The 144,179-nt window shown below is 35.1% G+C and overlaps 11 protein-coding genes, 1 long non-coding RNA gene and 1 pseudogene across 14 annotated transcripts in view; 11 read left to right on the top strand and 2 right to left on the bottom strand.

The window, feature by feature from the left end:
* The first annotated feature begins 1,468 nt into the window (after positions 1-1,468).
* LOC133876733 (uncharacterized) lies at positions 1,469-5,613 on the top strand. Its single transcript, XM_062314986.1, has 2 exons — positions 1,469-2,044; positions 2,353-5,613. Exons 1-2 carry the CDS (start codon positions 1,469-1,471, stop codon positions 5,611-5,613), a joined length of 3,837 nt encoding a protein of 1,278 aa, XP_062170970.1.
* Positions 5,614-6,012: 399 nt separating this feature from the next.
* LOC133878001 (uncharacterized) lies at positions 6,013-10,986 on the top strand. Its single transcript, XM_062316480.1, has 9 exons — positions 6,013-6,402; positions 6,931-7,117; positions 7,235-7,368; positions 7,614-7,726; positions 7,895-8,138; positions 10,136-10,288; positions 10,401-10,480; positions 10,579-10,628; positions 10,727-10,986. The coding sequence occupies exons 1-9, from the start codon at positions 6,025-6,027 to the stop codon at positions 10,861-10,863; spliced, it is 1,476 nt and encodes a 491-aa protein (XP_062172464.1). The 5' UTR covers positions 6,013-6,024; the 3' UTR covers positions 10,864-10,986.
* A 16,821-nt stretch (positions 10,987-27,807) lies between these two features.
* On the top strand, positions 27,808-33,361 carry LOC133878138 (uncharacterized). Its single transcript, XM_062316646.1, has 9 exons — positions 27,808-28,238; positions 28,768-28,954; positions 29,107-29,240; positions 29,496-29,608; positions 30,019-30,262; positions 32,434-32,586; positions 32,694-32,773; positions 32,874-32,923; positions 33,017-33,361. Exons 1-9 carry the CDS (start codon positions 27,819-27,821, stop codon positions 33,151-33,153), a joined length of 1,518 nt encoding a protein of 505 aa, XP_062172630.1. The 5' UTR covers positions 27,808-27,818; the 3' UTR covers positions 33,154-33,361.
* Positions 33,362-42,157: 8,796 nt separating this feature from the next.
* Positions 42,158-43,870, bottom strand: LOC133878490 (uncharacterized). The gene is made up of 2 exons (XR_009901917.1): positions 43,757-43,870; positions 42,158-42,908 (listed from the first exon to the last, which is right to left on the bottom strand). It is a non-coding gene; the product is annotated as an uncharacterized LOC133878490 (long non-coding RNA).
* A 1,290-nt stretch (positions 43,871-45,160) lies between these two features.
* Positions 45,161-47,299, bottom strand: LOC133876732 (uncharacterized). The gene is made up of 4 exons (XM_062314985.1): positions 47,209-47,299; positions 46,249-47,119; positions 45,493-45,881; positions 45,161-45,447 (listed from the first exon to the last, which is right to left on the bottom strand). Exons 1-4 carry the CDS (start codon positions 47,297-47,299, stop codon positions 45,161-45,163), a joined length of 1,638 nt encoding a protein of 545 aa, XP_062170969.1.
* Positions 47,300-52,970: 5,671 nt separating this feature from the next.
* Positions 52,971-60,519, top strand: LOC133878121 (uncharacterized; annotated as a pseudogene).
* Positions 60,520-62,279: 1,760 nt separating this feature from the next.
* On the top strand, positions 62,280-73,104 carry LOC133876731 (uncharacterized). The gene is made up of 9 exons (XM_062314984.1): positions 62,280-62,660; positions 62,830-63,016; positions 64,275-64,408; positions 64,503-64,615; positions 64,710-64,956; positions 65,299-65,454; positions 71,987-72,066; positions 72,164-72,213; positions 72,953-73,104. Exons 1-9 carry the CDS (start codon positions 62,280-62,282, stop codon positions 73,102-73,104), a joined length of 1,500 nt encoding a protein of 499 aa, XP_062170968.1.
* Positions 73,105-83,686: 10,582 nt separating this feature from the next.
* Positions 83,687-87,232, top strand: LOC133878193 (uncharacterized). The gene is made up of 9 exons (XM_062316707.1): positions 83,687-84,129; positions 84,215-84,401; positions 84,488-84,621; positions 84,717-84,829; positions 84,927-85,173; positions 85,641-85,796; positions 85,984-86,063; positions 86,139-86,188; positions 86,954-87,232. Exons 1-9 carry the CDS (start codon positions 83,725-83,727, stop codon positions 87,100-87,102), a joined length of 1,521 nt encoding a protein of 506 aa, XP_062172691.1. The 5' UTR covers positions 83,687-83,724; the 3' UTR covers positions 87,103-87,232.
* Positions 87,233-92,678: 5,446 nt separating this feature from the next.
* On the top strand, positions 92,679-95,910 carry LOC133876730 (uncharacterized). The gene is made up of 8 exons (XM_062314983.1): positions 92,679-93,101; positions 93,187-93,373; positions 93,460-93,593; positions 93,689-93,801; positions 93,899-94,145; positions 94,795-94,874; positions 94,986-95,035; positions 95,762-95,910. The coding sequence occupies exons 1-8, from the start codon at positions 92,697-92,699 to the stop codon at positions 95,908-95,910; spliced, it is 1,365 nt and encodes a 454-aa protein (XP_062170967.1). The 5' UTR covers positions 92,679-92,696.
* Positions 95,911-97,012: 1,102 nt separating this feature from the next.
* Positions 97,013-102,116, top strand: LOC133878194 (uncharacterized). Of its 3 annotated transcripts, none has more exons than XM_062316709.1 (8): positions 97,013-97,255; positions 97,665-97,705; positions 97,795-97,858; positions 98,328-98,516; positions 99,301-99,372; positions 101,036-101,211; positions 101,307-101,425; positions 101,762-102,116. In XM_062316709.1, the coding sequence occupies exons 1-7, from the start codon at positions 97,100-97,102 to the stop codon at positions 101,422-101,424; spliced, it is 816 nt and encodes a 271-aa protein (XP_062172693.1). In that variant the 5' UTR covers positions 97,013-97,099; the 3' UTR covers position 101,425; positions 101,762-102,116. The 3 variants fall into 3 exon arrangements, with proteins under 3 accessions (XP_062172693.1, XP_062172692.1, XP_062172694.1); XM_062316708.1 differs by having other exon boundaries at positions 97,017-97,255; positions 97,792-97,858; XM_062316710.1 differs by having other exon boundaries at positions 97,179-97,255; positions 97,800-97,858.
* A 4,511-nt stretch (positions 102,117-106,627) lies between these two features.
* Positions 106,628-110,858, top strand: LOC133878273 (protein argonaute 5-like). The gene is made up of 6 exons (XM_062316808.1): positions 106,628-107,366; positions 107,478-107,584; positions 108,087-108,190; positions 108,352-108,490; positions 108,589-108,705; positions 110,633-110,858. Exons 1-6 carry the CDS (start codon positions 106,895-106,897, stop codon positions 110,657-110,659), a joined length of 966 nt encoding a protein of 321 aa, XP_062172792.1. The 5' UTR covers positions 106,628-106,894; the 3' UTR covers positions 110,660-110,858.
* Positions 110,859-126,441: 15,583 nt separating this feature from the next.
* On the top strand, positions 126,442-133,180 carry LOC133878611 (protein argonaute 5-like). The gene is made up of 22 exons (XM_062317175.1): positions 126,442-127,219; positions 127,476-127,687; positions 127,797-127,946; positions 128,057-128,190; positions 128,296-128,402; positions 128,897-129,000; positions 129,160-129,298; positions 129,397-129,513; positions 129,664-129,774; positions 129,852-129,911; positions 130,204-130,326; positions 130,431-130,602; positions 130,681-130,802; positions 130,885-131,022; positions 131,091-131,233; positions 131,318-131,380; positions 131,454-131,517; positions 131,956-132,091; positions 132,180-132,253; positions 132,393-132,487; positions 132,585-132,616; positions 132,718-133,180. Exons 1-22 carry the CDS (start codon positions 126,689-126,691, stop codon positions 132,879-132,881), a joined length of 2,991 nt encoding a protein of 996 aa, XP_062173159.1. The 5' UTR covers positions 126,442-126,688; the 3' UTR covers positions 132,882-133,180.
* A 10,674-nt stretch (positions 133,181-143,854) lies between these two features.
* The window catches only part of LOC133878612 (protein argonaute 5-like), a 6,652-nt gene continuing 6,327 nt past the window's right edge, over positions 143,855-144,179 (top strand). Inside the window, exon 1 of the mRNA XM_062317176.1 lies at positions 143,855-144,179. This exon is cut by the window's right edge and continues 295 nt beyond it. Within this exon, the coding sequence (XP_062173160.1) occupies positions 143,992-144,179 (188 nt within the window). The 5' untranslated portion in view covers positions 143,855-143,991.

Below are 144,179 nucleotides of genomic sequence, written 5' to 3'. Positions count from 1 at the left end.
GGAATTTGATAATGGGTGGGACAAATCTAGAGTGCTTGAAGGTAGACTGTGGATTTTTGAAGGGAACTTGTTTTCTATTGAGGACTATAATGGCCTTATTGCACCTGACAGAATGGAGTTTTCGAAGGTTTTGTTTTGGGTTCGTATGTTTCATTTGCAGTTGGCATGCATGAATGAAACAATGGGGGTAAAAATAGGAAGCTCGGTGGGAGAAGTGGAAGAGGTGGAGACAGATGTTGATGGTATTGGATGGGGGGAGTATTTGCGAGTGCGTATAAGGCTGGACATTATGAAGCCATTGGCGAGGGGCCGAGTTTTGAAACTTAACGGGGAATCGTCATGGATTGAATTCCAGTATGAAAGATTGCCCACGTTTTGTTTTCGATGTGGGGTTATACAACACGGAGCAGGGGGGTGTTCAGCCAAATACAGGGCTTTCTCTCCTAGAGAGTCCTCACAAGCGCAATTCGGTACCTGGCTAAGAGCGTCTCCTACTTACAAACGGCATGGAAACGGTAGAGGTTGGAATGAAGGAGTACATGGATCCCCGACCACAGCCTTTGGATCGGTGAGAGAAGAAGGAAGCCAATCCGGGGCTGACAGTGGTACTGGTATCCAGCGTCATATTGAAAACCAGGCCACTGCAGAAATGCACAGGGGTGACAGTCGGTGTTTGGCGGTGGAGACGGTGGCCACAGGGGGTTGCATTTACGTGGCGAGGTCTAACACACCTTCACATGCGGGAAATATGGGCGAGTATAAAGGGGATGCTATCCTGCCACATCAGATCAGTCCACAGAAGGGGGCCTTGTTGAAAGTGGAACCGTTGAAGATAAAGGAAAGGGGCAGTTTTTCAGATGACAGCGAGGGAGGATCGTGTTGTTTGAAACAACAAGTTGATGGGGCTACAGATGGGCCACTTGCAACTGTAACCCATCCTAGTGTGGGCCCAATTTCACCAATGGAGATAAATGATAGGGGAGGTTCAACAGGAAACATTAAGGGAGGTTCGAGCTGCTTGCAACAACAGGTTTCTGGTGCTTTTGTTGGCCCAAATGCAGCTGCAACCCACCCTAGAGGGGGGCTTTTTTCACCAGGTGAGAAGATTGATCCAGACGGTTTTTTGTCAAAACTTTTGGTGGACATACCTATTAGACAGGAAATTGAGAGCCATGTCCAGCCTTCTTTTTTGGATGAAAGGGGTCAATCGGCTGAAATTCTTGTGGGTGAAACTCACGTCAGTGCAGTCTCCCCAGTAAGAGAAACAACCTGGAGGAGAAAGTCACGAGTCATGTTGGAAAAAAACTCTACGGCCAATTTATCTGTGCAGATGAAGACGAAAAAAACGTAGAAAAGATATAGGAGAGGCACATGAAGCAGGGGTTTTATCGGTGAAAAAGGGACGTGGGACGTTATTAATTGCAGAAAACTTTGAGGCGGAGGCTGATATTCAGCCCCGCCAAGCATTATGAGTATATTAAGTTGGAACTATCGGGGGCTTGGGAACCTTCGGACAGTTCAGGATCTTTGCCGGATGGTGAAGGAAAAGCGACCCGATATGGTTTTCTTAATGGAAACTAAGCAAAAAACAGCCAGGATGAAAAGTTTAAAGTTCAAACTGGGTTATGACTGTGTGTTTGTGGTGGACTGTGTTGGCAGAAGTGGTGGCTTGGCGTTGTTCTGGAAGGAGGATTTTCAGGTAACAATTCAAAACTATAGCCTGAGGCATATTAATGGGGTAATTTTTTCTGAAGTGTTTGATTGTTCATGGAAATTTACGGGGTTCTATGGACACCCGAAGGTCCATAAGAGGAAGGAATCTTGGGATCTTTTGAGACACTTAGCCACGTTATCACCTTTATCATGGTTATGCATGGGGGATTTTAACAAAATAATTGAAGATGCAGAAAAATGGGGGAGGGGGCACGTCGAGCTCGAGCTCAAGCTCAAATGGTGGCTTTCCAATCAACGTTGGAGACATGCAGATTGGCTTATATGGGATTTTTTGGCTCACGATTCACGTGGTCAAACAAGCAGTATGATGGTATGTTTATTAAGGAAAGATTAGATAGAGTCTTGGCTACTTCATGCTTAGCTTTGAGACTTCCTAATCTTTCGGTGGAAGTCCTTCCTGCTAGAAGTTCGGATCACACTCCCCTGTACGTATCTCTTAATACTTCGGCAGGTGGTATTTTTAAAAGAAGGAACCAATTTCGGTTTGAATCATGGTGGCAAAAAAAAGAAGGGTTTAAGCAAGTGGTTCAGAAGGTTTGGAGAGTTAAAGTCCCTAGCCCTGATATTTGGGAGGGTGTGAAGACAAAAATTGGGAAGAGTTAGGTTGTTTGCAAGCAGTGGAGAAGAGTCAATATTGATCCTAATGACCGCCTGATTACAGAAAGAACAAAACAACTTGGTAACCTCCAAGTTGATGAAACTGAGGCAGAGATGGAAAATATCAAACAGTTGCAAGAGGAAGTAAATGATTTGATTGAACTGGAGGATTTAAAGTGGAGGCAAAAAGCTAAGCAAGATTGGCTTCAATTTGGTGATAAAAACTCAAAATATTTCCACGCTTGTGTAAACCAGAGAAGGAAGAATAATCAGATAAAGCAAATTCAGAACCGGTTGGGCGTGGTATGCAGAGAACAGGAGACTATTGAGGAAGCCTTTGTGGATCATTTCAAGACTCTGTTTCAAGCAATCCGATTAGAAAATGTGGAGAAATGTCTGGTAGGAATGGAAAGCAGAATTACAGATGAGATGAATGAGCACTTGCTACAACCTTGTACTCCAGAGGAAGTCAGCCAAGCATTACAACAGATGGGACCGCTAAAAGCCCCAGGCCCAGATGGTTTTTCGGCAGATTTTTATCAACAAAATTGGAGTACAGTTGGAGATGAGGTATGTCGAGCTATTTCAAAATTTATTAGCGTTGGTGTTATGGATTTGGAAATTAATGCTACCCATATTGTGCTTGTCCCAAAGAAACCAAAGCCTACTTCAGTTTCAAATTTTCGCCCTATTAGCCTTTGTAATGTTATTTACAAGCTTACCTCTAAGGTATTGGCAAATAGGCTTAAAGGGGTTTTACCTTTTATTATCTCAGCAAATCAAAGTGCCTTTATTCCGGGGCGCTTAATCTCTGATAACATTCTTGCTGCATATGAGACGTTGCATTCCATGCAAACTCATCATTGGGGGAAAGTGGGCCATGTTGCGGTTAAGCTTGACATGAGTAAGGCTTATGATAGAGTGGAGTGGAGGTTCTTGGATGAGGTTATGAGAAGAATGGGGTTTGCACGTAAATGGCGAGAGTTGATTATGCAATGTATCCAGTCGGTTAATTTTTCTGTTCTCATTAATGGACAAAAAACAGAAAATTTCCAACCCTCTCAAGGCATTCGACAAGGAGATCCTCTTTCTCCTTACCTTTTTATTATATGTGCGGAAGCACTGAGTAATTTACTAGCTCAAGCTGAGAATTCTGGATGGCTCTCGGGGGTTCCTACATCACCTAAGGGGCCTTGTTTAAACCACCTATTTTTTGCAGATGACAGCCTATTGTTTTGCAGGGCCATTTCGAGAGATTGGGGGTGGTTATCTAACCTTCTTGAGTGTTATGAAAGGGCTTCGGGTCAACTGCTTAATAAAGAAAAGACTTCTCTTTTCTTTAGTCGGAATACAAGCCAAGATGCTCGAGAATATATCCAAAGATTATCAGCTGTCCCCAGTACGCAAAGATATGATAAGTATTTGGGGTTGCCAGCTCTGGTGGGCAAATCTAGGGTGCGGGAATTTCAGAATATTAAAGATAGGGTTTGGAAGAAACTGCATGACTGGAAAACAAAATTTCTCTCTCAGGCTGGGAAGGACATACTGCTTAAGGCTGTGATTCAAGCTATTCCTACATATAGCATGAGCGTATTCCTTCTCCCACAGAAACTTTGTATGGATATCAATTCCATGATGCAGAAATTCTGGTGGGGGCATAAAGAAAATGATTCAAAGATCCACTGGATGAGATGGAAAAAGTTGGGTTTCTCAAAGTCAAATGGAGGAATGGGGTTTAGAGATTTGAGGTGTTTTAATACAGCTTTGTTAGCAAAACAGGGTTGGAGGCTTCTTCATAATCCCCACAGTTTGGCAGGCCAAATACTAAAAGCAAAATATTTTCCAAGGGTAGATTTTTTGGGGGCTTCTCTCGGGCGACGACCTTCGTTTGCTTGGAGAAGTATTATGTCCTCAAAAGATTTAATTCAAGAGGGTATGAAATGGAGAATTGGAAATGGTAATTTGGTTAAAATTTGGGGGGATAAATGGTTACCTACCCCAACGACGTATAAAGTTCAGTCACCTATAACGATTTTGCCTGAGGAAGCAGTGGTGAGAACATTAATAGATGGGGAGTCTAGAGGGTGGAACAAGGCTCTTGTCAATTCAGTTTTTTCCAAGGAGGAGGCTGATATTATTTTTTCCATTCCTCTTAGCAAATATGGAAATCCTGATATGCTTATATGGCGGGGGTCCTCAAATGGAGAATTTACCGTTCTGAGTGCCTACTATATTGAGAAAGATAGGCAAGAGGTAACACGGGGTGAATGTTATAAAAATGGAAGTGATCAAAACTTGTGGAAGTTGATATGGAGAATGAAGGTCCCTAATGCGGTTAAGGTTTTCATTTGGCGTGCATGTCAAAATATCCTTCCAACGAAGGATAATTTACAAAAGAAAGGTATTTCTCTTGACCCTTTATGCTTGTTTTGCAAGAAAGAATTGGAAACGGTGAAGCACATTTTATGGGATTGTCCTTCGGTGGTTGATGTTTGGGGGGCAGGGGGAAGACTGATTCAAAAGAGCTATGTGGCTGGCTATTCTTTTGCAGAAGTTATGGAGTATCTATTTGATAGGTGCAGTGGGGAAGAGATTGAAGTTCATGCAAAGATTGCTAGACGTATTTGGTTTAGGAGGAATTCGATGGTTCATGATGGGGAGTTTATCCACCCAAATGAAATAATAAAGATTTATGCAACTTTCATTAACGAATATTGGAATTCTCTGAAGAGAAAGGGAGATTTTGATTCGGTACTGAAGACTCGGGCAGGAACATCTATAGTGAGATGGGTCCCTCCTCCTTCTAGTTTTTTTAAAATTAACTGTGATGTGGCTTTAGACAACAAAAATGGCAGGATGGGTATTGGTTTGTTGATAAGAGATTCCAATGGTAAGGTTTATGCAGCTGCTAGTCAGGTGGTGGATTTTATATTTGATCCGGTTGTTGGGGAGTCCATAGCGGCTTTGAAAGCTGTTGAATTTTGTAAGAACAGAGGGCTGGACAAAATCATGGTAGAAGGAGATTCCCTTCAAGTGGTACATTCTATCAATAAACCAGGATTAAATTGGGGAAAGTATGGACACATTGTGGCTGATATTCACGAAGTCCTCCGGTTTTTTCGGGCTTGGAAGGTTTGTCATACGCCAAGAGAAGCGAACTCAGCGGCACATTCGCTTGCAAAAGAGGGAATTCAGTTTGTCGCAGATCGAGTTTGGCTTGATTGTTATCCGAATAGTATTAGAGAGATTGTAATTTCAGAGTTACCTACTCTGGTCCATTAAGAGTTTTATGCTCTTGTTGTTTACCCGTTTTATAAATGAAATCAGTACGAATGTTTATCAAAAAAAAAAAAAAAAAATCGGCAATTGCCAATTGGTTGTGAAGTGGATTCGTGAGTTTCAGTTCGGTCAAATCACTAGCTATTGAATCATCTCGATCGGCTACGTCGGTCGAACCCAAATTGACATGTTGGACGACATGCATGGACCATTTTGGATAAATAACTTCACCCCAGTATTTTTTTTTTTTTTTTCGGATGAATTCTTCAAGATAATTTTTGTATCCTAAGAATCAATTTGATATAACTACAAACCTTAGGGATCAGATAAGCAATTTTTTTTTTTTTTCCTATATATAAAGACGTGCTATATATGTTGTAATCTCAGAAACGCATGCTCAGTTTATATATTGCCATGAACTCTCCAACATGTTCACTGCAATGGCTTCCTTTCCTGTTTCTTATTTTCTCAATCTCTGTCACTGCAACACTGTACAATATTCCCAGGCTGAGTCCAGTTGGACCAACAATTCTACAATATCCTGAAGCAGTATCTGCTTCGGTTAACGTTTCAGATGACTTTCAAACATTTTACTATAATCAAACAAGCAATCACTTCAACTACAGGCCTGAAAGCTACTCCACTTTTCAACAAAGATATATGGTCAACTCTAAGTACTGGGGTGGCGCAAATAGTAGCGCGCCAATTCTTGCTTATTTTGGCGCAGAAGCATCGTTGGATGATGACCTGGCTTTTATCGGATTTCTCACTGACAACGCTGTGCAGATTGAGGTATTCATGAACACAAAGTCAACATTCGATCTCTCTCCCATTTCCGGTTTTTACAATTTTTTTTTTTTAATGAATTGATGAGAATCAATTTTGTATTAACAACAGTAACTCTTTACAATCGGTTCGTAAAAAAACAGATACCAAATTTTTGAAACATACTTCAAAACCTCAACTTTCAACAACGTTGTAAAACAAAACAACCTATACCCCAATTTTGGAATTAATACCCCAATTAGAACAAATGTGAATATTACCCTTAATTAGTATTCATAAATTTGTCTTTAGCCATGATACCGATTTTAATCTCTCACTTTATTTTCTGTAGAAACTGGTCCTCAGAAGGAAAATGATTTGCATGCATGTTTAATAACATTCTTGTTCCGCCATAGATGATAAATAGCATATCTAAAAGCAAACAGACAAACAAAAGCTCTAAAAACTTTATTCCTCCAATTATTCACCACATCTTACCAAATTTCTCATTTATGGTATTAATATAGCGATTTATATATATATTGTTTTCATCAGCACCGATATTATGGAAAGTCAATACCATTCAGATCAAGGGAAGAAGCGCTTAGAAATGCAAGCACTCTCGGGTACTTCAACTCAGCCCAAGCAATAGCAGATTATGCAGAAATCATCATTCATGTAAAGGAAAAGTTAGATGCAAAATATTCTCCAGTAATTGTCATTGGAGGATCCCATGGAGGAAGTAGGTCACAAATTGCTTTTCCTTCGATATATATATATAGAATGTGAATTAAACTCTGACAGCTCGATTGGGACGTGCATGTTTTAACCTAATTCTATTCATTGATTATATATTCAGTGCTAGCTTCATGGTTCCGGCTAAAATATCCTCATGTTGCCATTGGCGCTTTCGCCTCATCTGCTCCAATCCTTTACTTCGATGACATCACGCCCCAAGATGGATATTTTTTTATTGTCACCAAGGATTTTAGGGTAACAATTTGAATATATACTTTCTTTTCCTTCCTCTTCTTTTTCATTTGAGTAATGTTATTTAGTAGACTACATGTACACGACTGCCATACAACTTAATAATATGACAGTAAAAAATCAATCATTATAAAAAATGAAAAAAAAAATATTAATTTTTACTATTATGTCATTCTAGTTGTATGACAGTCGTATATATAAGATTCTATTAAATAGTATTAAAAATGTATCTCTTGGATGGTGTGCAGGAAGCCAGTGAGAGTTGCTACCAAACCATAAAAAAGTCGTGGTCCGAAATTGATGAAGTAGCGTCTAAGCCTGATGGCCTTTCAATCCTTAGCAAGAAATTCAAGACTTGCAAGTAAATAATATATATATATATATATATATATATATATATATATATATATATAGCCTTTGCAATGATCTAATTAATTATTACATTTAACAAACTGAAAATGAAAATAAGAATAATAACAATATATTTTGTGATCGATCGATGACTCGAATATTATTGTTTCTATTTCAGTCCCCTAAGCACATCTTTTGAGCTGAAGGACTATTTGGAGACGATATATGCAAGTTCAGCCCAATATAATCATCCTCCACATTATCCGGTTAACATTGTCTGTGGTGGCATTGATGGAGCTCCTTCTGGAAGTGATATGCTCAGCAAAATATTTGGAAGTGTGGTTGCTTATAAAGGAAATCGATCATGCTATGTTAATGGACCCAGAAATATATCTGAAACAACTGTGGGATGGAGATGGCAGGTACATTTAATTTACATCTATATCTTATTATCTTCTTAAATATTATCGATCGCTTTTAACTAATAGATCATGATATATATAATGACAAAAAACCGGCCGGCGAGATAAATAAAAAATAACAACGACAACAGAATGGAACAATATATATATATACCATGTGCCAAAAACAAGAATAATATTAATTATTTTAGCAGTTATTAAATTTTCATTTTATATACCATAGAATTATGATGATCTAGACTTGGGCTATTTCAAGCATGTAAGGGGCGTAGATGACGCAGATGTCACAGCTTCATGGACGCCGACATCAACATTTTAGAAAGTTATGGGAGCTTTTTACGTACACTTGCAATTGCTTTTAATTAACGTACAGTAAACGAAATGCTCTGTGTCTTCAATACTGCTACAGCTTCAGGAATAATAATTAATAGTACTAGGCCAAATATATATATATATAGAGCTTTGGAATAGTATTGGATTTTTATAAATGAAATTTGAAGATTTTTAGGTCCCAAACTGGCTCTGCCACGGCCCACCAAGCACGCATGCCAATACGGACCTAGTTACATGTGGTTTAAAATTTTTATTTATATATTTATTTTTTTGGTAAAAATACATTTTACTTTTTAAAGATTCACACATTAGGAGTGGCCGAATTGAACAACCGTACCATATGTTACTTTAGTTCATCTTCATTTTTTTTTAGGGATATTTTGGAGAGATTTGCTCTTAGGAACCCACATGCGATGGTTGATTTCCATCTAAGAAGACGGACTTCGACTTCGGTAACAGTTGGACAACATTAAAAATTTTCAAAACTTGTTTGGGTTCTTAAACATTGAAGATAAAATTGAAAAAGTTGTTAAACTTTGAAGGGGTAAAATGTATATTTTTCTTTCCCCTCTCTCTCTTTTTTAGCGGCTTAAAACCTTAATTTTTTTTTAGCAGCTTAGAACCTTTCATCAAGTGTATTGTAACATAATAAATAATCGGCAGCCGGCGTTAGGATGCTATTATCTTTGTTATATTTCTTTATTAATCGATGTGACAATATTATGCAATACTTATTAATTGATGTGACATTATTATGTAGTTTTTTTAATTTTTTTTTTTTTTTAAAAAAAAGAAGTGATGCCTGTATTACTTTTATGTCAACTACATATATATCTCTAAACCCCTCTTTTTCACGTACATTAGTGTCTTTGTCCATTTCACCGCTTTGGCTCACCTCTTCCATTGTTGCTTCCGCACCCACATCGACCATGCCAACTACCCATCTCCTCCACAAGTGGAGGAGTGTCTCATGCGACTAACCCCAAAATGACCCACGCGCGGCTAAAGACCGATGGGTCTCCTTTCATCCACCGGTCCCAGCAATTCATTCGAGTGGTAACGTGACTGACGTGGAATAGGGGTTGATGTAGGTGTCACATGGACTAACACATCAGTGACTGATGTGGTAAATCTTATGTGAGCAATACTATCATGTCAGTTTGTAATGAAATGTTAGTAAAATTGGTAGCATTCCAAACATTTATCATGAATTAATATATATATTTAAGAAATGCTATATGTATTTAAACTTTTACAACATCAGCTTTACTAATTGATAATTTGATGTGGAGCTTATTCATTGGAGATGATCACAACAATTAATAAAAAAAAATGCTACGAGTACTAATGAATAAACTCTACATCATCTTAATAAGGCTAACTCCTTTTGTAAAAGTTAAAGTAGATTTAACATTTTTTTTTTTTGTTTTTCCAAAGACAAGGCTATTTGAGGCTAGAGACTAATTCCTTGGCATATGCAATTTTCCCGTACGTCCCCACGATTAATAAACATTCACATCAAAATAAAATTTACTTGATTTGTACACTTCCACCCTTTTGCTTTAAATTTGATATGACTATTGAAAACGTATCCTAATTGTCCTTTATGAGTACTGCTTAAACCTCTCTTTGATTTTAGTTTAACATCTCCGTGCATTAATTAGAGATGCAGCGAGATGGTGATACCCATAGGAATTGGCAATGACTCTATGTTCCCGTCGAATCCTTTTCTTCTAAGCAGCTTTATTGAGAGGTGCAAGAGCTTGTATGGTGTCCCACCTCGTCCTCATTGGGTCACTACTTACTACGGAGGCCATGTACGTTTATTTATTTATTTTTTCCATACATTTTTAAAGGTAGTATGAATAACTTCAAATAATTAATATATTGCAAACAGTTTGATTTTTTTTTTTTAATGTAAAATTGCAGGATATAAAATTAATTCTCCACAAGTTTGCCAGCAATATTATATTCTCCAATGGGCTTAAAGATCCTTACAGTAGCGGCGGGTAACCAGATAAACAATTACCAACACAAAAGAACTAATTAATTATTAAGTTTACTCGATTGACCAAGTTGAATTAACACCTTTCTATTCTGATTCCAGGGTGCTTGAAAATATATCACACAGTGTTGTTGCTGTCCTTACTGTTAACGGTGTGTACTCAACTATTTTTTCGAAAAAGGATATTAAAAAAGAAAAGAAAAGAAATCATAGGGGAATTCATAGTGAATGGTGAATTTTCTTTTTGCAGGTTCTCATTGCTTGGATTTACATCCAGCAAAGCAAAGTGATCCAGAGTGGTTGGTCATGCAGGGAAATGTTGAGGTTAAGATCATCAAAGGATGGATCACCAAGTACTACACTGATCTTCTCGCTTTCAAGAAATAAATTGAAGTCACATCAGAGATGACACTAGAGGAAATAAAACATTGTGAAAATTAAAGCCTTCATATGCCTTTGAATGTGTCTACGTACAATATCTAATGAAGTTGATGTATACTTCATAGTACTTGTTAGGGATAGTACCCTAACAACCAATTCGTATGACATATTTATTTAATAAAAGTAGTGTTTTATTTTCAGAGAATTACTTGAGCATTTGGCCATTGCATATTCATTTGATGAAGGTAGTTTTTATGTTACATTATTATCTGTAATTTATGTGTATTAATAAGATTAATACATAGAAGATCTAAAGCACAAGTTCTTTGAAACTTATAAATATTAGATTGTAGTTGGTGATGAAATTGAGTGTTTCTTCTTACAAGATTATAGCATATCAATTATGATTATCTATCTTGATTAAGATAGTTGTGATTTCTAATTGATATGTTGGTGCATTTGTGATACACTAAACTAGACCACCATGAATTAGTATTCTAAGAATTACTGTTAAATGAATAATTGAATTCATCATGGCAAATAATATTGATTCTTAATTATGAGAGGCCTGTGAACTTAAAACATATAGTATTAGTGTTATATACTTGTTAACCATTTTGTGTATTAATTATAATGTAGTCAGTTAATTAAATATGGTCAAGAGTTGGATGACGAAGTGGAGAGGCTCAAGGGAGTATTTGGAAGGGGCCGAAGCGTTTGTGAAGTATGCAATTACGAACTCCAAAAATAAAAATTCAATTGTGTGCTCATGCAAAAAGTGTGTCTTGAACAAGAGCCTACGACCAAAAAAAGTATATTACCACTTGACCGGTGGAAGGGGAATTATGCCTAATTACACTGAATGAATTTGGCATCGGGAGAAGATTATGGCACATGTACCTAATAGAGTACCTATAGTTGAATCTCCCAACCTGGCTCTGGCTGCAGATAATGTACCAATACTTGATGAGTCAAGAACGATGCATTCCATGCTGCAAGATGTTCTTGGAATGCATAATATTCAAGCAGACGATGGTGAGTGTCAAGTGGAAGTGCAAGCCGAAGATGTACCTGAGGTAGTTGAGGAAGAAATTGATGAGAGTGCCTGTAAATTCTACAACTTGGTTTAAGATGCAGACAAGCCACTTCATGATAAAACAAAATATATCAAATTGTTAGCTATTATTCATCTATACAACTTGAAGTGTGTGCGTGGGCTCAGTAATTAATACGATTTTCACATCTTTGCTTGAGTTCATCAATGAGTTAGTACCAACAGATGAGCCAGCTTTGCCTAAAAGTACGTATGAGGCCAAAAAATATTTGAGAGACTTGGGGCTTGAATATGAAAAGATTCTGGCTTGTCGAAATGATTGTATGTTATACTGGAAGGAAACTGAGAAGTTAGATATATGTATAATGTGTAGAGCATCAAAGTGGAAGGACAAAATTACTGAAGAAGATGGGTCATCTTGAACATCGAAGAGACGGACTTTGCCAACCGCCAAGGCATTTGGCGGTTATAAACCGGCAACCGATAATCGTTTTGGAATCGGAGGAGCAAAAGAATCAATCGCCGAGGAGCTAGTGGTGGTTCTCGTCCAGAACTTGATTTGGAATCGAAGGTTGTGAAACTGCAAGGACGATGGGAACTAGCCTCCGTCCTCAATTTCCTCAGTGTAAGATCATCTTCATCTCCTTTGAAATCGTAATTAAAAATGTACCGTTTGATCTTTGGTCCGACTGAGGTTGGTGGTATGCTGTTTCGGCAGGTTTTTGAGCTAGTGATTGGGAGTGATTTGAAACTCTCTGCAGAAGAGATTGAGATGGGTTTGATGAAGCCTCACGGTTCTCTTGCTCAGCTTCACATTGCGATTTTGAAGGTTTTCTATTCTTATTACAACTATCGAGCTCCTTAAAAAAAAAGAGAAAAAAGTCTACAACTCTTAATGAAACCCATCAATTACCCCTCAGTCCTCTGACTCCTTGAGCTCCCCACTCTGCTTCACACGTCTTCTTGGCTTCTCCTCACTCTGATTCATATATCACACGTCTTCTCAGCTTCTCCTTAATCTTTACGCTTCTCCTTGTTATTTTTAAGGATAATTGCAACATTAGTCCCTAGGGTTGACCTAAATTACAAATCATTCCCTGTGGTATAAAAAGTTTATGGAGGGTCCCTGTGGTAAATTATAATTACGAATCACTCCTTGAACTTGTTTTCCGTCCACCAAGTGAACAGATTCCGTTAGTTTGCTATGTCATACCCAATAAGAAATTGACACGTGTCTATTACAATAATAAAAAAAACTTAAAAAATATATATATATTTTTTAAAAAAATAGAAAATAGCAAAGGCGTGGCTACCGGGGTGGCCCGGCCACGTTTGGGGGTGGCCACATGTTGATTTTCTATTACGTATGATGTGACAAAGTAACGGAATCTGTTCACTTTGTAGACAGAAAGCGGGTTTAAGGAATGATTCGTAATTATAGTTTACCACAAGGATCCTCCATGAACATTTTGTACGACAGGGAGTGATTTATAATTTAGGCCAACTCCAAAGACTTGTGGTGCAATTATCCTTTATTTTTATCTTTTTTTTTTTTTTTTAATAGTTGTTGTACTGATTTTTAAAAAAAAAAAAAGTTGTTGCAATGTAATAATGTGATTTCGACCTTTGTAGTTTGCAGTCCCAATGCAATCGGTGTATTGTCACATCACTCTCCCTTCTCTTTTCCAGGGTCTTTTATATATATATATATATATATATATATATATATATATATATATATTAATAATAATAATAACAATAAAGGCGGTTAACCGTCTTTGCAAAAACCGCTAACCGTCCATGTAGGGCGGTTTGCGGTTTTAACGGTTTTGCGGTTGTATAGTTAGCGATTATAAGCGGTTAGCAAATGGTTATTAGAGGGTGGTTATTTCACCCCTAATTTTCACATCAGAGACATTGGCTCTCTAAACGCCCTCTGGACAATACCCACGAGCGAGAAAGTGGTCGTCGATTTTAATGCGACGTGGTAGCCAGTTGGCATGAGTGGGATGAAATATGGCCGGCTAGGAGCGAGATATATCCGGATTGGGAAGTTTGTGGGGGCTAAGCGCCCCAAACTGGAGGAAGATAAATCCTCAACTGAAGGAGGACCTGTGGACCGCCCTGATGGTATGTAAAACAAGTTAGTTACTAATTTATTGCGTTGAATATATATTACGATATGTACATAGTATATAATTCTTTTTTTTTACTAATTTGCATAAAAAAATTTACATCATGCTTGATGCACCGATGGATGCGATCAAACGGATCACAATGATTGACCTCGGAGATAAGCGAAAAAATTACAAGTACAGGGTGAAGAAGGGTCTTAATATATAAGACAATGATACTTGCAAGACAATTATTGACGCGATGCCTAACATCACGGAGTTCGATGCTGAGGACCTTGAGATAACCATTGACACATGGTTGACTCCAAAAGATAAAATAATTACATCAACAAATGTCAGTAATTATTGGTATCGTATATCTTTAAACTTTCAACAATGCATGACACTGTATTTGTTTATAACAAAAATTGTATAGGCAAAGGCTGAAAGGAATAGACAAATCTTCAAAAGCAGCAATAAGATAATTCACACATCTAGCTTGAAGAGCTACGCCTGAGTCGCAAAAGAGCTGGAATGTTGCTTTCATTCATATATATATATATATATATATATATATATATATATTCACAAGAATCATATCACCAGTTGAAAATAATTTTGTAAGGTAGAGATTTATTTTTGGTGGTATTCTAATAAATAAATTTATTTCTGAATAGTAAAGTATGTTCTTGTGTTGGGACTTTTGAGATGATATGTTGGATGTTGTTGCATGTTAAGGGGTCATTGGTGGATGATGCGCTTGGGTCCAGCTGTTATAAAGTCTAACTGTTTATTGATGATTCTCATTTTTCACTAAGGTTGCGTTATTATTTATGTGTTTTTCCTTGGGCTTGGATTACTAAAGTTTTTGGTGCTCCAACAGTTTATTTTCTTGTGAAGTGCTTGTGGATATATATTGTAAAGAACTTCTTGTTGAATTCACGTTCTCACATTCATGACTAACTTTGATTAATTTAGAATGTTTGTTTTTGTAGGAGATATTAAAGCGGACGTCACCCACCTGAGTTGAAGTTTTTGTGGCAACCCACAGAAAATGGGATAGGTCGCCCAGCACTCAAGCAGCTGAAGAGACGATTGTACGTGCTTAACTTATTAATTTCGTTTGTGTGTTGTTGAATATATCATATATATTGAAATAGTATGAGTATTTACCGAGGCAAATAAGTTTTTAATAATTAACACATTTAATATATATATATATATATATATATATATATATATATATATATATATATATATATATATATATATATATATATATGTCAAGAAAAGATTAAGGAATTGATTGTCGATGACACTGCAAGAACGAACCCTATTTCTCCACATACTATGGGTCGTGTTCATGGAACGGGGCTTGGCCCACTACCAGTTAGACCCACTTCTCGAGCATCTGCATCATCAGTGTCACGCTTGACTTAGGAAGCTACATTCAATACTTAAATGAATGAAATGATGGCAAAATGGGAGGAAGAGAAGAGAAGAACGGTTGAACAATGGGAGGAGGAGAGTAGAAGATCAGATGATCGATGGGAGGAAGAGAGGAGAAGAATAAATGGACGATTTGCAGCACAGAGTCAAATGACAGAGAAAATTCAGAAGATGATTGAAAATCTTGCAACCGCCAATGCAACACTTGTTGGCAACACTTCGGCTATGCTTGACACTTAGTCACCTAATGTCGTGAGGGTGAGATCCTCAGTAACCAGTCAACCAGGTTAGCTCCTAACATGATTAACTAATTAACAAATGGTGATTTTTGAGTCTATACTGTTGAAAATGTTACGTGTATCATTACTAATTTCTTGTGTGTGTGTGTGTATACACACACACACATTTGCGTAATAAATTTCATCCGAATCACTAATGTAGGTGTATATATATATATATATATATACACACACACACACACACACACACACATTTGCATAATAAATTTCATTCGAATCACTAATGGAGGTGTAGTGCCTTCGACTACCGAGAATGATGATTTGCATGAGTGATTGTCGTGAAAAAAACATATCTTGAGTCGTTGTGAACATAGGCGGAGTATCGAATTTTGTAAATGATGTAAATATTGTTTATATGATTTTATCGGTTGGACTTGATCGGTTTGTGATTGTAGGTAACTTATATATTATGTTTTGAAATTACTTTGAATGTTTTAGAGTTTGTATTATATATGTTTGGGATTTAGTGGTATTATTTATGTTGAGACGTCGTTTTATTTGTTATTGTTTTGTTTTTATCACTTGGTGTGTACATCAAGCCATAATGATCATTTGTGAGTGTATGGAGTTCAGATTATGACTGTATGTGATCGTTTATGAGTTCATATATATAGACAAGATTATTGCTATCAGGTATTAAAAAATAAAATATAATGATTTCTTATTTTTTATTTTAATTTTTTTTATTTAGAGTCGTTTTTAGGCCTTAAAACGGCTCAAACTGGTTTGAACTGTTTTTACCAAAGCGGTTTTAATTAGAGCCGTTTTAGTACTAAAACGGCTTAAACCTAATTTTAATACTCTATAGGTTGAGCCGTTTTGAAAATGGCTAAAAAAAGGGCTCAAAACGTTTTGAGCCATCTTTAGGCCTTAAAATGGCTAAAAAAAAGAGGCTCAAAACACTGTTTTTTTTGTAGTGCTTGTTCAAAATATCAATCAATCTGTTGTAATCCGACACTTCCAATTTCATTCCAAACTTCTCCATCTTCTCAAACGGCGCCTCTATGGCTTCTTTAACCATCCTCACTCTCACATATCTCCGCACAATCAATGCAAAAGTCTCTTTATTCAACTGCCCTTTACGCTTCACGTCACTCACCAAATCCCATATCAGCTTGACAAGGTCGGCTCAATATATTATGAGGCCTAAAGCGACAATTTTAGATGAAGCTTTTTTATATTTTTTTTTTTTTTAATTTTTATATTACATTTATATATAATTTTTTTTTTCCTCTTTTGAGATACAACTTTATCATATTGATAGTAATAAATTTGTTAGAAATTCTTTTTTAGATTCAATTAATTTTTTTATTATTTTCTTTTTAATGTTTTTCATATCTAATGCATATTTTTAGCCAACATTTATAAATAAAAATTTTACACGAGAATAATTGAGCTTGATTTATGAAAAGGAGCTTCATTTCATAACAATTAAGATAATCTTACATAAAACATAATATTATTTTATTAAAAAAAAATGTAAAATGTACTGTTTATGAGAGTAATAACACTTCAATGACCCCTTTTATGTAGTTACGTTGTTATCATTAATTTGCTAATTTAAGTTTTTATTGACAAAAATAATATAATATTATTTTATAATAATAATAAAAAAAAAGTGTGGCTATTAACACAGCCACGCATGACATTGAAAAAAAAAGGGGGGGGTAATTACTTTTTGCCCTCATCAATTACTGACCATTGTCGACATATCCCCATGAACTGACACTTCGACCAAAAGAGAGTATTCAACTATCATTTTTATATATTTTGGCCCTTTCCGTCAGTCTAATTCATGCAAATACTTAAATGTCTTAATTCAATTTAAAAAATGACATAAATGCCCTCATCTTAAACAAATATTTTTTTTTATTTTTTTATTTTTTTTTTTAAAAAAAAAAAACACTAAAGGAAAATGGGGTGGCGGCAGCCACCCCCTGAGGTGGCTGGGAGGCCTGTGAACCACCTCTGGGGTGGCCGCGCGGCCACCTAGAAAAAATATAGGGTGGCCACGCAGGTTTTGAGGTGGTTGTGGGGCCACCCCTTAGGCCGGAGTGGCACGCGAACCACCCCTGAGGTGGCCGGAGCCACCTCTGGGGGTGGTTCTCGCGCCACCCCCTCCACTAAAAAGGGTGGCTGCCACCTTAGGTTTATTTTTTTTTGTTTATTTTTTTTAAAATATTAATTTTAATATTTTTTATTAATTACTGTGAATGACATTTTGGTCTTTAAACCAAAATTAATGCTAAAAATGGCGTATTCCATCCAAGTTAACGGGATTCCTTGACGGAAGGGGCCAAAGTATGTAAAGATGGTAGCTGAATACTCTCTTTTGATCGAAGTGTCAGTTCATGGGGGCATGTTGACAATGGCTAATAGTTGATGGGGGCAAAAGGTAATTATTCAAAAAAAAAAAAAAAACAATTTAATAAAAATAATACCTTTTTGAAATGATTGAACTTTTGCTAGCTGTATGCCTTAAGCCTTCAAATCCTTCTTCCTTATCAACTTTCTACTATTTGTGTTCTTGGATTTTAACGGTTGATTTATTTCTATGTGGGAGTTCTAGAGTCGCCCAATGGGCAATGATTTTTTTATTTTTATTTTTTTTACAAAATCGTTGTGTTTCCAAACATGTAATGGTTGGTTTTTTTTTTTTTACGTGAGAGTATTAGAGTCTGCAGAGAGATCTATCTTTTCTCATAGCTCAAGTAACATCTGTAGTACAAAATAAACCATGGGGGACAAAAAAAAAAAAAAAAAATCAAATCACAGGGACAAAAAGATGTTTTGTCCCTTTCTATTATTGTTTTCTCCCCATCCGGTTGAATCTTCATGCTTTCGGCCTCTCTTTTCTTTGATAATTAACCAGCTAGCTTCCCAAATAGAAAGAAAGGATCATGTTCCCCATGTGGGCAGTCATATTCAACGTTTCTTCCATGCTGTTTGGTTGGCACGCCGCAGACGCACGAGGCTGGAGGGTGTTTGTGCGAGAAAGGCATTTTTGAAAGGACTTTTATATATGCATGGCGTGCGTTCATTGAAATTAAAAGACATGTATATCGTACGTTGTTCTTTTTCTCATGCCACCTGCATGCTTTTGGAAGTTCTTTAGTCAATGTAGGATTCATTGGTACGATTTAATGTTTGAATTAATCGTTCAGTTTTAAAACTATTTGTTCTTAACATTTATTTTGGAAAAAACTTCACAAAAGGGTATTAAACTATCGCGTTTTTTCAGTCACTACAAAAAAAAAGGTGTTTTGACCCCTTTTTTTAAACGTTTTCAAAATGGCTCAATATATAGCGTATTAAAATCTAGTTTTGAGCCGTTTTTAACTAAAACGACTCTAATTTGAGCCGTTTTTATTAAAACGGCTCAAATCGGTTTAAGCCGCTTTTTAAAACGGCTCCAATTAGTTAGAGACGTTTTGTCAAAAACGGCTCAAACCGGTTTGAGCCGTTTTGGTAAAAGTGGTTTAAACAGATTTGAGCCGTTTTGGACCAAAATGACTCTAACTAATTAGAGCCATTTTAAGAACTATAAAACGACTCTAATTTTTTTTTAAAAAAATAATAATAATTTTCTTAGAGCCGTTTGAAGGTCCTTAAAACGACTCTAAATAAAAAAATTTACAAAAGAAAAAAATTATTTTGGAGTCGTTTTAGAGTTTCTAAAACGACTCTAAATAAAAATATATATATATATATATATATATATATATATATATATATATATATATATATATATATATATATATATATATATATCAAAACCCCTTTTTCAGTACATTATACATCCGAACAAGAATCCCCCTAACCGGGAACAACACCAATAAGCTGGATATCATCAATACGCTATGATATCATCAATGACGTCATCAGAGTATAAATTAACAACAGAATATAATTTTCTTAACAATAATACATCAGAGCTTCTAACAAAAGTATTTCAAATTAGATAAAAGAGTATCACTGAATAATTACACTATGAAATAGTATTTGTGCCACATATGGTATAGATAATTTACAAACATTATATTTATAGCATCATTAATATATACCAACAAAAATATAAATATTGTTCCTCGAATATTATGATAATGGACTAAACATAGTAGTCCACAAAATGAGAGGCTACCTAGCCTCAAATATTGCCATCAAAATCACCTAAGAGTCTGGATAATCTTGATACTCCTCCTCATAACCTGTATTAATATATAATACAGAGAGAAACAATAATACAAAAATACCTAGGTGAGTCCACTGTTTTCAATAATGATATGATTATTGATTTAGTTAAATAAATGCAACACAATGTAATAATATAAAGTAATGGCAGTTTTATATGCACAGTCATATTTATTCAAGTAATCACGATCATCTTGCATTGAATCCTATAGAGACGTAACTCTAACAAATAGATTCAAGGAAACGTAATTCCATTTAATAGAGTCTACGAGACTTAACTCCTATCTAACGTATTATAGGAGGCGTAACTCCCGTTTAGCGAATGATAGAAGACGTAACTCTCGTTTAGCGAGTTCTAAGGAGACGTCACTCATCTAACAAATTATTATCTCTTTGGCACAGGCAGACGTCACTCCTTGTTCCGCAGGCAGACGTAACTCCTTACTCTTTTATTTAATAAGATATTTGACTCAGGTAGACGTCACTCCCTGATCAGTTGGCAGACGTCACTTCCAACTTCTTTATAATTAAATCATTAATAAATAACAAACTACGTAAAATCCACATACGCAAACGATTACATAAAGCAGAAACCACAACATTATGGAAATTCAGCATCACCTCAGTAAGTAATAAATACTTACTGTTCTTCCTTCAGAAAGTATTTACGAACAAGCGTTCATTGCAATATAATTCGATACAAGCAAACAGTGAATCAGTACAATTCACTAAACATACAATTTACTCCTATAATCATTTCTGATTTCTTAATTCTAACTTAATTTCCTATTTATCATTTTGATATAGTAATGGCGTATAAAATTAGTTAAGTATAATGCCACATATTTCATATGGATATTCTAACAACATATATTTAAATGACCAAAATTGCCTTTTTCGTAAAATTACCAAAATATCCTTTATTACTAAAATAATTCTTTTTACTTTAAAATCATATAATATTCTTTTATAGACATAACAATTAATATAATTTATTTTTATATCTATAACTACAATTAAGCAAAGTAACGGTATTAATATATTAAATGCCTAATAATATTTTGAAAGCATTTGAGTAGCATAACTGAACTTTTTTAAAATATTCCATTTTTACTCGAGCATCACAACGGCACGTTTTATACTCCAAACACTTTGTTTTGAAAACTCTATTTTAAAACATAATTTGTAATATCAAAGGATAAGAATCTTATTCAAAATATCTTTTGGGATATTTTGCAAAACTTACTAAAAACAATATTCATTTTCTCTTAATCTACTCTGCTATCCACTTATCATTTAAAGCATAAAAACCAACTTAAGGCTTTAGAAACTTACCTCCAAAAATATCCCAAAGATATTTTGTAAACAAACATAACCACATACACACTTGAACATGGGAGAGATATTAGAGACTTTCTTTTCTACCCTTTTATTCTCTTTTCTTTTTCTGTTGAAGCACCCAGCATACACGCACAACCAGTGAGAAACGAGAGGATCAAAGAACAAGAGAAACAAAAGAGAATGAGAGAGGATCTTGCATCACCAATCGAGAAAGAGAGAAGAAGAGAGAAATAAAACCAGGAAGAAGAACTTACCAAGAAGATGGATAAGTCCCTTGCTCCAAACAGAGACGAGAGAGAGAAGAACCTCTCTAGTTTTTCTACAATAAAACCATAAACTAAAGAAGAAGAAGAAGAAAGACTTGAAGAGAAATTGAGAGAGTTTCGGGAGAGAGAAATGAGAGTAACGTGTGTTGTGAAGGTTGCCATCCTATTTATAGGATTTTGGATTGTCCAGATCAATCCATTTGATTTGATCTAAAGGCTGGAAAACAACTTGGAGAACAAGTTTAGTGAGTCATTAAGAAAATCATCACATTTCAAATATCTTCTATCCTCAATTTTCATCTAGTGGTTGGGAGAGTTTCTTAAGCATTAAGTTTTGATCAATGGTTGAGAGTTTTGCACATGGGTAGGTGAGGTGTTGCTGTAATGATGATTTCAATGAGCTGTGCAATGAATTATCAAAAGAAATGATGAGAAGTTGATAAAAATCGGAGGATAGCTATTCAGACGAGATTCTGCATTTCTGCAGAAAGTCGATCGATCTCATTTTTACACTATAGAATAATCGATCGATCGCATTTCGATCGATCCAATTTATAATCAATCGATGTCATTTTGATCAATCCATTTTTACACTATAGAATAATCGATCGATCTATTATACTTAGTCAAATTTTCATCTGCTTCAGCACTTATATAACTAAATCACTCGATCGATTTTTGGCTTCTAATAAGGGTTCGACTGCTTTTCATCCAAAATATGTATCACACCTCTGTCATCACTAATCTGTAAATCATGAATTGCAGAAAACTAAATTCCCTTGCATCTACTGCTGGGGGAATCCTGCAACCTGACCTTACGTCTGATATAATGAAATTCATTTTCCCCCAATATGACTCAATACGTTTCCCACGCATTCAACCCTTCCGTCTCTTCCCATGTTTGACTTTTCCTATTCCCCATACATAGTCACTCATACTTAACTACTTCTAAAGCTTCGGCTTCACTAAATCTGTCTATACCCATTTATTTTCAGTTACTTGCAAAGACCCATCACTACCAGAGCTCTAACTATACTCACACCTCTTACGTCTGTATTTCAAACTCCATTTGTGCATTAAGACAACAAGATTCTTCATAGTGTTAGAAACACTCCATAAATTCACAGTATTGTTCAAAATGCATACCTCAGCCCTTTTAGTTGAGTATTGAAACACAAATGAGCTCCAAATTTGAATCGTCTCCTTCTTCATCTCCACCATCAGAGGCCGCTCTTCCATTACCCTGATCTCTGTAGACAAATCTAAACTCTCGTATGTAATGGATTCTTATACGTCATCGTTGTGGACGCCGTTCTGGTTGAGATCTACGAAGCTCTCTACCTTTTGATCGACAACGCTCCCCAATAGGGTAGGCATGTTCTTGAGTTGTTCGGCGTATGCTTCTTCTTGCTCAAGTTCTTGCACAATCTCAAGAACATTGTCCCATTTACACACCATTTGGTGTGTGTTTTCCACCGTTACTTTCATAGTTTCTTTGAGTTGGCCCAATAATTCCGATGCATTTCTCAGTTGAAGATCCTGTAACTTCATTGTAGTAGGATCATTGGAAAAAAAAAATGGTTATTGGAAGCTAGGATAGGAAGAATCGTAGGCTCTGATATCAATTGTAATGGTCTTAGTTATATGAAGGGAAATTCAGGGGAAGTTTAACCAAATAAAGGTAGAATTGGTGAAGATTCAATGAAGAAGATGATGAATGTAGATGGAATTCGGTAAAACACTGGATAAAGGTATTTCGAGAGGCCCAACTCTCCAAGAAATAGCTCAACCTCAATATTCTTTTCTTCCCCTCATTCTCTGTCGATTGGGTTATTCTTATAGATCCAATTGGTTGCTAACAAAATGTTGCCAGCTGATCTTCTAAAGCCTTCTGCTATTTCCACATCATTACTTGTTTCCTCCTTATCTGCTACTTATTTAACTTTTTTATCTTACTTACAATGAGGCCCAACTTTTCAATGCTATTTTTTTTTTTCTTTTTAATTGAAGGAAATATTGATGGTTCATGGTTGAGTTGTTAGATTTATTTTGTGAATGCTATTTTTCTAGATAAAGTTTATTTTACTCATTTTGAGCAACTTTTCATGGTAGTTAAAGTTGTTAAAGTGGTTGCTTTCAAAATCAATAAAAAATAATATTTGTTTAAAATAGAGAAATATTTAGAGAGTTTGATGTAGGAAGCTTTTCAGAAGTGATAGATAAAATAACAAAGTAGATTGTTTAGGTAAAATTTGGAGAAAATTTAAAGAACTCACTAGGGATGCTCTCATTTCAAAGTCTTTCCTTTCAAAATCACACATACACACAGAACAAATCCCACAAAATCCCATGCACATCTCTCTCTCACTCTCTAGAAACACACACACATACACAACAACAACAAAGTCCACAGATCTCTCTCTCTAGAAGATTTTGTGGTGCAGCGCCTGTGCGATTCAACCATGCAAAGTGGGTGCGATGATGATGAGAGATCTGTAGGTGACCGTGTGGAGCTTCACAATGGTGTGTGTGTTGTGCTGCTAGTTCTGGTGTCGTGCGACGTAGTAATCGGTGAAATTTGTTGTGCTTTGTACACAGGGAAGAGCTGTCGGTGCTGTGGTGTACAAAGGGGAAGAGCTGTCTGTGGTTGTAATATGAGAATACCTTATTTGTGGGTTTCTACTATTATTATTATTATTATTATTATTATTATTATTATTTTAATTTAACTAGATCTAGCATTGTTTATTTTATTTTTAAAAAAAAGGACGTTAAATCAGCGTCATTTCAAGAAACGACGTTAAACAATTAACGTCCTTTTTGTTAAATGATGTAAATCTATTTACGTTGTTTAATAATAACTGACAGTAATTCTTGTCGTTAGGACATCTAAACGACGAGAAATTATTTTTTCTGCTGGTGTATCGATCACGACGTCATTCAAATGACACTAAGGCTATTTTGGATCATTTGGGAAACAACGCAAATCTTTCTTTTTTTTATTTTTATTTTTTGTAGTGTGCGTATTATGTATCATGTTTCAGAACATATCGATTTCTATATTTAATGCCCTTTCTTATTCTATTATCTTCAATTTTTAATTTTATTTTTTCTGGATATTACAACATAGTTCCTATTGGCCGTCCTAGCTTTCAGCAACCACTACAATATCTTAGAGCTAAAAAACATACTTCAGCTGACCAGCCGTGTGTGAACGTGTTGAGTGATTAATGTTTATATTGGGAGGTAATGCAGCTTAACAACGTGATGAATCGTATTATTTATATCCAAGTGTCCCGTTGTATACACTTAACGGCAATAAATTTAAATTTCCAGTGCTTTCGGGATCAAAGACAACCCTTACATGCGGGTATTAGGTACACAATTTGTGCACAACAATCTTCATATATAATGATATTTCAGCATTTTTTTTTTAAATCAATAACCATTTAGATTGTTGCGCACAAGTTGTGCAAATATCATTACACTCCTCTTAATTAATTACACACACACACAGTGGCTTTGCATCTTGGAGTGCAACCAAATTTCAAAAGCAAAGCCCAAACTAGTAATGTGCTAAGATAGACTTGGAAAAGCATCAAAATAAATAAACTTGGATTAGTGTAATGACTTAATCAATTAAATTGCATAAGAAAAAAACTATAATATAATTACTCTTTAACTTCTATGGAGTGCAATTTTCTTTCTACGTACAAACGAACATTTCTTTTGAGGGTCTGCCTCTTTTTTGCACCTTTATTCAGCAGAACAGACGTACTTTAAGATTAAGTAGAATCACTTAATAAGAAAGCTTCTAAATTTCGGTCTTAACTGATATCCAATGTTTGTTGTAAAGAGTTCATCTTTTCTTTGCCCATGCTTTTTGCACCGGTAAAACGAGCTTGTTTGGCTTGAAAGTAGTTTGGCCGTTTGGATTTGGGTTTGAGTTTGGGTTTGGAAGTGGGATTGCCGATTGTACGAGCTTGTTTCATTGTTTGGCTTGAAGGTGGTTTGGCCGTTTGGGTTTGAGAGTGGGATATATTGCCGGGTGGGATACAAAAACAAAACAAGCTAGGGAAGCAAAAGAAGAAAGGAAGATGAGAAAGATAATGGCAATCTATGTATTTTTTTATTTTTTATTGTTTTCTCCCCCATCCGTTTGACTATATATATATATATATCTTTGATAATTAACCAGCTTGCTTCCAAAATAGAAAGAAAGGATCATATTCCTCATGTGGGCAGTCATATTCAAGGTTTCTTCCATGGCGTGGTTGGCATGCGCAGCAGACGCACGAGGAGGGTGTTTGTGCGAGAAAGGCATTCTTGAAAGGACTTTAATTTTATGGCCTGCGTTCATTGAAAAAGACATGTATATCATAGTTCTTTTTTCTCATGCCACCTGGTTTTGGAAGCTCTTTAGTCAATGTAGGATTCAATGGTACTAGCTATTTAATGTTTGAATTAATCTTTAGGTTTTAAAACTATTTTTTTTAACAATTATTATTATTATTATTATTATGACTAAATCTTTTTCAAAAATTTATTAATTCTGTCACACACTTTCATTTCTACATAGTATATATGAGATAGTAATAAAAATAATTATTGCAACCTCAAAGATGTATAACTGTTTAAAGAATTCTTTATAAAATTTAATTGCATCTAAGATAAGAATTAAGTACTAGCTAGCATATAGGTTGTATCCCCCAAACCATGGTTTTGACCAGAAACCTAAAGAGGACGGCGAATCAAAGAAAATTAGTAAAAATAATTTTGCCTAGAAATAAAAGAACAGAAAAATAAAGTGTCTTTGATTTTATGGTTTATGGGAGATAAATGAAAGTTATTAAAAATAATGATGAAAGTGACCTAAATAAGTTTGCATGGTTTATCAGTAAATGTTTAAGTTTGAAAACAATATTCAACCTAAATAATTCCACGGGATTTATTCTGTGTAAATCTAATATTGGTTGACTTGAATTTTTGCTGTGAGGCTAAAACATTATCAATCTGCTTACAACGCCATGACAACAATTCAAGCGATATAAGCCATCACATCAGGGCCGGCTCATTTACTAGGCGACTTAGGCGGTTGCCGGTCCGAAAAGAAGGCCCTCAAATGGCAATATATAATATTGGTGATACAACTATGATGGTATAGATTAAAAAAAAAAAATTCTCTTCCAGGAGACTCTAATTAATCCCATAAAAAAATCAATCGTCAAACCTAGAAACACAATGATTTTGCCAAAAAAAAAAATAATAATAATAAGAAATTATCTCGCGTTGGCAGTCTCTAGAACTCCTACATTGATCGAAAAGTCAATTGATGTTAGTACACAACGATTGTTTCTTTAAAAAAAGAAAAGAAAACATTGCATTATTTCTCCATTTGGGAGACTCTAGATCGAACTCCCACATAAAAACAATCAAACATCAAAAGCTAGGAAAACAAATCTAATTATAATTTCTCTCTAACAAATTACCTAAAAGCCAGCACTCACCTCCAATCTCTTCACCTCTCCTTCGCAATCTCTGGCACCCTTGAATTTTGGTGCCAGAGATTGTCTAAGAACGATAATGGATTTCAATGGTACCCTTGAATTTCGGTGTATTTCGTTTCACTTCCTTACGAATTTTATTATTATTATTATCATTATTTTTTTTTTCAGTTCTTTTTATTTTCTTTAAATTTCTCAAAACCCTCGACGTTCTTTCTTCAGTTCTTGGTATGTATTAATGGAGGGAGGGAGATGGTAACAATAATGCATCTAATTAATAGATGGAAGGAAAATAAAAATTTTACTTAAAAAAAAATTATTTATTTAATATTTAAATTAAAAAAAAAAAAAAAAAGACTTCATTTTAAACTATTGCCTTAGACCCCACCATATATATATAGAGCTGGCCTGCATCATATATGATATACGTTATTTGTTAATCGGCAATTGCCAATTGGCCGGTTGTGAAGTGGATTCATGAGTTTATCTAACGGTTCCGTCAAATCACTAGCTAATATTGAATCATCTCGATCGGCTGCATCAGTCGAACCCAAATTGACCGGTTGGACGGCATGCATGGACCATTTTGGATAAATAATTTCACCCCAGTATATATATATTTTGTATCCTATATATGAATCAATTTGATATAACCACAAACCTTAGGGATCAGATAAGCAACTTTTGTTTTTTTTTTTTCTATATATAAAGACGTGCTATATATGTTGTAATCTCAGAAACGCATGCTCAGTTTATATATTGCCATGAACTCTCCAACATGTTCACTGCAATGGCTTCCTTTCCTCCTCCTTATTTTCTCAACCTCTGTCACTGCAACACTGTACAATATTCCCAGGCTGAGTCCAGTTGGACCAACAATTCTACAAGATCCTGAAACAGTATCTGCGTCGGTTAACGTTTCAGATGACTTTCAAACATTTTACTATAATCAAACACTCGATCACTTCAACTACAGGCCTGAAAGCTACTCCACTTTTCAGCAAAGATATGTGATCAACTCTAAGTACTGGGGTGGTGCAAATAGTAGCGCGCCAATTCTTGCTTTTTTTGGCGCAGAAGCACCGTTGGATGGTGACCTGACTTTTATCGGATTTCTCACTGACAACGCCGTGCACTTTAAGTCTCTCCTACTATATATAGAGGTATTCATGAACACACAGTCAACATTCGATCTCTCTCTCATTTATGGTTTTTACAAAAAAAAATTTTAATGAATGAGAATCAATTTTATATTGACAACAGTAACTCTTTACAATCGGTTTGTAAAAAAACAGATACCAGATTTTTGAAACATACTTCAAAATCTCGACTTTCAACAACATTGTAAAACAAAACAACCTATACCAGAATTTTGGAATTAATACCCCAATTTGAACAAATGTGAATATTACCTAATTAGTATTCATAAATTTGTCTTTACCCATGATACCGACTTTAATCTCTCACTTTATTTTCTGTAGAAACCGGTCCTTAGAAAGAAAATGATTTGCATGCATGTTTAATAACATTCTTGTTCTGCCATAGATGATAAATAGCATATCCAAAAGCAAACATACAAACAAAAGCTCTAAAACCTTTATTCCTCCAATTATTCACCACATCTTACCAAATTTCTTATTTATGGTATTAATATAGCGATTTATGTATATATATATAAATTGTTTTCATCAGCACCGATATTATGGAAAGTCAATACCATTCGGATCAAGGGAAGAAGCGCTTAGAAACCCAAGCACTCTCGGGTACTTCAACTCAGCCCAAGCAATAGCAGATTATGCAGAAATCATCATTCATGTAAAGGAAAAGTTAGATGCAAAATATTCTCCAGTAATTGTCATTGGAGGATCCTATGGAGGAAGTAGGTCACAAATTGCTTTTCCGATCCTTTGATATATATATATATATATATATATATATATATATATATATATAGAATGTGAATTAAACTCTGACAGCTCGATTGGGACGTGCATGTTTTAACCTAATTCTATTCATTGATTATATATTCAGTGCTAGCTTCATGGTTCCGGCTAAAATATCCTCATGTTGCCATTGGCGCTTTCGCCTCATCTGCTCCAATCCTTTACTTCGACGACATCACGCCCCAAGATGGATATTTTTCGATTGTCACCAAGGATTTTAGGGTAACAATTTGAATATATACTTTCTTTTTCTTCCTCTTCTTTTTCATTTGAGTAATGTTATTTAGTAGACTGTATGTCTACAACTACTATACAACTTTATAATGTAACAGTAAAAAATCAGCTATTATAAAAAATAAAAAATAAAAAATAAAATAAAAAGTTATTTTACTATTACGTCATCCTAATTGTATGATAGTCGTTTATTTAGCAGTCTATTAAATAATATTAAAAATGTATCTCTTGGATGCTATGCAGGAAGCCAGTGAGAGTTGCTACCAAACCATAAAAAAGTCGTGGTCCGAAATTGATGAAGTAGCATCTAAGCCTGATGGCCTTTCAATCCTTAGCAAGACATTCAAGACTTGCAAGTAAATAATATATATATATATATATATATATATATATATATATATATATATATAGCCTTTGCAATGATCTAATTAATTATTAGACTCTAGATGGAATGTACAATCTGTCCTGTAGTTCTTTTCTTTGGCTTCCTTTGTTGATTTGTTTGTGTTGGTTGGTGTTTTCTTAGGGAATTTGTTGATGTAATTCTGTAGTGTTGGTTGGTGCTTCTTTTTAAAGGAGCTGGGTTCCAGTTTTTACTGGAGTGTTGTAATGGGTTGTGTTTGGTTTATAAAGTTTTAGTTCATCCAAAAAAAATAATAATAATCTAATTAATTATTACATTTAACAAACTGAAAATGAAAATAAGAATAATAACAATATATTTTGTGATCGATCGATGACTCGAATATTATTGTTTTTATTTCAGTCCGCTAAGCACATCTTTTGAGCTGAAGGACTATTTGGAGACGATATATGCATTTTCAGCCCAATATAATGATCCTCCACATTATCCGGTTAACATTGTCTGTGGTGGCACTGATGGAGCTCCTTCCGGAAGTGATATTCTAAGCAAAATATTTGCAGGTGTGGTTGCTTATATAGGAAATCAATCATGCTATGTTAATGGACACAGAAATTTATCTGAATCAACTGTGGGATGGAGATGGCAGGTACATTTAATTTGCATCTATATCTTATTATCTTCTTAAATATTATCGATCTCAAGCACGCAAGAGGCGTAGATGACGCAGATGTCACAGGTTCATGGACGTCGACATCAACATTTTAGAAAGTTATGGGAGCTTTTTACGTACACTTGCAATTGCTTTTAATTAACGTACAGTAAACGAAATGCTCTCTGTCATCAATACTGCTACAGCTTCATGAATAATAATTAATAGTACTAGGCCAAATATATATATATATATATTTAGAGCTTTGGAATAGTACTAGATTTTTATGAATGAAATTTGAATATTTTTCAGTCCCAAACTGGCTCTGCCACCGAGCACGTACGCTTGCCGGCCGGTATGGACCTAGCTACATGTGGCATAAAACTTTTATTTATTTATTCTTTTTGGTAAAAATACATTTTACCCTATAAAGATTCACACATTGGGAGCGGCCGAATTGAACAACCATACTATATATTACTTAAGTTCGTCTTCATTTTTTTTTAGAGATATTTTGGAGAGATTTGTTCTTATAAACCCACGTGTGATGATTGATTTCAAAACTTCTTTGAGTTCTTAAACATTGAAGGTAAAATTGAAAAAGTTGTAAAACTTTAAAGGGGTAAAATGTATTTTTTTCCCTCTTTCTTATTTTTAGAACCTTTCATCAAGTGGATTGTAATTAACATAAAGAATTATCAGCGGCCGACGTTTAGATGCTATTATTTTTGCTATATTTCTTTATTAATCGATGTGACAATATTATTTAGTACTTCCTTATTAATTGACATGACATTATTATATAATTTTTTTTTTTAAAAAAAAAAAAAAAAAAAAAAAAAAGAAAGAAAAAAGTGATGCATGTAGTACTGTTATGTCAACTGCATATCCCTAAAGCCCTCTTTTTGACATTAGCATCTTTGTCCATTTCGCCACTTTGGCTCACCTCTTCCATTGTTGCCTCCACACCCGCAACGAGTGTGCCAATTAACTAGCCATCTCCTCCACAAGCGGAGGAGTGTCTCGTGTGACTAACCTCAAAAAGACCCACACGCGGCTAGAGACCGATGGGTCTCCTTTCACCCACCAGCCCCAGCAATTCATTTGAGTGGTAATGTGGCTGACGTGGGATGGGGGTTGATGTAAGTGTCACGTGGACTGACACATCAGTGACTGATGTGGTAAATCTTATGTGAGCTAATACTGTCATGTCAATTTGTAATGAAATGTTAGTAAAATTGGTAGCATCCCAAACATTTATCATGAATTAATATATATTTTTTTTCAAGAAATGTTAAATGTATTTAAATTTTTTTTGTTAAATACACCTCTGGTCTCTGAGTTTTTGAAACTTTATTTTTTAGTCCCTAAGTTTCAATTCACATCACAGATGATACTTCAGTTTTGGGAAATGATCGAATTAGTACCTCAATCAAGTTTTCCGTAAAAAAACTAACGGGTCGCCACGTGTCAACCTCAGAGGTTGACACGTGGCACTATATAAAAAAAATTCAGCCACCCCCTTGTTTTTTATTTTTATTTTTAATTTTTTAATTTTTTAATATTTAATTTTTTTATATAGTACCACGTGTCAACCTCAGATGCTGACACGTGGCAGACCGTTAGTTTTTAGACGGAAAACTTAACTGAGGTACTAATTTGGTCTTTTTCCAAAATTGAGGTACCATCTGTGATGTAAATTGAAACTCAGGGACTAAAAAATAAAGTTGTTAAAACCCAAGGACCAAAAAGGTGTTTAACCCTAAATTTTTATAAAATGAGCTTTACTAATTGATGTGAAGCTTATTCATTGGAGATGATCAAAACAATTAATAAAAAGAAATGTTACGAGTACCAATGAATAAGTTCCACATCATCTTAATAAGATACTTTTTGTAAAAGTTTAAGTACATGTAAAATTTCTCATTTTTTATTTCAATGACGAGGGTATTTGAGGCTAGAGACTAATTCCTTGGCATATGCAATTTTTCCGTACGTCCCCACTATTAATAAACATTCACATCAAAATAAAATTTACTTGATTTGTACACTTCCACCCTTTTGCTTTAAATTTGATATGACCATTGAAAATGTATCCTAATTGTCCTTTATGAGTACTGCTTAAACCTCTCTTTGATTTTAGTTTAACATCTTCGTGCATTAATTAGACATGCAGCGAGATGGTGCTACCCAAAGGAGTTGGCAATGACTCTATGTTCCCGTCGGATCCTTTTATCCTAAGCAGCTTTATTGAGAAGTGCAAGAGCTTGTATGGTGTCCCACCTCGTCCTCATTGGGTCACTACTTACTACGGAGGCCATGTATGTTTTTTTTTTTTTTTTCATACATTTTTACATGTAGTATGAATAACTTCAAATAATTAATATATTGCAAACATTTTGATTTTTTTTTTAATGCAAAATTGCAGGATATAAAATTGATTCTCCACAGGTTTGCAAGCAACATTATATTCTCCAATGGGCTTAAAGATCCTTACAGTAGCGGCGGGTAACCAGATAAACAATTACCAATACATAAAGAACTAATTAATTATTAAGTTTACTTGATCGACCAAGTTTAATTAACACCTTTCTATTTCTGATTCTAGGGTGCTCGAAAATATATCACACAGTGTTGTTGCTGTCCATACTGTTAACGGTGTGTACTCAACTCTTTTTTCGAAAAAGGGTATTAAAAAAGAAAAGAAATCATAGGAGAATTCATAGTGAATGGTGAATTCTCTTTTTGCAGGATCTCATTGCTTGGATTTACATCCGGCAAAGCAAAGTGATCCAGAGTGGCTGGTCAAGCAGCGAAAGGTGGAGGTTAATATCATCAAAGGATGGATCACCAAGTACTACACTGATCTTCTCGCTTTCAAGAAATAAATTGGGCGTTTCTTTTAACAAGACTATAGCATATCAATTATAATTATTTATCTTGATCAAGGAATTAAGTTGTGATTTCTAATTGATATGTTGGTGCATTTGGGATACACTAAACTGGACCACGTACCATGAATTAGTATTCTATATAAGAATTACTGTCCAATGAATAATTGAACTCACTATTGCAAATAATATTGATTCTTAATTATGAGAGGCTTCTGAACTCAAACATGTAGTGCATGTTACTTTGATTTATCTAGGAGTGAGATCTTGTATGGTTAAAACCTCAATATGTTGGATAATTGCATTTAACGTTGTGAGAATACCAACCCTCGAGATGGAAGCCATAATATCTATCTAGATATGAAATGATGTAGGATGCATGGGTGTCATACCTTACCATTGGGGTCAATAGAAAGCAAGGGTTTACCCTTAGATCGAAAGGGGGAGTGAGGATTTACCGTCAGGCCTGTTAGTGCCGACGTGATTAATTAATTGGCTTCTAATAGCTAGAACATTAATGAACCAAATCAAGGATTTACACCAATACGAAAAGGAGACGATTAATTGATTATGTGATTTGAAAGATCTGTAGAATGATCGCTTCCCATAGACCTCTATTTCTCCGTTTAGAAGATTTTTAAAATCTATCGATCTTTAGATTGCATTTAATGCCAAGTTTTTCCATAATAATTTTGTTTTTCTTCTGTTTTATTTCCTTTCTTAAGAGATTTTAGTACCTTTTGTAACTTTATAAGTTCACTATAGTTTTGAAATAATGGTATTTGGAATTCAATTTTTTAGATCAATAATATTTCAGTTTATCATTATCAATGTGTGTTGATTTGTGAATTGAAAACATAGTTTTTTAATCATGTCTATACTACCGCTACGTCACGAAATATCCCCTTAATTAAGATAGATTTAATATGAATTGATTATTATGAGTTCCGGGCATGACCATGTCAATAAGGACCTATTACTAAAATAAAAATACTCCATAGAATTTGATTTGAAGAGTATATGTAAGAATAATCAAAGTCATCAATTGGGTACCCATGTAATGAATACATAGGTAGAAGAAATTGAAAAACTCAAACAACCCGAAACAACACTTAAAGAGTGTAATACCCCACTTAAGAAAATACGGAAAAAGAGAAAAAAAAAATATGAAGACTAAGTTGTGTAAAATAAAAAGATGTACATGGTATAAGCAGAATATGATGATTTTTTAGTATGTGAGTGTTCGGCCCTTAGGATGGATGACATTGGAAGCTTTTTTTTTTTTTTTTTTTTTTCTTTTATTTGCAAAATAGTTTTGGGTGAGTTTGTTCAAACGATCGAAATGACATTTTCACGTGGTAATGTTACGCACGGGCATGTGAGATAAAACAACTATAATTCAAATCTGGGCAAGGACAACCAGTCAAGATTGGATCTGTCAAGTTCGTTTGAATGAAGTATAGTTTTGTTCAAATGAACAGGGGTTCACACATGTGAGTATGTGAGATTTGACGTTCAATTTAATGCAGGTTGCCACGTTTCGTTCAAACGAACTTGGTTTTACATGTGCATGCGAGACTTTTAAACGTTGGGGGTGAAGGAAAAGTTTCATTTTCTTTTTCTTCACCCTCGCTTGAACGCAACACACATGTACACATAGAGAGAGAGAGAGAGAGAGAGAGAGAGAGAGAAGATTAGGAGTTGAGGAGAAGAAAACGCTTCATAGGTAAGTCTTTCCTCTATTTTTTTTTTTTTTGGTGTGGCTGCATGTTAAGGTTTTAGGTGTTATTTTGTGGAAGTTTTTAAAGATACTAATTGTTGAAAATATTGATATCGTGTTGTTTTACTGTTGAGAATGGTGATTTTAATGGAAATATGACCAAGTCCTCATTATCATTGATGGAATTCTCTTCAGAGGAGTCGATGATCATAAGAATTTTTTTTTTCTTGAAAAAAAAAAAAAAAGACTTGGGAATAGTCTGTTGGAAACTCAACAAATCCAAAACGTAAGAAGGATATTTAATAAAGAAGCTAGTAATTAAGAGATTTTTTTAATAAAGGCATTTAGTTTATTGATGTCTTAAGTTCTCTTCAACTGAAGTATTAAATTAGAAGAGTTATTGGTGTTAAGTTATTGTAATAAAGAAGAAGTAAAAAAAAAGCTTTAGTCGTTTGTGTTTTGTATGCCTATATATATGGGCTTTGTAAGGTGTTTTGAAATATAAGAAAAAGTGAAGAATATTTCCTCTACTCTTATCTCTTTTCTCTACTCTTCTCTAAGTCTTATTTTGTCTTCTAGTAATAAAAGAGTGAAAGAGAGATAGAAAGGTGACTAGTTAGTAAACTAGTTTGTCTTTCATAGTCAACCCTATGAAACTATCCACTATAGAAGAAATAGAGTGGAGGTAGGATCAAAGCTCGTGGGGGACGAGCTTGTTGACCATGGACTAGACCAGCATCATGGAAGCGACGAAGGACGCGTAAGCGGAGAACAATGTGTAGGCTGTGGAAGGCTTCTTTTTGAGAGAAAACATTGCAGTACAGAAACTCAAGCTAGGGTTCAGAGTTGGATTCTCAAAAGGAGTGGGTAGTGGTTTTGATGGCTAGCGTTTTATTTATATGTGAGTATGTTGAGTTTGGGTTCTCCAATTCAAAATTGAATTTCTTCACTGTCGCTAATAAAAGGGACTTTTGCTTCTTTTGCAAGAAAACTCACCAAAGATATGAACGCTTGAGAATTTTTAGAGAGAATTCTGGACCGTTTGATCGCTGGTCTCAAACAACACCGCGCAGTGTTTAGAAAAGAGGCATAACTTTTGGTAGGGGGGGCGCAATTCCTCAGAACAAAAAATTTTTAAGTTAAAAAAAATAAATAAATAAATAAAAATATATATATATTAGCCTATGTACTGGCCCTTAGCAACAAATTGTTTGGGATCCTGGCCCCTGCCCATAATAGTTTATGGCTCCGTCCTAGAGTACGGGTCTCAAAATTGGGCGTGTGGTCCCATTCCAAAAAGCTCATTTCGAGACCCACGCCATGGTAATTCTTTCAAGCTTGGTAATTGTCTTTATGGAGTTCAAAATAAAATATTTTTCCTTTTAAGACAGTGTTTTCAGTGCTTTGATGGCCTTTGGGAAACCTATCTTAACTTTGCAGCATACTTGCTCCCATAATCATTATCCTAATCATTCACCTTTATTTACCGCATATCATTACACTTGGTTTCGCATTTTAATATATGATTTTGAAGTGAGGTGTTACAAGACACTGACTTGTATCCTAACAAACGACCCGTTTTTCTTCTACTATAGTAGCTTCATAACTCAAGCCTTTCTTTTATAGAATGTCCTTTGCAACTTGGAACTCGGGTGGCTTAAGGTTTATGTGGTTTAATAAAGAATAAGGACTGCACTACAAAAAAAATGGGATTTTTGGACGATTTTAAACTGTCCAGAAATTAAAAAATAAAAAAAAAAAAAAAAAAAAAAAAAAAAAAAAAAAACCGTCTGGAAAAAGGTCCAGACGGTTTTTTCTGGACGGTTTAAAACCGTCCAGGATAATGGGTCGGTAAAATAATTTGCGGATGGTTTTAGTAAAACCGTCCGCAATTTCGGACGGTTTTACCAAAACTGTCTGTAAAAAATTACGGACGGTTCGGGTAAAACCGTCCGTATATATTTACGGACGGTTTGGGCTCAAACCGTCTGTAAAAATTATGGACGGTTTGGGCCCAAACCGTCCGTAATTTACAGACGGTTTGAGCCCAAACCGTTTGGGATTGATTATGTGGAGAATACCGAATAATTCTTGACGGTTTGGGCCTAAACCGTCCAGAATTATTTTTATTTTTTTAAAAATATATATTTAAAATCCAAAAAAAAAACCCCTAATACAACATTTCCAATCCATTTCCAAAATCCCAAATTCAAATCTAAATTCAAATACAAATTCAAATCCAAATCTATTTCCAAATTCAAACAACTCACAACATAACAATAGTCCAATAGCTTACATATTTAAAACATAATTAAACAACTCACAACGTACTAGGTTACTCACAACGTAACCTATTACAAAATTCAAATATAAATACATAACTAAAAATCCAAAAATATTAAAACAAGTTGTTTCCATACACAATTATAATCATCAATGCATGCAAGCCGGCCCAGAGGAGAATTAATCTGATTTACGACCTTGTGTGCATTGCTTGCTTCAACCATCTTGTTCATTTCTGCTTCCAGTGTTTTCTGCAATAGGTATACAAATCTCAAATTGTTAGGTAAGAATCATCTTAATGAAGTTATGATTAACATTTTTTTTTTTTTTTGAAAAGATGATTAACATGTTTTTAGGTGAAAACTAAACACAAGTAATGAGAAGGTGTTCAAAAGTTTTGTACACACAAGACTATCTCATCATACTCCCATGGCGATTCAATATTCATAATTTGACATCGAGGATCAATTATTATCTTCTCAAGCTCAACAGCATTATCAATCAAATACTTGACCTAATCGACATCAATTGTTTGATAGGTAACAGTACCGCCACTACAATAAGAAAGTATATACGTAGAAATAAAATAATAAATTAATGCATCGGATTTTGCTTGTTTAGAAACAAACTATGAACACATACGTACACTACAATCATCATCAGGGAGCTATAGCACAATAATACATGCCTTTCAGTAAAACAAAAAGACTGAAAATGTGATGAAAAAGATAGAAATAGACTTATATATATATATAGTATTTGCACATGCCTTCAGATCACCTCTAATTGGAAGAAAATGTTCCACTCAGACCCTAAAACTACAATTGAACATGCAAAATGTTATGACAGCATTTTTGTGGCATGGCAATGAACAAACAATGATGCGACAACAAGGTTAAACTACATGAATGAAAGCTAAAAGCTTTATGCAGATATTAATACAAACCAAAGCACCACTAGCAATATTACTCTACTATCAGACACTGAATAATCCCACATTTGGATAATTTACAAAAGCATGACCATTTACCAAAGAGTAGCAAGTTCTACAAAAGATCATTGATAAGTAGCTAAAATTGTAGCTAATAGAAAATACGAGTTGACGACGTTTTCCCCCAATAACTAAAAAGACATGTTCACGAGAATTCCAAGATTCAACCTAAGCATATAATATAACATTCCTCTTAACTATTAGCATTCATCTTCAACCATAAATTATTCTAGTGAAATTTGAAATAAAAATAAAACAATCTCAATGAACAGTAAGAGGGGACAATTAGTGACTGAAGATGGCAAAGTTAAGTGTAAACCAAAACATCACCTTCTTCGTTGTTTCCCATTGATGATTGTTTCTCTGCCATAATCAAGGCTACCATACATTTGACAGCTGCAAGCTCTTCCTGTTGTGCTTCGTACAAAGTCTTCAAACGTTCCATCTCAGCAGCCATTTCTTATTCTTTGGGAGTACGCGCACTAGAGATCGATCCTTGTCCGGAAGTATAAGAGGTGGATTTACCGGGAGTCGGCCCTAGCCCTACCCCGCGTAACGACCGGGATGTTCTCGTCCTAGCACTTGTGCACACGCATCGTTCTGCGACCAATAGACTGACCCCTGTGAACACACTCGTTCTGCAGGCGACTGATTCTCAATAATTTCTCTTATCTTCTCCTGCACAAAACATCCAAGGGTGAGAATTTGAACCTAGAACTAATATGTTGTATTTACCACTTACGATAGTTTCTCTAGCCGCCGCATTCATAGGGTTCCCATCTTTCTTGGTGTGCGAGACAATGAACATATCATCTCGGTTCAATGTTTCTCCTATGTCTTCTTCCTGCAATATCATTAACATTATCAGTTATAAGCTTATTATATTACCCCAGTACATACAAGCCGTGAACGTTTATCTATTAGACGTACCATTTCTCGTGCAACCTGTGCGATGCTCTTCGATCCCAAAGTGTGAAGAAGTGTGTTTTGGCCACGGCTTATCTTGGACTTCAACGCTCTCTCCTATAAATTTGGTAATGTAAATATGTGGATTTCTTCTATAAAGAAAAGACCAATAAAAAATACATTAAAATACCTTATCAGCCGAAGACAACCACGTATAAACTTGCATTTCGAAGTCTTCTGCATCAAACACTGGCGCTGGTGAAGCCCTACTGACCACAGATTGTACGGTATCACCTTGTTTCAACTTTAGACTCTTCTTCACCTCGTACTTGTGTTGCCTTCTTTTCTTTGCTAGGTCCATCAACGTTAATCTTTTTATGTGCGCGAGTAGGTGAATAAGCTCAAAATAAAATTTTTGCTACACAGAAAATGATATCCCATATCTTAATTAATTGGAAATGTAAGACTACAAAACTATAAATAAGAAATTATTGACATGGAAATAGAAATTTTTTTACCGTTAGGGTGCGTCACATATCTTCCTTTCCTTCCAATGGTAATGTCCTCCAGTTACCATGCAGCCGTACGAATTTACCACTTCTTATGATCTTCCCACAAATTCTTCTAAATTTCTCAACCCCCGGGCCGGTTGGTTGGTAGGATAGGTTGAATTCAATCACCACCTTTTCCCCATCAGGTATGTGCCATATGTCCTTAGGACTACCAACAGTCCTAACATTCTTTCTACCCTGCTCATCTGCAACTCATAAAAAAAAATGTTAGTCACACTTGATTATTACTATAATAGTAAAAGATTACTAAAGTGATTGACTACCATCAAATATAAAAATAATTCATACCTATTGTGTAAACTTTCCCATCCCGTAATATACGCTGCACCCGAGTAGTACCACTATGTTGTGAAGTCTCGGGTACTGATTGTGCTGATGATCCAAACTCCATATCAGGTGCTACACATTGTTCAGAATCTACAACCCCTTGTGTCTCGTTAGGGTCTTGTGTCGTTTCGTCTGACCCTACAACCGGTTGGTCATGTACTATATGCTGAGAATGTACGCCCCCTTGTGTCTCGTTAGGGTCCTGTGTCGTATCGTTCGACCCTACAACCGGTTGGTCATGTACTATATGCTGAGAATGTACGCCCCCTTGTGTCTCGTTAGGGTCCTGTGTCGTATCGTTCGACCCTACAACCGGTCGCTCATGTAGTACATACTGACAATCTATGCCCCCTTGTGTCTCATTAGGGTCTTGTGTCGTATCGTCCGACCCTACAATCGGCCGCTCAATCGGTGTGCGGTCTATAGGCATCCAAAAATCCTTTCCTCGTCGCGGCATTCTTTGTTTAGGGACCATGTCTACCTACAAACACATGAAAATGGGTCACATTTAATAGTAAATAAAGTATACAATATTTTTGCAACAGAAACGACATGCAAAGAAAATAAAAGTGAGACAACTATAAGTAAGTCATTCTAGACACCATATATTTGAATTCTATATCATAGTTTAACCATATTCATACATACAATTATTATGTTACTTGGGTGGCCGGTACATTAGCACGTGCATAATCAATGTCATCAAAACCAACGTCACCCGTTACGTTGACGTTGAACGGCTCGTGCTCATGATAACTGTCAGCCTCAACATAATCATCACTTTCACCACTGCCAACATCGTACACATTTCTAGGTTTTGTCCTTACAGCAACAGCCCAATTTGGATTTTTAGGATCCTCGACATAATACACCTGCGATACTTGATTTGGTAGTACGAACGGATCATCGGTTAGTCGCGCACCCGTGTGTATTAGGTTCTTGAAATTGACAAGATCGAATCCATATTCGTCTTTTTTGTATCCCTTATTCGGTTGAATGTCGGCCCAATCGCACTTGAAAAGCACATACCGTGTCAAGTCGTAGTATGTAACCTCGATTATTCGAGTTAGCTTACCGTAGTAGGTGGGACCATCTTCAGTGGTGACACACACTCCACTGTTTGACTTTTTTTTTCTTCGTCGACATTCAGGGTGCGGTATAACACGTCATTAACCACATACCGCTTATATTCTACAGCATCACATTGGGCCTTTAGCATGACTTACAAGTTTCTCTCCCAATGTCCTTCTATCCGCCTCGGCCAACTTATCAACCTGTGATTTAGACACATTGTTTAAAAATCCGGGTTTCATCATGCTTTTATAGGCAAATAATTATTCAAACCAACAATTCTCTTACGTATGACTTGTACCAACTACAAAATTGGTCCCTCTGTTGCTTCTCCAACTGTTGATGCGAGATACGTTCCCAGTTGTTTTGTTCCATTAGCGACTCAATGTGCATCCTATACGTCAACAAAATATGTATATATTATTTTTCATTGTATTTAGAGGCGTATAATACGTATTTACTAATGTCACTCACGTGCGAAATTGAAGGAAATCGTCAGAGTTGAATAAAATATATCGGTGTGCTTGCTCAAACGTGATATTATCAAGTTTTATCCAATTGGTCGCCCCTCTCGATTCCTCTTGGTGTCTTGGGGCCTTATTGTGGACCGTTGGCGCGTTCACTAAATATCGCGAGCAAAATGTCAACAATTCATCTGCAATGTAACCCTCTGCAGTAGACCCTTCGGGTGCGGCCTTATTACGAACGGTACGTTTATATCTACCAAGGCACCTACATTAAAGCCAGACCATGAGACCATCACATAAGACATATATATTGTAATAGGTCATTCGGTTGAACAAATGTCAAGTTAACAGAATTTTAACATTACCTCTCAACGGGATACATCCACCTGTAGTGTACCGGTCCGCCCAGTTTGCATTCACGTACTAAATGTATGATTACGTGCACCATGGATGTAAAAAAACCTGGAGGGAATATTCGTTCCAATTTGCACAAGATTATTTGTAACGACCCGCTTTTTACAAAAGAGCGTAAGTGATTATATCTGGATAATCACGTATCGTTAACCTTTCAGAGTTGATAAAATCTAGCAGCGGAAAAATACGAATATCTTTTTTTTTTAAAACATTACCGATAGGGACAATTCCCTTACGATATATTCAGAGCTTTAAACTGACATCTTCTAGAAAATACATTAAAAGTCTTTACACTAATTACAAAGAAACATATGTCACATGTGACACTAAAGCATGCATGGAACTTATTAATTACAGGTAAATGTCTAGACATATTACAAGCAAATAGTACAAACATCTATGAGTACAAGTACTAAAATCCTAACTACACAGCTTTAAATCTCTTAAGCTAGCAGTTAATCCATTCCATAATCTTCAGTACCTGCGCAAACATCTATGAGAAGGTGGTTACCGCCACAATCCCATAGTTCCATAAGTGAGCTAACTGTCATTCAACAACATCATGATTTATGCGTTATTTTAAGGCACAGATATGACATAATGATGTGGTGATAGTTTTCATGCAAAGTTTAACAGTTTATATAGTGATTACACTCCTCTCTTGTAAGGGCCGTTCCCCCGGTCAGCGTCTTTCTCGAGGCCGTTCCCTCTACATTACATTTTAATTAACTTGTTTTCGCACTATCGGAGACCTCCCTCCTCTAGTACTTTGAAAGCCGTTCCAATCAATATGATTATTATTGTTTCCGGTTCAACTCTATCATGAACCTTTGGGAGACGTTGCGCCCAATATTAATAGGTTGATTATTAACAGTATGCAATAATCAGTCACACGCATCCAATTAAAATAAAACATAAACACAACATTATTGAAATCCAGTACTACCCTCAGTAAGTATAAAAATACTTACAGCCCTTTTTATGCAGTCTCAGTTCATCATCTGCAACAAATACATATACATGTGCATACAGGGTCAATATCATTACTTCTAGGAACTCATGCCTAAACATGAACTCCAAAGTCACATACATACATAAATAGAAGCAATCATCATGACTAGAATCCAACATGTTAATTTTCAAACATTAATACCATAATCCATATTTCCATAAAAATACTAAAACTCCAAACAAGACCTAATCATTTCTAGGGAGCATCAATCCAATTACCAAACCAATTAACAAAACATATTAACTCTAACAATTATCATATATTAAAGAACTCACAGTAAAACAGCATACTCAATTTCCATAACACTCGATCTCTAAAACAATGCATTACATGATCAAACTAGATAACCCAACAACAATGCTCTATATTTATTTCCTCATAAATTATAGAGCTCATGTACATAATATTCAAGCTTATAATCAAACCTATAACTATAATCAATATCTAACTTTAAGCCTCTCTAACATTATCTAGACACTGTAATCATGACGTACAAATTAATTTAGTTATAATGTCAAATATTTCATATTGGTAATATTCTTTTGTATTTTTAAAATACTTATTTTCATAAGGATCGTTTTATCAATACTTATATAATTATAGCACAATTATGTATTTTTCCATTTACATAAATATTATAATAATATTTTTTTAATAGACATCAATATAAGTAATTATTATATTTACTATAACTTTGTTCCTTATTTGAATTGACAGAAAATCATATATATATATATATAAAGTATAGTTTGGTATTTGATATATATATATTTATATATGCATGTACTGAATATATATATATATATATATAGAAGGGTTCGGGTGGTATGGGCTTACGAGGTTCTGGGCTACGGCTTTTGGATCGGTATGCTGCTGCCCTTATCTGAAATCTCCACCACTTGTTTAGTATTCAAGTCAACAAGTACAGTCAACTCTTCGATTGGTCTCGTGTAGAAGTTCACGGTGCCCTTCTTGAAGTAGCACTGCACACGGTCGCCTGGCCGGTGCTGGAATCTACTGTCAACACGTTCGAGTTGCTGTTTGACACGTGCGACCACAGGGGTTCTCCTGGGTAACAGCTGGTCTCCCCCTTTTCCTCCATTATCGGTCATATGGGTTGCGTGCTTCGGAAGTCATGGTCCCGAGTTCGTGCTTGCCGAGGTCTGGTTTGCATGGTGTGGGCTTACGAGGTTCGGGTTCCGGGTTGCTGCTGGGTCTGCTCCAGAGTCGGATTGTTTGGGTCTGCTACGGGTTCGGCTGGGTCACGGGTTTTCTGGGTTAACGGGCTGCGGATTCGAGCCTCTGAGTTCCGCCGGAGCCCCTCCATCGTCGGACTTTCAGCCTCATTTGCCGATCATGGAGGATCGGTTCTCTTACTCGCCGGATCTCCATGGGTCGTTCGGGTCTTCTCCGGTTCACTACTTCTCCCAGCATCTTTCTCACGACAAATCCTTCTTTCTCTCTCAAATTCTGCTTCTCCCCCTCTCAATTTCTACTTCTCTCTTCTCTCACTCTCTGGCTCCCACTCTCAGTGTCTCACTGAGTGTCTGTGATCGGCGAGAAATAGGAGGATAAAAGAATAAAGAAAGGAAAAGAAGAAGAAGGAAGATGCTGACAGATAAAAAGAGGAAAGAACAAAATAATAATTAAATAAAAGAGGCAGACAAGAAAAAAAAAGAGAAGATGCTGAAAGTAAAAAGCATTTATTATTATATTATATATTTTCATAAGTGGTTGGTGTTGGACCATTCCACGCACTTGTTGTCTTTCCTAATTGCAAGCACAACTTGCAATTGTATAAATATATATATATATATATATATATATATATATATATTACAACAAGTGTATGGTGATGCTGAGTGGGGAAAGAATGAGCTGAATTTTAAACTACAAGGTGGTGAGTAGTAGGAGCTGGAAATCATGTTGTCTGGATAAGGGTCTAATTAAAACGTAGTGGAGAACGGCTGAATTGTTTATTTAGTAGAAATAATACCTCCGAATTATACATAAAGAATAATTGCCAAATAATATATCGTACATTTATGAAAATAAGGCTAATTAATCTAATGGTAAATTATCCGTCTATTTTATTAACTCAGTAATTCTTTTGGTGATAAAATAATTATCAGTTTTATTAAAACACAGTTCATTAAATTAGTTGCAAATATTATAAAAAGATAGAAAATAATTATTTTCCATCTTTACTCAAAATATTAATATGTTTTAAAATCTGGGGCGCTACATTATTGGTATTTGATTCTCTAGACGATCCAGATCTTCCACCCTCAGTGTTTTTGAACAAATATCCCTAAAGAACACACATAGCTCAATCAAAGGCCTCACAACATCATCCGGTAAGTTTCCTCGAAGTGCAATTGGCATGAGTTGTTGCATGATTATGTGATTGCCATGACTCTTCAAACCCCCAACAGTACATTCCTTGAGCTTGACACAACGTGATACATTTGAAGAATATCCATCGGGCACTCTAACATCATGGAACACTTGCAGGAAGTCAGTCTTCTCTTTTTTTGTCATTGTGAAACAAGCTGCGGGAAAAAATATTTTACCGTTTTCCGTGATAAATGAATGGAGTTCTGGTCTCAATTTCATATTACGCAAGTCTTGACGTGCTTCGTGGTTGTCTTTGGTTTTACCGCTCATGTCCAATAGCGTGCCAAGTATGTTATCAACCACATTTTTCTCTGTGTGCATCACATCAATGTTATGGCGTAGTAATTGATATTTCCAATAAGGCAAATCGTATAATACACTTCGCCTCTTCCAATCTACTTCCCCAACCGGCAGCTTCTGTCCGGTCCTTGCCCGATTGACAACACACTCTAACTGGCTCATGATCTCATCGCCATCCGGCACTTTGGGAGGACCAACCATTTCCTGCGCACCGTTGAATCGTCTCTTGTTTCTTCTCCATGGATGATCCGGAGGCAACCATCGCCTATGTCCCATAAAGCAGAATTTTTTACCATAAGTTAGCCACGTTGATTGCGTTTCATGCCTACAACAAGGACATGGTTTCTGGCCATGTGTACTCCAACCTGACAAATCATCGTATGCCGAAAAATCATTTATCGTCCACATCAAGGCCGAATGCATTGTGAAATATTTTTTCGATGTTACATCAAAAGTTTCTACCCCTACTTCCCATAGTTTTTTCAACTCACTTACAAGGGGTGCTAGATACACATCTATATTCTGTCCTGGTGCACTCGGACCAGGGATAATCAAGCTTAACATAAAATACGATTGCTTCATGCACATCCAAGGAGGCAAATTGTAGGGTACTAACATTACCGGCCAAGTACTGTGACGCTAAACCAAGCCTCACATTTCGCGGGTCTGATGCGAATACTGGGTAACGTGAATCGAATGCCTTCCATGCTTCTCCATCGGCCGGATGCCTCAACACACCGTCTTTTGTACGGCCTTGAGCGTGCCACTTCATATGTGGCGATGTATGATGGGACATAAACAACCTCTGCAGCCTTGGTATTAGAGGAAACCAACGCAACACTTTGACCGGCTTTTTTTTCAAACTTTTTGTCGACCCATCTTTATTAGTTAAGTCATCCTTCCACCTGGACTCATTGCAGAATGTACATTTGTCCAACTTTTCATTTTCCCTCCAAAACAACATACAACCTTTGCGACAAGCCAATATCTTCTCATACTCAAGGCCCAAATCCTTCAAGTACTTTTTTGCCTCGTATGTGTCTTTAGGCAAACTTGCATCTGGATGCATCAGCTCATTGATGAATTCGAGCAACATGGAGAATGATGTATTGCTCCAACCGCTCATACACTTAATACTATATAGACGCACAATAGCTCCCAATTTGCTATGTTTTGTATTTCCATGGAGTGGCGTATCGACATCCTTTAGCAATTGTCTTAACTTATTCGGCACCCTGTTAGAGTCTTCAATTTCAACATCCACAGACTCGGATTCAGCTTCGGCGTCAACTCCCACTTGAGACCCACCGACTTCTACACAAACATCGTGCATCGCAAAAACATCAGTAAGCATGTCTTGCATCCCACTGGACCCCCCATTTAGTGGAATGCTATCCACTTGAAGCGTCCTGGGAGCTTCATGTGTTGTCTTGTTATGAACGGGAGGGACAAGTAATTCCCCATGCATTATCCACTCAGTGTAACCCTCAATAATCCCGGCACCTGACGTTAAATGGGCAAATACAACTTCACAGGACCATGATTTGCCCAACAAACACTTCTTACAGGGGCACACATGACCCCTTTTCTACTCTCATGTTCACGTGCAAATTTCACAAACGCCATAACCCCGCGAATATACTCTCGCGAACTTCGCGGCAACTTCATCCAACTCTTATCCATCTTTCTAACTACATCATGTGAAGAAGAAAAAGATATTGAAAACTGAAAAAACAGAGGTGTTTTTCCTGTGCAAAAACTATTAGAAGACATTTTTATGGTAACAAAAACATATATACCGCATAAGCTATATGGTAACAAAATATTTTTATGTTTCTGATAAAGGGTTAATCGTTCACAAAAGTTAGAAATATGAAAAGAGGAACAAATTATGTATATGTCAAGTTTAGCAATCTTAAATCCCATGTCAAAACAAGACCTAAACACCATGTGGATTCATTTATAACTTCAATAATGTGTCTAAGCAATATTAATGTCAATAACACAGTAGTTGTCCAGTTCTAATTTGTCCAACATGGGCTGGAGTTATCTATAAAAGCACACAGTTGGGCCAAAATTTAGCCCAAAGAAAACAACTCCACCATTTCCACCCAAAACTAGATGAAACTGAAAATTATGGTTTAGTTTCTCTTATATTTTGGAGTAACATTTAGGACCAACATCATCATACTATTAATAGTTCATAGAAAAAGATCATAAAATAGCAAAAAAGTAAAAAGGAGAAAAAGGAATGCCAAATCATTCCTTAATTTGCTCTTTAAATTCATTTGGATGGTAAAAATTAAAAATTAAAATAATAGCGAATGATTTTTTTTATTAACATAAAAAAAAAAAAAAAAAAAAAAAAAAAAAAAAAAAAACGCTTACTTTGTTAATGCTTTTTAGATAATATTTTTTTGTTTGAAAGTATTCTGGTGATATAAAGGTTAGATTAAAGTGGGATTCAAAGTTTAATTGAATGGATTTGTTCAAGTGATTAGATGATAAAGAAACCTTAAGTCACTTTTTTATTTTTTCTGGCCAACTCAACCTTACCGATCGAATATACTAATAAACACCTGGCCAATGAAGTGCAATTGTCAAATGAGGCCTAATTGCTACTTTATACTTTAATCAGATGAGTATGTTTGGTAAACGATTTTTAAAAACACGTGATTTTAAAGACCAGATTACATTTTAAGCATATTTTAAAAAATTATAATTTTATTAACTGCATTTTAAATTTTAATTTTTTTTTTTCAAACTACACATTTTAAAAATGTCAAACAAAACGAATGTGTTTTAGGACATGCCTAACACATGCTGGCAATGTCACACTGTGACAGCATTTCGATGCAACACAGACAAACATCAAAATATAAATTCTAAAGCGAAAGTATTTCACACTTTATGCTAAAAAAAAAAAATGTGTGCAAACTTATATTCACTATTAATTGAAATACATATAGACAGACATTGGAACGATATAATTTGATTTTTTTTATTATTATTATTTATTAAAAAAGAAGAAGTGGAGATGAGGCTATGTCCACAAAAAAGATAGAATTTGTGGTACATTGGAAGTAAAATCTAAAATCTTCAGATTCTTGTCTTAAATTATGGTCTTAATTAATCTTCTAAATCCCATTGTAGAGTTAAACCATAGCTTAAATTTTTACCCGCGATTTAAGGGGATCAAAATTAATGTATATTACTAATAATTGACAATTAATGTAAAACTAAAGCCAATTCAGTTTGCTTGCTGAGAACCACGAAGGAGAAGGGAAAAAAAACCAACCTTTAAATCGGGCGTCGGGAAAATGGAGGCTATGTTTGGCTCCCGAGATAGCTGGGATGTTTGGGGGCGTCACCGGAGAAGAGCCTAGGCCGGCCGGGTTCGACTTCCAGAGGGAGGGGCCAGATGGGTCGAGCTGAGGAAGCTAGCCGAGCTGGAGAAGAGGAGGAAGCTAGGCTGGCCGGGTTCGACTTCCAGAGGGAGGGGCCGGATGGGTCGAGCTAAGGAAGCTAGCCGAGCTAGCCAGAGAGAGCGCCGGAGGAGGGAGAGAGCGCCGGAGGAGGGAGAGAGCACCGGAGGAGGGAGAGAGCGCCGGCAGGTGTGAGAGACTCTGAGAGAGGGAGAGTACTGTCGAACTTTCTGGAGTAGCTGGGCTAGCTGGGGTTTTTTTTTTTTTTTTTTTCTAATTTTAGGTTATCAGGGCTCGACGGTTTTGAGAAAACCGTCAATATATTTTTACAGACGGTTTTAAAAAACCGTCTGTAATTTTATAATTACAGACGGTTTGAATAAAACCGTCCGTGTTTTTAAGGACGGTTTACTCAAACCGTCCGTATTTTTTTTCCCAGACGGTTTAACCAAAAAACGTCTAGAAATTTTTTTTTTATAGACGGTTCTAAAAACCGTCCAAAAATCCCATTTTTTTTTGTAGTGCTGGTTTGTGTTTTAGTTTAGGCTTGTGAAGGTTTGTAACTCTCCATGAACAAAGAATAAATGCCTCCACGCCTCTTGGAACTCGGGTGGCTAAAGGTTCTTATGTGGTTTATTAAGGTGTTGTTTGTGTTTCAGTTTAGGCTTGGGAAGGTTTGTAACTCTCCATGAACAAAGAATAAATGCCTCCACACCTCCTGAAACTCAGGTGGCTAAAGGTTTTTATGTGGCTTAATAAGTAATAAGGAGTGATTTGTGTTTCAGTTTAGGCTTGGGAAGGTTTGTAACTCTCCATAAACAAAGAATAAATGCCTCCACGTACAACTTATGAAATGTGGCTCAAAATTTTATGTAGGTATTGACGAAACCGAGGTTTAATAACAAAGTTGGGCTGGGTTTCAAGAGATAACATCAATTTGTTCAAATGAACTATGATCGAAACAGCGATCGAAGATCTTGGGTTTAAATATGGAACATCAATTCACATCTTCGATTGCACGAAGTGTGATCAACCTTGCGATCGAACCTCTCGGGAATTTGAATGTGAACTGATGCACCACTTTGATCAAACTTGCTATTGACCTTTTCGGGTTTATGTATGGGAACATGATGCTCGATCTCGTTCAATCGAACCACTTTCAATCGATTTTGCGATTGAAGACTTCTAAACTTCAATTCCAACCTTCTCTTGAACCACATTTGACACCGAGATAACCCCAACCAAAACTTACAACTCAACATGTTTTGACACAGAATTTTCTAATACTAAAACCTAACAGAAATAAAGTAACAATAAAAATTTGACTTTAATTCTATACGAATATTTTATAGAGAGGTCAAATGCAATATGTAGTAGTTAGAAATCTCTTGTACAATTAAATAAATACTAGAGGGCAGTTTTATATTTTTGTTGTAGTGGAATAAAATATAACAGTAACTTTGGACTAGTTATAAGACAACAGGAGTTCAAAGCTCATCGGAATTATGTTTTATTTTTCTCTTAGAACCCTCATGCTGTTTAAATACCCTGTCATAGGCAGGGGGTGGCCGGCCATTACATTGGTTTTCTCCCTAGGGACGTGAGCTAAGGGTTTTGAAAAAAGAAAACAGTTTTCTCACTCCTTCTCTAGGGCTACACGTATACAAAAGAGAAAACCAAAATGCATATCCCTTTTTTTAGAAAGTTTTGACTTGGGGGGAAATTTTGAGCTATATATATATATATGATCGATCTTGGCCGGTGTTTTCCGCTGCTTTTTAATTGCATGTGATGCAAAGATTTCCTATGCATAGTGCATCGAATATATTGTTTAACAATTTGAGCTTCAAATTAATCTCCTTATATTATGGCCTATATACGAAATGAACCCTTTGCGGTGCTCAAAAGGTAGTGCGTACGTGACCAAAGAGGCTCAAGGATTGACCTAATTAAGGTGTTAATTAATCAGTACTTAAACTAGCGTTTCAACACGATTGAATGTAATTGTAGAGTCAATTAAATAATGGTTAGAAAAAGAATCAATTTATAAGTACTACTAATTTACCTTCCTTTGAGGGTCGTCTATATCTCTCACAACAACCCTTCATTTAATTAATGGTGAGGGTGGCCGTAGACACTACAAAAAACTCTACAATTGGCCGCGTGTCTACAGTACCTGTTACTGTAGACACGCGTCCAATTAGCCACGTGTATACAGTACACGTGGCTAGAAGGGGGCGCATCACAGTTGGCCGCGTGTATTTTTACACGCGGCCAGTTGGCCGCGTGTATTTTTTACACGCGGCCAGTTGGCCACGTGTATTTAATACACGTGGCCAATTGTTTTTATCAAATATATATTAATAAAAACAAATTTTATTAAATTTTGTATATGGCCGCTTGTATTTCTTACACGCGTCCAAGTAGCCACGTGTATTAAATACACGTGGCTAATTGTTTTTAATATATATATATATATATATATGTATATATATACGTATAATATAATTGGCCGCGTGGCTTTAATTTCTGAAGGCAGTGGCGCGCGGGCATTGTCCCGCGCGCCACTGAACAAGAATTTCAAACGAAAAAAAAAAAAAAACGTTAAATATACACTTTCTCTCTCTCTCTCTATCGCTCTCTCTCTCCTCGATCTGTATCGCTCTCTCTCTCTCTCTCTCTCACGGTGCGTTCTCTCTCTCTCTCTCTCTCTCTTGCTCTCTCTCTCTCTCTCTCACGGTGTGTTCTCTCTCTCTCTCTCTCTCTCTCTGTATCTCTCTCTCTCTCCGTATCTCTCTCTCTCTCTCTGTCTCTCGCTCTCCCTCTCTCTCTCTGTCTCTCGCTCTCTCTCTCTCCTCTGTATCGATCTCTCTCTCTCTCTCTCTCTATCTCTCGCTCTCTCTCTCTCACGGTGTATTCTCTCTCTCTCTCTCTTTGTATCACTCTCTCTCTCTCTCTCTGTCTCTCGCTCTCCCTCTCTCTCTCTCGCTCTCTCTCTGTCTCTCGCTCTCTGTCTCTCGCTCTCTCTCTCTCTCTGTATCTCTCTCTCGCTCTCTCTCTCTGTCTCTCTCTCTCTGCATCTTTCTGTCTCTCGCTCTCTCTCTCTACTGAACTTGATCGTACGTGTTTTTTCCTCTTTTTTTTTTTTTTTTTCTTCCAGTTATTATATTTTTTTTCCTCTAAAAATAAAGAACTAAATTAAAAATACAATCAATTATTTAAAAAATAATTAAATACAGATTTAAATTAAATAAAAAATTATTTTTTTAATTTTTTTTTTTAAAAAAAAAACATATTTCCACGTGTATAATAATACACGCGGCCAACAGTTGGCCGCGTGTATTAAAATCGCGCGGCCAATTAGCCACGTGTATTTTAATACGCGCGGCCAACTGTTGGCCGCGTGTATTATTATACACGCGGCCAATTGGCCGCGCGTATTTTAATACACGCGGCCAATTAAAATACACGCGGCTAATTGCGCAGTTAGTCTCAACCGGGTTGGCCGCGTGTATTTACGTGGCGACTTGCACGCGGCCAACAGTTCGCCACGTGTACAGTGACCATACACGTGGCGACCTGCAAGTGGCGAAAAACAATTTTTTTGTAGTGAGAGGACGGCCCATTTTTTTAATTTGTGGGATAAAAGGTATTTTTTACAACATTAGCAACCGTTGTGAGTTATCATTTATGTTACGCATCCATCGACAGTTGGTTGTGAGGATTTATGTGTGCATCTAACGGTTTCCGTCAAACGGTTGAACGTAACTTATGGTAGAGACCATTTTTATATACATAACTTTTCCCATGAATTATATTTTCAAGATATTTTTAGTATCATAAGGATCAATCGAGGGATTAGATAAGCAATTCTTTTCAATATAAAACGACGTGCTATGTAATCTCAGAAACATTGTGCTCAGTTTATTGCCATGAACTCTCCAACATTTTCGTTGCAATGGCTTCCTTTCCTGTTTCTTGTTTTCTCAACCTCTGTCAGTACTGCAACACTACACAATATTCCCAGGCTGAGTCCAATTGGAAGAACGCTTTCAAAGGCTCGTGAAACAGTAGTATCTGCATCGGTTAACGTTTCAGATGACTTGCAAACATTTTAGTATAATCAAACACTCGATCACTTCAACTACAGGCCTGAAAGCTACTCCACTTTTCAGCAAAGATATGTTATCAACTCTAAGTACTGGGTGCATGGCGCAAATAGTAGGTTGCCAATTTTTGCTTATTTTGGTGGAGAATCACCATTGGATGAAGATGTGGTTATCATCGGATTTCTCACTGATAACGCCGTGCAGTTTAAAGCTCTCATACTATATATGGAGGTATTCATGAACACACAAAGACACACACACACAGTCAACATTCTCTCTCTGTCTCTCTCTCATTTGTGGGTGTTGCAGATTTCTCATTTATGGTATATATGATCTGCTTATTTTACTGAAATCATATATTCAAATTACTCTAAACTACAACTAGGCTGGTACATGCATGCGGTGGCGGGGTTAGCAATTTATGCCCAAATTGCGCCGCAATAACCGTCACTTAGGTATGAGCTTCTTATTTTGGTTTTCTAGCCTCTTTTTAAGACATTTTTTAAATGGTTCTTGGACCGTTTTGAGCATATATATTTTAATGTTTTGATATGAAACCCTATACCAAACCCATTTCGTTTGCTATACTATTTTTTTTATATATATATAATAAATTCACCAAAACGACGTCGTTTTGGATTAGGAATAAGATATATTTTAATTCGTTTAGTTAGCTGTGTTGCTTTTTCATGTAACATTTGGACAAAAAGACCAAAGTAACGTGAAATCAATATATTTTTTAAAAATTAGGGCTTTAAAAAAATTTTAAAAGCCCGAAACACTGAAAATGGCCTAAATTATTTTTGAAATCGTTTAAAATAAGCTCTAATATAGATCTAAAGAAGACCCAAAATATTAAAATAGGCCTACAAGTCCCATTACATAATAGGTGGATAGTTGCTAATAATTAACCGCAATAACTGCGCGAATTCAGTTAGTAAAAACATGATGCTGATGTGAATATCTCTAAATGATATTTGCATTTTACGAATCGGCTGCGGATATTACAAATAATCACATCCACATGTATACCGCTAACCACACCACCTACCCATGCAGTTACACATGTACCAATTAATTGGTATTAACAGTTAATAACCATCGTGTATGCACGGTCTTACCTGAAACCATTATTTTTTCTTCAGCACAGATATTATGGAAAGTCAATATATACCATTCGGATCGAGGAAAGAAGCGCTTAGAAATGCAAGCACTCTCGGGTACTTCAACTCAGCCCAAGCAATTGCAGATTATGCAGAAATCATCATTCATGTAAAGGAAAAGTTAGATGCAAAATATTCTCCAGTAATTGTCATTGGAGGATCATATGGGGGAAGTAGGTCACAAATTGCTTTTCTTTTGATAGAATATATGTGAATTAATACTATGACAGATCGATAGGGACGTGCATGTTTTAACCTAATTCTATTCATTGGTTATGTACATATTCAGTGCTAGCTTCATGGTTTCGGCTAAAATATCCTCACGTTGCCGTTGGCGCTTTCGCCCCATCTGCCCCAATCCTTTACTTCGATGACATGACGCCCCAAGATGAATATTATTCAATTATCACCAAGGATTTTAGGGTAACAATTTTAGTATATACTTTCTTTTTCTTCTCCTTCCTCTTTCTTTTTATTTGAGTAATGTTATTCGGTAGACTGCATATATGTATACGATGGAAACGGATCCCCTCCATTTCACTTGAAGTAGAGAGGAATCAGTTAGTACATTTAGGAGGGGCAAAATGATCATTTTATTTTTTGGATCATTTTGTTCCTCTTAAATACACTAACTGGATTCTCTCAATTCATTTGAAATAGAGAGGATCCATCTCCGTATATGATTGTCATACAAGTTAATAATGTGACAGTGAAAAATTAACCATTGTAAAAAATGAAAAAAAAAAAAAATTAAGAGTTGATTTTTACTGCTACGTCATCTCAGTTGTATGAAAACTGTCGTATATATAACAGTTTACTAAATTGCATTACTCTTTTTATTTAAATGGCGCATTAAAATGGCCGGTATCGCTTGATTGAATGTGGTGCAGGAAGCCAGTGAGAAGTGCTACCAAACCATATATAAAAAAGTCGTGGTCCGAAATCAATGAAGTAGCATCTAAGCCTGATGGCCTTTCAATCCTTAGCAAGACATTCAAGACTTGCAAGTAAAGAAACATATATATAGCCTTTGCAATGATCTAATTGTTAAATTTAACAAACTGAAAATGAAAATAAGAATAATAACAATATATTTTGTGATCGATAACTCGAATATTATTGTTTCTATTTCAGTCCCCTAAGCACATCTGATGAGCTCGAAAACTATTTGGATATGATATATGCAAGTTCAGCCCAATATAATGATCCTCCACATTGTCCGGTTAACATTGTCTGTGGTGGCATTGATGGAGCTCCTTCTGGAAGTGATATTCTCAGCAAAATATTTGCAGGTGTGGTTGCTTATATAGGAAATCAATCGTGCTATCTATGTTAATGATGATGAACGACCCAGAAATCTATCTGAAACAAATGATGATGCTTGGGGTTGGGGATGGCAGGTACATTATACATCTTTATCTTATTAATTATCTCCTTAAATGTCATTTTAATTAATCATGATGTAATGACAAAAAACCGGTGGCGAGATTAAAAAAGAAAAAAGAAAAAGGAAAAAGGAAATCTTTACAAAACTTCCATTAACTTTCACCCATTTTGAATTTACCCCCCTAAAGTTAAAGAACTCTCAATTTCAAAGCATCGAATTTCTAATTTGATGCAATTTTTTTTTTCCCTCTTTTAGGGTTTGGCGTTAAATCAAATAACAAAAAAGGTGAAGTGACCTTTATGCCCCTGAAAGTTTTATAAAATTCTCAATTTACCCTTAATTTCAAATTAAAAATTGAAAAAAATTAAAATTTAAAAAAAAAATGGAAAAAAAAGTGACCCAACGTGGGTCACGGGTGACCCCGCTGTAGGTTAGAAGATCTTGCCATTGGTATGGTAACCCATAGTTGTAGGTTTGGTGACCCACGACTGGGTCTCCTTGTGACCCAGCATGGGTCCTATGACCCAGCGAGGGTCGCGGGTGACCCATGCTAGGTCCTATATATGACCCAACGCAGGTCGTGGATGACCCATGTTGGGTCAACCACAGACCCACTACGGGGTTTGGTGGTGACCCTGTTGTGGGTCAGAAGACCCTGTCATGGGTCTGGTGACCTAAGGGTCAAAGGCCAAATATTATTTTTTATAATTTAATGAAGAAAAAACAGTAAGGATATTTTTGTCATTTTTCAGAAATCCATTAGGATTTAGCGCCACACCCTAACAGAGGGAGGGGAGACATTGCATCAAATTAGAAGTTTGATAGTTGAAATTGAAAGTTTTTAAACTTTAGGAGAGGTAGACAAAATTGAGTGGAAGTTTATGAGGGTTTTGTAAAGTTTTCCAACAAAAAAAAGGTTTAAACACCTTTTTGCCCATTGTGGTTTAAAAACTTTAATTTTTGCCCCATGTGCCTCATTTCATATCGCAGATGGTATCTCGTTTATGGTTAAAGACAAAGATGGTACTTCCGTCCATAAATTGAAGGAAGTCCACGTCAGCACTCTTAAAAAACTCACATGTGTCATATACCCATTAAAAATAAAATTAAACAATAAAATAATTAAGAGACTAAAAATATTAAAAACATTAAAAAAAATACTTTTTGAAAAACAAGAAGAAAAAAAAATTAGCGGTGGCTCTGTGGCTGGTTTGGGGGTGCCTAAACCACCCCTATGGCCCTTAGGGGTGGTTCGGCTACCCCCAAAAAGCAAAATGGGAGTGGCCAAAACCACCCCCAAGAGCCTTGGGGGTGTCTCAGCTCGACCAGCCCCTTTTGGCCTGGAGGCGGGTTTAGCCACCTTATGGCCCAAGAGTGGTTCAGCCAACCCCAAGAACTAAACCCTAAGATGATTTTTTATTTTTATTTTCTGGCCTTGTGGGGTGGCTGAACCCACTACCATTTTCCTCTTTGTGGGTGGTCGCACCACCCCAAGGCCCTTGCTAGGGGTGGTTCGGCCACCCTCAGCCAGGCCATGGAGCCACCCCTAAATTTTTATTTTCTATTTTGTTCAAAAAGTATTTTTTTTAATTTTTTTTTAGTGTTTTTTATATTTTTAGTTTTTTAGTTTTTAATTAGGCATAGGGACACGTATCAATTTTTTAAGGCTAGTGACGTGGAGTTCCATTAATTGTTGAACGGAAGTTAGCTGGAGGTATCATCTCCATCTTTAACCATAAATGTCGATGTACCATCTGCGATACGAAATGAAGCACATGTGACAAAAAATAAAGTCTTTAAACCATAGAAAGTCAAAGGTATTTAACTCAAAAAAAAATTGTAATAATAACAATCACAAGAGAATAGAACAATATACTACATGTGCCAAAACAACAATAACATTAATAATTTTAGCATGCAATAGACGTAGATGACACAGCTTCATGGACGTTATCAACATTTTAAAAAGTTATGGGAGCTTATTACACATACAATTGCTTTTAACTAACTGTTAATTAAGGAATTCAACAGTTATGGTCCTTAAAACGACCAGTTTGTTTGGCCAAAAGCTCTTTCTCTCTCCTCATAAACTCTCTGCAACAAAAGTCATGGAGGGAGGGAAGCTTCCCTCTCCCTTTCTTCTCCTCAATCTCCCCCTCGTTTTTACCTATTATTCATCTTTTGACGCCCTATTCTGCTATAGTTTTTTCTAGACTTATTTGCCTTCTGGAAGCTAGGTTCTGTCTACACCTTTGGTGGCTTTGTTTCTATTTTCCTTACTATAATCACAGTTTTCACCAGTCATTTCCCTCCTTCACAGTCTCTGGCCGAATTTGTCAAGGATCTTAGATCAAAATTTTCAAAGTTAAATCTACTTTCTTCTGCCAAACACTGCTCGACATGTGCCACCCCTCTGCATTCCCCGTCGTCTTTGGCCTTCACCAACACCAGTCGTGCCTCCATCAGACCTACTCGCACCGCGCGCCTGCAAGTGGATCTCACTCACTGGCCCGTGTTGTACACGCACCAACGCATAGATAGCCCTCCACCGCGCGTACTGTCTCCTGTCGCCTCCTTCGCTAGCTGTCTTCCACCTCTACCATCAACCTCCAATGGTGGTCCTTGTTAAATTTCATTTATCTCAAAAGCTTAAATTTATAGGATGAGGTAAATTTAATCACTTAATCGATACTTTAACACTCCCCCTCACGTGTGGGCTCAGACTTCCTTTTAATAAGTAAAGCTCAACACGTGAAATATTTAATTGAAATGGGAGGTAAATGACGGAGTCAAGGTTCAAACTCAAGACTTTTGGCTCTGATACCATGTTAAATCACCACTGATCTAAAAAGTTTAAGCTGATAGGAAAAAGTAAATGTAATCACTTAATCAATCTTTTAACAATCTCCATCACGTGTGGGCTCAAACTCCTTTTTAATTTATGAGGTCCAACACGTGGAATATTTAATTGAAATGGGAGGCAAATGACGGAATCAAGGTTCGAACTTAGGACATTTGACTCTGATACCATATTAAATCACCACTTGTCCTAAAAGCTTAAGCTTATAATAGGATGAGGTAAACATAATCACTTAATTAATACTTTAACAGTCCTCTCTTCACCGGCAAGTGGCTTTCACCCGCCGACACTCTCCATCCTCCTCCGCCACGCCAGATGCCGGTGTTTTAATTTGCTCCTTGCTTTCCCTAGTTTACTTTGGGTTGTCAAAGCCATCTTCACCTTAGGTTTCATTTTGACATTTATCAGTGTCTTCTCTGTTGTGGTGATTTATCTTTCGGTTGTTCGAACCTTTTGAGGTTTAGGGCCTTTCTTGTGCCTCTCGGTTGCACTATTCATGGTGTGCCTTACCGAATCCTCTTTATTGGCAACCACTTTTCTTGGTCTTTGTATCAAGAATATATAGGGCCTCATAATTTATTTGTTGCATTCTCATTTAGTTTTTGTTTACCTACACTGATGTGTTTATTTTAGGGTCCTTTGTTAGGTTGCCCAGCTCTACGTTTTTCTTTGTTGTAATTTCTGTTGAAGTACTTATAAAAATGACAAAAATAATAATAATAATAATAATAATAATAATAACCGTTAAGGAAATGCTCTGTCATCAATATATCAATATATATATATATATATATATATATATATATGCTGCAGCGCGCTTCATGAATAATATATAGGAGGCCAATTAACAACTAATAAAAAAAAAACTTAAGAGCTTTGGAATAGTAGTACTACTAGATGTATAAATGATGTAAAATCAAATTTGAAGACTTTTCAGTCCCAAACCGGCTCCGCCACCAAGCATGCATGCCGGACATAATAAAATTCACTTGATTTATATATTTCTTCCTTTTGCTTTAAATTTGATATATATATATATATATATACATGCCGGCCATTGAAAATGTGTCCTAGCTAGCTAATTGTCCTTTATGATCACTGCTTAAACCCCTCTTTGATTTTAGTTTAACCTCTCCATGCATTAATTAGACATGCAGCGAGCTGATTATGCGCACAGTGATTGGCAATGGTTCTATATATGTTCCCGCCAAATCCTTCCAACCTAAGCAACTATATTGAGATTTGCAGGAACTTGTATGGCGTCCCCCCTCGCCCTCATTGGATCACTACTTACTACGGAGGCCATGTATATATGTTTTTTTGACATATATTTTCAAATTGTTTCCGCGACGCTTCTACTAATTATTAATCTAAAATTTTGATTTTTTTTTTTTTATGGAAAATGTTGTAGGATATAAAATGGATTCTCCACAGGTTTGGAAGCAACATTATATTCTCCAATGGGCTCAAAGATCCTTACAGTAGCAGCGGGTAATTAACCAGCTAGACAAACAATTACAAACACAAAATAACCAAGTCTTAATTAAGTTTACTCGATTGATCGACCAAGTTTAATTAACAGCTTTCTATTTTTGATTCCAGGGTGCTTGAAAACATATCCCGCACAGTTGTTGCTGTCCATACTGTTAACGGTGTGTACGTACTCAACTCGATCTTTTTTCAAAAAATGGTATTAGAAAAAAGAAAAAGAAACGAAATCATAGGGGAGTTGTTCATAGTGGATAATGAATTTTTCTTTTTGCAGGATCTCATTGCTTGGATTTACATCCGGCAAAGCAAAGTGATCCAAAGTGGTTGGTCATGCAGCGAAAGGCGGAGGTTAAGATCATCGAAGGATGGATCGCCAAGTACTACACTGATCTTCTCGCTTTCAAGCAATAAATTGAAGTCGCATGCATCAGAGATACCAGAGGAAATAAACACTTAGGAAAATTAAAGCCCTTCTGGTCCGTTTGAGTGTTGAATCCGAATATTTTTCGAATTTACTATACGAATTACGATGTTTGACTTTGTGAAATAAACTTTGAAAAAAATTAAAAAATTTGAATAAAATATGGTTTATTTTTTAAAAAAAGTAAAATATTATTCAGAATAATATTCAAAACAAACACACATATGCCTTTGAATATGTGTCTACGTACAACGTACATCTAATGAAGCTAATGTATATTTTATGGTGCATCTAAGATATTATTTGGCAACTAGAGTTTCAAATTAATCTCCTTATATGGCCTATAAAATGAAAAAGGTTCCTTTTGTCGTTGGTCAAAAAGGTAGCTAGTGTTTCAGCATCGTTGAATGTAACTGTGGAGTGAATTAAATAATGGTTATGAAAAGAACTCTACAAATGTTGTCGTTGTAGATGGAGATGGAGGAGTGGCCGGGGGTGGGGGAAGTGATTGCGCTAGAAGCAGAAGGGGCCACTACAAAAATTGAAGTGATTTGTGATTAACTTTTAGTGGCATTTTAGGATGCCAGAAAAGCCACTAAACATCATGGGCTAGGGTTAGCTGCAAAGTCGACGAAGGAGAGGAGGTTTACGACAGAACGCGGCCACCTTCATGGGTTAGGGTTGGCGGCGGCCTGCAACCCACCCCATCCACTCCCTTCCTGACTCTTTTTTAAGTTTTTAATTTTTATATATTTATAGTTTTTATACATTTTTTTACTTTTTGTTATGAGTGATACATGTGACATGATTTTATTGGTTTTGATATGGCACAATAACAAAATCCGTCAAATTATTTTTTGGAATTTGACAGCAAAAAGTAATTTATTATTTATACATATCATATAGAGCTAGCTCTCGCAACATTTTGATATGACAAGGAGCTTAACTTTTTAACACATTAAGGAGCTACTAGAGATATTTTGATATTGGTCATGAAAACAGTTATTCAATATATATATATATATATATATATATATATATATATATATATATATATATATACTCTCCTGAAAGCCCAAAGGAAGCAACATGGCAATTATTCTCTCAAAATAAATTAGTCCCTGCACTGTACTGATGCGTATATATATGTTCCCCACCAAGCAAAAACCAACAGAAACTGGCTTCAATGTCAAACAAACATGAATATGTAACATGATTAATTGACTTAGTACTGCTGCAAACATGCATCCTTTTCACACGTACGGTGAAACCAAAAATAGCAATGGATAATTTATTAAGTCAGCAAGCTAGCTAGCTAGATTTCTTCATATATAGACTCCGATGACAATACAATTGGAGTGATTCCCTCCGTTTCGAATCCACCAGATCGATAAGGCAGTAGACCAAGTCACAGCAGACCAAAGATAGCAATTGATACCTTATCTCAAGTTTCAAATGTATTTTGAATAGCTGTAACAACGATTATGAATAGAAGATAAATGCTGTTTTGCATTCATTTACTATATTCAGCCAACGTGACATGTTGAATCCATTTTTAAATTCTGTTTTCATTTCAAATTAAGACTGATATAAGGGCGGATTATGTCAGCCGAGTATATTGAGAGAATACTGGAAGATAGAATACAAAATAACATTTGTCTAAATAGAATGAATGGCTAAGTCCTCAAGTAGGCAATTACAAACACTTAATTGTTTCTATTATAAAGAAAATTCTTAAATCTTTCAGTATAAACTTGAAAGAAGCTTTTCAGGGAACTTGTTGATAAGATATTCTGCATAATCTTTTATGGACTCTCTTGGATACTCACTGCTCTTCCTAGTTTTCTCATCAATTTGGGCTTGTACGACGCAATTTTACATTCCTCGGCTTGGAACAATACGGAGAACATCACAACATGAACCTCCAACCACATCTTCATCCGACAAAGAGGATTACAAAACATTTTATTACACCCAAGAACTCGATCACTTCAACTACAGGCCTGATAGTTACGCCACTTTTCAACAAAGATATGTGATCAACTCTAAGTACTGGGGTGGAGCGGATTCCAACGCACCAATATTTGCATATCTTGGCGAGGAAGGACCTTTGGATGATGATGTATTCAGCATTGGGTTTCTCAGTGATAATGCCCTCCGGTTTAAGGCCCTCCAAGTGTACATAGAGGTACGTAAAAGTGAAGTATTTTGCATTATATAATTTATTTCATAACAGCTCACTACTATATAATATAATCAACTAGTTTTCATACCGATTTGGAACTGAAAATTATGGCAGTTTTGACACGTTACTGCAATCTTAGACTCAGAAATATTTGTTGAATTCTAAATAATAGCATCGGTACTATGGAAAATCGGTACCATTTGGATCAATGAAAAAGGCTTTGAAGAATGCGAGCACTCGTGGTTATTTCAACTCGGCTCAGGCTATAGCAGATTACGCTGCTGTGCTCTTACACGTAAAGAAAAATTTATCTGCAGAATATTCTCCAGTAATCGCTATTGGAGGCTCCTATGGAGGAAGTAAGTCACTATAATACATTTCTCAGCCACTAGCTAGCATATTAATTAGATGACATTAATTAACTAGCTAGTCACTAACATTTTCATGCTTTGTCTTGAATATTTTGGAAACATGTATAGCCCAATGACTCCCAAGAACGCCTAGAAGGGGGTTGTATAGGTGTTCACATGATAATGCAGAATTTAATATTATTAACCACCACACAAACTATTAACAAATATTATAAAGCAATAAATCAATCATCATAAATATTTGGTGACGAAGTAAAAACCTTTTGAATAGCTCTTCAAAAGTAAAATTATTTTGGGGTAGCCAAACCCAAGAAATCAATTAACTATAGAATAATGAAAAATTACAAGATATCCATAATTATAAAACCTTTGCAATTAACACATTCACCCTTGTACTAGACAAGCGACCCACTTGTCCTCTACCACAATAACTCTCTCAAAACTTCTGAAAAAATTTTCTACTTTATCTTCTTTAGTAGAACTCCAATAGGCTGAAGGCTTTATGTGAAAACTATGGTTGCATTATGAGTGGTTTAACAAAACATGCTCTAAGAGAAGAGAAGCATGAATGCTCTAGAACCAAAGAAACCGATCGAAACTATGGTTGCATGCGTGGTTTAACAAAACATACTCCTAGCACAATATTGCAAAATATCCTAAAACCTTGTCTTTTGACGTGCATGAAAAGTCCTTGTCTTTTGAGAACACAAGTTGGAACGGCCATTTTGTAAGTCCACAGTTTTAACTTAAATGGAACGGTACTTAGTACGCTAGGTTCTACCACACATCTAATTCTTCAACTCGAATTAACTTGAAACGAAACTTAGAATGCCAGGTTCTGCCGCATCTTTAAATTAATCTTCAGTTTGAACTAGCTTGGGACGACACTTGGAACGGGTCATTCTGTCCGGCAAGCTTTTCAGTCTTCTCTTTATAGCTTAATCTGACGCCGTAAATAATGGAATTGGAAAATTTTCATGAAATAAAAAGTTGCATAATTTAGAATCAGCTTTCCAATGCCACCATGGTTGTTTCCATATAAGTTCCGAATCACATGTTATGATCATTTTACCCTGACTGGGTCAATATTGGACGGCATGAATAACCGTGAATTCTCATATCTTGAATCACCTTTTTTCACCTACTTAGCTCTAGACTTAAAACTTACAACCAGACATGTTTTAACACTGAATTTTCCAACACTAACAACAACAAAAATATGTATTTTTTTTACATAATTTTGCAGTGCTTGCAGCATGGTTTCGGCTAAAGTATCCGCACGTTGTCCTTGGATCTCTAGCTTCTTCAGCTCCAATCCTTTACTTTGATGACATTTCACCACAAGCTGGATACTACTCTTTAGTAACCAAGGATTTTAAAGTAACACACCAACTTTTTATATTTTGAGATCTAATGTTAAATTATGTTTAAAGCCTGCAAAAACTTACAGCAATTACTGCGATGGCCGGTGCAGGAAACTAGTAAAAGTTGCTATGAAACCATCCGGGAATCATGGACTGAAATTGATAGAGTTGCTTCCAGACCTCATGGTCTTTCAACACTTAGCAAGAGATTTAATACTTGCGGGTAATTAGTATAATACTTTTCCTCATTATCATGTACTATTCTATAGCTCTAAACTCTCATTAATAAACCTAAAATTAAACTTCTGTCTTCGCAGTCAATTAAATGAATCTTCTGATCTGAAGTACTATTTGGAGAATATAATTACTGAAGCAGCTCAATATAATGCTCCCCCAAAATACCCACTTAGCGTTATCTGCAGTGCCATTGATGGAGCAACTGTTGGAACTGATACTCTTGGCCGAATATATGCGGCTGTTGTTGCTTATAAAGGAAACCGGTCATGCCATGACATGAATGAATACAATTATCCAACTGAAACAAATGAAGGGTGGAGATGGCAGGTAACTTTCTCAATTATAGATTTAACTAGCTATAACATTAACCTCATTGATATGAATAAGTAAAAAAAATCATATTGGAAACACGTTTTAAAAGTTATAAAACTATAAGATTAAGCTAATACTTAAAAAAAAAAAATTGGAAATAGTAAGATATATTTAACTAGTGGTGATAATATGGGACCTTTAAGCCCTTCATAATGTTTTTGCTGCGGCTAGATGCCTCTTCTTTTCTTTTCTCTTTAGAAAGGGAAGAGAATTTTTATTCAACTACATACAAACATGACTGTCGTGGCATTGGCTTTGAATTGGTTATAATTAAATGACTTGTGTATATATGTACAGTCATGTAGTGAGATGGTTATGCCCATTGGCCATGATACCAACGGATCTATGTTCCCTTCGTCACCTTTCAATCTAAGCGAAATCATCGATGAGTGCAAGAGCTTGTATGGCGTCGAACCTCGGCCTCACTGGGTGACAACTTATTACGGCGGTCATGTATGTTCTTAATTATCTTTGTGAAACATTTAACAATTATTTCTGATGATTCCTTCAGTAATAAGCTGATGCTGCTCTCTCTTTTTTTCTTTTTCTTTTTAAAGATGAATGAGTAATTCCATTAATTAAAGAACATAGGAGTACAAAACACTCCAGCAAACCTGCTGGAACAAAGTTACATCAATAACTAACAATTACCACGTACAGCTCTTAGCAGAGAAACACAGATACAATACACCAGTGAAAATACAAACAACAGACAGTAACACTTCTACAGCAACAACAAACATATCACTCTCTTCTAGCTAACACGCCAAACAGAAACAGGTTATTTTCACCAACAAACCAGAGTATTTATCTAGCTCCTAGTATCATAGTTGGGAGATTCCATTTAGTGCATAATTCCAAATTCTCCTTATTTTTCGAAAGCTGCTCTTAGCCATGATCCTTGATCGAACTTCCCAAATAATATCCTTTACAAGTTGTTCCTCTGATCTCAGCTGTCCTCCATGCTTAATCACATTTCTCTGTTTCGAGATATTGTAAACAACGGCTCCCAAACTCAATCTGCATAAAAGCTTTTTCAATCCACCACCCTTAAGCTAGCTCCTTCACACCCCATTCAAGAACAACATCCCAAGTTATATAAGGAGCATCAATCAAATTTTGGCTCATGATCCCAAATTCTTCTGCTAAAATTGCATTGAAAAAACAAGTGATCTTGACGCGGGACAGAACTTAGATTATTCTGACAGCATATGATAGCAGTAGAAACTATGAAATAAAGATAGAAAAGGGAATTCAGGAAGATAGAAAACAACGAAAAGGGAAGATAAAACCCCTAATTGCCCCAAATAAGCAAACATAGAAATAATTCTGAAATATTTCAAATTTAATTGATACATCGAAACTTGATTCCAAAATAATACAGACATGCCTTTATATAGAAAAAGTTTGAGTATTTTCCAAGCAGAATACTTAGAGAAAAAGAAAAAAAGAAAAAAAAAATATAAAGCATAACTGTAAAGTTCGAGACAAAGTAAGAATCTTATACAGAAAGTAAAATATATTATTCTGAAAATAATCTTCAAATATTTTGTATGATTCTTTCTATTTTTGGGCTGGTCTTATTTAAGAAATAACCTTCAAATCTTATGCTTAACTTTTTTCTGCATCAGTATCACCAGGTTGGAAAGAATTCATCCTCGAATTCGAATTATCTTTGCATCTATCTATTGGATATCCAATCAATTCATTCCATTCTATATATACTTCTCAACACCAAAGTAACTTGATGTCAAAAGAAAGAGAAATTGCAACCCATTACAAGACGACTCTGAATAGTAGATCTGAAGTTACTTGCACCAATTTCAGATGAAATAATTTTTACAAGCTCTTGATTGCTTGTCATAAATTCACTCTCCGTAAAATTTTTCCAAAATATTCAATTCTTTCTTAACCATGAAAAATCAAAATTTCTTCCAAAATGCTAAAACAAACGTCAAGATTTTCTTTAGGAAAGTTTGACAGAAAATTTCCAATCCCAATAAAATCAACATAATTAATTTTTTGAAGACCTCATTGAGATATTTCACTCTTTTGACTTTCATTAAACACATGATTATCCACTTTTTGTTCAAAACTTGCCTCTATAAGATCTTCATCATTGATATATGTATAATAAGTTGGTGGAGAATTCCAATCTACAAAACATTGAGAATGTCTTCAACGTCTTCTTCATGTTGAAACTCTTCATCCCGACCACGTTGTTCCCAAACCAAAACAGGATTGTGATACAGGTTCTCGAAATTGGATTTTGAATCGCGGACGTTAATATCACGATACATTTCCATGTTTTGCGCCGTTAGACGCTAGGTTAACTCCGCAACCTGCCTCTGCAAGTCTTCAATAATCACGTCTTGTACATTGCATTCATGGTAGAAGACTTCCTCATTCAGAACCTATCTACACCAACCACGACCACCACTCATGAAAACTTATGAAAATTCACCCCAAGAAGACGATTAAACTCTGATGCCAACTGAAGCGGGACAGAACTAAGATTATTCTGACAACGTATGATAGCAGCAGAAATTATGAATTGAAGATAGAAAGGAGAATTCAGGAAGATAAAAAAGAACCACTAGGAAAGAGAAAACCCCTAATTGCCCCAAATAAACAAACAGATAAATAACTCTAAAAGACTTAAAATTTAATTAATACTTCAAAACTTGATTCCAAAATAATACAAACACGCTTTTATATAGGAAAAGTTTGAGTATTTTCTAACTAGAATACTTGGAGAAAAAGAAAGAAATAAAAATACAAAACCTAACTGTAAAGTTAGAGACAAAGTAAGATTCTTGTAAACGAAGTAAAATATATTATTTTAAAAATAATCTTCAAATATTTTGTATGATTATTTCTATTTTTGGATTGATCATATTCAGGAAATAATCTTCAAATCTTATGCCTAATTTTCTCTTGCATCAGATCTCGACTCTGCAATCAACTCATGCAGAACCAACAAACCACATCTCCTAAATATCCCTAATTTACCAATTTCTCCCATATTGATAAGTTGTCTCTTACAACAAGCCAAATATAAAAGCTTGACGAGGTATAGCCATGGGAAACCATATTAGTTGACACCAATTGACATTTGGAAGCTTACACCTTATTGCCTCCCAAGTATTTGAACAACTATGTATACCATTCTTTGACATATTCCAAAATGGCATATTGGATTCTCCAATAACCACCTCAAGCAATAAACTCTAGATGCAAACCAAGTCCTCTGATCTTGCTGGTGGCCAACATGCAGCAAGCTTTATTCTTTAACACTGATGACATTTTTTCTCCCAATCTGCTACCTACATCATAAACAATCCTGAATCCATACTTTTTCAACACACCCCATCCTAATGCCACCAATCAAGCCACATGAAGATATTCTACCCACCTCCCACCTTGAAATGTGTTAGGTCATTTTTATTCGCTTCATTTGGTTACCAAAAAGTTTGTTTGTGATTTGGGAAAGTTTGGTCTTACTTATGTGAAGACATCAATTGGACGTTAGATGAACGTCCTGACAAAAATGCAGACAGTGTGTTTTATTAGATCAATATCAGATGCAGGTCTTGACAAAAATGCAAGTCCTAAAAAAAATGCAGACATTGTGTTTCGTCAAATCAACATCAGATTAATGTCCTCACGAATTGCTACTATGTCAGAGAGTTAGCGATGAAACCCTAGTTAACGTTCTGATGTTATTCCATCGTTATGACGCCGCTGCGATTTTTGAAGTTAAAAATTCAAACTTTAGTCTCTTCAAAGGGAGCTTTTGCCTTAGGATATATAAAGAAAAGAGGATCTTTATTGTATTTGCTAAAGAAGGATAGCCATTTGTGTTGCCTAGAAGCTTTATAGAAGTTCATCTTCCTTCCCCTTGTTCATCCAAGTGAGTCTCCCTAAAAAGCTCGAAGCTTTCTCTCACTTGAGTATTGGTCTCTCTTAAACCGCACCATACTCATCCTTGAACCACAAGGAAGTCTATCGGTGGATCGGTAAGAAAGGCACTCATAGAAGATTGGCTAGTGGGGAGCAAGAGTGGAAGCAAGCTAATAGCTTGTTGTCATATATATGGAGTCTTAGCTTTACAAAGGGTTGTAAGTGTCTCTATCTGTTTTTGAATCTTCTACATTATAGTGATTTTCAGAGTTTGGCTGCCCGATAGTGGTTTTCCCTTTGATGTGTTCAAATGATTTTCCATTTCGTAACCAAATTACTTGAGTTATGGTTGTGATGTCTCTTTGTTAATTATTGCTATTTATTTTGGAATATTTATATTGCTTGTGTACTTGTTTTGGGGGTTAGACTCGGTCCTTAGTTCTTTCAATTCGTATCAGAGCGAGTTCACTCATTTTTAGATATGCGTCTTGACTTTGTTGATCATTGACCCCCATTGTCATGGAACAAGCCCCTTCTTCTAGTGCATCTCCTTTCTTTAATGGAAATGATTATGCATATTGGAAAGTTCGTATAAAAGCTCACTAGAAGTCCCTACAAGATAATGTGTTGATTATTTGTGAAAAAGGTTGGACTAAATCCAACGGAGGGAATGAGACTTGGTCTAAGGATGATTGTTCCATGAGTAACTGGAACAATAAGGGCCTTAATGCAATTTTTTAATTGTTTTTATAAGGATGAGTTCCAAAGAATCTCCACCTGTGAATATTCTAAGAATGCTTAGGATATCCTCGAGAGTACCAAAGGTGTTAAGAGGTCAAAACTTCAAATATTGACATCTAATTTTCAAGAGACCAGGATGAAGTACAAATAAACCTTTGGTGTTTTTATGCTAAGATATGTGACATTATCAACTCTAGCTATGGTCTAGGTGAGAATTTCTGAGGCCAAAATTGTTGCAGAAATTCTAAGGTTACTGCCAAAGAGGAAAGCAGGAATGTGGATTCCTTAAGAGTTGATGAGCTTGCATGTAGGTTCTCTGCACACCTATGAGAGTAGGTTCTCTCAACCTAAGAAGAACTTAGCTTTGACGTCCTCCAAGAAGGACAAGAAGGTTGTTGGTGTTGAATCCTCTGAAGAGGATTCATCCGATTCTAAGGTCATGTCCATGTTAACTAGGAAGTTTCATAGGCACCTCAAGAATTCTAAGGGGTCAAGTAGGACATTTTCTCTTGAATTTTCGAGTAATTCCTGTGGTGGCACCCTTGTCAAGAATTCTAGGGATGGAAAGGACAAGAAAAGTCTTGGTGTTCAATGTTTTAACTACTTGGGTTATAGGCATGTAAGGGCTGATTATTGTAACTTAAATAATTCGAAGGATAATGCTATGGATGCTTCTTTAAGTGATTAGTTCGAGTCAGATGACTTCTGAGACTCCACAGGTAAATAGGTTGTGTATTTTCCTGGTGCTAGTCAAAGTCTCCAAGTTGTCTATGATCAACTCTATAAGGAGTGTTTTAATGACAGGAAAAAGAACAAAAGCCTTCTCAAAAAGTTGAACACTACTGAGAATGAAAATGTCTCACTTTGTGATCTTTTGGCCACTGCCTATAAGAGTGAGAATTCCTTGAGAGATGAAAGAGAATCCTTGTGCACTAGATTGTTTCAATTAAATGGTGTTGTTGATCGTTTGAAGGTTGAGAAATCCTTATTGTTGAATAGATCGAGTTCAAGTTTTAGAGGAATCTGAGGAAATTTTCAAGCTTGAGCAATCCCCTGACTCACCCACTTCTAAACTGAATCGGATTTTGAGTTTTCAAAAAAACTCATGGGGACAAGGTCTTGGTTTTGACCCTAATGCTTCAAAATGCTCACTTGTTACAATAGATTAATAAATTAGACATTAAACATATAAATATTGGACCATCTAAAAGTATTTTAAGATGTAGCAAAAAAAATTACAAATTATTTGGTTATATGGCTTTTCCATGAAAAACTTTTGTTTTCCCATATTGATTCCACATAGAATCCACTAACTTTTTAAGTAAAAATAAAGGTAATAGCATATCAAGCAAATGACCAGCTAAGCTCAATCACTACTTAGCATAACCACCACCTTACCATCAAACTTCTTAGGGGCAAAATACTGAAGTATACCCAAAGATTTCTCCCCCTTGAATAAAACTCGCCACTCATTTTTAACCCCCCCTAATTCAACATGCTCAACAGCAAGAACACCTTCTTCCAATTTTGCTTTTCCACCTCCTACATGAACATCATTCACTCCTTCGACAACCTCTTCAAATTCTGAATCCTCTTCACAATCAATATCACAACTAGTTTCAGCAATAAACACTTTCACCCTCCATTTCACCTACTGCATCCTCAAAATTCTGAATCAATCCAGAATCCGATTCAACAACATGCTTCATCTCCACTCCATGCTCCTTCAATTAAAGGATCATCTGAATTCGAAATACCAATCACTTCACTCAATTTCTTCAAACTTGGTCCTCGTCATTTACCTCTATTAGATTTCCTTGCCATTATCAAACTCTACACTTCCCACACAAAATTCCTTCCAAACATTTCCCTAAAAAAAAAAAATAAATAAAAAATAAAAAAATAAAATAAAATAAAATTGAATACAAACAACAGTTCAAAGGAATACCAATATAGAACTTGTAACAGTAGTCCTCCGATCTTCGGAATAGAAACCAATCACCAGAATTCTCTCTCACGCGTCTCCATGCACTAAAATCGTCCTTCCCTTCTTCTCCTGAGCTTTCTAACTATCGCAGAGCATTTTAATTAGGCAAATGATATTTATACACATTTTTTTGTATACATTTTGTACACACACATTTAGTATGGAACCCATACATATGTGACCCATTCTATATGCATGGGTCCTACACCAAATATAAGTGTGTACAAATAACACATCTCTTTCGACTAAGCTAATCCTGACGTGGCACAGGAGCCCACTTGTTAATCTATCGTTCGATGCTACTCTCATACGTTGATAATAACTCTTGGTGCTTCTGACATTGTAAAATTGCAGGATTTGAAATTGATTCTCCGAAAGTTTGCAAGCAACATCATATTCTCCAATGGGCTAAAAGATCCATACAGCAGTGGAGGGTAAACAAATTGTTAATTATTCATTTTCTTTTTAAGTGTGCAAATTTATGATTATTGTACCTACTTAGTCATCATTTATGTCCATCTTTGATTATAGGGTCGTGGAGAACATATCAGACACCATCATTGCCGTCTCTACAATTAATGGTACTCACCTCTGTAAGAATATTGTTAGTTAATTAATTAATTAAGGGAAAAAAAAAAGAACATAAAATATAAACAAATGAAGTACACAAAAACATAGACAAAGAAACCATCATAAAGAAAGAAAAATTATCTCTATCATATGTTATTGTTAATAATCTTTTGGGAAAATTTCACTTTCCACCCTTAATCTTTCATCATTTTTGCAATCATAACCTTAAACCTTAAAAAATGTTAATTTAGGGTTACCATCTTTCAAAAGTTTACAATGGCAACCCTCCCATCTAAATTCAACATTAAATCAAACGTTTATCAAGTGAAATGTCCAAAATACCCCTTCTTTCCTTAAAAAAAAAAAAAGGCACAGTGAAGTCACCTTTGACCCACCACCATGGGTCACAAAAAAGGCAACGAATTTTTTTTTAAATAAATAAACCAAGGTGTTTTTGTAATTTTATAAACATATTAGGAGTATTTTAGACATTTCACTCGCCAACCGTTTGATTTAACGCTGAATTTGGATAGAAGGGTTGACATCGTAAACTTCTGAAAGATTGTAACCCTAAATTGACACTTTTTTTAATTTTAAAAGTATGATTACAAAAGTAATAAAAGATCATGGGCAATAAATAAAGTTTTACCTAATTTTTTAGTATAATGTTGTCATACAATTTTAGAAAGTATATATCTTCCCAAAGATATTGTTTAAGACTTAAGACTATTAAATGCCCCATTTCTGTAGGTTCTCATTGCTTGGACATACTCGTAGCAAATTCAAGTACTGATCCGCAATGGTTAGTCAAGCAAAGAATGGTAGAGATCAAGATAATCAAAAAATGGATTGCCAAGTACAAGGCTGATCTTCTAGCATTCAAACAACTCATTCCTATATGATGTGAGGAGAGCTCCATGTATGTTTATTATGAAGAATAATGGATGTCGAGAGTAGAACCAAAGTTATTTAGCTGATGTTCAATTTGAAATCATTGAAGGTGATGAAGTATTATATATTCATGCACTTAGATAGATCGATTATTGGGCATTCAAGGATAGAACCACTAATGCTTTTTGTGACATGAGATTTCATGATCAAACTAAAGCAATTAGATTGCTCTCACATCTCATGTTTGGAAATCTCATGTGGCATAATTGATTCCATGAGAGCGGGTGGTTCGTTCACACAAAGCGCCAGATTAAGTTCCAAAAAACCCAAAGTGAAAAGCACATTTTCTTTCTAGTCAAAAGAGTTGTTAACATTAAGCATTTGAACTTTAAAAAGTACCATCAATTAAAGTAGAAGAATAGTTGTAATGAACAAGGAAAATAAAACACTTTAATGATATGAAGTAACTTTATGGGTTAAATACAATTCACCCCACCTAAAGTTATACCTCTTTTTCAATCTTGTCTCTAAACTTTAAAAATTTGCAATGTGCCCCAAAAAAGTTTTACAATTTGTCAATGTGGCCAATCCCTTAGTGATTTCCGTCTACTCTGACGGAAATGGAATCACATGCTCCGCACATGATGTTTTTCATGCACATTTGTCTGTTTTACCCTCAAAAACCCCACCAAACAGATTCGAAGAAAACCTCACCGGAATTCATGTGAACCTTGAAAATCCCCGATAAATCATCCAAAACCAATACGTCCGAAAAGCAATCTACTTTCTCCTTGACCTCTAAGACCACATTTTCAGGCCTTAAATCCAAAACTTTATGCTGCCAAATACTCATGAAGGCCCATAGTTAGACCTAGAAGCCATTAACAAACCGTAGCCCGAAACCAATTCAGTTTCATGGCCGGTATCGCCGGTAAAATGCTCATCTAGATAACCAAAACTCCAACAAGTACTGCAACAGCCAGAGATCCGGCAACTGCGAATCAGTTCGAAACGGCACTGTTCACAGCCGGTCCAGGTGCTTCAGTTGGTGGCACGGAGATCGATGAGGGAGAGTTCACCGGAGCCTTGGAGAACGCCAGAGGCGGCAACAGAGGAGAGTTCACGGTGTTTGGAGAAGGCACGGAAACTAGAGGATTCACGGCCGAAAAGGTGGGAGACTTGGCCAGTGGAGAAGCTGTCAAAGGGAGATTTCGTGGGAGAGGATGCCGGAGAAGACACCGGATATTGTGCTACAATGGGGCATACCAACATTGCGGCCAGTAGCACAAGAATCGTAGTGCCTGAGTGAGCCATTCTAGATGGTTCAATCACAGAGATCCGGCGACTGCGAATCGGTTTGGTAGGGTTTCTGAAGGTAAAACGAACAAATGCGCAGGAAAAACATCATGTGCGGAACACGTGAGGCCCTTTCCGTCAGACAGAAATAACTAACAAATTGGCCACATTGACAAATTGGAAAACTTCGTTGGGGCAACAAATTTTTAAAGTTTGGAGGTAATATTGAAAAAGCGGTGCAACTTTTGGGGTGGGAGGGGGGGTGGGGGAGGAGGGGTGAATTGTATTTAACCCTAACTTTATTTAAATTAACCGATATCAATTTAAAAGTAAAGCCCAATTTTCATGTGGGTAAAGGTTACATCACGCATAAATTTACTAAATAACTTTATTAATAAGATTAGTAAAATTTAAACATCAACAAATAAAAATTTTCATACGTGGGGGCCTAGGAAAATTTATTTTTAATACCAAATTTACCATTTTATTCTAATTGAATCATAAAAATAATAACATCCATGTAGGTCCAAGTCATTAAATTTATGAATTAATTACAATATAGATGTTAATTATATTTATGAATTTTATGTAAATAATAATCTTTATACGATCATCATTAAGTAAGACACGCATACGAGTCTTCTTCCTCTTCCTCTTCATCTTCCTCTTCCTCTTCATCTTCCTCTCTTATAGCATCTGTAAAATTACTACAATTTTATAAGTGGATGTGTGAGCGTAACATCCCCAGAAATTAATTAATTTCACGATTCGTCTCCCAGTCCCACTCCACAAGGAATAAAACTCATGGATCTCTACTTCTCAAAAAGATAATACTATGCAACAGAAACCTAAAATATTCTACCAACATTAATTACAACCAGAGCATACCAAGAGTTATCAAATTAACTCCATTGCTATATATATCATCGATATAAAAGATTAATACTAAACCTTAATACACAATTAAGCATCAAATGTTAAGCCTACAACATCACCCAAAAGTACTAATTACCATGAGTGGCTTTCAAAATCCTACAATCAGCCCTCAAGCATAAGCGGATCGATATCACTACACCAAACGGCCACATCTGGTTCGAGGTCCATCTCGAATTCGATATCTAAAGGTAGTCCGACTATAAAATAACACATGTTTCATAGGTGGAAAAGATACAAGCGTAAGTCCATAAATTTGTGGATAATAATACACATGGTGACATATTATCATGATCTGAACTCAGTTATTTATAAACCACATGCAACAATGCAAGGTTACAGTTTATCATTTGATAATATCATCATGCATGCAATATAGAAATAATATATGTTGTATAATAAGAGAATCATGTCACAGTTCAACACCAAAGGTCTACCTAGGATATTAAACCCTTTCTGGTAGGGTTAGCGCTGTCCCGAAGGACATGTAATACAATACCAATGCCTCGCATATTGTATGCTCCCGTCCATCATTAGCAACCCAACTAAGTTCGGCCTCAAGTGGCTCACGCTGCTAATGATGTCTGTTTATAATGACCACCACTCAAGCATGGTTGCGCCGGTCACAAAAAATCATTGGATCCAAGGCCAAACCAAAAATAAACCTTTGAACATAAGATTAAACTGTATAGTAAGCCCATGACAATTATCCTGTACGTACCGTTGTATTATATCATACGATGCAATTTAGTCTTCACCATCTTTTATATACATGCTTTTGTAAACTTATCATTTTCATTATCTTGTTATTAATCACTCATTTTTCACAAAATAAAGTTCACAATAATCAAAAGTATATTTCATGTGAGTTGTAAACATGCATGTTTGGTACACAAAATAATCATGTGATGCGAGAAAAATATAATAACAAGTATGGATGAAAATGCAGGCGAATAATAACAGCCAGCATTCGCTATCTGCATATACGGATACGGATACAGATGCAATTTTAGGATATGCAAATGCGATTAATAACCACATCTATATTCCATTTACATTATATATATATATATATATATATATATATATATATATATATATATATATATATATATATATATATATATATATATATATATATATATATATATATGGTGTGACAGCTCGCTCTACAATGTTCTTTACGTGCCACGATTGTTACAAAATAGATAATGTCAAGAGAACACGCCAAGGTCGCCGATGGATCTTACTCTAATGCTTAAGTCAGTCTCTAAGAGAAAAGTGTGGCCCAACACAATAATTTAATCTCCTTTTTTTTATATCTGGTGTAAAGGTCTATTTATAGGCCGAGTGATGATGGCTTAACTGCATCAGGGTTTCGTGCTCCTTTTTTGACCTAAGAGTGTCGTCAGAGTCTGGCCTTGACTAGGAATCCTTTACCTTCCAAACAGGAATTCTTTCCTTACCTATCTCAAAGCGAGATTCTAGGCGGCAAATCCGAGATTGATTTTAGTCCCAGAATTCCAAGAACTGGGTGTGATCCCAAGAAATCCGAGATCGCGTATTGCCACCCCTGGTTCGCTATGCCGATTCCTAGGGCAACACCTTCCCTGGGCTCCAAGGTACCCAAATTCACACTCGTGAGTTCGTATTTGATGGATTACGGGCTAGCAATTGCTAGTAAGTCAATGTAGACTAAGAAGCTTGTAATCTTCAAAATGGGCCGGATCGAGTGGAATTATTCCCAACAAGCATCTAGAATGCTTTGATGATCATGATCACCTTTGTTTGACCAAGTGGCCTCCTTTATATAGTTTGATTGATCAGAAAATGCTATGATAAGATTGAATTTGAAAGTAGCAATTTAATCATGTTTGTTGTCACTAATTGTATTTGTAATTAACAATATGTACAACTTGACAAGTTTAGAGAACCACGACTATTACAATCATTTGATCTACTAACTTACTGATATATCCACTATAGGCGAAAGGGGAGGCTCTCTAGAACACATGTCTTCGTGACTTGGGTAAGTCTACACATCAGCCAATTAAAAAAGGCCCCCTAAAATTCAAAAAATTTGCACAATCATGTGTAGGGGTGGGTATCAGTTCAATCGGTTCAGTTATGGGTGTTTTCGGTTCAGTTACCACCAATGTCGGTTAATTCACCGACTTTAATTATTTCGACAACAAACAATTTCGACATTTTCGATTAAATCGGTGAAATCGGTTAACATGCAGTTGGTTAAGTCGATTAAATCATTAGGTCAGTTAAAATCGGTTAAAAATTCGTCATCTAATATTTCAAAATAATTAAATACCCATTTCGATATGATATTAGAACAAGAAAACATTACAAAGAAAAATAGTGGGTATAGAAAGAATACCTTGTTCAGTTGTTCTTGAATCACTAGATTTTTGCAAATTTAAGACAACCGCTTTGAGTGAGAATGTGAGATAGAATAAAATTATAGATAAGAAGGAGAAAGAGCGTGTGTCGATGAGAGAAAGCTATGATTAGTTCACCTTCAAAGTCAGAAAAAATATTCTTGAAGTTGTATAGTAAAAAGCAAATGAATAAATACAGGAGAGTCATGCGGCTACAGTTGCTGCTACTAGTGAGGATTCAGGAATGACAAAATGAGTTAGAGTTAGCCGGTTAAAACAACGTCTTCATTTCAAATGAAACGATGTTGTTTCTATCCGAAGTAGAATGACGTCGTCTCTTTAGTGTCGGTTCGATTCGATCAGTTATCAATCGATTCAGTTAATTGACAAGAAAAAAAAAAAAAATATATATATATATATATATACCACTAAACCAAACCAAACCGACATCGGCATAAAAAAATCTATACCAACTAACCGACCACCAGAAGCCGGTAGAGTCGGTAGGTGGTCGAAAGGCAGTAGTCAGAAATTTTGCCCACTCCTAATCATGTGATCATCCAATCGGAAGTCATATAAATCAATCTAGAAAATTGGTGTGGCCTTTGAACCAAAACCAAATTGAACCCCATTTCAAGGAAAAAACAAAAAAAGTATCCAGATGTTAAGAGCAAGTGCTAAGATTTTGAGTAAACCATGGTACGCACTGGGTTTTGCGTAAATCGCCATCTGTCTAGGGTAGTGTATAGCCCTAAATTCTTCGTTGTTTATTTTTTTAGAAAAATACATTTAACCCCTCAGGAAATATACACTCTTTTTTTTATCTTTCCTCTAATGTTTAAAAATTGACAATGAACCTCCCAAGTTTTTTACTTTTCCAATGTTGCTCATCAATTAGTCATTTTTCGTCTTCTCTAATAAAAAACGACACGTGATTTTTTAGTGGATGAAAAGTCTAAAAAACCCTCATTTTTCAAAATAAATAAATAAAGATGGGGTTGGCTATGGCGGACATAAATTAGCTACAAACCTACAAACCAGTCTAATAAAGTGACATGTGTCTCTTAGCATATGAGAAACACATATTTTTTTAATAACATTAATAAGAAAGCATGTGCTTTTTACATGCTTTAAGAACACATATCATTTTATTGAAAAATTATTCTTGTACATCTTTTGTACATTTTTTTTCTAAATTAATTATTGAATCTGTATGACCCACAAAAACCCACATATACGTCCTCCAGATTCAATAGTTGATTTAGAAAAGAGACGTACATGTAACATATCTCCATTTTATTATACTGATTTGTAGCTAATTTTTGTGTGGATATAACCACCCCAATGAACCAAAAAAAACTCCTAATAAAAAGTTGGCTTAAATTCTATATAAAAAAAAAAAAAATAAAAAAAAAAAAAAAAAAAAAATAAATTATAAAAAAATAAATTAATTTCATTTCATTATCTCTTTCTCATATGGTTTTTTATCTCATTGCCATCATAAAATAAAATAAATAAAAATTCCATGAATGATGAAACGCCATCTAGAATGCTTTAATGACCACGATCACCTTTGTTTGACCGAGTGGCCTCCCCGCATCCATCCACTACAATTGATGTGGGCTAGCTGTGCGTCAGCTCACGCGTGCAAACTTTCTACGACGTAATCATATATATAGTAATCGGGTTTTCTCAGTATTTATATATATATATATATATATGTAAGGAAATGGGAATAAGACAATTAATCATATCGTTGGTGGAGTAGTTCTTTATTATTATAACGTGGAAGTATGCCATTCTGATTTGCCGGCCATACAATTAAGTTACAAATCCTCAACCCCCAATCATAGGCTCATAGCAAATTAAGAATAAAAAAAAAATAAGTTGTAGATATATAAGGGACATTTTGTTAGAAAGGAGATCTAAAACGAAAAAAATAAATGCTTTTAAGATGCGTTAATGAGTAATTTAAAAATTTAAAAAAAAAAAAAAAAAAAAAAGTTATTTGCCCTCATCAATTTTGATCGATTGATATTTATTGGGTTAGGAATTTTGATTGCGTTTTTGCATATATATATATATATATATAAAACGAACTCAAACCAAAACAGCCTTTGAATTTCTATTTTAGGAAGGAAAGAAATAGGAATTTTAAAATTGTAGAAGGGTTTTTGAGAAAGATTAAAAAAATATATATATCAGTGCGATTAAAACTGGCGGGTCAGTAGTGGACGTACTACATAGTGTCAACTCAGCAATTTGAATGCTTGTTCATTAACAAACATGTTAGAGCATTAGCAGCAATTACCCTATATTAGTTCCATTTCCTATATTTATGAAAAATTTCATGAAAAACATAATAAAAAAAAAAAAAAAAAAAAAAAAAAAAAAAAAACCTCTCATAGCAGATATCCTATATTTAGATGAGGGGGTTAGCTTGCACTTCGGCCTCCCAAACTTCCAACTCTCCATTTTTTGGCCCCGTCCATCAGTTTATGCTGTCTAAATGGATGGAAATGAGTCATGTGCTGTGCACGTGACTTAACAGTATATAAACTCTCAAAAATGCCCTTCTCTTTAAACGTGAAAGTACTAGGTTTTCCCTTTGAGGAAATAACATGAAGACCACAATATTACGAAAATGCCATTCAGGTAGGAGTTGTCCAACTAGACTCGAAGATGCACAGTCTGACGCCGTGGGTTTGCTCTCGGCTCCTTCTCATCATTCAAGAACACTCGCATTTTCATCGGCGCGGTGGGTTTGTTCATCGATCGCCAGTGCACGTCCATCGTGAAATGAACGGAATTAAGCTATCTCCAGCCTCCATTGCCTGAAAGTTGTCAACCTCTCTGGGAATTAGTGGATCGTCCCAGTATATAACCTGACCACTGGCAGCCTATATCCGGTTCAGCTCGTCTGGACGATTCGAGTGTTTGCACCCATCAAAGGCAGCATCAATCACAATTGATCTTAAAAAATTGAGGGGGCGGTGGACTCCATCTAATTGGACCGTGTGGCACCTCTGTAGTTCTAAAATCCTCCACGTCTTCCTTTTTTGACAGAAGTGCATGATAATCATTAATAAACATGCATGCTGTACGAAGCAAGTTCGCGGGTGGAGAAATTTCCCTTCATGCAGAATCGAGTTTCTTCTGAACCATATACGTCTTGCCACCTCTTAATTGAGTTCTACATCCTCGACTGAACACTTGTCAAACAAATGCTCTATTACGACTGCGAATGTGAATCCAAGGATAATAATCTTCTAGATTGTTCTACTGCAACTGCTCCAAACATTAGAAGCAGACGGGCACTTTTATTTGCTTTAACCGTTGGCTAATCATGCGATCAAAGAGGTCTATAACTTTTCGAAGTGAACTGTCATGCATCGCCTTACGCCCTGGGGGTCGATCTTCTTAAGCATGGGAAAATAATCTGCCAAGTTGGGCTTCCCTGCCTCTTTCATGACATTCAAGACGATCTTCTTGAACTCTCGAGTTGTGTCAGAATTTGGGTCGGCCAAATCCACCGAAAAAATGGGGTTTAATAACAGATTAAGCGTAGTCTTGAAAGCCGCTCTGCCAATATCTACAGCCTCACCGAGTACGCTGCTTTGATGAGTTTCGGCAAGGAGCTCTTGCACTTTCTTGAGCCGGATATCTTGGTTGGCATCAAGTGTTTTGCTGAAGAATAGTTGGCCGTTGCATATTTTGATAGTAGAATCGTGTGGTCTTCCAGTAATTCTTTATTTCAGTGTCCGTTCTTTCAGGCTGTGTACAAAACATGCAGACGAATTCAACAGTGCAACATACGGAAACTTGTTGGTTTCGTCGCTTTGACATTAATTGGTTGAAAAATAGAGAAGTGGGCAAGACTTTGCGGTTATGTATTGAGAAGTGGGTAAGACTAGTCGTTGAAGAGACCATGCTCTGTTTTAAACCTCCAAAACAGAGCACAAAGACCATGCTTTGTTTTGCCCAAACATGTCCCTACAATCGCGGAGCTGAAGCCTTGAATCATGTCAATGCATGAAGGAAATGACACGACTAAGTATTTCCTTAGTAGTGGGTTTGCTTTTATCTATGCTAACTTTGTTGCTAACATAATTGCAATAAAGGCCGTTCCAATTGACCGTATTGACCCGAGCTTGGTCCAAAAGGGCCTTGCAGAGTTTAACAAGAAGCTCAATTCGACCGCAACTGAGTTGGAGAAAGCTGAAGCCCAGATTGGTGTCGAAGTTCATAGTGCTCTCAACTTTGCCCTCTCAAGCTAATGGGTTATTGACATTTCATACCTCCCAAAGCTTTTGTAGCTCAACTTTAGTTGCTGTTTGATCTTCCCTTTATACATTGTTTAGATTTGTCAAGATATCATCACTATGGTTACCAAGAGTGAAATAAATATTTTCTAGAGAGAACCCCATACTTTTTAATTGTCAAGATGCCTCTCCACTCGGGATATTACTCTTACTTTCCTTTTGGAATGTTCATTTCATTATAAGACTGGCTCCAAATTCAAGTCCCTGACAATCATTCGCCAGAAGTGAAGCAACTTGAGACAGATGAACGACACGGCGATCTCGTTAACCCAGGGCATGACATAGCCTCCCCAATCCTCCAGTATCAGATTTAACATTGCGGCCCTAGGCTTCCCCTTCAACTTCAGCGACTCCAGGTGTCGAAATCTCTAGGATTTTGCGGTGTCCTCCTCCGAGCTACTGCATTGGAAGGAGTCGCCGACATGTGGGGAGACGACCTGCTGGAGCTGTCGGAAGGTGAGGTTGAGCGGTGTCACCGACGTGTGGGGTGACGACCTGCTGCGAAGGAGTGAAAAACAAAAAATAAAAAATACGGGATGACTTTCAAGCGTAAGTAAAGAGGTATTTTTGGGTTATTTGGGCTTAAAAACTCACATGTCGTGCATGTGACTCATTTCTATCCATTTAGACAAGATAAATTGACGGAGGGGGCCAAAAAATGGGGAGTTGGTAGTTTGGGAGGCCGGAGTGCAAGCTTTGGTTGTTTAGGGTGCCATCCGAAGAAATGGTGGTAGTTTAGGAATGTTCATTTCATTATAAGACTGGCTCCAAATTCAAGTCCCTGACAATCATTCGCCAGAAGTGAAGCAACTTGAGGCAGATGAACGACACGGCGATCTCGTTAACCCAGGGCATGACATAGCCTCCCCAATCCTCCAGTATCAGATTTAACATTGCGGCCCTAGGCTTCCCCTTCAACTTCAGCGACTCCAGGTGTCGAAATCTCTAGGATTTTGCGGTGTCCTCCTCCGAGCTACTACATTGGAAGGAGTCGCCGACATGTGGGGAGACGACCTGCTGGAGCTGTCGGAAGGTGAGGTTGAGCGGTGTCACCGACGTGTGGGGTGACGACCTGCTGCGAAGGAGTGAAAAACAAAAAATAAAAAATACGGGATGACTTTCAAGCGTAAGTAAAGGGGTATTTTTGGGTTATTTGGGCTTAAAAACTCACATGTCGTGCATGTGACTCATTTCTATCCATTTAGACAAGATAAATTGACGGAGGGGGCCAAAAAATGGGGAGTTGGTAGTTTGGGAGGCCGGAGTGCAAGCTTTGGTTGTTTAGGGTGCCATCCGAAGAAATGGTAGTAGTTTGGGGGGCTAATATATATTTTTCTCAAAATAATATTTAATTGATATAGGGAAAGGCACTATAATCTATTGTGGGGTATTTTTTTATGGGAAACCAAAAAGTAGTTTTATTTCCTAAATATAGGGAATATGGTTGGGAATCTACTGCTAGTAATTTCACAATTAATAGAAAATAAATGTTAATTCAATAGTCATTAAAATCTGACCGTTTGATATTAACAGGTTATTAATCTTAACCGTTGAATTAGTGATCTTAATCTTAACCGATGACAAGACATTCTTAAATCTTATAGTATAAATATATATGTCCCAATTAAGCACATTAAAACTTGAAACTTGAAAGAGAGGTTTACATAAGAGAACCTCTTGAGTCTTGGCCATGGAGTCTCTTGGATACTCATTCCATTTACTTTCTATACTCTTCCTATTTTTCCCAATCTGGGCTTCTGCGACGCAGCTAAACATTCCTCGGCTTGGAACAGTTATACGGAGAACATCGCAACATGATGAACCTCAAACCACATATTCTTCATCCGACACGGCTGAGGATTTCAAAACATTTTATTACACCCAACAGCTCGATCACTTCAACTACAGACCTGAAAGCTACGCCACTTTTCAACAAAGATATGTTATCAACTTCAAGTACTGGGGTGGAGCGGATTCCAACGCACCAATATTTGCATATCTTGGCGCAGAAGAATCTTTGGATGATGATTTATCCACCGTTGGGTTTCTCAATGATAATGCCCTCCGGTTTAAGGCCCTCCAGCTCTTCATAGAGGTACGTAAAAGTGAAATTATGGCAGTTTTGGCACGTTAGGTACTGCAATCTTAGACTGAGAAATTGTTGTATTCTAAATAAATAGCATCGGTACTATGGGAAATCGGTACCATTTGGATCAATGAAAGAGGCTTTGAAGAATGCGAGCACTCGTGGTTATTTCAACTCGGCTCAGGCTATAGCAGATTACGCTGCTGTGCTCTTACACGTAAAGAAAAATTTATCTGCGGAATATTCTCCAATAATCGCTATTGGAGGCTCCTATGGAGGAAGTAAGTGATCACTATAAATCCATTTCTCAGTCACTAACTTTTTCATCCTTTGTCTTGAATATTTTTTTTTTTACATAATTTTGCAGTGCTTGCAGCATGGTTTCGGCTAAAGTATCCACACATTGTTCTTGGATCTCTAGCTTCTTCAGCTCCAATCCTTTACTTTGACGGCATTTCACCGGAAGTTGGATACTACTCTATAGTAACCAAGGATTTTAAAGTAACACACCAACTTTTTTATATTTTGAGATCTTATGTTAAATTATGTTTAAAGCCTTCAAAAACTTACAGCAATTACTGCGATGGCCGGTGCAGGAAACTAGTCAAAGTTGCTTTGAAACCATCCAAAAATCATGGACTGAAATTGATAGAATTGCTTCCAGACCTGATGGTCTTTCAACACTTAGCAAGAGATTTAATACTTGCGGGTAATTAGTACTATACTTTTCCTCATTATCATGTACTATTCTATAGCTCTAAACTCTATTAATTAATAAACCTGAAATTAAACTTCTGTCTTCGCAGTCAATTAAATATATCTTCTGATCTGAAGGACTATTTGGAGAGTATAATTACTGAAGCAGCTCAATATAATGCTCCCCCAAAATACCCAGTTAGTGTTATCTGCAGTGCCATTGATGGAACAACTGTTGGAACTGATACTCTTGGCCAAATATATGCGGCTGTTGTTGCTTACAAAGGAAACCGGTCATGCCATAACATGAATGAATACAATTATCCAACTGAAACAAATGAAGGGTGGAAATGGCAGGTAGCTTTCTCAGTTTTCCATTTAATTATAACTGTTGAGATTTGTATAGAATCTAAAATATGAGAATAAAGGTAGAAACAAGAGAGAGAAAATGATACAAAAAATTACAGGTGATTCAGTATTAAACACTTACGTCTATCACTCTAAATAGCTTATAGGGCTACATTGTGCATATTAACTTGTTTTCTGGAAATTATATATATATATATATATATATATATTCTAACAATAACATTAACTTCAAGGGGTTGGCTAGCACTTTGCATTGTGTTCGGGAGATCTAGTCGGAGTGAAGCCCCAGGTATTAAAAAAAAAAAAAAAAAAAAACTCATTAATTGATATGATCACACCCAAACACCATATATGCATTGAATCTAAATGAATTCATGAGTAGCTAGCGTGGCATCAGCCTAATTTGACTGGTTAATTAATTATAATAATATGACTTTGTTTATATATGTGTACAGAAATGTAGTGAGATGGTTATGCCCATTGGCCATGATAGCAATGACTCTATGTTCCCTCCAGGACCTTTCAATCTTAACGAATTCATCAATGAGTGCGAGAGCTTGTATGGCGTCCAGCCTCGGCCACACTGGGTGACAACTTATTACGGCGGTCGTGTATGTTCTTAATTATATATATATCTTTGTGGAATATTTAAAAATTGTTTCTGATGATGAATAGTCCTTCAGTACTAATAAGCTGATGCTGCAGCTCGATCGTTCGTTGATAATCCTATATATATATATATATATATATATATATATTGGTGCTAGCTAGCTTGCTTCTGACATTGTCAAATTGCAGGATTTAAAACTGATTCTCCAAAGGTTTGCAAGCAACATCATATTCTCCAATGGGCTAAAAGATCCTTACAGCAGTGGAGGGTAAACAACTTTTCAATTATTCATTTTCTTTTTACAATTAGCCACCATTCTATGTCCATATATCTTTGATTATAGGGTCTTGGAGGACATATCAGACAGCATCGTCGCCGTCTCTACAATTAATGGTACTATCACCTCGATCTGTAAAGTTGTTAATTAATGTAATGTATTTTAAGTGCCTCTGATATTAGTCACTTTAATTTAAAATAAAGGGGGCAAATTTCACTTATAACTTTTGATCTTTCATTATTTTTGTAAATAAGTACTCAAACTTTAAAAAGTGTCAAATTATGAAATACATCTTTCAATATTTTTCAATTTCAACCATCCGTTAAAATTTTCCATTAAATCCTATTAAAATTTTCAAAATGCTCCTGTGTACATTTTTTTCTTTTTAAAAAAATTATAAAAATTTTCAAAGATTCAGGCATGGGTATTTTTGCAAATTCCGTTAAATTTTGAGTAACACCTAATTAAATCCTTGTAATTTTTTTCTTTTTTTCCTAAAAAAAAAAAAAAAAAAAAAAAAGTTTTTTTGAGAATTTTCCGAATTTTGACAGTATTTAACGGAAAATTCTAACGATTAATTGAAATATGGATACGTACCCTAAATTGACATTTTTTAAAGCTTGAGTACTTAATTTCAAAAGTGATGAAAGATCATGAATTATTAGTGAAGTTTCTCAAAAACGGGTCCGAAGAGTACCATTAGTACTAAAAAAATAAAAAATAAAAAATCAAATCAAATGAAGTAAACAGAAACATGGACAAAGAAACCATCATAAAGAAAAGAAAAAAATTTAGATATGTCATATGATGTTGTCATACAATTTTCCAAGAGATTGTTTACGACTACCTAATTAAGCCTAGTAAACGCCCAATTTCTGCAGGTTCTCATTGCTTGGACATACTCGAGGAAAAGGCAAGTGATCCGCAATGGTTGGTGAAGCAAAGACAGGCAGAGGTCGAGATTATTGAAAAATGGATTGCCAAGTACCAGGCGGATCTTTCGGCTTTCAAACAGCACATTCCTATATGATTGTGAGAAATGTGAATTCGAAATATTTCTCCCTATCAATTGAGGGATTCATATATTGGTATTAATAACCACTAGACAACCTTACAACTTCTACATTAATAATAGAAGGCTACAACTATTCATCTCTTATCTAACTATACATACATATTCTAACATATGAATTAATGAGATGTGAGATCTCTTCAACTATCTAATCATTATTTTCAACTTTACAAGTTCTATGAATGCTATTCTCATTGTCTTTATTGGGATGTTTGTCATTAACGCTGTAAGTTAGAACTTTAACAGTCTTTACTATAGAACTCTGCTTTGAATGGAGTTGTGCTTCAACAATAATATGATATGAGGTGATGGAGCTCCATATATGTTTTATTTTAAATTAAGAATAATGGAAGCTGAGACTAGAGAACCAAAGTAATTTAATTTGCTGAAGTTCAATTTGAAATCATTGAAAGATATCAAGTATCCTATAGATGGATTATTGGGCATGATATGGTAAGAAAATGGAAGAAATAATTATTACAATTATAATAATCTTTGTCTATAGTTTCCTTATGTGGATTCCACCAGTTCCTAATGGATTTAAAGTCCATTTAGTACTTATGATTACATTATTTACATTTGTGTGGGAAGTAAGGGCCGGAAAGGAATCTTATCTCACCGCTTCCCATATCATGCCACCTGATTAAGTATAGAAACTAATAATAATATAAAACAAGTAAAAGAAACGAGATAAAACACAAAGATTAAGGTGTATGGTTTGATCTATGACTTACATCTGCACGTTAAAGCTTTATAAACTACATCTTTCCTTGCTATTTGATCTGAGTATAAGGCTCTATTTATAAAGTTCAATTTACATGTGATTTGAATAATTTCAAGTACAAACATATCCCTTAAATTAGGGTTAACACAAATCCCTTAATTTACGATAATCAAATCATCTAAATTCTTTGATTTAGGGGATTCAAATTAACATTTATCTCAAATGATTTCTATCAACCAATTTTTTTTCTCTTGTTCTTTTGTTATGCCTTTAAGAGCCAGTTACTTAATGCATACACAGTGTTGGAGTCCTAATAATTCAACAAAGATAACGTCCATTATCTTATTAATTCTTTTCCCAGGTGATAAGGCATATATCTCAAGAACGAATTTATCAAAGGGGTACCTATATATATATAGCAAAGAAGAGAAATGTTATATATATTCCATGATCGAAAATTGTCATTGAATTTTGAATCTAAAGATGAATTTAATAATTTTTGGAAAACCTTCGCTTAACCCTTTTGAACTTTCATCACTTTTCCAATCTCTCTCTCAAAGTTAAACAAAAAAAGAACTTTCAATTTTTTACAATCTCACCCCTAAGATATGAGGTTATATCGAACAGTCAAAGAGTAAAATGACTCTTATACCTCTATAAACTTTATAAAATTATAAAATAACCCTAAAATTACAATAAATTTTTAAAAAAAATAAAAATTAATGGTAATTCACCCAAAATCTAATAATAATTTTTACTGTCATATCAGATAGCATACACTTCAAAGTGATGTAGCGTTTCTCAAAAAAGAAATGCGGGCGAGAGTAAAATGACTTGTAGAAACATATATGGTGGCAAATGGGATCCGCAATTCAAACTATTATGAAGGATGTTCTCAAGATGTTGGTCCTTTGGACTGCATATATAGATAAGGCATTAGTGCATTTCCAACCCTATGTCATTATTCTTTTTTATCTTTCTTTCTGACTCAACTGTCCATGTTTGACAGGTTTTTTCAATCTTTTTTTTCTCCTTTTGAAGAAGCATGATTTGAGACCCTTGCACTGGCCTTTATGGTCCAACATTAATGGCCAAGAGTGCTGCACCTTCCCACTATTATATATAAAGCCAAAACGCAAGTATACGTGTGTGTGTTTGTGTGATGCTTCTGAGTCAAAAAGAACAGGCATGAGTTGAGTTCTCCACGTTGTTCAGTCGTCCACTATTATGGTGCAAGTTCTTCATGTGCAACACGCACTTGACAATTTGGGTTGGCCTACCATATCCAATATGTTCATCACAAATCTGCATTGGCCTTTCTTTTTTCTTTTAACAATATTCATGTTTAATTAAAAGCAAAGCACATGAACAGTGATCAGAAGGAAGATCGAGGTGGAAAGCTAGAAATGATGACAGTTTTGCAGAAGAGATGGAGAACAGTGAAACGAGTGGTAGGAGGTCGATCTAGTGATGATGACATTTTTTTGAGGGAAAACTGGGTATATGTATATATGGAGGCCAGCTGGTGGAGAATTGCTGGGGACGTAAGATTGGGCATGGAAGAAAAGGATGTCAATATGGAAATTGTTGTAGAAGAAGAGATAGTAGTAGAAAAAGTGCAAATAAGGGAAATAAGGTAAACGCAAACTTATTCATTTCTTATTTAAAGTGGAAATAAAACAATTATGCAATCGGTTATGGTTAGATGTTAGTGGCTTTAACCGCAACCGTCTAAGGCGATTAATATTGTATTTTAATAATTGCAACCACTCTACTTAGACGATTAACGGTTATTTTATAACCAATGGTTGATAACCGATTTTTTATATATGGGCTTTTGTGCTTTTCCTAACCTCTTTTCTGGGCTTATTTTAAATAATATAAGGCCTTTTTTTTATAATCATAGGGATTGATCCAAATAATAATGAGTCTCAACTCTCAAGTTAACCCCAAATATGATGAAACTCTATTTTGATATTTTTATTTTGTTAAAAACCTATGTAAAATGATATCATCTTAGATAAAATCGAATCATATTATACGGCGTCGTTTTTATGTTAACCACCTACCCCTACCCTTATATAAGGGTAGACGATTAACGATTATTAACCGCCTACCCCTACCCTTATGCCTAGAGCAAGGCAGTTAACAGTTTTTTATAACAACCTTCAAATACAATTATGTGATTACAAGGCAGTTAACCGCTCTGTTTGTACAAGCCTACCATACATACATTCCCAAGCAACAAAGCAAATTAGGAAATCTTAATTGGTAATTGACACACCAAATATTTGTAGTGAGAAATTGTATGTTTAATTTAAATTAATTGCGCATTTTCAAATAAGCATTCTCTAGCCTGCTGCCAAAAATCACAATATTTTTCACACTTTTTAGAACTTACAGTTTTTAAAATGCAAATCCAAACACTCCATGTTTTTTTTTTTTTTTTTTTTTTTGCAAAATAGTAATTCCAAATAAATCTTTACAACCACGTGACTAGGAGGAAAAAAAAAAAAAAACGCTGAATGTTCAGAAAATATTAGCCCACCACTTAAAGTCTTCATCCATACACTCCGGGCCCAAAAGGAAAAACTATACATAGGGCTGAACAATTGACAAGAAATAGACCCAGATATTCAAGATGGGCCTCAAGCTAGGCCTTATTTGCGAAGAGTGCACTGAGAACCAGCTTACAGAGAAGACCGTACAATTCTTCTTCGTCCAAGGGTTCCTCACACAGAGAGAGAGAGAGAGAAAGATGCAGAGTTTGAGGCGGTTGATACCCGAAGCTTCTTCGAGCCGAGCAGCTTCGATTCTCGGTGCACAGCTCTCAGTGCCAAACGCTTTAAGAGAAATTTTATTTGTTTAAAAATTAAAAACACAAGTGAGAGTGGGAAATCACGGAATTTTGCCGCCCGTGATTTTTCACGGTCGGTGGTTTTTTCATAAGAGTCAAATGTTAAAAAATAATTTTAAAAATTTATTTTTTTAAAAAAATTATTTTAAAAAATTATTTTTTTAAAAAAATTATTTCGTTGAAAATATTTTACAACATCAAAATAAATTGAGCATAAGAAAAAAGCCAACCATTGTACGTCTTCAACCTAACAAAGTAAGCATTAGAGGATTTGCGTTGAAGGGTTCAAAATTAATTTTACTTTCTCTTTCTTTCTTATCAAACCATTGAAATTAAATCTAGACCCTTAAAACAACTACAACACAGACGCTGTAGTTTTTTTTTTACAACTCTTAAGCCAAATTGAGAGCTATCCAAAGAAAAAAATATATATATACATATATCTTAAATTGTTACTTTGATACCCTTATGTCACATAATATTCATGAGATGTATTATTTCTATATCACATTACTCTACATCAATGCTACACCAAGACACATTGGGTGTGGGATCAATGCACAAGGGACTCACATGCATAAGTTTCACACGTATGTATCTTAGTGTAGAGTTGGTGTAAGGTAATATGATGTAAAAAAAATTATTTTCCTAATATTCATAGGGGAGTGTTAGAAAAACACCAAAAATTACACACCCACTCACATGAGTTGGGTCCTAAAGGAAAAAGACTCTTGTACAACAGTTGTGTTGTGCAAGTTTCCAAAGACATGAGGTAGGACTCATTCCAAGTGAAAACTATATGGTGGGATGGGTCTCACCTCATATATCTACAAAGATGTACAATTATTGTGCACCCACCACATAGGTCCTGAAGCATGCACAACAGTTGTTGCGTATCAATCAGGTCTTGAATTCTATATCCTAGTAGACTCCTCCCCATATAAGATGGTGTATAGTGAGTGTACAATTTTGGATCTTCGTATACATTACCTACCCTATAAAAGAGAGTGGTGTGAAAACAAAAATACATTTATGTCTGCTGAAAAGAAATAAATATTTGCGTAGTTAGGTAGACATACATAGGTACCTTTGATCAATTGGATGTGATAGATATAAATGTAGAAACAAGTTGGATATAAATTTCCACGATCAAATTCAATGGAAGATGAAGGAATAGGTGAAACCAACTAATCTGTGTCAGTTATTTTGACAACTCACAAGTCACAACCAATGAGCACGACAAGCTTTGCTTGCGCAAAAGTAGTTCATATAATCGTATTTTATTTTATTTATTTTATTTCTCCTGCTTTAATGACCACGATCACTTTTGCTTGACCGAGTCGCCTCCCCGCGTCCGTCCACTAGAATCAGGGGTGGACCTACGGCACCGGCCCCACCAAAATTTTTTGTCAAATTTTTTTTAAAAAAAAAAAAAATCAATTCAATTTTACTCATAATTTTTTTTTTTTTTTTTTAAATTTGACTCCCCATATTCTAGGAAGGAAATAAATAAGAATTTTAAAACTGTAGAAGGGTTTTCGAGAAAGATAGAAAAAGAGAAAAAAAATTTCATTGTGATTAAAACCGGTCTGTAGTGGATTAAATAGTGTCAATTCAGCACTTTAAATGCTTGTTGTTCATTAACACTTAATTTTAAAATTAATAAAAAATAAATATTAATTCAATAGTCATTAAAATCTGACTGTTTAACATTAACATATACTTAATCTCAACTGTTGAATTAGTCTTTGTTGTAACCAACTCCAACAAATTTTATAAAAAAAAACAATTTTTTTTTTAAAATAATTTATTACGTCAACAATATTAATTTCATCATATATATATATACGTACGTAGACTCCATGACAAGACATTCTTAAGTCTTCTTGTATAAATATGTCCCAATTAAGCACATTAAAACTTGAAACTTGAAAGAGAGGTTTACAGAAGAGAACCTCTTGAGTCTTGGCCATGGAGTCTCTTGGATACTCATCGCAATCACTTTCTATACTCTTCCTATTTTTCCCAATCTGGGCTTCTGCGACGCAGCTTAACATTCCTCGGCTTGGAACAGTTATACGGAGAACATCGCAACATGATGAACCTCAAACCACATATTCTTCATCCGACACGGCCGAGGATTTCAAAACATTTTATTACACCCAACAGCTCGATCACTTCAACTACAGGCCTGAAAGCTACGCCACTTTTCAACAAAGATATGTTATCAACTTCAAGTACTGGGGTGGAGCGGATTCCAACGCACCAATATTTGCATATCTTGGCGCAGAAGAATCTTTGGATCATGATTTATCCACCGTTGGGTTTCTCAATGATAATGCCCTCCGGTTTAAGGCCCTCCAGCTCTTCATAGAGGTACGTAAAAGTGAAATTATGGCAGTTTTGACACGTTAGGTACTGCAATCATAGACTGAGAAATTGTTGTATTCTAAATAAATAGCATCGGTACTATGGGAAATCGGTACCATTTGGATCAATGAAAGAGGCTTTGAAGAATGCGAGCACTCGTGGTTATTTCAACTCGGCTCAGGCTATAGCAGATTACGCTGCTGTGCTCTTACACGTAAAGAAAAATTTATCTGCGGAATATTCTCCAATAATCGCTATTGGAGGCTCCTATGGAGGAAGTAAGTGATCACTATAAATCCATTTCTCAGTCACTAACTTTTTCATCCTTTGTCTTGAATATTTTTTTTTTTACATAATTTTGCAGTGCTTGCAGCATGGTTTCGGCTAAAGTATCCACACATTGTTCTTGGATCTCTAGCTTCTTCAGCTCCAATCCTTTACTTTGACGGCATTTCACCGGAAGTTGGATACTACTCTATAGTAACCAAGGATTTTAAAGTAACACACCAACTTTTTTATATTTTGAGATCTTATGTTAAATTATGTTTAAAGCCTTCAAAAACTTACAGCAATTACTGCGATGGCCGGTGCAGGAAACTAGTCAAAGTTGCTTTGAAACCATCCAAAAATCATGGACTGAAATTGATAGAATTGCTTCCAGACCTGATGGTCTTTCAACACTTAGCAAGAGATTTAATACTTGCGGGTAATTAGTACTATACTTTTCCTCATTATCATGTACTATTCTATAGCTCTAAACTCTATTAATTAATAAACCTGAAATTAAACTTCTGTCTTCGCAGTCAATTAAATATATCTTCTGATCTGAAGGACTATTTGGAGAGTATAATTACTGAAGCAGCTCAATATAATGCTCCCCCAAAATACCCAGTTAGTGTTATCTGCAGTGCCATTGATGGAACAACTGTTGGAACTGATACTCTTGGCCAAATATATGCGGCTGTTGTTGCTTACAAAGGAAACCGATCATGCCATAACATGAATGAATACAATTATCCAACTGAAACAAATGAAGGGTGGAAATGGCAGGTAGCTTTCTCAATTATAGATTTAACCATAACATTAACCTCATTTATATGAATAAGTAAAAAAATCATATTGGAAACACGTTTTCAAAGTTATAAAACTATAAAATTAAGCTAATACTTACAAAAAATAAAATAAAATAAAATTTTGAAATAGTAAGATATATTTAACTGGTGGTGATAATATGGAATCTTTAAGCCCTTCATAATGTTTTTGCTGCGGCTAGATCGATGCCTATTCTTTTCTTTTCTCCTTAGAAAGGGAAGAGAATTTTTATTCAACTACATATATACAAACATGAGTGTCGTGGCATTGGCTTTGAATTGGTTATAATTAAATGACTTGTGTATATATATATATGTACAGTCATGTAGTGAGATGGTTATGCCCATTGGCCATGATAGCAATGACTCTATGTTCCCTCCAGCACCTTTTAATCTAAACAAATTCATCAATGAGTGCAACAGCAAGTATGGCGTCCAGCCTCGGCCTCACTGGGTGACAACTTTTTACGGCGGTCGTGTATGTTCTTAATTATATATCTTTTTGAAACATTTAAAAATTGTTTCTGATGATTCCTTCAGTAATAAGCTGATGCTGCAGCTCGTTGATAATCCTATATATCGGTGCTTCTGACACTATGAAATTGCAGGACATAAAACTGATTCTCCAAAGGTTTGCAAGCAACATCATCTTCTCCAATGGGCTAAAAGATCCTTACAGTAGTGGAGGGTAAACAAAATAAACAACTCAAATTTTCAATCATTCATTTTCATTGGAAGCGTGCAAATTTACAACTCTTGTATCTACTTAGTCATCATTTATGTCCATCTTTGATTATAGGGTCTTGGAGGACATATCAGACAGCATCGTCGCCGTCTCTACAATTAATGGTACTCACCTCTGCAAAGTTGTTAATTATTGTAAAGTATTTTAACTTTTTAAGTGGCCTATGATATCAGCCACTTTAAAAATAAAAAAATGGGAAAATATTATTTATAATTTTTAATTTTTTTATCACTTTTACAATTAAGTACTCAAACTTTAAAAAATACTATCAATTTAAGGTATCCATTTTTTAATTTTTTTTAAATATTTTAACCCTCCATTAGAATTTCTCGTTAAATCTTATCAAAATTTTCAAAATACCCATATATTTCTTTTAATAAAAATTATAAAAAATTTCAAAGATTCAGGCATAACTATTTTTGAGAATTCCGTTAATTAAATTCTGACTAACACCTGAATCCTTGCAATTTTTTTTCTTTTTTTCCTTTAAAAAAAAAAAAAGGTTTTTGAAATTTTAACAGAATTTAACGAAAAATTCTAACGGATGTTTTTGAAATTCAAAAAAATTGAAATATGAATACCCCAAATTGACTTTTTTAAAGTTTGAGTACTTAATTTTAAAAGTGATAAAAGATTAAGAGTTATCAGTGAAATTTTTCCAAAAAGGGGTCTGAAGAGTACCATTAATATTAAAAAAGAACACTAAAAAACAGGGACAAAGAAACCATCGTAAAGAAAGAAAAATTATATATGTCATATGATGTTGTCATACAATTTTCCAAGAGATTGTTTAGGACTACCTAAGCCTAGTAAACGCCCAATTTCTCCAGGTTCTCATTGCTTGGACATACACAAGGCAAAGGAAAGTGACCCGAAATGGTTGGTGAAGCAAAGACAGACAGAGGTCGAGATAATTGAAAAATGGATTGCCAAGTACCAGGCTGATCTTTTGGCTTTCAAACAGCACATTCCTATATGATATGATTGTCAGAAATAATTGAATTCAGAATATTTTTCTCTATCAATTGAGGGATCCATATATTGGTATTTATATTCACTAGCCAACCTTACAATTCGAACATCAATAATGCGAGGTTACAACTATTCATCTCTTATCTAACTATACCTATTCTAACATATGAATTAAGGACCAATTTTATTTCTCTTGTTCTTTTGTTATGCCTTTTAGAGTCATGCAATTACTTAATGCATACATAGGGATCCATATATTGGTATTTATGGTTCTGTTTTTTTTTTTTTTTTTTTTCCAATTATTATTGAACTAAATGAGCCCTAATTGGGCCGAGCTACCCAATTAGGGCTCGACAAGCCAAGCCCTAAACCCGAAGTTCAGGCTCGGGCTCGAATCGAACCTAAAACAACTTATTGGGTTTGATTCGAGCTCAAGTCGACTCGAGCGAATCGAGCACTCGAATCGACTCGTGAGGACTGACTTAATAGTCCCAAGCTCGATCCCGAGTTAGGGTATTACCCCCAACGAGTCGACCTTAAGCCCGGCTCGAGCTCGGAATCGACTCATTTAAATTCTCCTTAAAACGAACCAGTCCAGGATTGCCAAAACTCAACTCAGACCGACTCGTTTACAGCTCTAATACATACATTTCCGGGCAACAAAGCAGATTAGGAAATCTTGATAATTGATGCGCCAAATATTTGTAGAGAGAAATTGTAAGTTTGATTTAAATTAATTGCGCGTTTTCAAATAAGCATCTCCTAGCCTGCTGTCAAAAATCACAATATTTTTCACGTTTTTAGAGCTTGCGGTTTTTAAAATGCAAATCCAAATGCTCCATATTTCTATGATTTCATTTTAAAAATGTAGATTCTCTTTTGTGAAATTGTAATTCCAAACAAACCTTTACAACCTCGCGACTAAAAAAAAAACTGAATGTTCAGAAAATATTAGCCCACCATTTAAGTCTTCATCCATACACTCCGGGCCCAAAAGGAAAACTATACATAGGGGGCTGAACAATTGACAAGAAATAGACCCAGATCTTCAAGATGGGCCTCAAGTTAGGCCTCATTTGCGAAGCGTGCACTGAGAACCAGCTTACAGAGAAGACCGTACAATTCTTCTTCGTCCAAGGGTTCCTCACAGAGAGAGAGAAATAGAGAGAGAGAGAGAGAGAGAGAGAGAGAGAAAGATGCAGAGTTTGAGGCGGGTGATACCCGAAGCGTCTTTGAGCCGAGCAGCTTCGATTCTCGGTGCACAGCTTTCGAGGCACCAAGAGAAGCTCTCTGTGCTTCCTTCACAGCATTTAGCTCAAAGGTCGTCCAATCGCTTCCTCGACATTTACCAGGTATTTTTATTTTGACCTCCTTTTTTTTTGGGGTCCGTTTGGTTTCTGAGAAAATGTAGGAACAAGACCGCGGAAGAAGCTAAAGTTCCGTTTTTTTTTTTTTTTTTTTTTTTTGACCTTTTTCTTTATTGTTGTTATTTTCTTCCCGTTAACTTCTATTCAGATTATCTGATACGACTCCTATTTGGCATCTTCGAGCTTGGATTTCTATCCCCATTTTGTTTTGGATATGATTCGATTTTGATTTTGCTTCTTATCAATTTTCTCAGCGAAATATCCATTTTCCTAATAACCAAATGGAGGGTATATACGCATGTCAAATCACATTCATTTCTTGTTGGTGCAATATATCTATCTTGGATAAGCTAACCATTTTATTTTTTGTTATTGGAAACCCTTTTTATTGAAGCTCGGAAACAAAGCGGCAATTGAGAAAGAGCGTGCTCGGCTGTGAGTTCCAGTTTATAATTTTCTGAGAGACTCTTTTATGGGGCATATATTGAAATTCGATTAGTATTTGCTAATGTGATTTAAAGCAGCGCAGATGAGATGAACAGGGGATACTTTGCGGATCTTTCAGAGCTCAAGCAGCATGGTGGTAAGGTATTGTACCAATCAAATAATGCCATATCCTCTACTCTACTGGGCTAATATAAATTTGTTGAGAATATTAATGTTCCTTTTAGTTTTAAATGATTTGTATTAGAAGACCGTGTAGTATATTTAAGTGCAGTGAAGTTGAGTCAGAATGATGACATCATACATTAGTTTCCAAATAATTCTAAATATCCACTTTCTGTTGTATACATGTGATTTGATATAAAAAGTGTGTGCTGAGATAGTCACATAGAGCTTAATATAGTATGAGTAATATACCTAGTTGTGATTCAAATCACCTAGCACTGCCGTCAGATCCCTTGGGTTGTGGTTCTTTTACTTCAATCATGCTGATAAAAATGTGTTAGATCTTCTAGCAAAACTTAACAACCTGTGCATGTGATATAGCATTTAAGTCATGTTCTTTGTTTTATCTTTAAGTGTGTAGAATGACCTTATTGCAGTATTTGTGCAGATCGCAATGGCAAATAAAATTGTAATTCCTGCAATAGCGGCCATGAAGTTTCCTGATAGAGAAGTGACCTACTCCAATGGTATAACATTGAAGCTGCCCATTACTTCTAATGGAGATATGGTTGCTGCTGACAAAGCAGCTATTCCAAAAGTAACTTTGCTATGTCTTTCATTCCGAGCAAACTCCCAGGTTAGAACTTAGTTGTGCTTGCGCACCAAAATTGCTGTGGGTGGTTGTTTCTTGTGCAAATGAATGCAACAAGTTGGATATGCTCTTGAGTCTTGTACTACACCTTTTAGCGTGCAAGAAAGCATGTAATTTGTTTGCGAGTCATGAACTTCCCTAATACAGTTTCATAGGCTGAAATCTTGAAGCTGTTTGTCAGCTGGAATAATGTGATTAAAACGACTATAAGGACAAATGGAGAAGAGGGTTGGGGGATTGGGGGGAAGAGAGAAAATGAAAATATCAAATCTGAAATGACAGGCATACTATTAGATGCCTAGATAGTATTAGATCAGGACCCTGCTGTATGTTTTGTTACATTGCTAAGCTGATTGCTTTACTAAGTTCTCACCCAGAGTTTGTGACGTAATTGAAAATAAATTAAACATTTTTAAGACATTTTCAAAATGGAACATATGTTGATAAATACTTAAAAACTTGGTATACTAAGTAGAAACAGAAATGGAATCATCATACTGGTTCAATTATCTCTCTCACTTCATTGCGTTATATGTATCTCTTATTTCCCTCTCTTTTTGTTTTTTTCTTTTCATAAAGTTAAAGCCTAGAATTGCTTGGATCCTATATCTTTTGAAAAATTACTTGGTTGGTTAGTTGGGTACTTTCACTTTTCTTTTATAATAAATTTTTTTATTACTTATCAAAGAAAAAATTTGCTTGGTTGGCAATTTTAATTTCTTTTGTCTTGCTGTTGCTGCTTCAATCTAGTGTTATTTCTCCTTGATAGGCAATGATTGATTCTTGGAGTGGACATTTTCTTGATGCTTACAGTAATTCAAAAGATGTTCAGCTATATCAGGTACCTTTGTATATATTATTGGTTCAATTGTTAAGTTATGGACCTAGATCTCATTGATTTTACAAAACCTGTAATGCCAGGTATTGTCCTCAAATTATGGGACCATTTGTTGTGTTACTTCTGATCTACTCATCTTCATATCGAATTGTTCCAAATTTTCTTTTCCGATTCTTTGTAGACTCATATTCAGGTCATTGCAATTTGCAAGTGTATGATGAATTGCACAAATATAGCTCTGTTAATTTTTATAGCATTTGTTGTGAAGTTGCATATAAATGTGCTGAGACAGTTTCCATGACAAAACAGAGACTTGTTCGCTTTTTAATTTATTCCGATTATCCTCCTTCACCATCTGGTCAAGCATGCTGAAAACTTTAGCCCTTCTGATGATTGTTGTATTTTCAAATGGCAATGTGGATTATCGGATTATGCCTCACGGCAAGGAGAATTATGTTTTGTGCTAGACTGAGTGCCAAAGGTGTTATATGGACTTTTTCTTTTCTTTTCTTTTCTGTCGCTTTTGGGACTTGTAATATGGTAACATTTTTGTGTTCTTGATCAAATTGCCACTGATGCACATAATAGGGTAGAAGAATTCACTATGTTTGTTTTCTTTCCTTCATAAAATATTGGGAAATTGCCAAGTCATTACCCAGAGATTTTCAGTCAATATTAAATCACTCCTAGGATTCTCATTTTTTCAATCAATGTCTTGCATTTTGCCTAAATCTCAAATGGATCTTTTTGTTAATTTTTCCATTGATACTAACATAATCCAAGTGAAATTTAGTTATACCCTCAAAAAAATTACCAGAAAAGGCGAAGAAAAAAATGTGAAAAGATAAAGAGGCTGAGGGAGTGGGCTCCACCCCTTCCATAGCAGAGAGGGGAGCCCAACCCCTCCCTGGTGGAGGGGGGAGCCCAATCCCCTTCCTGGTAGAGTGATTTTTTTCTTTTTACAACTTTTTCTTTTCTTTTCTTTTTTTTTGGTAACTTTATTTTTTTTTTTTAAAGGTGTATAAGTGAAATTTCACATAATTTTACACTAGAGTTAACGGAAAAAATGAATGAAAAGATTTATTTGTGATTCAAACAAAACACATCAAATTGATTGAAAAAATTAAAATCTCATGGAACAATTTAATGTCGGCTAAGAACTTAGGATTGTGACTTGACCATTTCACTAAAATCTTTTCACCCTAAAAACAGACTAAGGATCAGAACATAAAAGCAGCAATATGTTTTCAACATGCTGTATACAACCAAAACAACACACCAGTAGAGAGGGTTCAGTTTGCTGTTATGCAAGCCTTTAGAAAGGCTTATTTAATGACACTTTTTTGCAATACCATTATATGCAGCAGATGTTATCTTTTTCTTGGAAAAATAGTAGTAGAAATTTAGGAGCAAAGGAATTATACCAAGTAGTCTATGCTTCATAGTTAGCTTATTCCAGGGATACAATGTGCATTATTGGATATTAGAAATGTGTTGAAGTTACGAACATTTGCATTTGTTCTAGTTAACAAATTCCAGACAGTACATCGTACTAAGGTGTATGTGTCTTATTGTGATCTTTCAGGCTGCTCTAATAATTTATCGTGGATAATTCTCTTTAAATAATTACATTTAAATTATCAATAAAATATTTGAGTTTTTCCAGGTGTCATTTATAGACTCGTGGTTCTTGTCCTGGAGCCCTATTAAGCAGCTGCTTCTTCGGATAATGAAGAAACCTAATCATGGAGGGAAGGGTGCACTTCAGAAGCAGATGGTGTATTCATTTGGTGACCATTATTACTTCCGGAAGGAACTAAAAATTCTAAACCTTCTTACCGGGTACAAAAGATTATGATTGCCCAACTTATTTAGTGGAGAGTAGGATGTTGTTGTTAGTTTAAAAGCTACCATTTATTAACATTTTCTCTCTGCAGTTATACTTTTCTGCTTGACAAATTTGGTAGAATAAGATGGCAAGGCTTTGGATTGGCAACGCAGGATGAGTTGTCATCCCTTCGTTCTTGTACATCTCTTCTTTTGGAAGAGAAATGAGGTAGGTAGCCAAAGCATTTCCTTAACTTACTCTTTTTAGCTGATAGATGGGTAGTGACATTAAAATAAGCTGAAACAGAATTTCCCTAATATTGTTAGGCCTCAACTTCAATGGGGGGTCAGAGATATCCTAGGATGAAGATGATTACGATGATGATATCTTTATGCATGTTTCCTTTTCTTTTGCACGAAAAGTAAACTGGTTTTCTTTGCCCCTTTTTTGTTGTATCATGTGTTTTTATATCTAAAATTTTGTTTATTTGTGGATTTTATATTTCGATTCCCCTGCTCTTTTATATCGGTCTGAAATTACCCTTTGTTTGTTTGTTATTTGCAGTGATATTGGCTTTCTTGGGAAAAGCAGGTGAGGAGAATTGTTTTGGTGGCAGTTATAATAAAAGCCTGTTGACCCTGTGGCCTGGGATTTCGGATCTGAAAGGGGCCTCTGTTTTGTTCCTGTGAGACCTGTAAAATAACTTTTGGAAGAGCAATCAATGTAGTCGTAGAATAACTTTCAGCTCTGAGAATATAAGAAAAAAGTTTCTGCAATATTTACAGAATGTGTAGGTTCTTTAAACGAAATAGTTCTTTTTTCTCAGTCTTCTTCTAAAAAAAACATGGAATATAACAGTTTCTTGTATCTTATTTGGAAGTTTTGTATTAGATTACATGCATTATCATGTTGGAAATGATGTCCCCATTGCTTAGCACTAGGAGTGGCGATATGTGTTTGTGTGTCAAGTTAAATCGTGTCGAGATATGAGTATAAGATTATATAGGTCAATTTTAACTCGATTCATTTAATTAAACAGATTAGATCCTTTCAACCATAACTTACTAATTTGGTGTTGGATTTGTGCCAGATTCGCGGATTGTGGCCAAAATTGCAAGCCTTAAATGTCGCACGTCGGGTTTGAATTATATCGATGCATGGATATAAAATTATATAATAATGATTCGATGACACCTAAATATACAACTTTTCACCACCTTACCTATGTGGCAAGGTGGTCCCCCACTACTTTTTGAGTTTTTTTATTTTTTAAAAATAAATTAAAGTGGGGGACCACCTTGCCACATAGATAAGGTGGTAAAAAGTTGTATATTTAGGTGGTAGTGAATCATTACTCAAAATTATATATGTCAACTTTAACCTAATTCAGATAATTCAACCCGTCAGACCCATCAACTTTAACCTATTAATTTGATGTTAGGTTTGTACCGGATTCACGAATCGTGGCAAAAATTCTAAGCCTTAAATGTCGCATGTCGAGTTGGGTTGTGTCGATGCATGGATATAAAACTATATAGGTCAATTTTAACCTGACTCAATTAATTAAACAAATCAAACTTTTTAACCTGTTAATTTAGAGTTAGGTTGTCAAATTTGCGGGTGCGGGTGATGTTTTGGTGAGAACCTACTGCATGATGCTCTAAAGCATGCTTTGAGGCTCAACAGTCAACAATCCTGGATGTTTATGGAAACAGAGTGGAGAAAATTGAGTAATCTTTGGCCTAGAGTTACTACATGATAAGATTTCTTGATCATCACAACCTGCATTAAACTAGTTTTACCTTTATTGACTTGTGATGGAATTAGCAGTAGCATTAAAAAAAATCTTTATATTATATTATTTGTGATTTTTCCTTATAAGTTAAGGAGGGAATCTTGAGATAATCTTGTGATGGCAAACCTACAAGCCGAAGCTCCAACATCTAGTCCATGTAAATGTTACTTGAAGCACGTGCCGTGCGATATAAGTAAAGAGCTTGCTTAGCTTACAAGGACCAGGATCTTTTCCATTTAAAGTGGAATGGAGCCAAATTATTTTATGGTGTAGATTAAATTTAATATATTTAATGGTATATATGTTATTATATGGTGAATATATTATCACGTAGTTTAATTTTTTTTTTTAAATAATGGGACACCATATATACTATTAGATTCAATAAAATAAAATATGGACATAGAACAGGGGTAGTCAAGGTTGTGAGAAAAAAAAAAATGTAGTTTAGCTGCGTAAACTTTGAAAATTGGAAAAGTTCAATATACCTCTTAGGGTGCGTTTAGAATTGCGATTTCGTAGATAATAAGTGCAATTTTAAACCAAATCGCATATCATAAATCGTTTGGGAACTGCGTTTTTAAAAATTGCGATTTGAAAACGTAGGAAATCGGCTTTTTCAAATCACAGGTAAGAGAGTGTTTTTTTGAAAACACGGAATTTTAAAAGTTAATTTGCAATTTTAAAGGCTAAATTGTAATTTTTTTTACCAAACGTTTAACAGCGTTTTTAAAAATTACTTTTTCAAATCGCACATTTTAAAATCGTTATTTTAAATCGCACTTTTTGAAATCGCAAACCCAAATGGACCCTTAATCTTCTCATGTTACAAATTATTGTTAACCTTTGAATTATTTTTTGTTAATCAATATTTTTCTCCCGTGCCAAATACCAAAAAAATTTAAATAAAATGTTTTCTACCTCTCAATAAAAAATAAGTTTTAGGTTGAAAAGAAGTAGACATGTTTTATGAAAGTTTACTACTCTAGAAGTTTAATTAAATAAGTTGTTATATGGTAGTAATTGTTATCTGTTAAGAAGTATTATAGGTTAGGTTATTCAGTTCAGTAGTATTTCATTGATTTTCTAGTTATTCAGTTCATTAGTTGTTTTATTAGTTTACTATTGTTGTGTGGATAGAAGTATGTCTCATGTTTATCTTGTTATATTGTTATTTGGGTAGGATTAGGTTTATCTCTTTTATCTTTTTTAGAAGTCTTGTTGACAGTAGGTTAATTAGATTGTTGAGCTATGAGTCAAATGGAAGTCATATTTTATATGGTCCGTTCTTTTTAAATATTGTTTTATTATTGAATAAAAATAATCAATTAAGTAAATTATCAAACCTTGCATTTATAAGTTTAGAGCACCTCTTATTGCTCATGTTGAGGCATGCCTTAATTAATGTATCTTGTATATTACACAAAAATAATTGTACTCCCACGGGCAGAATCAAGATTTTTTTAGTGGGTATGATCGAACCCACGTAAATAAATATATATTATGCATATGTGTGCATTTATGTAAAATAAAAATAGACAAGCCTTAAAATTAAAATCATACTAAATCATAAGTTATGACTGTATACAAAAGTTATGTGCCTAGCTATAAAACCATCCTTAAAAAAGCTTCACTTTTGAATGCAAAAGTTTAGAGTTTGCTATATCATCTAGCCATTTAGGGCAGGGAAAATGGTCATTATTGATGGGTAATAGAATATTTTTATTAGATTTTAAATTTTTTTAGGTTGCCAAAAACCCCAACTACAAGGGTTGTACATGCGGGTGGATTTAACCGCAACGATTGTGAATAATAATTGCATTCAATAATTGTAATAATCATGCAGATGCCGTTAATAATTGCATGACGCAAATGTGGATACCTAAAAGTGATAAACACATTAACAGATATGGCCAATAACCACATCCGCATCTACATGTACAGTCCTACAAATTATTAAGGTAGTTCTACCCGTATTCCAAACATTACATTCTCAAGATTAAAATGAAGCTAACAAAAAATAAAAACTCGACAAAAATAGAGTTCTCTCTCTTTTCACACACTCCCCCTTTCTATTTCTATGTGTTATTTTCTTTCTTTTTTAAAAAAAATAGAAATAAAAATTTGGGCTTTTGTTTTTGTTTCTTTTTTTTTAAAAAAAAAAAAATTATGATCTTTTATTGCCACTACAACTACTTTAGCAATTAGGCCTAGGAAAAAAGTTAGACTTTACGAAAGAAGGGGAATCAAGTCTCGTCCAGCAAAAAACTTATCATCAAAGTTAGGTTCTTTTCACATTTGAATCATTTGATCCCTCTTCAAGGGTTTCCCCTTTTCCTTTGCCAACAGCAATTACAGTCGAGATGCCATTGCCCATATATATATATATATATATATATATATGAACAACTTCCTTAATCTTATCTCCACCAAATTAAATTATTCCTTTTTCTGAGTTAAATATGATGCCAACACCCGATCCACCAAGTACCTCAAAATAAAATTAAGAAATCTTGTGATCACTTAAATGGAACTAGCTAGCACTGATTAATTAACCGAGCAACAAAGGAACTTCAAAGTGAAATTAGTAGCTTTTTTAAAAAAAAAAATAATAAAATAAAATAAAAACACCCTTTAAAAATCATTAACAAACAGAATAATTAGAGTGTGGTCCTGTCACATGAAGTAAACAAAAAAAAAACAAGAGACATGTTTGAATATTATTTTTTGGGATGAGAAAAGTGGTCATAGGTTATAGATTGGAATTTATTTGTACGGCAATTGTTCCATGCACGCAGGATTTCACATGCGTGTGTTTATTCTCCCCCGGTGTATCTTCCAAATGAAGGAAGTGAATAATATTATAAAGCAATACAAACAGTGGCGGACCCAGGCTTTAAAAGATGGAGGGGCCAAATCGAAAAATAAAAATAAAAATTTAGGATAAAACTGAAAAAATTAAAAAATTAAGGGGTAAAATTTTATTTTATTTTATTTTTTTTGTGAAAAATAAAAATTTTAGAGGAAAATTTTGGGGCTTGGGGCCTGGGGGGGCTAGGGCCCCCTAGCCCCGATGTAGGACCGCCCCTGAATACAAAGATCCTATAGCAAGCCCAAGCTTTTTTTTATTTATTTATTTTGTGGGGGTTTTTATATTACAACACTTCTATTATTGTGAAAATAAAATAAACTCGCAACCAATACGTGCGATAATAATTTAGCGAGCAACAACTTGTTATAGAGTAATTATAAATACTCATTTTTTATTTTACTAGACTGATGTGTCAGTATCAATTAGGTTTTTTTTTTTAATAAAGATAGATCTAAAAGCTAATGGATATTACTACATCGAGATATGATACGTTTATAACTTCTATACAATTTTAATAAATTTTAAAAAATAATAATAAAAATAAAAAATCAACCATCGGATATGTATAACGAAATTCGATAAGTTTACAATTTTCGTATAATTCTAACAATTTTTTTTTAAGATCAACCATTAGATATTTATGACGGACATGTAAGAAAACTGAACCAATGGTTAGTTTGAAAAAAATTTGTTGAATTTGTATAAGAATTGTGGCAATAGTTCTATACTCCCGCAACCAAATGCCTGCTCTGCTCCTCTCGGAGGAAGGAGAAGGGGGTAAAAATGTCAGAGGCAAGCAGCCGTCCCACCCATTGGCTCCAACCCATATTTCCACGTCTGTTCCTCTCACCAGATTTTTTGTCCTATATATATACGAGCTCTCACCCTGGTCGACGCTCACACACACTCTCTCAGTCGTCGTTTCCTCTCGCCACATCTTTTGTCCTTTAAATTCATGCTCTGATTGACTGACCTTCTTCTACGCTCTACACTTTCGATCTTTTTGTCGCTCTTTTTTTCTAAAGCCACAATGTCGTCGCGTCGAGGCGGTGGTAGGCAACCTGACTCTCGCCTAGACCAGCCGTCCCCGGCTGCTTATCAAGGCGGAGGCGGTAGGGGTCGCGAAGGCGGAGGAGGAAGTGGTCGCGGTGCTTCTTCAACCTTCCCTCCGGCTCCTGCCCCGGAAGCTTCCTTTCCGGCGAATCCTCCTCCGTCCGCTTCTCCGGCTGGACCTCCTTCAGCAACTCTAGCGTCATCGGATTCTTCTGCGGCATCGAGCTCGGCTAGGCCGCCGGTTTCTTCTGAGGCGTCGAGTTCGTCTCGGCCACTGGTTCCAGATTCGACATGTATTAACATGTTTGACGGTAGGTACAACGTTATGGGGAGATCATTTATCCATCCTGAGTTGGGCCAAACGGGTGAGCTGGGCAATGGTTTAGAGTATTGGAGAGGGTTTTATCAGAGTCTTCGTCCAACCCAAATGGGACTTTCCCTTAATATTGGTACTGCTACTGCTACTGTCTTCTCCTTTGGGGATTCACGTAGAGTAACTTGTTTCAATAAGAATTGCACTTACATTGCCTTGCTTTTGACATTTGATTCTAATTTCGCAGATGTGTCAGCTCGGGCGTTCTATGAACCGATTCTTGTGACAGATTTTGTTGCAAAACATTTTAATTTCAATGTTTCAATGCCTCTGTCTGATCAAGATCGTCTGAAGGTTATTTTTGCTACTATAAGATTTTGTGCTTTATGATTTAACTGTCTTTGAATGAAAGATGCATGACTCATGCATGTACAGTGGGCTCTAATTTAAACTAGAGCTTATGCGAAAGGAGTGGGATGGATGAAAGCTGGCTTGTTAAACCTTTTTTACTCATAAAAGACCTAAAAGACTAACAGAAGAATTTAAGATCGTTAACATGCCTGTTGTCCTCCAAAAGAGATTTACTAAATTATTTTCATAATCATTTAAGAGAGGCTTGCTGTAAGAGTATTAGGATAAATGGTTCTCTTTTTTCCTTTTAGAATCATTAGCGGGATGGTGTCCCTTCCCATGCACTACACATACTATCTTGGTTTTTCTTTTCAGATATTTACTTGAGAGTTTTTTCTTACAATTGTTTGTTGATGCATGCATAAGTTCTTTCTTTTTTGTTCTTTTGTTTTCCGGTCTTTTTCTTTAGTTTATGGAGTAAATCTCTTTGTTTTTTGATTCCCAGATTCAAAAAGCACTGAGAAGAGTCAAAGTAGAGGTTACTAATAGGGAGTATTCCAGAAGTTACAAAGTCACTGCGGTAACAACACAACCAACGAGCCAGTTAACGTGAGTCACTACAATTCTTCTCCCTCCCTCCCTATATGAGTATATCACTTACCATCATGGATTGCTACTGTCTCTATCTCTCATCTCTGCATTTCTTTCTGGTGTATGCCTTTTTATTCTTTTTTTTCCTGCTGATTATTGTCTGATTTTTGTTCCTATAGGTTTACTCTTGATGACCAGGGAACGAGAATATCAGTTGCTCAATATTATCGTGAGAAATATAATATTGCGCTTAAGAATGTGAATCTGCCAGCCCTTCAAGCTGGGAGTGATACAAAACCTATTTATTTGCCTATGGAGGTTGTCTCATTGCTATGACAGTTTTTATCCTTTTATATTGTGTCAGCATTATGACTATCTTTCATCTCTGTTTCTGAAGGATTTTCTTTGTGTTACAGCTTTGTAAGATTTCTCCTGGACAGAGATACTATAAGAGATTAAATGAAAGACAAGTGACTAATCTTTTAAGAGCAACTAGCCAACGGCCTCAAGATAGGCAAAATAGCATCAACCAGGTATTTTGATGATGTTAATTTGGTGATAAATTGTTTTTATCTCGTTTGTATGAGTCCATAACTTTAAGCAATATGGTTTTGTTGAAATAAATTGAATGGAGACCTGCTTATGTCAGTAATGCGGTAATGGATTGTTCTCTTTTGTACAAGATGGTTAGGCGAAACAATTTATTAACATACCCGCAGATCCCCACCCCATCCCCAACCGCCCAGCACGAGTGAAGAGGGATTTTAGCAGGCTGCGGGGCCAAAAAAGGGCATCCCTCCCCCCTCCCATGCTCAGCCCTACGCACACCACTCGTAACCCCATCTAGGATGGCCTGCATGACTACCCTCCAAACCCCCCATTTTTAATTTTTTTTAAAATAAAAAATAAAATTTCTAGTTTTTAAATTTATAATATAATGAAATAAAAATTAAGATGATATTATGGTGATAAGGCTGATGTGGCACTAACGGAATTAAAAAAATTGGATGAAAAAAATCACAAAATGACTTATTTCAAACCTGCAACAAACTTAAGGTGCAAAAATTAATAATAATAATAATAATAATAATACATTAAATTAAGAATTTTTTTAAAAGTAAACATAATTTGAGAGTTAGGTCAATTTTCTTTTTCTTTTTTTTTAAATCCTGTCCTTTATTGGATCTGGGGCTTGTCGTCAAGTAAGCCCCCACACGGGCCACACGCACTTTAGGGGGCGGAACCGAATCCCCTCAGATTTTAAGAAATTTGAGTTTCTCAAATTTCAAAATCCTGGCCCTTGATTAGATCCAAAGGTCTAAAACATATCTTGTTTTTGTCTTATCAAGGAAAACAAAATGTCCAGCTTTTTCTGCATTTTGGCTGGTTAACCCAACCAGTAAAAAAAATTTTAGCAAAAACACATTTTATACTTTTAGTGAGTTTTCCCCCCCTCTCAGTCTCTCTCCCCCAAAACTTTTCCCTCCCCTCCCCTCTCCCACCCACCACAACCACCACCAAATATATTAGCTGAGCCTTACGCGGTTTGGTCACCTCCGCCCCCTGAATGACGCCACGACCAGTTTGTTTTCCTTTCTCTGAGCCTCACGCGGTTTGCTACTTGTTAATTAGATTTTTTTACCATGTTCTGTTCTTTTTGTTAGATTAAACTAATTTTAGCCCTTGAAAAAAAAAATTCATATATTCAAAGTATGACCAAGATTTTGTGTAGAGAAGAGGTGGTTTAGAGAATTGTGTAGGGGAGGATCTGAGTGGCGGCAATGCCCCCGTGTATTGTTTCTTCTCGCAACCTGTGGGGGACAAAGAAAACTACGAGCTTCTTCAAGTATTGAGTAGGAATTGGGGATAATTGTTTACTTATGAGTTACTGGATGTGTGGATATTAGTTGATATAGTGAATTGTGAAAAGATTTTTATGGACTACTGCCTAATGAATTCCAAGTTTTGAGAAGAATTAGGAGGGGCCGGAGGGCTATTCCCAAATCTTCTATGCTATTTCGTTTTACTATAAATTTGATGTCCAAGTTATTTCCATTGAAAAATAATACTTGAACATGTTCTGTCTCCCAAAATAGGGAGGAAAAAAAAAAGATCGTAAAAATTGTTTCTCCAAAAAAATTTGCTATATCATGGAAAATGTTTCTAGAAACAACACTTAAAAAACAAACCTATATATCCTTAATGTTTCAGTCATTGATTCGTGTCTAGCTTTATAACCTATTTGATTTGATTACCCAATATGCCTTGGTTTAATTAGAATCAAAGTTAAATTACCGAAAGATGGTTTTCATCATCATGTACTAGAATTTTCAAAGCAAGTGTTTACTTGGAGTATTTCAAATGATATTGTTCACCAAATCATTTATTATGTAGATAATTCTGGATTTCTGAATTTATGTTTGGATTCTGAATTTCTGTCAAAGTACCTATTTGTTGTAGGAATGTATACAACCTGATGACACTTAAATGGGCAATGGCAAAGTTATTCCAGAATCCTGCAACCATGACAAAAGTTCAACAAGAAAACAAGAAAGAAGAATTTGATATTGCTTGAGGCTCCAAATGAATTTGATATTGTCCAAGTTGGAATTTGTGGTTGTATTTCATATAGATAAATACTTTACACTTGGTGTTGTATGTTGTTGGGTCTTGTAATTGTTTGTAAGTTTCTTCTTGTTGTTTGTTGTATCTTGTTGGGTTGATCGATTTTGTTGATTTTTTGAGTTTGTAGTTGCCATAACTTATGTTGGTGTTTGTAATAGGTGTTAGGTGTTGTACCATGTACACAAAAGAATTGATGTTGTCTTCGTGTATAAGAATTGCATTGTTTTGAAAGTTGTATTGTTTCAATTGATCTTATCTTCATATATAAGAACTACATTATTTTGAAATTTAGCATGTGTTAGTTAAATTGAACAAATGGAGTTACAAAAACAACATATTTCTTTACTTCAATATTGATTATATCCTTTGTGTTTACAAAAACATGTACTTTATGCTTAATTTCCACGTACTTAATTTTTGAGCAGACAAGCCATGAAACATTACACAGAAGATGATTTATATGAATTTAAACTTCTTGTGTTATCCTCTGAATGTTTGAAGGGATGCTTACATTTCATTGGATAATGTTGATGCCAAAGTTAGTGATACTGATATAGCAGTTTTCTCAGCAAATAAAAAAGAATTTACAAAATTAACTATGGACTGTTTTTGTAGGGATGTTAGAGCATCTGTATCAAGCTCGATCTCCAAGTTTAAACCAAACAATCTACTTTTCTATTTTATTCATCACTTTTAAAGTAACTCATACATTAAACTCTCTAAATTAATATATATTTCTCTATTTTAACTATATATTGTTTTTTATTAGTTAAAATAGATATAAGACTATATAGGTCAATTTTAACCTGATTCAATTAATCAAACGGATCAAACATTTCAACTTGCTAATCTAGGGTTGGGTTCGTGTCGAATTTGCGGGTGATATTTTGGCGAAAACCACATAATTTAAGATTTCTAGATCATTACAAACTGCATTAAACTAGTTTTACCATTATTGACTTACGATGGAATTAGCAGTAGCATTACAATCTTTATATTATATTATTTATGATTTTTCCTTATAAGTTATGGAGGGAATCTTGAGATAATCTTGTGATGGCAAACCTACAAGCCGAAGCTCCAACATCTAGTCCATGTAAATGTTATTTGAAGCACGTGCCGTGCGATATAAGTAAAGAGCTTGCTTAGCTTACAAGGACCAGGATCTTTTCCATTTAAAGAGGAATGGAGCCCAATTATTTTATAGTGTAGATTAAATTTAATATATTTAATGGTATATATGTTACTATAAGGGGAATATATTGTCACGTAGTTTAATTTTTTAAAAAAAACAATGTGACATCATATATATTATTAAATTCAATAAAATGAAATATGGACCAAGTACAGGGATAATCAAGCTTGTAAGAAAAAAAATGGGATAATTGCACCATTAATCCTTGTGGTATACCATAATTATTCTTCACTCCCTATGATTCAAAAAGTTCATAGAAGGTCCTTGTGGTAAGCAATAATTACGTTTTACTCCCTGAGTCGATTTTTCATCCAGCCAGTTTGACGGAATCTGTTAACCATACATGTCAGACCTAGTAAAAAATTGACACATGTCCATCTAAATAAAAAAAATATAAATGTATTAAAAAATAAATAAACTTTTTTAAAAAAAAAAAAAACAAAAACAAAAATAGGGAGGGGTGACTAGGCCACCCCCAAAGGTGGCGGCGGTCGTGGCCACCCCCAGAGGTGGCTGCCATAGAGGTCCAGGGGTGGCCCAGCCACCCCTCCCCATTTTTTTTTTTAAATAAGTTTTTTTAGAGGAAGTACAAAATAATTATGGCATACCACAAGGACCAATTGTGCAATTATCTCAAAAAAAATGTAGTTTAGCTGCGTAAACTTTGAAAATTGGAAAAGTTCAATATACCTCTTAGGGTGCGTTTAAAATTGTGATTTTATAGATAATAAGTTCAATTTTAAACAAAATCGCATAACATAAATCGTTTGAAAACTGCGTTTTTAAAAATTGCAATTTGAAAACGCAGACAATCTACTTTTTCAAATCGCAGGTAAGAGGGTACTTTTTTGAAAACGCAAAATTTTAAAAGTTAATTTTTAAAGGCTAAACTGTGATTTTTTTTGCCAAACACTTAACTGCGTTTTTAAAAATTACTTTTTCAAATCACACATTTTAAAATAGTTATTTTAAATCGCACTTTTTGAAATCACAAATCCAAATGGACCCTTAATTTTCTCAGGTTACTAATTGTTGTTAACCCTGAATTATTTTTTGTTAATCAATATTTTTCTTCTGTACCAAATATCAAAAATATTTAAAGAAAATGTTTTATACCTCTCGATTAAAAAAAATAATAATAAATAAGTTTTAGGTTGAAAAGTATATATGTTTTATGAAAGTTAGAGTGCTATAGTATGTGTTACATGCACAATATTAGAAACTGGTAGAGTTTGGGTGCAATTCAGTAGTTGTTATTTTATTGGGTCTTCTAGTATTTCAGTATTTGTTAACTTTCAACTTTCAGAAGTATTTTAATATCTAGAAGGATTGAAGCTATTATTTAGAGTTATCTTTTAGGAAACTGTAGTTTACTCTACTCCTCTATAAGTTTAATTAAATAAGTTGCTATATGGTAGTAATTGTTTTCTATTAGGAAGTATTATACGTTAGGTTATTCAGTTCATTAGTTGTTTTATTAGTTTACTATTGTTGTGTAGGTAAAAGTATGTTTCATATTTATCATTTTATGGTTGTTGAGCTATAAGTCAAATAAAAGTTCTATTTCATGTGAGACTCCATTTTCTATTGTATTCCGTTCTTTTTAAATATTGTTTTGTTATTGAACAAAAGAAATCAATTAAGTAAATTATCAAACATTGTGTTTGTGAGTTCAAAGCACCTCTAATTGTTCATAGAAAGTCTAAGATCCTTAGAAAATTCTATCATATTTATCGTTTTTGTTAAGTTCTCATCCTACGTTACGTAAGCACGTAACCATCTCTTGTATTGCTTATAATGGGTTGGCGATGGGAATGTAAAATGAAATCATTTCCACATAACAGGTTTTTAAGGAGGGTCTGTCTTACCCTCCTTAAAAAAGTATGGTCGTTCCCTTGTTAGGGTTTAGGGGCCTCCTACTCAAATTCAGTTTGAGAGAATCAAATGATGTCGAGGGTGTGAATATGAATATTCCCTTGTGCAAATATCATGTGAGATTTCTAGAGTGAGAAAGCCGTTATTTGATGTTTCCTTCAAGATGTATAGGTGCATCCTAGTATTGGGCTAAGACTAACCATTAGGCCCGACCGACGAGCTCTTTGGTAACAAAACACTTTTAACTGCACATCGGGCTTAAAGGGCCCTACAGTAAATGGGCCTCTTTAGCCCAGCGGAGCTGAGTAGAGAAGCTGAGTAACTGCATATCCAAGCGGATCCGAGAGAGAGAGAGAGAGAGAGTTGACAACTCAATGACTGGACACCACATCACCAAGGCATTCATTCGACGCAAAAAGCTTTCCGTCTGCGAAGTTGCGAAAGCAAAAGCAAAAGCAAAAAGGAATTCATCCTCCACGCACATTCATTGACAGGGAGCAGAATTTACACATTCTCCTTGCCTCTCACCTTTCTAAAGTCACTTCTTTCTTTTTTTTAATTAATATTAACAAAGTTAAAGAAAATTTTATTTTTTATTTTTAAGAAAAAAAAAAAAGTAAAAATGAAGGTTTGGGGAGTGGCCGCACGCCTAAAAGGGAGTAAAAACCCGCAAGACCCACCCCACCCCTCAAAACACAGGTTTTAAGTGTTTTTTGGTGGGTGCGGAGATGGGCGGGGCGTTGGATGTGGTTTTAAAAAACCCCGAGGACCTGCCCCCTGCAAGAAAAAAGAAAAAAAAAAAAAAATTCTAAAATATACCATCGCACAGTCGCACACCTCACTTTCATATTTTCTAACCTTAGCGCCGCATAACACCAAAGGTTTTTCTGTTCTTCATCTTATTTCTCCTCATCATTTTCTTTTTGGTCCTCTTCTTCTTGCTATTGTTGAGGTCTTCTTTGCTTAAGAATAGTGTGTTGGTATTCTTGAGGTATACCTCTCAGAACTAGGCTATGACATCATTAATGGAGGGGGTTTTGGGTTGGATTTCATGAGGAGAGGAAGGGGAAAGAAAAGTGGAGATGATGATACGCCCATTCGCATATAGATCTGCGGAAATGTGCTGCAGTGCGCGGTGCATGTGGCGCTCGTTTGGATGAAGTTTCGCCAGAGGAACTCACAGAGGACAACTAGGAGTAGGTCTCAGTTGGTGGACGAAGACGCCCACATTAGCGAGGACGACAACGAAAACGACCGGATCTTGAGGAGTCCCAGACGCTCTAAGTGAGGTTTTCTTTATTGAATTTTGAATTTCGATTTTGAAATTTTTAGGCTCAATTTGAATATTGAACTAAATTAAACTTTTTTGGTTTGGACTTTGTGTTAGTCTAGGGAGTTTTGTAATCTTCAACCGTGTACGTTCGGGAAATTGGGTTTTGTAATTTATGCAGCAAGCCAACAACCTCTATACCCGCGGATCCCCTTCTTGTGCATCCCCACCCCATCCCAACTGCTCCACACGGATGCAGGGAGATTTTAGCTTAGTGCGGGGCCAAAAAACTGACATCCCTGCCCCCCTTGACCCCATGCTCAGCCCTACGCACGCCACTCTTAGCCTCATCTGGGGTGGCCTATGTGGCAACCACCCCAAACCTCCCATTTTTATTTTATTTTAAAAAAAAAATTAAGTTTTTAAATTTATAATATGATAAAAAAAAAATTTAAGATGGTGTAGTGATAAGGCTGATATAACACTAATTGAAGTAAAAAAATTGAATAAAAAAATCACAGAATAATTGATTTTAGATTTGTAACAAATTTAAGGTGCAAAAATTAATAATAATACATTAAATTAAGAATTTTTTTAAAAGTAAACATAATTCGAGGGATTGAGCCAATATTTTTTATTATTATTTTTGAAAATCCTGTCCTTAATTGGATCTGGGGCTTGTCGTGAAGTAAGCCCCCACACGGGCCACACTCACTTTAAGGTAGGGACCTGGGCGGTGACGTTGCCTTGTGAGCATGATCTCATTCTCGCAAATCGGCAAGACTGAAACCTACAACCTCAAGTTACTAGGCATGGGGGCCCCACAATGATAGGGATTATTATTTTCTTTCCTTTTCAGCTAATCCTCTGCCTAACTGTCTTCTCCCATTCTCCATCACAGAAGTTTTGACAAAGATTATCCTAATCTATCACTCTACTTAAAAGAAAAATAAACTTATATATATATATATAATTAAGTTTTAAATTTATTATTAAATTTGTGGGTCTAATGTGAATTTCATAAATTTAAAAATAAAATATACAATAAAAAATATATAAAAATATCATTTTTCGAGACCAAAATCATATATACACGTCAAAATCGTAAATTAAAAAAAATAATAATAATAAAGAAAATACTGCAGAGGAAAGGACTATAAATTATGGGGAGCTTTTTTCAAAGTCGTCGGAATGAATAGGCAGGTCTACGGTCCAACGGTCTACAGTGGAATTTGGACTCGTAATTGGATGACTCTAAAGTCTAAATTTTTATTTTTATTTATTTTTACTTTTTTTTTGTCGGTACTCAAAAGTCTAAATTGAGCGTTAAAACAAAAGGTTAAAAAAACTCTCTCCCTCTCCCTCTCCCTCTCCCTCTCTCTCTCTCTCTCAAAGGTTCTAGATTAGGGTTGGCAATTTTTGACACGACCCGCGAACCCGACACGAACACGACACGAAAAAATAGGGTTTGGGTTTGTATAATCGGGTTCGGGTCGGAATCGGGTCAACCCGGTTCTGACACGATTTTCTGACCCTCATTTTTTTTTAAAAAAAAAAAAAAAAAAAAAAAAAAAAAAAGGAGAAAAGAAGTAAAGAAGAGTCGAAGACTTGGAGTGTCAACAACCCGAACCCGAACTGAAGTCTGAAGCCCCGAGTGCGAACGCAGCGAACCGCCGAACCCTAGCCCACTGCCCACTCCCGCCCGCCCGCCCGCCCGGCGACACCACCACCGGCAGATAAGAGCGAGTCGACGCCCGCCATCTACTGACGGCACCACCAACGGTCCAACACCACCGGCAGATATCATACGGCTTTACCCTTCTCCTCACCTCCTCAGATTCTAACGAACGTGTAGAATCGAAAACCCAGCATGTATTTTTCTTGGCAAAAGTTGTTTTCTTTCAAGTTTATTTGCTGTCTTCTTTTTCATTTAACTGTTGAATATTCGGGTGGTGTTGTGATTTTCGGGAGGATTTTTCTGTGGGAACAACCGAATGGGTATTGTAAATTTTTGGGTTTGATTGTGTGATTTTGTGGTGTTTTGGTTGGTACTGAGTTTCTTGTAATTGTGGGTCTTGGTCGAATGATGGGTTGATTTCTTGTGTCTTCCATTGTAGTCGTGTGAGTGTTGATTTCTGTGGATTTTAAGTAGGTTGATTTCATGGAGAAATTTATGGGTTATTTTGATGGCCGAATGGTGGGTGTTGTTGATGTATTATTACTAATGGCCGGTTGGTGTTTTGGATTTTTTCTGTAGATAGACCGAATGGGTTTTCGTTTTCTGTTTGAAGTTGAGGTTCTGGGTGTTGATGGTTTAGTTTTTTAACGTGTCGGGTTGGGTCGGGTAAACGGGTGACACGATTATTAGTCGGGTTTGTCGGGTCGTGTTCGGGTCACCCGATTATTAATCGGGTCGTGTTCGGGTCGCGTGTCACAACCCGATTAATAATCGGGTCGGGTTCGGGTTGACACGATTATATAATCGGGTCAGTCGGGTTGACCCGACCCGACCCGAATGCACGAATTGCCCACCCTATTCTAGATACAGGGAGAGAATCTTTAAACTTTGTTTCACTTGGGGGGGGGGAGACATGAATCTCCTGGTGCTGGTATTTTCCCTAGCCTGTGAGGGCTAGGGTGGCTTTTGTCATCCCACTGGTCTTCAGTGGTGGATGTTTTGTTCTCCCAACGTTATGGTTATGGAGCTGTGATCCCTCCTGGAGTTAGATCCGGAGAAGTTAGTGTTTACTGTTGTTGTTTTGGTTTGGTTTTGTTGTTGTTGATGCAAGCAGAAGGATTCCCAGGATTTGGCTTGTGGGAATGGCAGATGTCAGTAGGTCTCCGGTGGAGTTGTGCTTTATTGCTAGATCTATAAGTCTCGGCTGGGTGTTCATTGACAGGAGCTTTTCTTTGGTGGTCGCCGGCTTTCTCTGGTTTCAGTAGTCACTCGACGAAGCCGTGCGGTTCTTTCTTGTGCGGCGCGTGGCCAGTACGTGCCGGGGAGTGTCTTCCCTGGGTTAGCGCGTGAGGGTCACCGTTTGCTTTTCCGGCTTCGTTTAGTGTCGATCTAGGCTTGTGGAGGTCGTTCGATGCTGTAAGGGTTCTCGGAATAGGTGCGTTTTCTACATGCCTTGAGCTCTGGCAGCGGTTCTCCTGGTGCTGATTTTTCTGGTTTTTTTTTCTGTTTGTATTTGTACATTCTTGTATCTTTGTTCACAGTCTACCTTTTAGTAGCTGCTTTAAGCTAGGATTTTTCCTGGCTTAGTAGATGAAGTTTCTTTAGCTTTATTCACTACAATTGCCTACGAGCACTGTTGTAGCCTTCGGGCTGTGTTCTCAATTTATTCGCTCTTGCATTTGTTCTGTGGCTTTGGCCTTTGTGTATTCTCCTTTGGGGTTTCTTTTCAGTAATGAAATTTCAGGAGTTTGTTCAAAAAATAAATAAAAAAAATTTGAGCGTTAAATCAAATGGTTGACAACAAGTAAAATGATCTTTATACCATTAACATATTTATAAAATTATAAAAATACCTTGATTTAATAATTAATAATTACAGAAAAAAAAAGGTCTAACCAATGTGACCTGAACCACCTGTGGGTCACATTTTTTCAAAAAAAAAAAAAAAAAAAAAATAGAGAATGGAGGGGTCTTTTTGGAAATTTTGCTTTTTTATTATGATTTAACCATGAATTTGGATGAAAATGTTGACATTACAAAAAATTAAAAGATAATTGTCATAAATTGACACTTTTAAAAGTTTAAATGTATGACTGCAAAAGTGATGAAAGACCAAGAGTGGTAAGTAAAATTTTATCTAAAATTTATCAGTAAACAAAAAAAAAAAAAGATTATCTAGTCATCTACCAGAATATATGGATCTTATATGAAATCTCTTCATATTACTTGCATGAATTGTTAAGGGATTAGATCATCTACAATTATTTGTTTGAATTTGAAAAAATTCGGGTAGGTGATTGTGAAATACTACTTATGAAATTTACCTGACCGGATAAGTATTACGTATGGAAGAATAGAAGCTGGGTTAGAGTTGCAATGCAGTAATAATTTATCTCTATCTATGTGAGTTGTTAGTAGTTTATCTCCATCTCTTTTCTATTTCTATTTGAATGTAAGTCACGGGTCTATGCTACCCAACGTGAAAGGGGACGGTTGAGGGCCGGTCAAAAGACTCCCGTTTATCATTTTTCAAACTGGTTACACGTTCAGTTGCACAAGAACATAACAATAATGTCAATAAGTAGTTTGGCAGCCTAATTTTTATTCGGTCAAGTCACAATCACTCATTCAAATTTTTTCAAATTTTTTTAAAAAATAATTGTAAAAAATCCTAATTCATTATTAAGAATTCGGACATTTAACTTTTTTCTATTCTTTTCACGCTCTTGGCAATCAAGACTTTTCTAAAAAGCAGAGGGAAGGAGAAGGTTTAGGAAAATTTGTATTCTTTTCACTATTTGGTAAAAGAGAGAAAACGAGCCAGATTAACATAAACGGAAAATTTGTATTCTTTTTTTTTTTTTCTTTTCTTTTTTTAATTTTAATTCATCTCTTGTTATTTATTTGGTACTGTCGGATGTTGAGACATGCCTTAATTAATGTTTCTTGTATATTACACAAAAATAATTGTACTCCCATGGGCGGAATCAAGATTTTTTGAGTGGGTATGATCGAACCCATGTAAATAAATATATATTATGTATAATAAAAGTAAACAAGCCTTAAAATTAAAATCACACTAAGTCATAAGTTATAATTGTATACAAAAGTTATGTGTCTAGCTATAAAACCATCCTTAAAAAAGCTTCACTTTTGAAAGCAAAAGTTTAGAGTTTGCCATATCATCTAGCCATTTAGGGCGGGGAAAAATAAGTCATTATTGATGGGTACAAGTATAAAAATAATATTTTTATTAGATTTTAAATTTTTTTAGGTTGCCAAAAACCTTAACTACAAGGGTTGTATATGCGGGTGGATTTAATCGCAACGATTGTGAATAATAATTACATTCAATAATTGTAATAATTGAGCGGGTGCCGTTAATAATTGCGCCAGGTATGGCTAATAACTACATCCGCATCTGCATATACAGCCCTACAAACTATTAAGATAGTTTTGCCTGTATTCCAGACATTACCTTCTCAATATTAAAATGGAGCTAACAAAAAATAAAAACTCGACAAAAAGTGAGTACTCTCTCTTTTCACACTCTCCCCCTTTCTATTTCTATATGTTATTTTCTTTCTTTTTTTTAAAAAAATAGAAATAAAATTTTGGGTTTTTGTTTTTAAAAAAAAAAGATCTTTTATTGCCACTGCAACTACTTTAGCAATTAGGCCTAGGAAAAAGTTAAGACTTTACAAAAGAAGGGGAATCAAGTCTCGTCCAGCTAAAAACTTATCATCAAAGTTAGGTTCTTTTCGCATTTGAATCATTTGATCCCTCTTCGATGAAGAGTTTCCCCTTTTCCTTTCCCAACAGCAGTTGCAGTCGATATATATATATATATACACAACTTCTTCAATCTTATCTCCATCAAATTATTCCTTTTTCTGAGCCAAATATGATGTCAGCACCCGATCCACCAAGTACCTCAAAATAAAATTCAAAAATCTTGTGATCGATCACTTAAATATCATTTCAAATTATTAATTATTATTTTTTTTTTATCAATTTAAAATTTAAAATTTAAAATAATTAATGATTCAACACAAAAAATGGAATTAGCCCTGATTAACCGAGCAACAAAGGAACTTCAAAGTGAAATTAGTAGCCCTTTTTTTTTTTTAAAAAAATAATAATAAAATAAAAACACCCTTTAAAAATCACTAACAAACAGAATAATTAGATTGTGGTGCTGTCACATGAAGTAAACGAAAAAAACAAGAGACATCTTTGAATATTGTTTTTTTGGGAGGAGAAAAGAAAAGTGGTCATAGGTTATAGATTGGAATTTATTTGTACGGCAATTGTTCGATCCATGCATGCAGGATTTCACATGCCATGTGTTTATTGCTTTATTCTTCCCCGGTGTATCTTTCAAACGAAGGAAGTGAATACTGTAAAGCAATACAAAGATCCTATAGCAAGTCCAAGCATTTATTTATTTTGTGGGGGGTTTTTATATTACAACAATTGTATTATTGTGAAAATAAAATATACTCGCAACCAATACGTGCGATAATAATTTAACGGGCGACAACTTGTTATAGAGTAATTCTATCGAGAGGTGATTCCCGTACATCACATGTACAACAAGTGTACAACACCCCTCTCACATGGGGTGGACCCCACAGTGTGTAGGGCCCACCCCATGTGAGAGGGGTGTTGTACACTTGTTGTACATGTGATGTACATTTATCATTTTTCAATTCTAAATACTCATTTCTCATTTTACTGGACTGATGTGTCAGTGTCAATTAGGTTTTTTTTTTTTTTTTTTTTTTTTTTTTTTTTTTTTTTTAAACTAAAGATAGATCTTAAAACTAATGGATATTACCACATCGAGATATGATATATTTACAATTTCTATACAATTTTAATAATTTTTTTTTAAAAAAAAAAAAATTAACCATCGGATATGTATAACGAGATACGATATGTTTACAACTTTCGTACAACTCTTATATAACTATAACAACTTTTTTTAAGATCAACCATTGGATATTTATGACGCGGGATTTGATTCTTGCACTACACCATCACAACAACCCCTCACATGAGGGTGGGCTCCAGTGTGTGGGGTCCACTCTCATGTGAGGGGTTGTTGTATAGTTGTTGTATTGATGTTATAAATCTAACATTTTCCTTATGAAGCACATGTAGGAAAGAGTTGTGTCAAGAATTGTAGAACGATCATTTTTCTACCACATCCCCGGTAGTATTATGCAACATAACCACATTTAAATTTTCAAATAAAGATTGTTTAGAATTCTTAGGGTATTAAATAATTAAAATTTTGTCAACTCGTATTAATAATTATCACTTTCAAAATATGACAATAGGAAAATATTAAATTTACAACACCAACACAACAACCACACAACGATTCCTCACATGAGAGTGGACCCCACACACTGGGTCCACCCTCATGTGAGGGGTTGTTGTGTGATTGTTGTGATAATGTTGTGTATCAATCAAATCCCTTGACAATATATATGATTGAAGGGATAAATATTGAGATGTTAATATATACTTAATATGCAAAATTTCAATTGTTTAACTTAAAATAAGTTGTAAAAGACTCATTAAAATATCTTAAATTTCTCTTTAATCTCCCGTTCTTGCCTCCATCTCTGGGTTTTCGCCGGACAAGACGACAACTTGGAAAATTTCGGTCGCTAGACAAAAAAAAAGCGAAACATGGGGACCACAAACCCCCGTCCCACTCCTTACTTGCCACGAACGGGAGCTATCCACAGTGTGCCAACGCACAATAACAGTGTACATCCTAGATCCCAATATTCAACACTTGTTTACCAAGTAACTTTATTAGTAATTCAGGAAAAACTCCAAAATCAATTTTCGTGGCTAGCTTAATTTATAAATCATTTATTGTGATATAAAAAATAATTTAAAGGTCATCAGAATAGGCCAAAATAATAGTTTAGTTCCTCTAATCAAATTCTGTCAACACACTTGACGATTCCGTTAATATGCCACATCAGCACTAATAAAATTATGTTACACAGGGTGGCTGCATAGCCATCCTAGCCTGCTCTCGGGTGGCCCAGGAGCCAAGGGGGGAGCTAGCCACTCCAACTTGAGAGGCCAAATTGAAAAAAAAAAATTGGGAGGCTAAAATTAAAAAAATTAGGATTAAAATTTTAATTTATTTTTTTTTTATTTTTTTTTTTTTGAGGAGAACCCTGACCTCACAAGTTTTTTATTGGCTCTGTCACTGTTGCAAGCCATTTTAAATTTTACTTTTTGAAATCATTATTTTAATCCGTTAAAATCGCACATTTTAGAATTATTATTTTAAATTTTATTTTTTGAAATTACAAATCCAAATAAATCTTAAATATCAAATTCCCTTAAAAAAAAAAAAAAAAAAAAACTAAAAATGATTTTTTATTAGTAAAACTAACTATCCGAATTTAATTTCTCTACCAACTACAATTTCAATTCAGACCGTAACTATACTGTGCATCAATTGAAACTGATGGGCAATCAATTAATTTCTCTGCCCATCAAATCAATTCAAACTAATGGGCACCCGATTAATCTCTCTTCCCATCAATTCAAACCGTAGCTGTGTATTCCAGTGTTTTGGAAATACAAGCGTAAATGGGACCGACCCTAAAGAAAAAGAAAAAGAAAAAGAAAAATACTTAGAAAAATGAAGATAACAACAAACTAATTTTATATTTTTCCTAGTAATTTAACTTTATTTACGATAAACCACGTAGTGGGGGGTGGCTCGCCTGGTGTTTTAGGCTTTAGCCTTTAGCTCGTCGTGTCGTCTTTTGCTTTTCCACGTTTTCTGTTTGTCCGGCTTTTTCTTTGTTGTTTCCACGTTTTCAGTTTCTTTTTGTTGGTGTTTCCACGTTTTGTCCCACGTTACCCCTTACGTGTATCGGTGTGTAGGAGAACGTGGAACTGTGGGAACCGAACCATCACGCAAAAAGGCCTGACTGTACGAATTCTGGGTCCCACAAACAATCAGCTTACTCTGGGGTGGGGTCTACATTGACTCTACAGCGACCAGGAAATCGCCGGTTTATTATTCCAATAGCGTCACGGTTTTCTGAAACGGCGCCGCCTAACGTTAAAACAAGGAACGGTTTAGTTTATCCATTCTTGTCTATTAAAATTTATTTATTCAATTAAGATTATGTTAGTTGATTTATATGAACAAAGCTACAGCTACTATTAATTTATGTCAAAGGAATTTGATTTTATTTTCATGATATTTTTTTTCTTCCTTTTAAGTAATTTGACATTCAGAATAGTCATGCTAACATTTCTTATAAACACGTTAGCGTTAAGATATGGATTAATTAATTTATTGAATTTATCTTTTTCTATTAATTTTATTTTTTAAGATAAGTGATGAGGCAAAACTACTTTTAAAAAAAATCATATTAGTCATTCACTTTTATTATAATTAAATATTTTATGTGTATTAAGCTTCGCTTATTAAAAAAAAAATTAAATTCACATATAAAAAATACTAAAATATTAAAATAAATAATAATTTAACAGTATTGAACCTCAAAAGTCAAAACCCTCAAAGAAGGTCAGTGATTAGGTAACGTTTTAAATTATAAATTAAGATCTGAAGATAAAAGCTAATATTATATCCACCTTTGAAGACGATTCTGTTCACTTTTTGAGATTTTAAAACAAATAATTAATTTTTTTTTAAGTTCATGTATAATTCCAATTGTTATTTTTAACAAAGCATTTTTTTTTTTTTTTTGGTTAATACTTTCGCCATCATTTCAAAAGATCTTCTTGGAATTTTAAAAGATACGAAACATGCTACTAATAAATAGCTTGCAGTCTTGATGATTGATGAATGCTGAGCGAGCAATGTGCCCAAAAACTTTTTCGTTCTTTTTTCCAACGCAAATAAGAAGGAAATCCCACCCTCTATCTTTTTGTTTTACATTAAATGCAGATGTTTTATTTTATGGCTAAAATAAAATTTTGTAGTGTATATATATATAGCCAACATCTTGAAATATTCTTTAAAAATTTCAAAAATAAAATATTATATATATATATATACTTAAATAAATATAACAAAATAAAATTTTATAGGCTAGTTTGTATATGAGATTTTTTAAAAAAAATTATGAATGCCGTTCAAAAAAATTAAAATTATGTTTAGATAATTTAAAAAATAAAAAATAAAAGTGTAAATATATGTTTAGAAAAGTAAACTAAATTAAATATAATTAGAAAAAATATTAATAAAAAAAAGTAAAACTAAAAGTGAAAAATAATAAAAATAAAACTAAAAACCTAAAATTTAAAATTTAAGGAAAAGGATGGTGGAGCCACCCAAAAACGCTGGATGGCTTGACCATCCCATACACGTGGAAGTGATTTGGCCACCAACCCTAGGTGCTGGGATTGGTTCAACCATTTTTGAATTTTTTTTGTTCCTTAAATTTTTATTTTTTAAGTTGGGTTGCAAAAATTTGAGTTGGGTGTAAAAAGAAATTTGGTCTATTCCGAAGATAAATTGAAAAAAAAAAAAAAAAAAATTAAAAACAAAACACATCCAGACATATCAATATGGCTCCTTCGAATTCCACTGCTATTCATTGCGCGCAGGGATCAAATTCAGGAGGGAAATCCCACCCCCGTGTAAATGTAATGGTTCCTTCCTTTGCCACGCTTTGGATCTATCCTCCCATTATTCGCCACGTGTCCATTATGTACGGAAAATCTTTTTTTATTTTTTATTTTGGGGGCACTTTACGAGTATTATATTTCTTTTTTATATTTCCACGTATACACTTTACGCGTAGAGAGGGAGGGTGAATCCTGCGATGACCACAGACCACGCAAAGGCTGTACGGATTCTGGGTCCACAAAAAAAGCAGTTTGATAAAAACGGTTTTAAGAAAGAAATATAATCATCTGCGGATGGGTCTACCGTAATTGACTGTACAACGACCCGGGAGTCGTTCGGTTTTTCAAACGACGTCACGGTGCCAGCATTAGTTATCCTTTTGAGGAATATTTTTTATTTGTTTACACCAGCAAGTAACGATAAGGTTGCTTGGACTTTCAACTACTATTATTATTATTATTATTATTATTATTATTATCCCTAAGTTAGTCATTATTATTATTGTTCCTTTTTTTTTTTTTTTTGGGTAAGTAATTCCTTCTTTTCTTTCTTTCAACTTTCAGGTAATTTTACATTTAATGTTAGGATAAAAAAAAAAAATTTAAACTCAGAGTAGTCAGGCTAACATCTCCTATAGCCTTATATCATTTATTATCATTATGTACATTTGATTAGTCAACATTTAATTATACAAGTGATTTAAAAACACATAATTAGTTTTATGATTAGTCATTACGTAGACTTTTAGAGACTAAAGAAAGTATTCTTCTTCTTTTTTTTTTTTTTTAAAGATAACGAAAGTATATCTTTTAACAGTAATTTCTTTATTATGTACATTTTCATTAAAAATACGGTTAGTTATTTGTAAAAATTAAATAAATTTAAATATAATTCACATTTGATCCCTTGTTAGACAAGGAATCTAAACTCCTACAACCAAATGCCCGCTCCTCTCGGAGGAAGGAGAAGGGGGTAAAAATGTCAGAGACAAGCCGCCGTCCCATCCATTGGCTGCAACCCATATTTCCACGTCTCTTCCTCTCACCAGATTTTTTGTCCTATATATATATACGAGCTCTCACCCAGGTCGACGCTCACATACACTCTCTCAGTCGTCGTTTACTCTCGCCAGATCATTTGTCCTTTAAATTCATGCTCTGATTAACTGGCCCTCTTCTACGCTCTACACTTTCTTTTTGTCGCTCATTTCTTCTAAAGCCACAATGTCGTCGCGTCGAGGCGGTGGTAGGCAACCTGACTCTCGCCGGGACCAACCGTCCCCGGCGGCTTATCAAGGCGGCGGGAGAGGCAGAGGCGGAGGCGGAGGCGGTAGGGGTCGCGAAGGCGGAGGAGGAAGAGGAAGAGGTCGCGGTGCTCCTTCAACCTTCCCTCCGGCTCCTGCACCGGAAGCCTCCTTTCCGGCGAATCCTTCTCCGTCCGCTTCTCCTGCTGGACCTCCTTCAGCAACTCTAGCGTCGTCGGATTCTTCTGCGGCGTCGAGCTCGTCTAGGCCACCGGTTTCTTCTGAGGCGTCGAGTTCGTCTCGGCCACCGGTTCCAGATTCGACCTCTGCGGCTGGTCTGAGCCGTGAAATGAAGGAGAAGCTTACATTGCAGGCTTCGGCGCCGCCGACGTCATCGAAGGCAGTGGACTTTCCGAAGAGGCCCGGGTTTGGGACCATCGGGAAGAAAATCGTTGTCCGCGCGAATCATTTTCTGGTGGAAATCATGGACAGAGATCTCCATCACTACGATGTGAGTCTCCTAATTTTTTTTTTTTTGATTAATATTTTTTTAACCGGTCATATGCATTTAGGATGAAGGCCTTTTGGTTTACAATTGTTTTCCTTTTGTTTTCAAACCCACCCGTGGATTTTTGCATTCGTGGAATGTTAAAATGGTCCATTTCTGCTAATTTAGTATCAGTTTTTTTGGTTAGCAGATCCCTGGTTTGTGTGCGTTAGGGTGGGATACATGATATGTGTTGTTGTTTTAATTTAAATTGGTACAGGTTTCCATCTCACCTGAGGTTATTTCAAAGAAAGTCAGCAGAGATATAATTAACCAGCTAGTAAAGTTGTACATTGAGTCACACTTGGGTAAGCGAACTCCTGCATATGATGGCAGGAAGAGCCTCTATACGGCTGGGCCATTGCCGTTTCAGTCGAAGGAGTTTGTTGTCAAGTTAGACGATGATCGTGTCTCCCCATCTGCGCCAGTGAGGTATTTTTCTCTACGGAGTGTCTGTCTGTTCGAGTTTATCTCATCTTTGTCAACTTTATTTTTTCATTTTTAATTTTATCTGAATCCATTTTCTCCGTCCAACGTGCAGAAAGGAGCGTCAGTTCAAAGTGACTATCAAGTTAGCTTCTAAGGCTGACATTCATCATCTTCGACAGTATTTGAGCGGCAGGCAGCTGGATTCTCCTCAAGAAACCATTCAAGCTCTTGATGTGGTTCTTAGAGCGGCCCCATCACAGAAGTAATCTAATTTTTTTATCCTTTTAGAATTATGTACATTTTTTTGTCCTTGTATGTATAGATAGACAAAATATAAATCCTCTTACATGTATTAACATGTTTTGACGGTAGGTACAACGTTGTGGGGAGATCATTTTTCCATCCTGAGTTGGGCCGACCGGGTGAGCTGGGCAATGGTTTAGAGTATTGGAGAGGGTTTTATCAGAGTCTTCGTCCAACCCAAATGGGACTTTCCCTTAATATTGGTACTGCTTCTGTCTTCTCCTTTGGGGATTCATGTAGAGTAACTTGTTTCCATAAGAATTGCACTTACATTGCCTCGCTTTTGACATTTGATTCTAATGTCGCAGATGTGTCAGCTCGGGCGTTCTATGAATCGATTCTTGTGACAGATTTTGTTTCAAAACATTTTAATTTCAATCTTTCAAGGCCTCTGTCTGATCAAGATCGTCTGAAGGTTATTTTTGCTACTATAAGATTTTGTGCTTTATGATTTAACTGTCTTTGAATGAAAGATGCATGTACAGTGGGCTCTAATTTAAATTAGAGCTTATGCGAAAGGAGTGGGATGGATGAAATCTGGCTTGTTAAACCTTTTTTACTCATAAAAGACCTAGAAGACTAACAGAATTTAAGATCGTTAACATGCATATTGTCCTCCAAAAGAGATTTACTAAATTATTTTCATAATCATTTAAGAGAGGCTTGCTGTAAGAGTATTAGGATAAATGGTTCTCTTGTTTCCTTTTAGAATCATTAGCGGGATGGTGTCCCTTCCCATGCACTACACATACTATCTTTGTTTTTCTTTTCAGATATTTACTTGAGTGTTTTTTCTTACAATTGTTTGTTGATGCATGCATAAGTTCTTTTTTGTTCTTTTTTGTTTTGTTTTTTTCCGGTCTTTTTCTTTAGTTTATGGAGTAAATCTCTTTGCCTTTTGATTTCCAGATTAAAAAAGCACTGAGAGGAGTCAAAGTAGAGATTACTAATAGGGAGTATTCCAGAAGTTACAAAGTCACTGCGGTAACAACACAGCCAACGAGCCAGTTAACGTGAGTCACTACGATTCTTCTCCCTCCCTCTCTATATGAGTATATCACTTACCATCATGGATTGTTACTGTCTCTATCTCTCATCTCTGAATTTCTTTCTGGTGAATGCCTTTTTTTTTTTTTTTCCTGCTGATTATTGTCTGATTTTTGTTCCTATAGGTTTACTCTTGATGACCAGAAAACGAGAATATCAGTTGCTCAATATTATCGTGAGAAATATAATATTGCGCTTAAGAATGTGAATCTGCCAGCCCTTCAAGCTGGGAGTGATACAAAACCTATTTATTTGCCTATGGAGGTTGTCTCATTGCTATGACAGTTTTTATCCTTTTATTTTGTGTCAGCATTATGACTATCCTTCATCTCTGTTTCTGAAGGATTTTCTTTGTGTTACAGCTTTGTAAGATTTCTCCTGGACAGAGATACTCTAAGAGATTAAATGAAAGACAAGTGACTAATCTTTTAAGAGCAACTTGCCAACGGCCTCAAGATAGGCAAAATAGTATCAACCAGGTATTTTGATGATGTTTATTTGGTGATAAATTGTTTTTATGTCGTTTGTACGAGTCCATAACTTCAACCAATATGGTTTTGTTGAAATAAATTGAATGGAGACCTGCTTATGTCAGTAATGTAGTAATGGATTGTTCTCTTTTGCACAAGATGGTTAGGCAAAACAATTTTAAAGGCAATTCGCTTGTAAATACCGAGTTTGGAATTCAAGTAAGGGAGGAACAGCCATTGGTTGATGCTCGAGTTTTGCCATCTCCAATGGTAATTTTTGGTCTCTGTTTGTTTGAGCTTTTTAGGCAATGTTACGCTCAAATTTAATCTCAGTTTCACTTTTGCAGCTTTTATATGATAGACAAAGTGAACAACCTAGAATGGGGCAATGGAATATGATAAACAAGGTTAGATAGTTTAATTTTGTGGTTGGTTGCTTGGTTCTAGCAAATTATGCTTATTCTTTTTCACCTATCTACTGACAACCAGTAAATAGCATTACAACTATTTTGGAAGGTGGTTTTATTGCATCAGAAGTGATTTTTCTGCGAACACACTCTGCTTGCTAATACTTAAAAGGGAATGATTATTGAAATTGCTATACATGGACTGGGCCTGTGTAGCACAGTTATTGAAAATGGTGCTGGAATCATGAAGATATTTTAAGCTAGACTATCCTTTGTGATGCTGATATTGTAGAGAATGATCAACGGCGGTCGAGTGGATTTTTGGACATGTGTGAACTTCTCTTCGCGAGTCCACAGAGATTTTCCATTTGATTTTTGTGACCAATTGATTAGCATGTGCAGCAGCAAAGGAATGGTATGATTTCATCGATTAAATGATTACTTTTGATTGCATAATGTGCACATCCCATCGTGAATCTAAATAATTGACTTTGTGGATGCTTTTGAATGTCTTTCCAGGTTTTCAACCCAAACCCTTTGGTTCCCATACGTTCAGCTCATTCTAATCAAGTTGAGATGGCTCTCAGGGATATTCACAAGCAGTGTGTGCCAAAGTTTACAGAAATTGGGCAGGCAGGAAAACAGCTTCAGCTATTGATAATTATTTTGCCTGACATCACTGGGTCGTATGGTGAGTAGTTTCATTGGTGTTCAGACTTCGTGATAAGAACCAATATCTTTTGCTCAATTGATTACTTGCTGTTCACAGGGAAAATTAAACGAATATGTGAAACAGAACTTGGTATTGTTTCTCAGTGTTGTAAGCCTAACCAAGCTTCAAAGCTTAGTAAGCAATATCTTGAAAATGTATCCCTCAAAATCAATGTCAAGGTTTGTTCTATTTGATTTCTGATCGACTCTTGTAAAATTCTTGAGTTCTCAATTATTGAACTGAGAAGTAAAACCTTTACAGGTTGGGGGACGTAACACTGTGTTAAATGATGCTTTGCGAAGAAATATTCCTCTTGTGACTGATCGCCCTACAATTATATTTGGTGCGGATGTGACGCATCCCCAGCCAGGAGAGGACTCTTCTCCATCAATAGCAGCGGTATGTTCAGTAGTTTTCTTGCCCTTGTTTAACTTAGTTGTATTAAATGGTTCAATTGATTGACACAGGTAGTGGCTTCGATGGATTGGCCTGAGGTCGTCAAGTACAGAGGACTTTTCTCTGCACAGGCTCATCGTGAAGAAATCATCGAAGATCTCTATAAATCATCTCAGGATCCTCAAAGGGGCTTAGTTCATGGAGGAATGATTAGGTAGGAATTTGACATGCATAGTGCTTTATTGCTGTTGATTTTTTTTTTTGGGTCTCACCCCATTATCCATGGCCTCTTTTGCAGGGAACTACTTATTGCATTCAGAAGATCCACTAATCAGAAACCCTCCAGGATTATATTCTACAGGTAAAATTTGTTTTCAATCACCATTTTTTTTTTTTGTATGTCTTATCTTATACCGATTCGTTTTACTTGGCAGAGATGGTGTCAGTGAAGGGCAGTTTAGTCAAGTTCTGCTTTATGAGATGGATGCTATAAGAAAGGTATAGTTCTTGCTGTGAACTAAGGACTCAATGTATAGGAAGATACCAAGATCTGTCGAGACATGAATGCCTCAATAGTTTGAGAAAGTCAGAAGTTTCAAAAATTGATATGATTTATTGTTTGATTTGATTTGATTTGAATCTAATAGTGTTGCCTTTTCTTTTCTTCCCCTTTATTAATTTATTTTATTTTATTTTATTTATTTTTTTTCGTATTGTATTGTATTGTATATTGGCTTAATGCAATATTCTAGTATTTCTGAATGAATTGCTGCCAGAGCATTTCATGTACTTCAAAATCTGGAGTATGTTATGTGTACATCATAAAAGTAAAAACCATTTGTCATGTTTTTGATGTGATTGATTAGTGTTTTTTGTTGTTTCCTTTATGTGCACGGTTAGTTTGATGCAACTCTAATTTGTAAGACATTCTTCCAGGCCTGTCTCTCACTTGAGGAGGGATATCTACCGCCTGTTACTTTTGTGGTGGTGCAGAAAAGACATCATACACGGCTTTTTCCTGCAGATCATGGAAATCGTGATCAGACTGACCGGAGTGGGAATATTCTTCCAGGTTCTAGTTTCATCTCCCTTTGGTCAATTATAGTGTTTGTGTTTTTGGTTTCTATAGAATACTGATTTTGTAGAATCTCTATGTTTAGGTACTGTTGTCGATACCAAGATTTGCCATCCAACGGGGTTTGACTTTTACCTCAACAGCCATGCTGGAATTCAGGTAAAACTAGAGCCATTTGGTCGAATTAACTTTCAAAGCCCTCTTTTTTTAAGTTATGTACGGGTTTTTAAGCATGGGTAAAGACACGTTGATTGTAAAGATATAATTTGATTTTTCATTTGTATTGCTGCACTTGTAGGGAACTAGCCGGCCGACACACTACCATGTGTTGTATGATGAGAACAAATTCAGTGCAGATTCCTTACAGACGTTAACAAACAATTTATGTTACACGTAAATGAACTCTTGATCCTCGTTCTTTTGCCTTGTGACCATGCATAGCAATACTTTTCTGCTTTCTGTATTTTGTTACTTACTAAGTCCTTTTCAGGTTTGCAAGGTGCACTCGATCAGTTTCAATAGGTTTGATCTCCTCCTCGCCTTTTCTTTTTATTTTTTTATCTAAATTAGCATCAAGGTTTGGATGCTATTTACGCAACTGAAATGATATTTTGCCTATGCAGTGCCTCCGGCGTATTATGCCCATTTGGCGGCATTCCGAGCACGGTACTACATTGAGGGTGACACATCGGACAGCGGCTCCACAGTTGGGAGTGAGGGCAGAGTGGAGTTCCGGCCCCTTCCTCTGATCAGGGAAAACGTGAAGGACGTGATGTTTTATTGCTGAATCAGTTGGCCCTTTCCGTTGCGTGGCATAGATAAGCCTAACTTTTTGGTAATACGTGCTTTTCTTGCCTTTTGAAGCATCGGAATGAAAATGCAGTACATGAATGAATGGGTATATGATAGTAGAGTTTATGTTGGCAAGGGCTTTTGAGATTTTGATTTTGTTTTTTGGGCATTATCTTCCCATTTGCTCAAACTTTTGGCTCTGTAAATGTGCATCTAAACCCGTGGTTGTAATGGTGTTTATACTTCACATTTCAAAGGAAATCTATATATTCTTGCCAACTTCTGGCTTTGCCATGTGCTTTTGAACCCTGGTTGTAGGACTCTTGAAAGTGTTGCACAAGGCACTATGAATGGCTCTTGCCCTTACAGTGTTGTATTTAACCCCATAATTTATAAAGAAAAACATAAGGAATGATTAGCTTTTCCATTCTTTTTCTTTTAACTATTCTAATACAACAAACCCTCCTTGAGAATCTTATATCTGTTGTGTAATGTAAATGGTGCTTTTGGATACTCTTTTTTTTCTTTTTTTTTTTTTTGCTTCGAATCCTCCCTACTTAAGGTCACTCGCTCAATTTATTTATTTTAGCTAATAAGTTTTAAAAGTCACCATAAATTATTATCTATTTTTTTTACTATATTATTTAATTTATTATTATTATTATTATTATTATTTTAATTCTAAGACATTTTTTCAATGATAAGTGAATTTTTTTTTTTTTTTTAATTATTTGTTATGAAATTGCCAAATTTTGTGTTTTCATTTGAGGTGGTTTGCGTAAGTGTGTCCTTAAAATGATAAACATAAATTGTCATATAAAAATACTTTGAAATACAATAAGTGTGCCCTTAAAATTACAAACATAAATTTCGTCATATAAAAATACTTTGAAATACAATTTTTCAAATTTAAGACATATTAAAATATTGTAATGGCGTAAATGGAGTTTTGGTGAGAGAGTGAAAGAAAGAGAGACAAATAAAAAAGAAGAGATGTTTGTGTGAATTAAATAACCATTTTAACCTAAAAGTGAAAGCCATTAGAAATGCTATAAGGCGCGTACCTCTATAATGTTTGTCAAAATTTAAACTCACTGTTTGAAAGTTAACATACATGCAATGAAATTACAAAAGAAAAAAGAAAAATCAAAAGAGTGGCTTGTGGATCATTCCATTTTGAATCGCTTTTCATGCTCCCTTGAGTCCTGGACCATCAAACCTCTATTTCTATGCATCAAAAATACCAAAAACAAAGAGATCCATTAACTCACAAATCAACAAAAAGCAATTAATTACACCTTTATTAGAGCATCTCCAATAGGCCGTTCAAATGGTTCACAATATAACTATTATGAGCTATTTTACTCCTCCAAAACTTTCATTTTTATTTATTTATAAAAGTACAGTAGCATCTTAATCTTTTTTTTATCCTTTTATCTCCCCACTCTCTCTTAGCTTTAACAATAAAAAATACATTGAAAATAATATTTAAAACAAGTAAAGAGTGAGATAGATAATATATATATATATACATATATATAATGTGTATTTTGAGTAACTGAAATAACCTCTCGAAAATGCTCATAAAACTCTTTTTCCCTATTCTAGTTTTGAAAATGGTCCAAATTTTCTATGAGAAAGAGATTGAAATTACATCTAAACCGCTCAAACAACTACAGGAGATATTCCGTAGTTTTTTTTACAACATCCAAGCCAAATCACTCAAAATACATTGATTTGAAAATCAACTTCCTTTTTCTTGTCTTATATTCAAGAGGAAATCTATTTTTGTCACGCTTATATTGCAGTCACATCTTCAATAGACCATCTCTTGCAGAATTAATCATTAGGTCTTCTAGGAGACTAGTCCCCACTGCTGGGTCTTATCCTATCTTGCACTGCTGGGCCTTAGCCTATCTTGGGCATAGTAGCAGCAAGCCTTGTATTTGATTAAGTTTTTTCGGGTCTTGAATTCATTTGATCTTTTTTTTTTTTTTTTTTTTTTTTTTTTTTTTTTTTTTTTTTTTTTTAACATGTCCACATAAGAGGGGGAAGGGGATTCGAACTAGTGACCTCTGCTTCATGAGGCATAATCCCCAACCGATTGAGGTACCCATTGGGACGAATTCATTTGGTCTATATTATTAATAAGGTTGCAATTTTTGACACGACTTATAAATTCAATACGAACACAATACAGAGTTATATGGTTTGAGTTTAATGTAAACGGTGCAGGTCATAAACCCAGGTCATAAACCCATAGTTTAATAAAAAGTTAAACTACGAATTCAATACGTAGTTTAATAAAAAGTTTTAAGTTATTATATTAGAATGCTACATTTAATTTAAGAAACAAAATATGTAGACGTATATTGTAAATTATCTTGTAAGGAAGCAAAATAAATCACATGTATTCAATTTGTATAGACATTAATTCAAGAGACCTTTTACATAATATAGGAATTCACAAAAACAAACAAAATATTGTACTCACATCATTGCTATAACTTGATTAGGGAAGAAAAAAAAAAAAAAAATCATTTGGGACATTTACTTTTATGTGCTTTCAAGCACATCCAATTTGGCTTGTAAAACCAAGGTCAAGCTTTCTTGGCTGGAATTTTTTTTAGGGTAAAGTCCACATATTTCTTTTAAACTATTACTCAATTAATAATGTCCTTCACAAACTACCGAAAATTATCAATGTTTCCCCAACCACGAAAATACCTTTGATAAAATAAAAAATAAAAAATAATAATAATTAAAAAAAACTAAAAAAAGAATTAAAAAAGAAATACATAAAAACAAAGGGTAGCCAAATTTAAAAATTAAAAGAAAAATTAAAAAAGTTTTCATTTTTTTAAGAAATTGAAATTTTCCTTTTTTTAAAAAAAAATTAAAATTTATAAAATTTTTGTTTTTTTAAAGTAAAAATTTTAGTTTTTTTTTTTTAAAAAAAAAATTTTATAGGGGTATTTTTATTTTATTGCAAAGATTGTAAGGTCATTTTTGTCTTTTTGGCCTTGGGGGTACATAAACAATGTTTTGGTAGTTTGAGGGACATTGTCCCAATTGGATTTTTTTTTTTTTTTTTTTTTTTTTTTTTTTTTTTTTGTGGGGATATTGTCAATTGGGTGGTAATTTGAAGGGGGTATGTTGACTTTTCCTAATTTTTTTATGTTTGGTAAGACAATTTCACGCTTTTGAATTCAATTATTTACATTTGTGCCCTACTTTAAGAATCTCGATGACAACTTGAGGTAGAGGGAGGGGGAGATATTGAAGTATGATTTAGGGGAAAAGTACACGTACCTCCCTCAAATTACTATCCAATCGACAATGTTCTCCCAAACTTTCAATTGCGACAATGTCCTCAAATTATCAAAATATTGTCAATGTATCCCCAAAGACTAGCAAAAGAACAAAAATGACCTTACATTTTTTTCAATAAAACTAAAACACCCCTATATATATATATATATACACGACAAAATTTTAATTTCTTTTTTTTTTTTTTAAAAAAAAAAAAAAAAAAAGAGGAAAAACTTTGAATTTTTAAATTTGGCCACCCTTGGTTTTTATGTACTTTTTTTTTTTTTTTTTTTTTTTTTTAAATTTTTTAATTTTTTTATAGTTTTAGTTTTTTTTATTAAGGATATTTTCGTCATTAGGGGAACATTGATAATTTTTGATAGTTTTTTTTTTTTTTTTTGGGGGGGGGGGGGGGGAACATAATTTTTGGTTGTTAAGAGCAAACAAATATTGAGATTTGAGTAGTTAATTATATTACTTTAGGGTTTAAATTCAAGGCATAATATTATAGATGTTAATTTTTAACACCATCCGCAAACCCAATACATACTCAACACGAAATTAAAATGTCAGGGTTGTAGTCTGACCTATTTAATCAAATGAATCATGTTAGGATTGACTTATATAGTCTTATACATATGCTTCGACACTATCCAAACTCAACATGTGATATAGTGCATGCAATTTTTAACATTACCTGAGAACCTAACACAAACCCAATACAAAATTAGAGGATTATAGTTGAGGGGTTTGACCTGTTCAATTAAATGGGTCGGGTTAGGATTGGCTTATATAGTCTTATACTTGTGCCTCTACACAACCCAAATCAGACACACAAATACGAATTGTCACCCCCCCCCCCCCACATAATACATGATAAATTAATAGTTGACTTTCTATTTTCAAATTATGTAAATCCCATTTTAAATATGGGTTATCAATCCGGGTAAATGAGAAAGAAATGTTAGCCATTTGGGCTGCTGTATAGGCTATTAGGCCCAAACTACGTTGATCTTTAATTTCACAATCTACTCTTCATTTTGTGTAACATTTTAAATTTAATATCTAAAATTGTAGCTAAATAATGCCCTGAAACTTCCATCCAATATCCACAGAAAACTTTATTTGTAGAAGCAAATCAAAACGCATCAGCCACATCATCATCATCTTCAAATCAGCAAGCATATAGCCAGAAGAATTGGCATGAAGAGAAACATTTCTCCGATCTTAAGGATATATAAAAGAGAAAAATTTGAAACAGTTTTGAAGAAAATAAGAAATTGAAACTCACCTGCCCTTCTCATGAAAAAGTAAATAAATAAATAAAAATAGGGGGTTTGGGGTGGCCGCGCGACACTCCTTTAGCCCCATTTGGGGTGGCTGCTATGCAACGAAATAAAATCACGACTTCCTAAGAATTTGGAATATTTGAAGACGGAAATCTCGGAATAAAACTGCTTTTTGGTCCCGAAAATTTCGATTCACTAACGAACCAAACAAAACGCAAATGAACGTGAGTTTTTGTTTGGGCGTAAATAAATTGTACCATATAGCAGTTATTTTCATCAAACGAAATAAAATTACGACGTCCTAAGAATTTAGAATATTTGAAGACGGAAATCTCGGAAAAAAACTGCTTTTTGGTCCCCCCTCAAACCCCCCCTCCCCCCATTTTTTTTTATTATTATTTTTAAATAATATTTTAAGTTTTTAAATTTATAATATATTAAAAAAATAATATTTTAAGATGATGTGGTGATAAAGCTAATGTGGCACTAACAAAAATTAAAAAATTAGATAAAAAAAAATCACAAAATGACTGATTTCAAATCTACAACAACTTAAGTTGCAAAAATTAATAATAATAATAAATTAAATTAAGGATTTTTTTAAAAGTAAACATAATTCGAGGGTTAAGTCAATTTTTTTTTTTTTTTTTTTTTTATTATTATTAATTTAAATCCTGTCCTCTATTGGATCTGGGGCTTGTCGTCAAGTAACCCCCCCCCCCCCCCCCCCCCCCCCCAACACACGCACTTTTTAGGGGAGGGACCTGGGCGGTGACGTTGCCTTGTGAGTTGTGAGCATGATCTCATTCTCATTTCTCTCACACGGACAAAAATCAGTTGCAAATCGTGAAGAATTAACTGAAACCTACAACCTCAAGTTACTAGGAATGGGGGCCCCACAATACTTGGACAAAGATTTTCTTTTGAGCTATTCCTCTGTCTAACTGTCTTCTCCGATCTCCATCACAGAAGTTTGGACAAAGATTATCTTAATCAATCACAGCAATCACTCAACTTAAAAGAAAAATAATACACTTATATTTTTTTATTTTTTGGTACATTTATTTATAATTAAGTTTTAAATTTATTATTAAATTTGTGGGTCTAATGTAAATCTCATAAATTTAAAAGTATAAAAATAACATTTTTCGTGACCAAAATCATATATATATTCGTCAAGATCGTAATTTAAAAATAAATAAATAAATAAATAAAATACTGCATAGGAAAGGGCTATAAATTAACTAATTAAGGAGAGCTTTTTTTAAAGTCGTCGGAATGAGTAGGCAGGTCTACGGTTCAACGGCCTACAATGGAATCCACCGAAGCCATCACACATACCCCACATGTCCAGAAGAGCTTGGACTAGCAATTGGATGACTCTAAACTCTAAATTCTTTGGGGATTGAAATTTATGATAATTATTTTTGGTTAGCAACTTCAACAAGTAATGTGGAAATTTTTATATGAAATATAGGAAAAAAATTTATTTATCATTCTTTATATTTCATCACTTTTACAATAATATTTTCAAATTTTTAAAAGTATCGATTTAAAGTCACCATCTTTCAATTTTTTGCAATATTAACTATTCCGTCCAAATTCAACTTTAAATCAAACGGTTGACGAGTAAAATAACCCTTATACCACTAAAATGTTTATAAAATTATAAAAATACCTTGATTTAATTATTACAAAAAAAAAAAAAAAAAAATCTGACCAACGTGAGCCGAACCACCAATGGGTCACATTTTTTCAAAAAAAAAAAGAGCATGGAGGGGTCTTTTGGAAATTTCATTTTAGGAGTTAATGTTGAATTTGATGAAATTGTTGACATTGCAAAAAAAAATGAAAAATGATGGCCATAAATTAACACTTTTTTAAGTTTAAGAGTGTGATTGTAAAAGTGATGAAAGATCATAAGTTTTAAATAAAATTTTCCCCTAAAATTTATCAGTCAAAAAATAAAATTAGATTGTCCAATTATCTACCATAAATATGGGTCTTATATGAAATCTCTTAATATTACTTACATGAATTGTTAAGGAATCAGGACCTTTTACAATTATTTGCTCGAATTTAAGAGAATTCAAGCAGGTGATTGTGAGATATCACTTATGAAATCTTTCTGACCGGCCACAGAGAGGTTGATTTAACGGCAATGAAACTTTTTTTTTTTTTTTTAAGTTATCGGCAATGAACTTAAAATCATTCCTATTTTAAATTCTAATGTAAAATAGTTAATTAAATTTTTAAAAAATATTTTCATTCATTTTTTTAAATCAAATTTATTTTGCATTTCTTCTACATTCTCCGCAATACTTTTTTAAATGTATGGAAGCATTGCAGCTCCGTGGATAAGTTTTATATATATATATATATATATATATATTTTCTCTCCTTTCTCCGTATCTTTCTTTCTTTATTTCTTTTTCCCTCTCTCCCAATCTTCCGTCCACAGTAAAAATATATATATTAAAAAATTTATTTTAATAAAATATAAAAGAATTTAGATAAACGAATGTATGATAAGTTTTGAAAAAATGACTAACTAAAATTGGAAAAACAATTTTTACTTGCCCATTTTAAATAGAAATTTAGATAAGTTATTGATGATGATCTTACTCTCACTCTCCATTTATTTCAACGTTCAATGTTTTCCGGTGTTTAACTTAGCTCGTATGGAAAATGAGTGATAGGAGAAAAAGGCCTGCGAATTCTGGCGATGGTATGGTGATTTGAGAAGGAGAAATTTAAACTTAAAAAATGATTTATTATTTTTTTAAAAGGGAAACCATTTCACAAAAATTAAATAAAGTTTTCTTGTCAACCAAAAATATTTTCGGTTTGACCACGATTTTCAATCATATCAAACACCAAAAAAATACATAAAACATTTTACGTGAAAAATAAAATAAAATAAAATAAAAATTGGTAGACTATGGCTTGGCCTCTTTTGAGGGAATGCCTATAAATCCTTGGTGTTGTGGGTGAGATACTACTTTGGTTATGCCCGAATAAAGGATCCATCGATCCTTTACTTTCACCTACAATCTTTTGTCTAAAAAAAATATTAAAAATTGCAAGGGTATACATGTAACATAGAAATGTTTTAAAAAGAGAAAGGCCTTCCAATTGAAGATAAATAAAAAGATTCTCTTCAATTTTTGTTACGTGCTCCCGAAGGTATGTTCATTTGAATCATATGACATTAATATAGTCTTCAGGACATATGATAATAGCATTATAGTACTGATTTCTCTTTATGGTTCTGTTTATTTGGGTGTAAAATATTTTTTGAATAATGTTTTTTGTATTTTTTTAATGTTTAGTGCGACTAAAAGTTATATATAGTCAAACCGAAAATATTTTCGATTTGACAAAAAAACTTATTTGGTTTCAAAAAAAATGGTATCTATTATTATTATTATTATTTCGTAAACCATTTTTCGAGTTTGAGCTTCTCATTTTCAAACCGTTGGACCTCTGCTAAAGGTTGCCGAAAGTTGTCGGTCATTTTCTGATGTCACTCATTTTCTGTACAAGTCAAACGCTGAAAAATATTTTCAAAGAAATCATCTTTTATAAAAAATGATTTTGTTAAAAAGTTTTTTAGACGGAAAATATTTTACATTCAAACAAATGGAGTATTGGTTACAAAATTAGGCTTAATTAATAAGTTTAATCAACTTGGTCCAGCCCCAAAGTAAAACATCTTGGCTCTGCCAATAGCTGGATCTCATATGCCTTCTCTCTATTTTCTTTCTTCCTCTTCTTCTTTTTTTATTTTTATTTTTTGTGTGAAAGCATATAAAAGTTATTGTAATAAGAAGAAGAAGAAGAGGAAATAGAACAAGGAAAGAATATTATTACCTTTCCATGGTAAGATTCGTTCTATAAGGGCTCTAGGTTACAAAACAAGCAAGAAATGAAATAAAATAAAATCCAAAGTGTGGGGGTCCTTTTTGAAAGCATACATATCAAACGAGGTATCTAGGGTTTGATTCTGTTTGATGCTTTTCTATGGGGAGGAGAAACGTGGCCAATTCTTTTACTTTTTCTTTTTTTTTTTTAATTCTTCAATTGTTATTTATTTGGTACTGAGTGTCGTATGTTCATGGAGGCATGCCTTAATTAATGTATCTTGTATATTACACAAAAATAATTGTACTCCCAAGGGAGGAATCAAGATTTTTTGCGTGGGTTTGAACCTGCGTAAATAAATATATATTATGTGTATTGTGCGCGTTTATGTAAAATAAAATCAGACAAATCTTAAAATTAAAATCATACTAAGTCATAAATTATAACTATATACGAAAGTTATATGCATAGCTATGAAATCATCCTTAAAAAAGCTTCACTTTTGAATGCAAAGTTTAGAGTTTGCTATATCATCAAGCCATATAGGACGGTGAAAAAGTCATTGTTGATGGGTCATAGTATAAAAATAAGATTTTTATTAGACTTCAATGTTTTTTAAGTTGCCGAAAACCCTAACTACTAAGGTTGTACAAGCAGGCGAATTTAACCACAACTGATATGCGATTGTGAATAATAACTATATTCAATAATCGCAATAATCGCACGGATGCCAACAATAAATACATGATACGGATGCAGATACCTAAAAGTAATAAGCGTATTAACAGATATAGCCAGTAACCACATTCGCATCTGCATGTACAGCCCTACCAACGATTAAGGTAGTTCTGCCCGTCTTCCAAACATTACATTCTCAAGATTAAAAAAATAAAAACTCAACAAAATAGAGTTCGATCTCTCTCTTTCCACACACTCTCCCTTTCTATTTCTATATGTTATTTTCTTTCTTTTTAAAAAAATAAAATAAAAAATTGGATTTTTTTTTTTTTTGGCCACTACAACTATATACTTTAGCAATTAGGCCTAGGCAAAAGTTAAGACTTTACAAAAGAAGGGGAATCAAGTCTCGTCCCGCTAAAAACTTATCATCAAAGTTAGGTTTCTAATTTTCACATTTAAAACATTTGATCCCTCTTCAAGAGTTTCTCCTTTTCCTTTTCCAACAGCAATTACAGTCGAAATGCCATTGCCCATATATATATATATATATATATACACAACTTCTTCAATCTTATCTCCACCAAATTATTCCTTTCTTAGCCAAATATGATGCCAGCACCCGATTCACCAACTACCTCAAAATAAAATTCAGAAATCTTGTGATCAGTACTTAAATATCATTTCAAATTATTATTAATTATTATTATTATTTTTTTATCAATTTCTAATTTAAAATAATTAATGATTCAACACAAAAATGGAACTAGCACTGATTAACCGAGCAACAAATTAAGGAACTTCAAAGTGAAATTAGTAGCCTTTTTTAAAAAAAATAAAAAATAAAAACACCCTTTAAAAATCATTAACAAACAGAATAATTAAAGTGTGGTGCTGTCACATGAAGTAAACAAAAAAACAAGAGACATATTTGAATATTGTTTTTTGGGAGGAGAAAAGAAAAGTGGTCTTAGGTTATAAATTGGAATTTTATTTGTACGGCAATTGTTCCATCCATGCATGCAGGATTTCACATGCATGTGTTTATTCGCCCCCTGTGTATCTTGCAAACGAAGCAAACGACGTCACGGTGCCAGCGCGGCACAGCATTAGTTTTCCTTTTGAGGAATATTTTTATTTGTTTATACCAGCAAGTAACGATAAGGTTGCTTGGACTTTTGTTCCTTCGGCCGTAAAAGTGCCCCATTATCATTATCATTTTTTTTTTTTTTTTGAACAACATTATCATTATCATTATCATTATCATTATTATTATTATATTTTATTTGTTATAATATTTATTCATTTTCTTTTCTTTTTTTTCAACTTTCAGGTAATCTTACATTTAATGTTAGGATAAAAAAAAACATTTAAATTCAGAGTACTCAGGCTAACGTCTCCTATAGGCTTATATCATTTATTATGCACATTTTTTTTAAAAAAAAACACATAATTAATTTTATGATTAGTCAATACTTAAGACTTTTAGAGACTAACGAAAGTATATCTCTCTCTTTTTTTATTTTTTTTATTTTTATAGATAACGAAAGTATATCTTTTAACAGTAATTTCTTTGTTATGTACCTTTTAATTAAAAATACGGTTAGTTATTTGTAAAAATTAAATAAATTTAAATATAATTCACATTTTATCCCTCGTTAGACAAAGGAATCTAAACTCCTACAACCAAATGCCTGCTCCTCTCGGAAATGTCAGAGGCAAGCAGCCGTCCCACCCATTGGCTGATTTGGCGCCAACCCATATTTCCACGTCTCTTCCTCTCACCAGATTTTTTGTCCTATATATATACGAGCTCTCACCCTGGTCGACGCTCACACACACTCTCTCAGTCGTCGTTTCCTCTCGCCAGATCTTTTGTCCTTTAAATTCATACTCTGATTGACTGACCTTCTTCTTCGCTCTACACTTTCTTTTTGTCGCTCTTTTTTTTCTAAAGCCACAATGTCGTCGCGTCGAGGCGGTGGTAGGCAACCTGACTCTCGCCGGGACCAGCCGTCCCCGGCGGCTTCTCAAGGCGGCGGGAGAGGCAGAGGCGGAGGAGGAAGAGGAAGAGGTCGCGGTACTCCTTCAACCTCTTCTCCGGCTCCTGCACCGGAAGCTTCCTTTCCGGCGAATCCTCCTCCGTCCGC

The sequence above is a fragment of the Alnus glutinosa genome, chromosome 9 (assembly GCF_958979055.1).
Source record: "Alnus glutinosa chromosome 9, dhAlnGlut1.1, whole genome shotgun sequence".
Lineage (NCBI taxonomy): Eukaryota > Viridiplantae > Streptophyta > Magnoliopsida > Fagales > Betulaceae > Alnus > Alnus glutinosa.
The sequence above is the reverse complement of the archived record's forward strand: the minus strand, read 5'-3'. Positions and strand labels throughout refer to the sequence as shown.

Coding starts and splice junctions, on each gene's coding strand:
- LOC133876733 (XM_062314986.1), top strand. CDS start 1,469: ATGAGTATATTAAGTTGGAACTATCGGGGGCTTGGGAACCTTCGGACA. Junction 2,045..2,352: donor GTCAAACAAGCAGTATGATG/GTATGTTTATTA, acceptor GTTTGCAAGCAG/TGGAGAAGAGTCAATATTGA.
- LOC133878001 (XM_062316480.1), top strand. CDS start 6,025: ATGAACTCTCCAACATGTTCACTGCAATGGCTTCCTTTCCTGTTTCTT. Junction 10,289..10,400: donor CTACTTACTACGGAGGCCAT/GTACGTTTATTT, acceptor GTAAAATTGCAG/GATATAAAATTAATTCTCCA. Junction 10,629..10,726: donor TGCTGTCCTTACTGTTAACG/GTGTGTACTCAA, acceptor TTCTTTTTGCAG/GTTCTCATTGCTTGGATTTA.
- LOC133878138 (XM_062316646.1), top strand. CDS start 27,819: ATGCTCAGTTTATATATTGCCATGAACTCTCCAACATGTTCACTGCAA. Junction 28,955..29,106: donor TGGAGGATCCTATGGAGGAA/GTAGGTCACAAA, acceptor TTATATATTCAG/TGCTAGCTTCATGGTTCCGG. Junction 30,263..32,433: donor CTGTGGGATGGAGATGGCAG/GTACATTTAATT, acceptor TGCATTAATTAG/ACATGCAGCGAGATGGTGCT.
- LOC133876732 (XM_062314985.1), bottom strand. CDS start 47,299: ATGGATAAGAGTTGGATGAAGTTGCCGCGAAGTTCGCGAGAGTATATT. Junction 45,882..46,248: donor AGGCTTGGTTTAGCGTCACA/GTACTTGGCCGG, acceptor TATGGGACATAG/GCGATGGTTGCCTCCGGATC. Junction 45,448..45,492: donor TTCATTTATCACGGAAAACG/GTAAAATATTTT, acceptor TGACAAAAAAAG/AGAAGACTGACTTCCTGCAA.
- LOC133876731 (XM_062314984.1), top strand. CDS start 62,280: ATGGACTCTCTTGGATACTCACTGCTCTTCCTAGTTTTCTCATCAATT. Junction 63,017..64,274: donor TGGAGGCTCCTATGGAGGAA/GTAAGTCACTAT, acceptor ATAATTTTGCAG/TGCTTGCAGCATGGTTTCGG. Junction 64,957..65,298: donor ATGAAGGGTGGAGATGGCAG/GTAACTTTCTCA, acceptor ATATATGTACAG/TCATGTAGTGAGATGGTTAT.
- LOC133878193 (XM_062316707.1), top strand. CDS start 83,725: ATGGAGTCTCTTGGATACTCATTCCATTTACTTTCTATACTCTTCCTA. Junction 84,130..84,214: donor CCCTCCAGCTCTTCATAGAG/GTACGTAAAAGT, acceptor CTAAATAAATAG/CATCGGTACTATGGGAAATC. Junction 86,189..86,953: donor CGCCGTCTCTACAATTAATG/GTACTATCACCT, acceptor CAATTTCTGCAG/GTTCTCATTGCTTGGACATA.
- LOC133876730 (XM_062314983.1), top strand. CDS start 92,697: ATGGAGTCTCTTGGATACTCATCGCAATCACTTTCTATACTCTTCCTA. Junction 93,374..93,459: donor TGGAGGCTCCTATGGAGGAA/GTAAGTGATCAC, acceptor ATAATTTTGCAG/TGCTTGCAGCATGGTTTCGG. Junction 93,594..93,688: donor TAGTAACCAAGGATTTTAAA/GTAACACACCAA, acceptor TGGCCGGTGCAG/GAAACTAGTCAAAGTTGCTT.
- LOC133878194 (XM_062316708.1), top strand. CDS start 97,100: ATGCAGAGTTTGAGGCGGGTGATACCCGAAGCGTCTTTGAGCCGAGCA. Junction 97,256..97,664: donor GCTTCCTCGACATTTACCAG/GTATTTTTATTT, acceptor TTTTTATTGAAG/CTCGGAAACAAAGCGGCAAT. Junction 97,859..98,327: donor TCAAGCAGCATGGTGGTAAG/GTATTGTACCAA, acceptor GTATTTGTGCAG/ATCGCAATGGCAAATAAAAT.
- LOC133878273 (XM_062316808.1), top strand. CDS start 106,895: ATGTCGTCGCGTCGAGGCGGTGGTAGGCAACCTGACTCTCGCCTAGAC. Junction 107,585..108,086: donor CTGATCAAGATCGTCTGAAG/GTTATTTTTGCT, acceptor TTTGATTCCCAG/ATTCAAAAAGCACTGAGAAG. Junction 108,491..108,588: donor CTATTTATTTGCCTATGGAG/GTTGTCTCATTG, acceptor TTTGTGTTACAG/CTTTGTAAGATTTCTCCTGG.
- LOC133878611 (XM_062317175.1), top strand. CDS start 126,689: ATGTCGTCGCGTCGAGGCGGTGGTAGGCAACCTGACTCTCGCCGGGAC. Junction 131,234..131,317: donor GTTCATGGAGGAATGATTAG/GTAGGAATTTGA, acceptor CCTCTTTTGCAG/GGAACTACTTATTGCATTCA. Junction 131,381..131,453: donor TCCAGGATTATATTCTACAG/GTAAAATTTGTT, acceptor TTTACTTGGCAG/AGATGGTGTCAGTGAAGGGC.